The sequence below is a fragment of the Canis aureus genome, chromosome 19 (assembly GCF_053574225.1).
Source record: "Canis aureus isolate CA01 chromosome 19, VMU_Caureus_v.1.0, whole genome shotgun sequence".
In the NCBI taxonomy this organism is placed as follows: Eukaryota; Metazoa; Chordata; class Mammalia; order Carnivora; family Canidae; genus Canis; species Canis aureus.
Genome location: NC_135629.1, coordinates 19,426,933 through 19,571,111, shown reverse-complemented (window position 1 = coordinate 19,571,111; position 144,179 = coordinate 19,426,933). Strand labels below are relative to the sequence as shown.

The following is a 144,179-nucleotide window of genomic DNA, read 5'->3' as shown; positions in this document are numbered from 1 at the left end:
CCAGACATTTGTGTCAGAGTTTTGGAGACTCATGAGTCCCAAATCAAGATGGTGGCAGACTCAGTTCCTAGTAAGAGTTTTCTTCCAGACTTATAGACAGCTAATCTCTCTCTGTGTCCCCACCACAAACACACACACACACACACACACACACACACACACACACAGCAAGCCAGCTCTTATCTCTTTTCCTCTTTTCCTCTTCCTTTCTTTTTCATAAAGGTTTTCTTTTTAAAGAAAGATTTTATTTATTCATGAGAGACACAGAGAGAGAGGCAGAGACATAGGCAGAGGAAGAAGCAGGCTCCCTTTGGGGAACCTGATTTGGGACTCGATCCCAGGATTCTGGGATCACGACCTGAGCCAAAGGCAGATGCTCAACCACTGAGCCACCCAGGTGCCCTTCTTTTCCTCTTCCTATAAAGACACTATTTCTATCATGCTCCCCTCCGCCCTAATAACCTCATCACACCGAATTAACTCCCAAAGGACTCGCCTCCAAATAATAGCACATTGAAGGGTAGAGTTTCAACACATAGATTTTGGGATGGACACAAAACATTTAGATCTTAACAACTGATGAATGTGAATGTTTCCTTGGTGTTGGGCCCAAGGGGATACAGATCTGTTGACCTTCTTGTGTAAGACACAGGCAGAAACCAAATAGCCATGCAGAAAGAATAATTTAGGGAACTCATGGAAGATTTCCCTGAAGAAGTAATACTTGAGCTGGGATGTGAAGGATGAACAGGTAATAATTAGGGGAAGATAGAAAGGAAGAAGATCTCAGGGAAAAAAGAATAGTAAGTGTAGAGACTTGAAGACAGAAAGCGTAATGCTAGAACAAAGGGCTAAATGGAGATCAGTATTATGAAAGGAGACATAGCCAGAAGGTTGCCAGGAACTGCTGGTTAAAAAGTATCTAGTATTTCCAGGCCTTATTTTAAGTAAAATTGCCCTTAAGAAATATTATATCACATTTGGTTGTATTACATTTTAAATACTCCACTGAGTTAAGTTATTCCAATGAGAAAATTCAAGTAGAAAACTATTGGACTATGGATATGGATGGTATGGAGGAGGCTGAGCAACCTGAGTGAATCTTCAAGAACATGCAAGAAATCCCACTTTAACAGTATTTGTGACTCCTTTAATAGCCCATAAATAAAAACTCCTCTGCATTGGGCTTGAAAGAGATACATATATCACTAGTGAACAAATCAGGAGTGTAACTAGATGGGCTTAGTCTTATTTGGTAGGTTCTACCAAAGGACCATTTCATCAGTCGCTAATCTTGGGCTGAGTTTTTTCTCAGCCAGCAAAAGTATGGCATCTACAGAGCAAAAACAATGTGTACTAAAAGCAAGAATGCTATTGCTCAGTTGACACAACTCCATGACATTGTTGGACAAGGTCCAGGATTAAAACATGATTTCGTGAACATTTCCATGAATTTTTGACATGCTGACAATACTGGTGAAGCTTCTAAGTATTATTTATTGTTCAAATGCCGTATTTGGCAATCACTTTGCTTTGGCTTAGGGCCGCCACTAGTCCACATTTGAGTGTGTGTGAATAGGAAAATGGTACCACCCATGGCCGATGCTTGACTTGGTGATCTTGTATGGTGTCTGCGTGAATTAGGAAAAGGTAAACCTCCCTCTGCCCTCATCAGTGTAGCATCACACCAGGATGTGCAGCTTGGTAAGGGGTCTGTAGGGTACACTTTGGCTTCATTTGCCCCCTTACCCTGCCACCTGTGTATCAGGTACAATCAATAAAAACATGCCAGTGATTTTTGCTTTGCCTTAACCTCATTTTGATGTAAATCATAGCTATGAGGTTGTTGCTTGCCTCATCTTTATTTTGGCCTTTTTTTTCTTTTTTTCAGAAAAAATGGAAAGAAAAGAAAAAAAAGCAAAGTTTAAAAATCACCATTTTTTCTTTTATTTGATTTCCCAATATTTGATACAGTATCTACCGTGGTCTTATTGTCATATGCATGACAATTGATCATATTGCATGAATAATTTCTTATTTCCACAGGGGAAGTCTGCAGACTTGATCTATTTTTACTTCTGATTAAGCAGACAGTTGATTTTCAAGTCTTCTTTGCCTTTTTTAAAAGATTTTATTTATTTACTCATGAGAGACACACGGAGAGAGGCAGAGACATAGGCAGAGGGAGAAGCATATTCCCCATAGGGAGCCTGATGTGGGACTCAATCCCAGGACCCTGGTATCACATCCTGAGCTGAAGGCAGACACTCAACTGCTGAGCCACCCAGGCATCCCTCAAATCTTCTTTTTTTAAAGAGTGCTGAGTTACACTACACTCAAAGTACAACTTCACTTTGCAGATGCTTTTCTGGCTTTATCTTTTTGTTTGTTAGTGGTCTAGAAGGACCCCAATTTATGGCTCTTTATTTATGCTTCTAGAAAGCTGATAGCCGTCTAAAGAGAACACACTTTGTTTTTGAAATTGTTTTTAAAAATTATGTTAGGGACCCCTGGGTGGCTCAGCAGTTTAGCACCTGCCTTCAGCCCAGGACATGATCCTGGAATCCCGGGATCGAGTCTCACATCAGGCTCCCTGCATGGAGCCTGCTTCTCCCTCTGCCTATGTCTCTTCTGCCTCTCTCTCTCTCTCTCTGTGTGTGTCTCTCATGAATAAATAAATAAAATCTTTAAAATAAAAAAATAAAAAATAAAATAAATAAAATTATTTTAATTTCTACACAACTAATGGAGGAAAACCTAAACGGTTTCCTAGGTAAGTTCTCCTCTCAAACTACTGTGCCCAGGGTAGCAACAAGGGAAAATAGGGCACTTCATTGACTCCATTTCCATTTGTTCTGAATTGTCCTTCTCAAGCATACAGCCATTATTCACTCCAAATATTGGTCCAGTTCAGGCCAATCATTAAATCAAGTTAGGCGCCAAATTTATGACAACTGTTCAAGAAAACAGCGAGCTGGTTCTGTGCAATCAGAAAAGATCGTGTGCTGAGCACAGAAACTTCTAGACACACACCATTTCATGGAAACTTGGTCTGCCCAAGGATTTCCTTTGTGCTCCTCAATGCTGCTTGAATCATTCTTTAGCAATTTAAGTTTACTCCTCTCTTTTCGAACAGTGCCTTTTCCACTTAAAGGAGACATGATCTTTTTCTCTCACATCCGTTTTCAAGATAAACAAAAAGAGATTTCTCTCTCACAATGTGCCAAGCTTTGTTGGCAATAAAAATAAAGAGAGAAAGCAATATAAATAAATACAACAATTATTTAAAGGAGGAGGGGTGACATGTAGGAAGCAAACGGCAAGTGTGTCAGGAGGCAGTTGAGGAGTGGCACACACACCAGGCGAGCTCTGGGGTTTCACACAGAAGAAGGGTTCATCAATAATTTCACTCCATAAATACCTCAACTCCTGTCTTGTTCTATGAGGCCACACTGACAGGATATTCTACAGCCTAGAGCTGCCTTCTGTAAATTTATTTTCCTTCTAGTTAAATGGCAAGGAAAGCAGGCTGGGTTTAGGAAATGTGGGGTTTTGTCTCAGCTCTACCATTAACTTGTGTTTTAGTCAGCTATTGCCTTAATTATGCTGCAAAACAAACCACCCAAAATCTCAGTGGCATGCAACCATAAGCATTCATTTCTGGCTCACCGGACCATGGGTTGGCAGGCACAGCCCTGCTTCTGGCTGTGAGTCTATGGGTCAGCTGGGGTGGCCCTGCTCCAGGCTGCCAGTCAAAGTGAAGCTTACTCCAAGGTCTCTCACGTGGGGCCACGCTGAAGGGGCAGCAGCTACCCAAGTCATATTCATCCCACAGAGCAGATGAGAAACTCCTGAAGGGCCAGTGGGAACACATGATTCCCCTAATGGTCTATGCTTGGAATTATTTCCACCTTACATTGACCTTTCTTCTTCAATTGGCCAAACTAAGTCATCTGGACAAATTTAAGATCAAAGAAGGGGGTAGGGGTGAGGAGTGAGTACTGGCTGAACAGTGGAATTTGCCATGATTTGATTTCAGGTAACAACTGCATTTCTCTTTCTAAAATTTGTGAAATAAGGCTTTGGATCACATAGGCAGGGAGATCATTGAGGTAACAATGGTTATTAATTACTTGTTTAAAAAGTCAGAATTAGGAGTGCCTGGGTGGCTCAGTCACTTAAGCACCTACCTGCCTTCAGCTCAGGTTATAGTCTCAGGGTCCTGGGATGGAGCTCTGGGCATCCAGCTCCCTGCTCAGTGGGGAGTCTGCTTCTCCATCTCCCTCTGCCCCTCCCTCTACTCATGCTCTCTTTCTCAAATAAACAAAAATATTTTTAAAAAAGTCAGAATTAAGTATACTTAGTGATATCGATAAAAATCTGAATATATATATATTTTTAAGATTTATTTATTTTAGAGAGAAAGAGCACAAGTGAAAGGGGCAGAGGAAGAGGAAGAGAGAATCTCAAGTAGATACTGTGCTGAGTGCAGAGCCTCACACAGGGCTTGCTCTCACAGCCCTGAGATCAGCACCTGAAATCAAGGGTTGGACACCTTACTAACTGCGCCACCCAAGCACCCCACGTTGAGGATATTATTAAATATTAGAATGTCAATGAGAAAGTTGCCATTGGTTTCTAACATCCTGAATTTTTCTTTTCTTTTCTTTTTTTTCCTGAGTTTTTCTATTCAAGCCCACTGGAGAAGTAACCTCACTGAGGAGCAAAAGCAGCCAGGTTACACAGTGACAATCTCCCACATCCACCCCAGGGTTTCTGTTACCGGGCTCAATCAGAGGTCAGCAAACCATGGCCCATAGTCCAAGTTTGTTTTTTGTACAGCCTGTAAGCTAAGGATGGTTTTAAGTTTTTTACATGCTTTCTTTTAAAAAAGAAAATAATATTTTGGCAAATGTGAAAATAAATAAAATTCAAATTTCAGTGGCCATAAAAAAAAATCTTCCTTAGAACTAGCCAGGCTCATCTGTTTATCTATTATTTCTTCTTTTGTGCTATGGCAGCAGAGTTGAGTAGTTATAACAGAGACCATAGGGCCAGAAAAGCTGAAAATATTTCCTCTATGTACCCTGGCCCATGAGATTTGCCAGCATCCGGACCAAATGATTCTCCCAAACCTAAAATGCTGTAATTGTGGGAAGCCTGGGTGACTCAGTGGTTGAGCATCTGCCTTTGGATCAGGTCATGATCCTGGGGTCCTGGGATCGAGTCCCACATCAGTCTCCTCACAAGGAGCCTGCTTCTCTCTCTGCCTATGTTTCTGCCTCTCTCTGTGTCTCTCATGAATAAATAAAAAAAGAAAAGAAAAAAGCTATAATTGCATATTGTTCTTAGAAGGTTTGAGGCCTAACCATTCCGTATCATGGACATAGTATCTAATGGGTCCCTTTGCCTCCCCTGAATCTGCATCACCCCGAGAAGGCAGGAGGCTCAAATGTAGTGATCCCTGACTCTCCCTCAACACTTTCCAGACAGAGATGGCAATGCAGACCGATCAGCTTCTGTAATGAAGAAAGAAATACCTCCTTTTTGCTGCCTACGTAAAATTTCATCTTTTTCTCCCTAGGTGTTTCTTGACACTGGCTGGAGTTCAATATCCAGCTAGTCAATGGTCCATGGAGTGTGCCTCCAAGACATTCCCATCTATACTTCCTGTGGCATTTTGAATAATGCCAAAAATGGATCTTGAAGTTCCTCTCTTGACATTGATTTACAATTCGTGTTGGTTGATGCTATTTTTTATTGTTTTTCACACACATTTGTTTTAAACCTTCATAAGCTTAGATTTTGATTTAATTTTGGTTTTATAAAAATAAATGTCATCCCACAAGGGGAGATAGCTTTTGTTATAAACACACATGTGTAGGACTGTAAAACTTAATGAAATTCACAACCAAACGTTATAATAAAATGGCCTTGGGACAGAAACAATCTGATCAGCCTCCAGTGAGTCACAGATGATCGGCTGGAATCGCACACAGGTGGCTGAGGGCACAAGGCCGCTGGCGTCTTGCCTCACAACACACAGGGGACGTGCATTTTATGACCCGACTCTACGTGCCCTGTCGTGCTTTATTGTTTGCATATTTCTGTTTAAACCTGCCCTGGCAATGTAGCTGCATAGAAATTACAGTCTGCGAAACCACACTCATTAGAAGAAGTTAGCAAATATTTCATTGCCCGAGAAAGGACCAGTTTCTTTGCAGAGCAGCATCCAGATGAGGTAACTCAGCCTTTGGGGGCCCTGACTAGAGTTTGCAGCTTTGAAAAAGAGCACAAAGAACTCCCCTTCCTGCTTACTTGTCTTTAAGTCTTTTTTTTTTTTTTTTTTGTAATTCTGTGGGGAAATGGAAAGTTTTCTATAATTTGGGCTATATGCTTTATTGAATTGGACAGAGTCATTGAGAAAGTGGACATGACTTTTAGTTAATGACTAGAAATATCTGAGCAGCTTTGGGGAGTAGCAGTATGGAGACAGCTTCCCAATCTTCCATTCCAAAATTAAATCATGAGCTCTATTACAAATCTTGGGAGGTGTTGCAAGCTCGCTGAATTTATCTGGGGGCCCATTTACAGTACTTGGTTGTGTACTGATGCTGACCAAGCCAGCAGTGGGGTAGAGGCGTACATTCTAAGAAAGATAACACAGGCCTTATCATGGCATTGACTGATGCTACAAAGGGAAGTATACGGAATCATCAGTTATAAGAGGCTGTCTGTGACACAGAAAAATCTACCCAGTTTGAAAATAAATGCGTAAACACTATTGCATTATTTTGCATAAACACTATTGCATTATTTGAAAACCTGGGTTTTTGGAATTATACCAATGGTGGCCCCACTACTACCAGTAATCACTTCTAAGGGTATCTGCAACCCTTTTCTGGATGGCATTAAGATGGAAGAATGGTCAAGAGCAGGCTCTGGAACCAGACCACCAGGGATTGAATCTTGGTCTTCCCTGTAAGAGCTCTGTGACCTTGAGTGACTTACCTAATATCTCTGTGCTTCTGTCTCCTTCATAGAAAAACAGAGATAATAACAGCACCTACCCAGAGGGTTACTGTGGTGATTCAGTAAATTAATCCATGAAAAGAGCTTCACACAGTGTCTTGCACATAGGAAGTGCTTTACTGATATTAGCCATTATTAATGTAATTATTTGGTGTATATGTTTGTACAACCACTTAGGCATCTACAATCATAAAGTTATTTAAGAAGAAAGAGGGATGAGAACTCACATTTATTGCATACCATGGGCTAGGTCTTAGCACATTACTCTCTGTTTATTGTCTTATGTATTTCTTCTAATGGTCATACATTGGTAGATACAGATGAGAAAACAAATTCTAAGAAGGCAATGAACTCAGAAAGTGCCCCTCAGCTGTATGTTGGTAGAGCTAGTGTCAGCCACTTACCGATCTACACCTGGTTAAAGAGCTCAAGCTTTGGGTTTAATTCCTGCCTTTGTCTCCTACTAACTGATCTTGGACAGTTTAACCTCTTTAAACTTCATTTTCTCCCTGAAAAAAGTGGATAATGATAGAAAGTACATCACAGGTACACCATAAATATGAACACCCATGAACATGTAGTACCCAGTACTAGAAAGATAGTCATCGATCACCACTAGCAGTGTAACAGGACACGTGCATGTCCGTTGGCTCTCTGTTTCCCCATCACAACATTTATCGTGTGGTTGGTTAGTCCACCCATCATCACTACAACAGTGTGATCTGTAGAACAGAGGTGACCCAGAATATAGTCATCACCATGTGTTCTCAATTCCTGGGACAAAGGTTTTAGCTCATGTCAGTTATTCAATAAATACACTAAATGGTTGTTGAATGGCTAAATAAATCCATTTTTACATTTAAGTTACCCATTCTTATGTTTTCCTTGAAGGTATGAAAAAAAGGCACATACTTAGAGCGGAATGTTATTCATCCTTAACAAAGAAGGAACCTCTGCCATCTAAGGCTCCAGGGACTAACCTGGAGGACCTCTTGCTAAGTGGAAAAAGCCAGTCCCAGAAGAATAAATACCATAACACTTACATGTGGTATCTCAAATACAGATACTTATAGGATGTATTTAAAACTCGTCAAACTCCTAGAAGCAGAGATTAGAATGGTGTTCTCCAGGGACTGTGGGGAGGAGGAAATGGGGTGTGACTTTTCAATGGGTAGAAAGTCTTAGGTATGCAGATCTAAGTTCTAGAGATCTACTGTAAAATATTGTGCCTACAGCTAATAATTGTATTACACATTCACAAATTTGTCAAGAGTGTAAATCTCATGTTAAATGTTCTTACCACAACATCTTAAAAAAAAAAAAAAAAAAAAGCTACCAGAACTGACATTTGTGAAATAGTTCCCATTAGTTTCAAGGGAACTTTGCCCAAGAAAATATTTCTAATTCCTTCCTTCCATAATTTGGCTTGAAGAAATGACCTTTATGGATGATCCGAATAAGTCTTTTTGCTCTTTGAAAAAAGAGGGGTAGTGACAGAAACAGGAAGCTCTTGCCAGCCTGGCACTTTCAAGACAATGCTTAATGACATGGCACCTTCACTACTAATGGGCTACCACCATTAGCTCTTTTTTTGTGCAGCAAATTATACCGAGACCTTTGAAACAATGTCCTATTTAACCCTCCCACCAACTCTTTGAATGAGAATTCTCATTTCTATTTTCTCAATGAAAAAGGACTGATGTTCAGAGAGTTTAAGTGACTTGCCCAAGGTCACGCAGCAGGAATACGTGGAGAGCGTGGGCTGGAAGGCAACTCTGTCTGATTCTAGAACTATAATACCCTTCGGTCTCTCCCTATTTTCCCAATTCTATGAATATTTATCGAGTACCTACCATTAAGTAAGTAGGTATCTTTAAAGAGGTTTGTGTCAGACACAAAATGAGTGCTGTGTGTTTGATAAATCAAGAAATACATCAGTTCTGGGCTTTCCTGGAATATAGCAATGAATGAAGCACCTCACAATCCCTGCTCCTGTGAAGCTTACATATAATGGAGGAGATAAGTGATGAACAGTGGACATAAACAAGTAGTAGAGTAGGATAGAAGGTCACAGATGCTATGGAAGGATTAAAGCCGGGTATGGGAGATCCAATGCGGATGTTCATAGGGGTAGTGGTCTGCACGCAGTATTTAGTGTGGTGCTCAGGGCGGGACTCCTGGAGAGGGCTCTTGAGTGAAGGTCACCCATCTGAGGGAACGGTACTCCTGATGGGGAGCAGTAGAGCAGTGACTGGGGATGATTGAGGAACTATAAGGAAGCCAGCGGGCCTGGGCTGGAGTCAGAAAGGGCTAGAGTAGCAGAACATGAAGTCAGAAGGAGGAGGGGGTGAGGGTGGTAGGCAGTCTAGGATATTCCAGTCAAAGCTGCTTGGCTTAAGATCCCACCGCCCCGACCCCTACTGGCTGGTCTATTATTTGCAATTCTTGCTTGGGGACATTTAGAAGGTCTCAATAGCCACTTTCAGTGTTTGACATCTGTGGGGGGGAGGAGGAGGGCGAGTCAAGATAGAATGCAAAGGCGCCGGCTGGTCAGCAGGGTCTGCTCAACCCAGGAACATTAGATCCTGCAAAGGGCAGAGGTTATTTGGGTGGCTGCAAACCTATAACATCTGTCAACCATGCACAGATAAAGGGTCAAAATGGTATGAAAAAATGAATATGCAACAGAGGGAAGGGCTCTCCGGGAAGAATAAAAGGCTGAGCAACAACAAGAAATATAAATAGGTGTGTGTGTGTGTGTGTGTGTGTGTGTGCATATTTAATTCAATTGAAACACTGTGTAGTAACTGCCTGCTATGAGCAAGTCACAATGGGGAACACAAGAAAAAAATCTGTGACATGGAAACTTTTTTCAGGCATCCTGAAAGACTAGACAGGGCATTGTCATTTGGAGTCAAGAGCAAAGATTGGCAATTTTTTTCTCTGAAGGGCCAGAGAGTAAGTTGGGCTCGTGGGCCTATGGCCTCTGTTGAACTACTTAACTCAGCTGCTGTGGCAGGAAAGCAGCCATGGACAAAGGATTCACAAGTAGGCGTGGCTACGTTCCAATAAAACTTTATTTATGAAAACTGGCAGTAGTCCCAATTTGGCACATGGGCTGCACTTTGCTGTGCCCTGAGCTGGAGACTTGGCTCACTTCTGCAGAAGTGCCTACTCACGGACTGTCCCTACTTGCTGCCAGGACCATGTTAAGTGCTTCTCCTACTAATCCTAACATAATTCTTTCAGCATAAATATTATGATCTCTATTTTGTAGATGAAGAAAGAGAGGCTCTGTTCAGAGAGGGTAAGGAAATTAACTAGGGTCACACAGTGATTAAGGTGCAGAACTGAAAAGCTGGTTCATGGAACACTATTCCTCATAGCATGTCCTTTCTGTCAAAACACACGGAAACTCAACAGAAAAGACACACAGATAATAATCAGACGTTTAGCCCTTTGTGCAAAACATGGAAAACCAAATGGAATGAAACTGAGATTTTAGTCGCTGTGTATTCTAACATTTACAATGTCCATTTTACTTGTGGGTAAGGAAAAAAAAAAGACATGTTCCGACTTTGCCTTCTTTGGTGTGTGTGTGAACTTCCCTCCTGAGATTTCAAAGCTGCTTGGCTCTGAGGTTCTGCATTTCTCTTGGAAACAATCTGTGCCTTTATGAATGCCAGAGGGGGCTTTTAGGCCGCCGAGGGATAAAGGAACTCTGCCCTTGTCCTGTGCAGCAGACTGGCAGACTCAAGAATAAAGGGGGGTGTGGAACGAAGTGCAAAATGACTCCTTGAGTCACGTGAAAAATTAGAATTTGTACAGAAGTGAGGCCACTGCCACATCCTGCTCTCTCTGTTCTTCCATGGATCCTACTCCCTGTGCACTGAGAACATGAGCCTTCTTTCTGTCCACAAATTACATGCCAAGCTCAGTCCTGAATCATGGCCTTTATGCGTGTTCCCTCTGCCTGGAATGCTCTGCCCCAAGATTCTCACATGCCCGGCGACTCAGGTCTTGGCTCAATCATTTCATCTTCAGAGAAACTTTCCAGAGCTCCTAGTCTCAATGTCCCAACCTCAGGCCTTTCTCTATCACGTTAGCCTCTACTTGTTCTTGTCCATTCATTTGTGTGCTTTTTATCTTGTTTCCTCTGATGAGATCACACACTCTATGGAAACAGAGATCTTGCCTACTTCGTTCATCACTGCCCACAGTGCCTGGGACAGTGTCTAACACAGAGAGGGCATTTGTAGGATGTTTATTGAATGAATATGTGATCAACCACTGGAGCCAAGCATCTGTATTGAGTGTTTATCCTCTGGCCAGCACTGCCCTGAGTCTTCACATAAATTTTCTCACCGATCTTCTCTGCAACTCAAATTCCTCAAGAAATGCTGATTTATTTCCATTTTATGGATGGTAGAGTGGAGACCTGGAAAAGTGAGCCCTGCAGGTGCACAGCTACCTGACTGGTATGTGGTGGGGCCACGATTTTCACTCAAGCCCATTTGACTTTGAAGCCACCATTTGCAAGATATGGGGGAACTGGAAGATTGAACGACACATATTTATTACCCTCAAGGATAATGAAAATGTTCTAACTAACTGGCAGAGAGTCAGGTCTAGAAAGATAACAGAACTACACCAGCCTCACTTTCTTAGAGAGCCTATGTGAGGGTGAAGGAATTATCATCTGTGTCCAATTCAAAGAAATGTTCGAGAAGGAACAGCTGGCAGACCGTCTGCCCGTTTCCGTGGAAGTCCACGGAAGAGCACAAGGGCATGGCTTGTTCTCCTGTCCCAGGGGAGGTGGCACTTTTGTCATTTGGCCTTGCAGCATTTTCAAGGTGAGTTATTAAAGAAATGACTTTCAGGGGAGACTGGAAATCTCAATGGGGAGCCCTACTTCTCCACCCAGCGTGGAGTGCCTAAGTTCTGCTTTGGGTGTGACAGTCATCACCTCTGCCTGTTAGGGGGTTGTATTAAGAAGTGACACTTAACAAAGGCATCTCCAATTCCACCACTTCCATTTGGGCTTTTGGCACATTTGCTTTGAGTTTCCGGCTTTGATGTTGGGCCTGGTTCAGCCGGCTCTGGGGTTGGGGAGTGAGAGCTGCAGTGAGCAGGAGGGAGGCTCTGTGTTTGAACTGGCACAGTGATTGATTAACCCTTTCTGCAGCTTCTCTGGTGAAAAATAGATGGCTGGGCAAAGCAGGCTCCAGATGGCCACAGGATGTAGGCTACATTTCCTGAGATGCTGATCTGGGGGGTTGTATGCTCTGCAACAGATTGAGTTTGACATGTGGCCATACTAGCATGTGAACCCCGGGAAGACTGGTTTCCTGGAGTGCCTTTGAGTAGTTTGGGAGTGGAGATTTCCTTCTATCCACAAATTTCAATCTCAGGGTAGCTCTGGTCCCCTCACAGCACACAAAGCAATCCAAAAAGAAGGGACAAAAATAAACTCTCAAATAAAGCCTGTTTACAGCTTATTTTGGTCTTGGTTCTTTGTTTTGCATTTTGTAAACTCCACTGTCAATTAGGTGAAGAGAAAGAAAGAAAAGGAAAGGAACTGGAGGAGGGAAGGAAAGAAAGAAGGAAGGAGACTACGATACTAATTTTAAATAATTGGCCTTCTAAAGAAGTTTGTGAAACACAACACTGTTGCCATAACATTCAGTGAGTAGAGCAATATTTTCATTTCTGGAACATCATTTAATATTTTAAGGCAAGAGATACGTGCTCTCTTCTCCCCCATTTATTATTATTATTGCAAACACTTATTCTGGGGTAAAGTCAAAGAAGCCAGCTCTGTTCTCTTAAATGAAAAAGAAGGCAGTGTTCACAGGCATGTTTTTAATCAGACTTGTTTTATTTTATTTATTGTTTTTGCCAATTACCAAAAGTTGCTAGTTCTTTCAAGGAAGAGAAAGTACCATGTGAAATGAGATTCTGTTCTCTCTGCTGCTTTATCCACAGGCCTAGTCTTTACAGCTACTCATTCTGAGAATGGGAGACTTGGTTATCTGCCATCATGACACCAATTTGGACCCCTGGGACCAACGGCAGCCACCAGGCCAAGCTCCTCACCCAACCCTTGGTTGGGTTGAAATCAAACCAAAAAACAGAACAAGTATGCCTTGCTCCATTTCATAAGTATGTTTGTAGTGGGAAACTGGATGCAAATGTACAGAATGGTTCAATATGAATGTGGGCATATGTTAAAAAAAAAAAAAAGCCAGTAATACAAGGCATCAGTTGTTAACAGTAACTCAAGCTGTGCCATTTGATGAGAGCACATTCAGCCTCAGCTATCAGATATGTGAATTTTAGCCCGCTCATCATTTCCTCTGATTAGTGCCAGAGAGAAATTGTTATGTCTATTAGGCCCAGGCAAACTTGCTTTGATGCTGTGAGAATGGGGCTCAACAAGATGTGAACTCAGGCTGCCATTCTCCCATTTCTCACCCATGGCAGACATCACTAATTGATTATGGCACTCTTTCCTACTGAGGTCCTGAGGCCTCAGAATCTTGTCAAAGTGAGGTGCCATGTAGTTAGTCCACCAGTATTGGAATTGTCATCACATGAAAATCTACTAGGGCCACCTCCAGGTGATACAATATTATTCTGCATTTTTGACAACTCTCTGCCATTAACAAATATTCCTCCTACTTGTACCCTCATTAATTCCCTCTCCTTGAGTGTGGGCTAGACTTAGCACTCCATTCTAATGAGCAGAATATGGCAAAAGTAGGGCGCCTGTTGGCTCAGTCAGTTAAGCGTCTGCCTTTGGCTCAGGTCATGATCCTGCAGTCCTGGGATCAAGCTCTGTGTCAGGCTCCCTGCTCAGTGGAGAGCCTGCTTCTTCCTCTGCCTGCAGCTCTCCCTGCTTATGCTGTCTCTGTTAAATAAATAACATCTTTAAAAAAGAATATGGCAAAAGTGATGATGGGATGTCACATGTGAGACTGGGTGACAAAAGACTGTGACTTTCACCTTGCTGGCACTCTGCTCTTGCCCTCTCACACTGAGGAAACCAGCTGCCATATTGTGAGTGGAGTCATGGAGAGGCCCAGTGACAAGGAACCAGAAGACGCCTCTAGCCAATAGCTCACAGGGAACTAAGATCCTCAGTCTAAAAGACAATAAGTGAATTTTGCAAAAATCCATGTGAGCAATCTTGGAAGTGGATGTCTCCCCAGCAGGACTTTGACATGCCTGGAGCTTTGGCAGACCCTTTCACAGCTGCCAGAGGATCCAGATTTCTCACTTGCAGCAATTATGAGATAATAAATACAGTTGCTTGAAGGCTGCTCAATACTGGGCTGATATGTTACACAGCAAGGGATAGCTCATGCAGTAAGATTTTAGCAGACTCCATGAAAGGAAGGAGGCAAGGATCAAGGGGACTTGTTCAAATAAGGAAACTGAGGCTCTGAAAGGAAATTCAAATTTTTCTGGTATGGAAAATACTTAAAAGCACATCACACCTCTGTGTTGAGCTACTTGGCTTCAGGATGATTCTGTCATTCTTATCCAACATTTACTGCATGTTTAGTCCAAGTATGGCCCCTCATGGGATCTTGGAGAAACAAAGAAGCAAGTCCTACTGTCCGTCCTTAGATATTTCAGGGTTAGGACAGAGGTGCTAGAAGATAAGAACATTAGGTAATATCAGCGTAGTGGGCATGGACTGTTTTCATCTGCTCAGCAACCATCCTTGTTCCTTTAGTTTCAGCAGGCTGACTTTTCTTGAGGAAACCACCCTGAACATTCCCAGGCCGTTTGATCTGGGTGGATCTGACCGTCATCTCAGGTTAGATCCGACAGTGAGGTTGCTGCTAACTTGGTGAGTAGAAACTTAGGGATGTTGGTGACCATCTTTGCTTCTACATGGGGACTTTTAGACTGAATCACACAAAACAGCAGAAAGCAAAGCCGATAGAAGGAAAGAAGCCCATCCCTGAGAAATCCTTCCACCACCTTTCTCCAACTGCTCTTGAACTGCATCTCTCAGTTCTGCTAACCAATAAATCCTGCCCCCCTTTTTTCCTTAACCTTATGCCTGTTTGAATTGGGTTTCTGTAACTTGAAACTGAATTATTTAGGAATAATGCAATATGAAAGATGTGAAAATGGAGGCATTTTAATGAGCTAGTCCTGTAAAAGTGGCTTTGAAATGGGCCTGGACTAGCGGGAAGACAGGATCATAAACAGTTTTCTAGGTTGCTAAGAACATTGGAGACAACTCAGATATTCAAAGAAAAAAAAAAAGGCATGACTTCTGATTTGAATTCTATGAATGACTTGTGGTCCACCTACACTCACAGAGAAAATGAGCCAGGATATTAATAATGTTCATTCATTCAGCAAGTATTTATAAAGTATTGATTACATGCAGGAACTATTGGGGCACTGGGGATGCAGTGACAAAACAAAGGATCTGTGCTTGTGGAGTATGGGAGAGTCAAGTCAGTGTGGAAGGGAGATGAGAAATAAATCCGTCAGTGTATGATGAGGCTGGTGGTGACAAGTAGCAGGAGAGAACAAGCAAATAATGGCTAGATAGGGATGAGGGGGGTTAGGAGTATGAGTGATGCTGTTGATACAGAGATCAGAAAAAAGATCTATGGTAGCATGCACATGGGAGCAGACACATGAATGAAATGTGGGATGATCCATGGAAGTGGGAGGGTACTGTAGGCAGAGGGAAGGGTAAGTGCAAAGGCTCTTGGTTGGGATAGAATATTTGGTATCTTTGGGGACAGCTATAGGGCCTGTGTGTCAGGGAGAAGTGGGAAAGAAGGAAGGGGAAATAAGCTGAGGTTGGGAGAGGTCTGATCACATTGGGCCTGCAGGCCATCGTGATGATGTGAGTTTTTACAGTGAAAGCAATGGGCAACCACGCTCAGAATTACTAGGCTGTCTCTGGCTGCCCTATTGAGAAAGGACTGTCAGGCAACAGAGGTGGAAACAAAAGACCAATATAGAAACTATTGCAACAGTCTTGGCAAGAACTGATGGTGATTAATAGTGTTGGATTCTAAATATATTTTGAAGGTAGAATCTATATAAGATTTGCTGATGCATTCGATACAGCACATAAGAAAAACTGTGTTGTGTAGGAAGAATAAAGGGAAGGGTAGAAGGTACTTTCAGTAAGACAGAGAAGACTGGAAAAGAAGAGTTTGGCTTGGATCTTCTCAGTGTACAGTGCTTGTTAGACACTCGAGTGACGAATCAGGTGGTGGGTGGATGTGTAAGTCCAGAGAGCAAGGGAAGGTCTAGGGTGGAGATGAGCATTTGGGAGACACAACAGACAGAGGTATTTAAAAGTGGGACTGGATGAAATTACCTAGGGAGTAAATATAGACAGAGGACAGAAGAGGTTCAATGGGCTCCAAAGATACTCCCTCATTTAGAGGTTGGGAAGAAGAGGAAGCTGCTGGAAAAAAAAAAAAAGTGAGACAAAGTTTGATCCATGGTGCTGTGTAATCACCCTCAAAACAAAAGCACTAATCTTCGTGCTTCTGTTTTACTTAATATCACTTCCCTTTCACTTAATAAAGCACTTTCTCATTAAACACTAGGAAAGTTAGACTATAAACACACAGAATCACTATAGCAGTTTTCTTATTCAAGATAAATTTTAACCAAGGCATAGGACACAGACTTTAAAGAAAATACAGGGTTTCTATTGCAATGAATTTGGAATGCAGCTTGAAGGGCAGGTGCAGCTTGGGGGAAACTGAGGCAAGTTTCAAGGAATCATGTGAGGAGTCAAAACCATGAAGACAGGCAAATCTGAAATCAGGAGACTCCCAGATCTGGGTCAAACAAACAATGAGCAAGAAGTAAATTAGATAAAAATCTTGCCATTCCAAGATCCTGAAATAGAAGGTGGGAAGTCCAAATCCAGGTACCCATCAGATCCTCAGAACATGAGTAGAGATAGCAGTTGAATAGATGATTAAGTAACATCAAATAATTCATTAAATTACATCTGGTATTTATGGGGCTTCGTCTTGCCTTATTCAGGTTACTTTCTTTTCTTTCATTTGGAGAAAGAAGCTAATTATTAAAGCAGAACAAGTCTGGGGGTTTGTAGGTAGAGATACTTGGAAGTCTTTGGATAGAGGGAAAACTGACTGGAGAGAAAAGTGTCCATTGACATGGACATCTGGTCAACCAAGCAGGACAGTGCTGTTGTCATTCACAGCTCTCCACTACATATAGTACTGATAGACCTGGACCCCTGAAAGCACCTATAAGGCAGCCTCTGTCTTCACCTTTTCTGTACCTTACTTGGTGCTTAGCAGTGTGTTATTGTGCAATGACCATGGGCTTTAAGCCATCTGACTTAAATAGTTTTTAGTAGCTCAGACAGCTTTTATTCTGTATGTTTGTTGGGGCCTCCTTTTCCTCCACAGATTGGCTTTATCACCCATTCACCTAGAATGCCAATTTCCTCACCCACGAACACTATAAATAACAACAACAACAGCAACAACAACAATCAACATGGCAAAGTGCCTTCCATGTGTCCAGCACTGAGCTAATGACTGACTTATTTTATACTTATCACTTCCCTGTTTTACAGATGGAGAAGTTGAGACTCAGCAAACATAAGTGATGTGCCGAGGTTCCCACAGCTAGTGAGGAAGGAAGCTTCAGTGAAACCTAGAGCTTTTTGCTGGCATCCTGACACAGTGTCAGTGGTATGTGGGTAAGGGCTAGGTGAGGTGGGGCTAGATGGATAGTTTTGAATGAGGGGCTGCCTGGCCACGGGGGCCAAAGTAGGTATTAAGCAAAAACTGATGGCAGTGCTGATTTGGACACATCTCACGAATGGAGTGCATCTTGGAGTAGAATATCCACCTAGCAAAAGAAATGTCTTGATGACTTAGGTGGGTTGTGGAATTGGGGTGGGTGGGGTACAGTATTCTTTCTGGTCTTAGGGTCTGTGATCAACAGCCTCAGTCCCCTAGAGGAAGAAGGTGGTAAACACCCATTTACTGAGCATCTGTCAAACTGAGTGGCCACTGAGCAAAGTACTTCCCATGTGTGGTTTTCAGTATCTTCCTAGAACAATTCAGTAGGGTCGTTATCAGTCCCCCTATGATACAGATGAAGAGACTTAGACTCAGGTGAATTACCAGGCTTGTCCAGTATGGAAAGAGATGAAGTCAGTTTGCTCCAGACTGTGCTCTTTCTCATATTCCTGGGGAAAAGGTATTCTTTTTCCTGTCCTTAAAAACCAGTACAAAACCAGATGTGTGTTTTCTTGCCACTTGATATCTTCTGTAATAGTTTCCCTTTTCCTTCCCAACCCTTCCAAACATTTCTGGGGAACATACGAATCATGCAGGCCAATATTTCTTTCCTTCCCTCCTGTTTCCTCTCCTCTCTGAGTCTCTGAAGCACATTTGAAACTTGTCCTCATTCCCTTCCCCCAAAGTGAAAGTTGCTGTCTTTTGGTTAACTCAGAACTGCAGGGATAAATTCTTGGGAAAGTCATGTGCTTTTTATTATTATGTTGTTTATTCATGTACTTGAAACACATTTATATTGTTAGGCTATTCGTGGAATAAAACATTCGGATGAAAAAACAAACCAGCAAGTTTGGAAGTCATCTTGAGGAAACAAAGAGAAGTCTCCTAGAAAGGAGCACAGTTAACTCTTCTTCTCTCATTTCCTACTTCAGGAACCTTGTTGGCCATTGCCACAAGTTGAAAGGACTCAGTTTCTCCCTGTAAAAGTCGTCATGGAGTTTGTTGTCACCATTATGAAGAAAACTAGAGGCTCAGAACTTATTGGAATCACATGCAAAGCAAACAAAATCAGTGCTTATAGCATCCCCATCTTTCCATTTCAAAGTCCTTATTGGGAGTATATGTTTCTATGGAGGGTGGCAGTGGGGAAATAATATCTATTAAATACCATGATCAAGCACTCTACAGCCTTGCTACTCAAAGTGTGGTTCTGGGATTGGTAGCATTGGCATATTTGGGAACTTGTTGGAAACATATAATCTTAGATCCCACCACAATCCTACTCAACCTATATTTTCATAAGATTCCTGGCAAAACTTTCATGCAGATTCAAGTTTGAGAAACACTGCTCTGCTAGGCAATTACTTGGACATTTCTCACCTTTAGGGAACAGGTATTCATGTCAATGTTACTTAAATGAGAAAACAAAAGCTCAAGGTGAATACGTAAGTTGGCCAAATCCTTGCTAGTTAGTGTCAAGGCCATATTTGAACCCACTTTTGTCTGACTTCAAAGCTTGTCTATTTTCTACTCTCTCTCGTATTACCTTCATTTTTTTTTTTCCCTATAGCTTAGGTTGCAGTGTGCTGCTTTCATTTCAATGAGAGGAAACGTGAGACCTGAATTTCCACAGGGGGAGACTCAGTGAAGCAAGAATTAGAGGCCCCAATAATGGTGGACCAGGGGAACCAATAGGCAAGTCAACTGAAGATAGGCTCTTACAGGTGAGGGTGAGAAGGACGTGATCTTGACGATACGGACAGCTCACTATGTGTACTCAGGCCACTGGAAATATGTCTGTGCATACTGGAACCTCACAGCCTTGTCTGGCCTTTTTCTTTCTCCCCTGCTTTTGAATAAGTACTAGAAAAGTCAGAATTTTTTTCCCCTTCTAAGTTCTCTAAATTAAAGCATATGAAGAGTGACCTTGAGGGCTTAATTCAGCCCACAGATGGGCATTATTTGGCCTATGAGATGTTGGCCCAGATAATGTTTTAAAATTCTTCTAAAAATTGAAGTATCTGCCAACACAATTAAAAGTTTTTCATTAAAGCATAACATATACAGAAAAGTACATATGTAAGTGCCCAGCTCAATGAGTTTTCATAAAGACCACACCTATGTAATTAGCACCAAGATCAAGAAAAGAACATTACTGCACTCCAAATTCCAAATTTGTACTTATATCTTTCACAGAAGGGAAACCCATATCCTGACTTAGAATCGCATTGATTGGTCTACTCACCAACATTCAAAAATGAGAAGATTTAACATAAAAATCTGAGACTTCTGGCTTCTCCTGAAAAACTGAAGATCCAGCAACATTGGGTTCCTGTTTTCACAGAGCGACAATCAGCTAGAGAGGAGGAGGGACTATTCTCTTTAAGAATGCATGCCCTCTTCAGCTTTCCACAGTCCTCATCACTCCCTACCATGCAACACTCAGCTAGTGGTAAGGATCTTTAATCAATATCCTTGCAGTCAATAGTAGAATTAAGAATTAAAACAGAATTATGTAGAATCATTTTTTACATTCTCTTACTTCCCTCATTTACATTATATGCTGAATACCTATACGCATTTGAATCCGAGATCCTTGCTCTAAGCCTGAGGATTCACCACGTAATTGTCAACCTCAGAAGACGGTTCGATGTTTTTTAAGAATGGAAGTTATGAAAAAATAAAAGAATGGAAGTTATGACAATCCTTTGTTATCCTCACATTTGGCTTGGGAGTGCCAAGGGAATGGTTAAACATTCATGTGAAATTTAGTGCAAAAGGGAAGAATATTCAGTTTCTTAACAGATTTTTTTCTTTTCCTCTTTTTTGGCATAGCTAGGTGTTTTGGGCATGGTACAGCCAAAGACAGGAAGGAAGCTGAGCACAGAGCTTGGGCAGCTTTGCAGGAATGGCCACATCCAGACCTGAGTTCTGAGGGCTGCTCTCTTGCTCTGCTGAAACAGTCCTCTCCTCCTGTGTAATTTCCCCCCTCAATTTATAAGTTGGAGAAAAAATGTTCTCACAGAATAGATGTTGCTCTGGACAATGGCAAGAGAAAGGAAAGAAAATGAGGAACTGGAGAGGAACCTTTCATATAAGGAAAGAATAAAAACACCAATAACAGTTGTATCATTTCCAAGTTGGAAGGGTGGGCTATGAGGACACAGAGCCAAAATCAGGGTGAACATGTGACCCCTTTCTCAAGGCCTTCTCTCTGTCCTCTATTGAGGACAGTCCATTTACAATTTAAGAAAACCACTCTAGGGGCACCTGGGTAGCTCAGTGGTTGAACTTCTGCCTTTGGTTGAGGTTGTGATCTCTGAGTCCTGGGATAGAGTCCCACATCAGGCTCCCTGCAGGGAGCCTGCTTCTTCCTCTGTCTATGTCTCACACAAATAAATAAATAAAATCTTGAAACAACAACAACAATCACTCTGACTCCAAGGAAAGACAATGCTATATTCCCTGCCAGATAATACAGGTATAGAATGAACCCCTGAGGTGATAACAGGTTGAAAAATAAGTTTAAGAAAAATTCTGATGAATGATTCTATAAGGTGAAGTTACAATCTAAAGTTTTCAGCCTTGAAGTTGTCAATGAGGAGAGACTTTCCCTCTTTTAAAGTTCCCAGAGACTGAAAGCTTAAATTTGAGGCCGGATACCTTCACTAAATGGTAATGGAAAAACCAGATATTCACATGCAAAATTAGGAAATTGGACCCTTATTTCATATGATAAATAAAAACTCAAAAAGGATTAAAGATTTAAACATAAGATTTGAAACTGTAAAACTACTAGAAGAAAACACAGGGAAATCTTCATGGTTTTGACCTCGGTGATGGCCTTTCAGACATGTCACCAAAAGCACAGGCAACAAAAGAAAAAATAGACAACTGGGAATAGATCAAACTAAAAAGCTTGATGGGAACAATTAACAAAGTGCAAAAGTAACCTGTAGGATGGAGAAAATATTTGCAAATCATGTATCTGATAAGGAGTTAATATCCAAAATATATAAGGAACTTAACTCATTACCAAAAAAAAAAAAAAAAAAAAAAGCTGATTAAAAAATGGGCAAAGGAATTGAACAGACATTTCTGTAAAGAAGACATACAGATAGCCGACAAACAAAAGGAAAAGTGCTCAGTGTCACTAATCAGTAGGGAAATGCAAAGCAAAGCCACAATGAGATATTACCCTGCACCTGCTGGGAAGGCTACTATTAAAAATACACACACACACATATATATACATATACACATATAACAAGTGAGTATACGGAGAAATTGGAACTTTTGTACACTGTTAACAGGAATGTAAAATTGTGTATGGAAAACAGTATGGAGTTTCTTCAAAATATTTAGAATAGAATTACCATATTAATCCCACTTCTGGATATTTACCCCAAAGAATTAAAGTTGGCATCTTGAAGAAATATTTGCACTCCCAAGTTCACCGCAGCATGATCCACAATAGTCAAGATATGCAAACAACCTAAAAGTCCACTGGTGAGTAAATGGATAAAGAAAATGTGATATACCCACCCCACACACAAAATGGAATATTACTTAGCCCTCAAAAAGGATAGTCTTCCATATGCAACAGCAAGGCTGAACTTTGAGGACATTATGCTAAGTGAAATAAGCAAATCAGAGGACAAATAATCCATGGTGCCATTTATATGAGACTTACAATGTAGTAGAATGTAGACAGTAGACTGGTGCTTTCCAAGGGCCAAGGGGAGGGGAAATGGAGAGCTGCTATTTGACTATTTTAAAATTTCAGTTATGTAAGATGATTAAGTTCTAGAGACCTGCATTGTGCCAGTTAACAATACTGTATTTAAGATCTGTGAAGAAGGTAGATCTCATGTTAAGTGATCTTGGCACAATTAAAAAAATGGGGGCTGGATACCTCATTTGTTCTTAAGGAAACTGAAAAATTCCTTGACGAGAGGAGAGCAAACATCTCTTGAGGCTCTGGAGTATGCTAATCAGTCTGTGCATGACATCATTATGACAGAAACCACAGCTCACATAATTTCAAAATAGACACTCTGAGGTCAACATTATGAGATTTCAGATGTTGTGGATGAAGAAATTAAGGCAAGGAGAAGTAATGTATCCAAGTTGCCCAACTAGTGCTCTGCACCATGTTGGCTAATGCCAAAACCCTCTGCTTTTAAAAACCATGCCTCCTGCCTCATCATCATTAAAACAAGGTTTTAGAGTTGATCCCAGGTGCCAGCTCTCCTCTCCCAGATTTCTAACTGGGATGATAAAGAGACCGAGATGGAGTGTCAAGTGGGTGAGCATTTATCTTGCTTTGGGTTCTCCTTTGTCAAATGCCATCAAGTGAAAAGTATGAGGTGTTGTCACAGGAAAATTGGCCACCCAGGAGTGAGAAGAAAAGCTGTCTTGCTTCTAGGAGCCCAGGATAGGCTCTTCTGGATTCTCTTGGAAACTCTCTCGCAGGAAGTGTCTTTGGCACATTTTCTATTCCAGAAAGATTGCTGCTAAAATTATCTGTGTTAGGAATGTGAGAGTTCTGGCCCCCGAGAATTTGGTATGGAAATAAACAGCGGAGCTGATTATCTCTATTCAACTTAAATAAAACCGTATGAAGAGCTCAGCCAATCCCTCCCCCACCAGCCCCACCTCATCTCTGTGATTTTTGGAACATCCATTACAGTGGAGCTTTTTCTTTTTCTCTTCTCTCTCCTCCTCCCCCAGATCATGGCCCTTTACTCCCAGCTGCATGCTGCAAATCAGCATATATCCCCAAGTCTTTCCCAAATGCCTAGAGGCTAGAGAAACCCCAAACATATCTCCACCAAATCTCTTTCTTCTGAAATTTTAAAAGTGTGTACAAATTCAGAAATGTAATCAGGATGATTAAGATTCATCTGTGCTTTGCTCGTTCAAGTTCTACGTTGCAAGAGCCATTTGATGTCAAGTAGAATTTTTTAGTCTTGTCCCGCCTCCCACCCCAAGCCTTTTATCTTAAAACCAGGAAGTCACATTTTGCCAGCCGACTATGAACTATAACCACAAAAAGTTGGAGGTTGGTTCAAAGCTCGGGACTCATGAGAGGCCTGAATATGTTTTAACCTTGGCGGCAGGCATTCCACAGTCATTTGGGGGGAATGCATGTCCATGGGTGCTGATGGGGGCAGCGGTGCAACTGGTGACACGGTTGGTGGGTTGTTCTCACAGTCAGGAATATGTGAGCAAAGCAGCCTTGTTGGGGAGGTGCTGCGCAGGACTGGAAGAGGAGTTAGTTTCATTTTCCACTCGGAGGCAGCTGTGGAAAGAATCAGTCAGGATCCTCTCCTTCTTTCTTTGCTGCCTCTCCCCGAGCTCAGATGTAAAAACAAGGATGATAGTTCTTCCTCTCACATTAGGGAGACAAACTAGGCCATACGAAGGGTTCACTGTAAACACTCAAAACTGAGTGTGTGTGTGGGATTCTCCCTGCTGAGTATATCATCTCCTTCTAGCTCACCTTCCTTGCTCTTCTTTATCCTTCCACAACACAAAATAGCTTGAATTCCCAGGGCATACTTGTGGCTTTTTTTGGTCTTCCTCAGAGCCTTTGTATATGAGGTGCCTCTTTAGTGAGCTCTCCTCTTCCCCTCAAGTCTTCCCGAAAGCACCTTGATACTCCTCAGATGACTCCTGGGGTATCATCTTTTGTGTAAAGACTTCCACTTAAAGGGTATCTTCCTCGATCTCTATCCCTCTATCCCTCTGTCTCCTTTGACATCATTGGAAAGAGGTCACAGTTCCCCTGTTTCACCTCCTTATTTTGTATATTGATCTGATAGTGCTCTTCAGAATGATTATCAACTTCTATGAGTCTGCTTAGCCTTCCAGACCACACTCTGTTGTCCAACAGAATTTTCTTCAGTGATGGAAATATTCCACACTTGCATTATCCAGTATGCTAATGATGAGTGATATATGGCTATCAGGCACTTGAAATATGGCTGGTGCACTTGAAGAACTAAATTTTTAAATTAATTTATTAAAAAAAGGTTTTTATTTGTTTATTCATGAGAGAGAGACAGAGACAGAGAGAGAGGGACAGAGACATAGGCAGAAGGAAAAGCAGATTCCCTGAGGGGAGCTCAATGTGGTACTTGATCCCAGGATCCTGGGATCAGGACCTGAGCCAAAGGCAGTCAACCACTGAGCCACCCAGGTGCCCCTGAATTTTTAAATTAATTTAAGTGTAAATAGCTGCATGTGGTTAGTGGATACTGTATTGGACATCATGCTGCAGACTGTGACCTTCCTGATGATAAAACCAATGTATCACTTATTCCCTGTGTCTGGCACACAGTAAGGGATCAGTCAGTCATCATTCAACTATTGTGTATACTTATGATGACAATCCTACCAGGCAGATATTACTGGCTTTAGTAATTTCATCTTTATGTACAAAAACGAAACACAACAAAAATAGCAAAATGTGGCTTGGTGAAGTTAACCCAATGTAGCCAGGACATGTACCACAATCTGTTTAAAGCAAACCCCTCATTCTTTCTGATTCCACTGGTTTTGGTACGTGGCGAGTAAATTTGTATGTAAGTAGTTGTATATACAAGATAGGAGGAGGCAACATTTTATAGAACAGTTAATTGTCTCCACACAATTAGACATGCAAAGACTTGCTTATAGAAAAGGCAATGGGAAGAAAGAAAGCAAAAAAAAGCAAGTTGGCCTGCTGCTGATGCATTTTTAGTACCGCGCACACATTTAAAGGATATATTGGCTACATAGATCTCTTTTAAAAGAGGAGTGTATCATAAAAGAAAGGTTCCAACAGCCAACAAATTGGGCAGCTGGTGAGCAATTTGTGATTGTTAACTTTCGAACGTTGATGGGCTCTGAGTTTGGCAGATGAAGATCAAAATGGTGGAGGTAATGCTGCCATCTCCTGGCCACCGTGCACAGTTCGCTGGTATTTCAAGATGTGAACAGCCTATCCCGGGTGCTGTGAGCAATCACAGTTACCTATGCTTTTATTACTTGGCCTTATACATCAAAAACAGCTTCAAAAGTATCAAAAATTTGAAGAAAAAAATGACCATCCCTCGAATTTTCTTGTTTTTGTTTGCAAATAAATATAGCCACCTGGGGTTTTTCAGCTCCTCCCTCATTTAGCTGGATTGCCTGCTGGTCCCATCTTATAATAGTTTCAGTTGGCTTTTCTCTGATTCATGTTCTACCTCCTGACGAATGATTGTATCAGGCTACATAATCACGGACCACAGTTAGGTCTTACAGAATTTCTTCCTCTCTGCATCAAATCTGTTTCTAGATCAGTGTTGAAGATACACACTTAGGGCAAACTTTGGGATTTGGTGATCACGCTGAGTCAGGTACTCCCAACCTAAAAAAACAAAACAAAACAAAAAACAAACAAACAAACAAACAAAAAAAAACGCTTGAAGAAAATTCTAGTTATAACCAACTGGAATAAATTAACCAATACTCTTTGCCAGAAACCAGAACTTATGCTGCCATTTTTATCAGCCATGAATTCCCAAAAGGCAATATGGAACATGAGATTTTGATGTTCTATGAGTTGGATTTTCTGCAGAGGGATCTAGACTTTACCTGATGATTTTATAATAAGAATCACACTGTTGCTACCTGTTTAGGCAATCGGAAGTAAGGCAGTAATATGAGCCTAGAGAAATAAATGAAGAAGGGGAAAGGACAAATCTAGACTGTCTTTGTTTCATAGATTGTACACACACATATGAGTTTCAAAGGACATGTAGTGACTGATGGTAGGAAGACCATCATCTGATCTTTACCCTCCAGGACCTAGCTGTCTCACTGGGTCATTGCTCAACCTTTGAGCACCTCATCAGTCTTTGTTCTAAGCAGCAACTTGGATATGCCCTACCAGAGATGAATTGCATTGACACAGATTCATGGATTTATTGACGTAGTTATCCATTCAACAAATATGGAACACGTAAAATAGTTGTATTAACAGGGACTCAAAACAGAATGAGAAATAGTCCCTATTTTCAAAGGATCCATTGCTTTATCTTACATATATTGCATATATTGTGTGCTAGGTACTATGTCAAACATTTTATAGCTACTATATTAGTTATTCATTTGTTCAACAATGTTTACTCAGGGCCTACTCTGTGCTGGGCATTGTGCTGAGCGCAAAGATGAAATGATACATAAGGTGGATATGGTTCCTGGCCTCCCAGATATGGCTGCTTTTTGCAGAAGTCAGAAAAGTAAACAAAGAAACTTCTTTGTGTGTATTTAACTTCTGCAATTAATTTGGCCTCTCAGTATTTGATTTGCTTTCTTTTTTGTTTTGTTTTGTTTTTGTTTTTGTTTTTGTTTTATTTGCTTTCTATATGGAGAAATGTCTTATCAGTCTGGATGGAGCAAAGGCCTCATCTAACTATAAAAGCCAAAAATGCTGTGTATTTTTTTTTCCCAGACCCACTTGCAGATACGTTACAGGCGTGTGACACAAGTTCCGCCAATTAGATAACACCTTGCTAGATTTGGAATAGGTTCTACCTCAAGGAAGAGACAGGGTACTTTATTGCTCTGATTTTGATTTCCCACATCAAAATCTCTCAGAAACATAGTTTTAGCTACTTTTATTTATTCATTAGTTTTTTACTGCTTTCTTTGCGCCAAGTTCTGGTACCAGGCTTTCCAGTGATGCTGGAGCCTCTTATTAGTCTCTTAATAATTCCTTTTGTTTTTGATCAGTGTAAATCACTATCTGTTGTGTGGAACCAGGAACCCGGACCATACCCACTGTGATGTGGAAAGGACACGCATCGTCAGTGGTATCACCAGTGCACAGGGATTACCACTCTACCAAAGCAGATGATAACACTTGTGTCTTAAAGACAAGTAGGAATTATCTGGGTTAAAGGTGTTGGAGGAAGGGCCCAGCATATGGATAACAGGCAGAGGATACAGCACATGTGAAAATCCCAAGGCTATCCTCCAAGGTAGGAATTCTTAGGCCTATGCTTTACACTTGAGGAAACTGAGGCTAGCGAGCAGCAAATCCAGGGCTGGCTGTAGATTCAACCACTGTGCCTCTCTTCCAATTGAAGCCTGGAAATACACTTATTCCAGTGGTTGCCAGTATTATTTTTTTCAATGGACTTTTAAAAAATGATTATTTATTTGAGATGGAGGGTGGGGGTGGGTGAGAGGGGCAGACGGAGAGGGAGGGAGAGAGTCCCCAGCAGACTCCCCACTTAGTGCAGAGCCTGACACTGGCCTCCATCTCACAACCCTGAGATTGTGACCTGAGCCAAAATCAAGAGTCAATTACTTGACCGACTGAACCCCCAAGTGCCCCTAGAGCTTTTTATTTTGAAGTGTCTGTATACAGAAAAGTGCCCAACCCAGAAATGTACACCTTCATAAGTTATCACAGGGCATTCATTTAACTCCCATTGATCAAGGACTTAGAATACTGAATAGCCCAAAAGATTCCCCTCCCATCCTTTCCAATCAATATCCTTCCATTCTCCCCAGAGGTAATGCTATCCTGACTTCTAACACCATAGTGGTCATACTTGGTTTTCAACTTTGAATAAATGGAATAATATCATATATATTATTTTTTCTGGCCTCCTTAACTTGATATTAGGATCCTAAGATTCATGAATGTCATTTGTAGCTTGTTCATTTGCATTGCTGCATAGTTTCAATTGCATAGATTTATCTTTTATAGTTAATGGGCACTAGATTATTTTCAGGTCCTGTAATGGCAATTACCAATTATATTGCTAAAGACATCTTCACTCAGGTTTCTTCTTGTATGAAGAAATTTGTTGAAAATATACCTAAGAGTAAAATCGCAGGTCATAGTGTGTTATATATTGAACTTTAGTGGATAATGCGAAAGTTTTCCAAAATTGTGAAGGCAATTTAAATTTCCACCTGCAGTTTATGAAAGTTCCAGCTCCTTTATGCTCTGCAATATGTGGTATGGTTAATCTTTTTAACCTTAGCCATTCTTGTGGGTGCAGTGCTATCCCACTGTGATTTTAATTTGCATTTCCCTGAAGACTAATGATGTTGAGTAACTTTTCATGTTTATTGGCCAGATCCCCAGTGCTATTTATCAGATGGCCACTTCCTGGCATATATTTTAGGGTAAAGCGCCTTAAGGATGAATGCATATGATTTCCAGAGATAGTGTATTCTTTTTTTCTGATTCCCCAAGGTCATGGTTTTCATTATTTCTCTTAAGATAGACACCTTCTAGATTTGTGGGGCTCTGTTCTTTCTCAGGAAGTGACTCTCTTGGGGCTAGCTTTCTATATGTAGAGTTGGTTCAATAAATGTAGAAAATCAAGGACAGACTGAGGAAAAAGCCACAGAGGCCCTTGACTGGGTCACTAATGGTCTCTTGCACGTTGTTTGGCAAACACTGGCCTTGACAATATTTGTATTTTCCCACATGTTCACTGGGTAAAAGTCTCAATGGACATGTTACTGTGAATTTACGATGCTCTTTGAGGGGTTTGGGTTAGTTCGGTAATAAAAATTCTGGCATATGGAGACATACGTCTGGTTCCCACACATTTAAGGCTAGAGAGAGAGCACAGCTACATTTTCTTAAGGTCAGCTTACTGATGTCTCCAAAGATAAAAGGCACCTCTGATTGAAGGCTTGCTCTGAAAATATTTTTGGCAAAGGATTTCTAAGTTCCATTCTCCTGGGATGATCGAATTGAGTTCTGTTTTGTCTGTTGTTTTGACAAACTCACTTTGGCAGGGAAAAGGGCTTATTGCAGGCCCCTCTGCTTTGATTTCAAGATTTTATAATTAGAGGCAAGAAGAAGACAATTGTAATCAATGAAAACCATTCACTCAGGAGACAGAGTCGGGTCCAGATATACAACAGAAACCAATAACAGAAATCACAGCTTTGCTCTTGGGTTTTGCCAAAGGTTCCTTATATTTAGATGTTTTTAATCAGGCTAAGTCCATAACCTCTACTATTTTTAGCTTAAAACCATAATACTCTGATAAGACTCTAGCCTATTTTACCTATGTCATGATGTCTCCAGTCTTACAAAGATAGAGACATTAACTATCCACAACCCTTTGAACAAAGCCTCTTTCCATCAGTCAGGATTTTGTTTGTAAGCAACGGGCCCTGACCATAGTTATCCTAACAAAGGAGGAATTTATCTAAGGAATACCAGAGACTTACAGATTGGGAACACAGACCAGAGTCTAGAAAGCTGCAGAGAGCTGAGTATCAAAGATCACAGCAATGGTCACACAACAGGAAGGTCAGTTCATCATGATGCTGGGCCCACTGAAGTCCCTCTCCTGGAAAGTGCATGTGTCTCTATTTGAGACACATGAAGGTTGGGTCTTGGAGTTGCTTCGTCTTATTGCAGCATCTGTGTGAATAAACTCTCTTTGATTTCTACTATCTGAAAGCTAGAACTCTCCTAATTCCTATCTTTTCTGTACATAGTTGTTCGTATCTTTCATGGATATGGTGAGTTACCCAGTATTTTTCCAGCCAATGATTTAAATGGCTGTTGGCCAGTTTTCTCTTACTTGCAACCAAAAACTCTAACAGAGATACTGATGATGGTTAATATGGCCCAGGCCTACGTTTTGCTATAAGAAGGATGAGGGAGGAGATATTTTCCTACTTTTGAAAAGTCAGAAGCCTCATGTGGTCCAAAGAGAGCTACTGCAGTTGACCACCTTCATATCTCCATCATATGAATCACTCCTCATATTCACACATGAAGGCCTTGCAGAGCAGAGTGCTTTGGGCATGGTGGGCCCTCAAAAGAGAATTGTGGAGTTAGGCAATACATTAAATTACTGGTTTTGAAACTGGCATCTCAGCAGTCCCAGGAATTCCCTGAAAGTGTTTAAGTGGTCAGTGGGACACAGTGATGAGGGGGTTTTCTCTGCCATCACTTTATTCAGAGTCCTGCTATTATCATTTTATATACTGGGATTGCATTTAAGATTTCTTCTTCTTTTTTTTAAGATTATATTTATTTACTCATGAGAAATAGAGAGAGAGAGAGAGAGAGAGAGAGAGAGAGTCAGAGTAGGCATCTGACAGAGGCAGAGGGAGAAGCAGGCTCTCCACAGGGAGCCTGATGCGGGACTCAATCCTTGGACCCCAGGATCATCACCTGAGCCAACCAAAGGCAGGCGCTCAACCATTAAGCCACCCAGGTGCCCCAAGATTTGTTCTTTAATAAGTCCTCTGCATTTCAAAAGCACTGCACTGAATTGTTGTTGTCCATTAACACTTCATTTTAATTCATTTACTAGTCTATTGAGAGAAGAGAAAGTGATATTTACTGGGTTCCTACTGAGTTGTAGGCACTGGACCACTTTCTCACCTGTGTGGTCCCATCTCATTCCTTAGAATCATGAAAGTCAGCTCACCTGTTGGCTGATCATTTATTCATTACATTGATCAAAAGTCTCTTCTCTAAAAGAAAATAGTCTATTCTCCTATAGGTTTGTCATTTTATTAGCTTCTCAAAGGACTACAGTTAGACTGAGTTGATCCTCATTAGCATTTGTTTTTAAAAGAATTTCCATTATTTTTGCTCTTACATTCATTGTTTCCTTCTGGCTGCTTGCTTTTCTGTTATTCCTTTTTTCCTAGCTTTTTGAGGTGAACACAGCTCATTGACTTTTAATTTTTGTTTTCTTTGATATATGTTTCGAAGGTGATACATTTTCCTACAAATAAAGCTTGGAGCTATTATAGGTATGAGGTTTTAGTCAGTTATTTCTAAAAAATCTTTTTGCTTTCTTCTTTCATTCATTGCTAACAGAAGAATGTTTTACAATTTCTAAGTGTATGTGTTTGGGCCCTGACTGTCTTTTTTTTTTTTTTTAATCCTATTTCCTTAAATTCTAATTTTATTGTACTCTTGTCAGAGAACACACTCTATGTAATCTATATTTGATTTTTTGATATCTGTATGATTTAGATTCTATAATATTTGTGGCCACATATATATTGAATTTTAAAAAATCTATGTTGCACATACTTTTGAAGAGAAACAAAAGTAATATTGTTGGGTGGAATTCTAAACTGGCATTACATCAAACTTGTTAACTATGTTCATAGCATTTATAAACTTATTTTTAGCCCTTGATAGAATGCTTTCTGAGGCAGCTATGTTAAATCTCCCTTACTGATTATGGAGTGGATAATTTTTCTTTTTGGGTCTATTAATTTTTGACTTATATTCTGAAATTCTGTTAGGCATGTATAGACTCAGAATAGTTCCATCTTCTTTTTGCCATTACGTAATATCCTTGTTTACTCTTATTATTTTATTGTCTATGTAATGTGCTATTCATATTTTCTACAAGAGCTGTTTTTGATTAATGTTGGTTTTATATGCATTTGTATGTTGCTTTAGTTTCAAATTTTCTGTTTTACACACACCTCTTGTAAGCTATGAATTTTGTTTCATTTTTATATACATTTTTATATACATAAGAACCTGTGCAAGGCAACCGGCAAATTGTATTCATCTTTTAAACTGTGATTAGTAATGTATCTGGATTTGTTGTTACAGCCCTTGAGCTTTCACTTTGCCATTTTTTCTTTCCTAGATTCTATCATACTGGTTGAGAGTATATAGGTGTATAACAGAGATGGGATTTATTCTTTATGTTGCTGGAACAAGAATGCCCCTAATGTGAGTGGGTGGCACATGGTAGGGGCAGGCATAAGTGGGTCTTCTCTAGTGGCTCTTGTACTTCTCACACAACTCTTTCAATCTGCCACAGAAGGATTATTTTGTTTCGTTGTTTCTTCATTCATTCATTCAACTAAGATTGACTGAGGGCCTGCTATGTACTAGGTTTTGTACTTGGTGCTAGGTGGCAGGTGTTGAATAAAATACATATAGTTTCTATGGTCTAGTAGGGGAGCCACTCAATGTACCTGCACATACATAAGTACAAATTTTATTGTGACCTGTAAAGGAAATCATTTGTGTGCAGTGAGAGAAAACAATGGAATGGGGTTTACTCCAACCAGAGTAAAACCTAGGCTTTTTGAGAAGGATAAAATTAAATAATACGCAGAGTGGGAGATGTGGCAGTGCCTAAAAATTACTCCCAGTAAGTATTCCTTCCTTCTTGCTTAGCAATACAATCCCAAAGTTTAGGTGGGCAGAGTGACCACTAAGAATGAACCGGATAGCCTTCCTTGCAATGGCATGTGACCATGTAAGATTCCAGTCAAAGGGGTGCAAATGGAAATGGTGTGTATAACTTCTAGGAAGTATCTTTAAGGGGAAGGTATGACCTTTTCCTTCTCTCTTTCTAGGTGCCTAGAATGAAAATATGACAGCTAGAACCAGAGAAGATCTCTTGAATTATGATGTGAACCTGAGAACAGAGGCCAGGAATGGTGAAGCACCAAGAAAGATAGGAGTATGAGTTGCTGATGCAGTAGAATCCCATTCCAGCCCTATTTTACCTAAGAAAATTTTTCTATGAAAAAGAAATACATTTCTACATTTTCAACCTTTGCTATTTTGTTTTTTTGTAAACTCTCCCCTGAGTGCATAGAGTTTTTTAGGTCCCAGGAACAGAAATCTTTAGTGACTTTCAGACTTTCACACTCAAAAAAAAAAAAAATCACATGGAGAGGGTGTTAGAACACAAACTTCTGGATCCTACCCCCCAAAAATCCTGATTTATTAGGTCAGCAGTAGAACCCGAGAATTTGCATTTCCTGTAACCTCCCAGATGATGCAGAAGACCCTTGGACCACACACTGTTCTAGGGCTCTGAGTCAAAAAAGAGTTCAGCACATTTAAGGAACTGAATCAAGGCTGGTTTAGAGAATATTGAGAGACATGGAATAAGGTTGGAAAGGTAGGCAGAGGGCCAGATCATGCAGAGCTTTGTAGTCCAGAAAAGGGAATGGTTTTTTTTCTAAGTGTGGTAGGAAACCACTGAAGAATATTAAGTAAGGAAGTGACCACATCTAAGGTTGTAAAGTCATTATCTCCTACATGAAGAATGGATTGCAAAGCACTAGGATGTTGTATCGGTAGTCAAGGCCAGAAATGCTAGTAGCTAACTCCAGGGTGTATCAGTAGAGATGGAGTCAAGATATTTTGGTAGTAAGAATAATAAACACTTTGCTGAAAGATTCAGCATGTAGAATAAAGGAGGAGGAGGAATTCAAGAAAGCAGAGTGATTCCCAGGTTTTTGTTTTGAACAAATGGGTGGAACCTGCGTAAGAGATGCTGAGCAGGTTCCTATGCAACTGACCACAAGTCAGAGTTTCCAGGGGTGGTAGTCTACCGCTCCCATTTGTGGCACTTTTGAGAGATGCCAACCTTTCAGATTATCCCTCCACTCCAAACTATTCAGTGCAATTGCCTAATAAGCCTCTGGGTGGGTTGGCCTCACCCACTTGACATCTCTTCGTGAGCACTTGTGCCTTAGATGTGGTTTGGAATTATTTTGTCTGTTTTCCAGAACGATCTCCAGAGTTTTGTTTTTGTGTGTTTCTGTATGTTTGTGTTCCCTTTGGCAGGATACGCTGTGATTCTTCAATCCCAGGGCACAAAGAGTTCTCAGAATCCTGTAGTTCTGGAGTGTCTGGATGTCTTGGTCGATGTGTCCAAATAGCCTCTGTTCCAGCACAGTTCAACTGTAATTCACCTCTTTATGGGAGGACTATCACGAGAAGTCATTAAATTTTCTTTGGTCTTACTTCCCATAACTTCTTGTTGACGTAGAATGATTGTTTTAAATGTTCAACAAGGCCCTGTATGATCTGACTCCTACCTACTCCTCCTGGCTCATCTTGGCTACCCCCCTGGACCCTCAAGTGTCTTTCCACTGTAGCTATACTGAACTTCTCTCAGTTTATGCATTCCACCTGCTTTCTCCTGCCTCTGGGCCCTTGTACAAGCTAGTCACTATTTATAAAAAAACAAAAAAACAAAAAACTTTCCCTTTTGGTAACCTCGCCAATTCCCAATCATTCAGCTCAAACTTGAATAAATGATAGTTCCTCAGGGTTACTTTCCTATGGCCTCTCCCATACCCTTTCTAATCTCCCTAGATTGGATAGACCTCCTTATTAAATGCTGAGACTCCCTGAAGAGATAGTTTGCTAATTTACCCTACTATAGTTAGTTACCTATAGGTACTTGCTTTATTATTACTTACTACTTGTCTTTTCAAGTTGACTATAAATATTATGAGGGCAAAGACTGCATCAGCCTGCCTTGCCTTTGTAGACCTCCAGTGCCTGGCATGCAGCAGGTTCTCACTAAATATTTGTTGGTTCATTGATTGATTTCAACAATTGAGATACATTTATTCTTTATCTTTAGAAAGAACCATTTTAGTAGCTCAGATTATTTTCTACTCTGAGATCATGCACTGGTCTTATTTGCATCCCAGTGCACTGGTGGGCAATGTAATAGAGCTTCTCCCACATTTTCATATTGCTGTTTTTTTATTTCTCACAATTTCAAACTGAGGCTTCAAAGAATTTATTTACAGGCAAATTACTTCCCTGTTTTATTCCTCAACCAGTTTCAACACACAGTTCTTTTCTATTCAAAATTTCATCCCTTCATGTCTGTTTCTTTTCCCCTTTACCAGAAGCACTTTTTGGACTATATTTTGAATATTCTTCTACAGTCAAACATCATCAATTCTTAAGTACTGTCCCTCACTTCAAAAGAATAAGTAGAAACATTCTTTACAAGATACCCACCCATTCTGTGTGTGTGTGCGTGTGTGTGTGTGTTTTCCAACTCCCTAGATTAAAGTTAACTCCCTCTATCTGCAGATTGTAAAATTTCTCTCGCTGGGAGGTTTTCTACTCTGTGTACTTTTATGACATTTGTAAGCATTAATGATATGCTGCAGCATTTTGTAGAGTACTATAACAGAGAATTACATATTAGAAAAAAATTAAAACCATCAAGTCTGTCGTCAGGCATTAGGAGAACTGCTGAATATTTCAAACACGTTTGGGATTTCTATAAAATTTGGCTTGGCATTTATATGGGGTTCCAAATAGTTTTTATCTCTCTCATCTTAATGATTACCCCAATTCATGTACTCGGTTTTTCCACTTTGCAGGAGAAATCAGCAAAAAGAAATTTATACATCAGGTCAGAACTGGTAAAGCCAAAATTAGACTTTTTGCTTTATCTGTTTAAAAAGTGAAGAGAAAAACCTTTAGCTGGCGAATCTCTTAAATGGTTGAGATGATGAAAATGTAAATATCAACTAATATCTCAAACACAAAATAAAGATAAAGCTAAAAGATGTTAATTTGCTAAAAGGCCAGAAACTGAAAAGTCCTCTGGCCCTTCTGGTATATTTATCTACTGTTCACATTTCTGAAGAAGAAAAATTCTATGTGGAAAGTAAGAAAAAAGGTGCAGTAAATTAGGTAAATTGCCCCAGGTCTTCTGCTTAGGAAACTGTATGAGATATCAATCTACATATAGATTGTTCCTATAGAAACATATAGAATGTTTCATCATTTGTGATCTAAGACATCAATAATTCAGACCAGGTGTCTGCCCTCATGGAACTTATATTCTGATGGGGGATGGGGAGGTAAGCCAATACTACATTGACAAGATGACTTGAAAGATCTAGGTTCTGGGAAAAACATCAAATGAGACAAAGCAAAGAAGAACAAGCTGGTGCAGGCAGTGGGGCTGAGGGGAGATATTTATATTCATTGAAAAATTATTTGTAGGTTTGTCATGGAAAAATTCAAGCATATAAAGTAGAGTAAACAGGAAAACGAACCCCCATGTAACCATAGCCTCCTTCGGCAATGTCAGCTCATGGTCAATCTTATTTTCTCTTTGTCTCCACCAAATATTCCTGATTATTTCGTGTATAAATATTTCACGATGTATTTCCCAAAGATAAATAACCTTTTTTTTCTTTTTACACAAACCACACCACCACTTTCACATTCTAAACAGAACTTGATAACTTATGATTTTAGAACTTACCCTTGAAGGAAGGTCTATTGGAGAAGGTACAATTTGATGAGATCGGAGTGAAAAAAGGAGTGAGCCTTAAGAAGATATGGTGATGGTACCAAACTTTAATTTTTTGGTTTTTGTTTTTTTACACAAATTCACCAGTTTATTAGCTATAGGGGAAAATGACTGATTGCTCAAAATCAATTCTTGTTCCCTATCAAACACGTAGCTCACAGAACATTCTTTACAAAGGAATTGAAGATCTACATTTTTGGTGCAAGGTATGTCGGGGTTTTTTCCCCCCCCCATCTTCTTCATGACAGAGGGAGGTAGCTGAATCAATGAAGGAACTATACTTGCCTCAAATGGGCAACATAAACATAGAGGTCCCATGAACAGAAGATTCAAAACTGGTACTGGAACAGAGCCAAGCCCTGGTCAATCTTCTGTGTAGAAGGTTACATCTGAATGACCAACAAAGTCTTCAGCTGCTTCCTTGTTCTAAAGCTGGCCAGACTAGAGATCTTGCTGGCTGGCTTTTTCATTATTTCTCTTTTGAAGATCTCCTTAACCACACCTTTCTGGAACCAAGAGACAAAAATACTCTTTAAAAACCGTTGAATTACCTGCCACCACTTTGAGAAGCATCTTTGTGCTTACTTGTTCTTTCTCTGGATGAAGAGCAGCCCAACATAGAAGCAGCATTAATGTTCCTTTGCTGGCAGTTCCATCCAACCTCCCAGGGGAAGGCATTTTGCCAAGCCCTCCTCTGCCCATTTGAAATTCAAATCCTTGAATTTGCCTCAGTGCCACCTTTGTCCAGAAACCTCAAAAGACCCAATCCATGTCGATCTGCCTTGAAATTATAAAGGGACATATTACTGCGTAGGAAGATAAAGTGTGTTGAAATAACATCCAGGGTGGTGGTTAAATAAATTCAGGAAAACCAGGACATTCACTGTGAAGCCGAGACTGTCCTCAACTCACCTCCCAGGCAAGAAGTGGGCAGACAAGCCACATGATGGAGGTGGGCACTCTTGAACTAATGACTTTAGTGACTGTTTGACTTAGAAATAACATATCTTCCCAACTCTTAGCAGCCTCTGAGCTCTTTTTCCATGCATCTCCAAAAATGTGATTAAAGCTTTAGCTTAAGAAAATTTTAGTTAAGTTGGGAGAACCTTGTGTCTATTTTCTCGCTCAGGGATTTCTTGCTGAAAAGGCCTTGGCATATTCATTCAGGATCAGCTTGAACTTTATTTTCCATATCCACCAAATGGGACCATTCAGGTTGGGTTATATAGTTGATTTGAGGATAAAATAAACATGGCAAGATGCTTTGAGAAGTAAAAGGCCCAATGTAATGTAAACTTTAAAGATCAGGAACGCACCGAGAAGCCATGCAGCTGTACTTTCTGGCTGCTGAGGGATATGTTTGGCCCCTTTGATCTCAAAGGAATTTACCAGGCACCTACTCTGTGTTTGCATGTCTTCTCTGGTGCCAAAAAATGTGTGAGTGTGAGAGGGTGGTGGTGGGGAGACAAGAAACACACAAAATGATGAAGTGGCAATATATTGCACCATGGATCCTTCAGAAGGTTAACCTCTTCGAGCCTGAGTTTTCTTGTCAATTAAAGAAGACAATAATAAGACCTGTCTCATACAATACTTGTAAGGATCTAAAGAGAAAGAATGGGCAAAGCATTTATCAAAGTGTCTGGCACAGAAAGCTCTATAATTCTATCTACTTTAAAAAAGACTTTTACATTTTTCCTCCTCAAAAAAGGCAGTAAAATTCTGATTTCTCCCCCTCTCTGTCAGCGTTAAGAAGAGTGGATTTTTTTTTTTTTACTGTCAGAAATAGGAGCCATGAAGATTGCTGAAAAAGAACTGCTGTCCAAGAATCACCGAGCAGAAGTCTTAGTGGGGAATGGAATGAGGGAGGGTAGTAGTTAGGCCTATTAAGATGTTATTTTGGGGGCACCTGGGTGGCTCAGTGGTTGAGCATCTGCCTTTGGCTCAGGATGTGATCCCAGGGTCTTGGGTTGAGTCCTGTGCCTGGCTCTCTGCAGGGAGCCTGGTTCTTCCTCTGCCTGTGTCTCTGCCTCTCTCTCTGTATCTCTGATGAATAAATAAGTAAAATCTTTAAAAAAAGAAAAAGATTTTAATGATTCCCAAGACAGAGGCATGGAAACTGTGATTGAGAAGAATGATAAATGATGGAGTCAGTTCTCAGAGGAAAGAAGGGCCAGAACCAAGGATATAGGACTCAGTGGCATATATGTATGTCCCTCTTCTTTTTGTGGACAAGGGTGCTCGACACCGTCCTCTCATGGCAGTCTTTCTCACTGAGCAAGCAGAGCAGAGATGATAATTGCTCTGGCTGACACTTGGCCCATGTCATGTGTGGTCTCTTTAGAGATGGAAAAGTTATTCGCAGAAGGGAAGAGCATGACTTTTCCAGAAGCAGGAGCTAAGGAAGAGACAGGGGGTGAATACAGTGAACAACCTCAAGATGAAAACAGATGGATCATTTCACCTACCTCTTCCATATAGGAACCTGGCTTATGATTCGAGCTTGCAAGAAAGCAATGAGGTGGGGGCTGCGGGGGGTGAGGAACGAACGGAGATGGTTTAGATCAGTCTACAGAATAACAATGACACAGATGCTTCGAGCATTATGACTAGGCACTCCATTGGGTGTTTCGCATATCTTTTCTCCTTTAATCCTTCCAGTGATTTGATGAAATTAGTCATGTTATTACCTCTATTGGGTGGATAAGGAAACTGGGGTTAGTAACCAAAATTATTCAACTAGTCAGTGGCAGAACTAAGGTTTGAAGCCGGGCTGTATGATCCTGGAGCCCAAGCACTGAGCTCAATAGAGGATTTTTAATATATTAAGGAAACAAGAAGTGGATAAAAGCCAATGTGAAGGAGAAAATGCAATGGATTTTTCACTTATGCCCAGGGCTTCCTATTTATTTATTTAGTCTCAAAAATATGTTTCTATGGTAAACAAAACTGAGGAAGAGTGAAACTGCTTCTTTGACACAAACTACAGACAAAAGGCTTTACAACTGGTTGTGTTTGATAAGAGAGAATACTTCTGTGGTGCCTAAAAGAGAACTGATTATAAATGCTACAATGAAAATTTGTCTTTTCAACAATATCCTCCTTAAAGTTACCTGTCGATTGTTGATAAGTGGTAGTGTATTATACTATAGGGTCCACGTGTGTGTGTGTGTAAACCGACCTGTTTGTGTTACACTGTCTAGTCAATCTGCTAAAAACAGCTGGACATTAGAATGATCTAACCACAAAGCAGCTAAGTGATTACTTAGAGTGGTTTAGTTGTCATGTCATATTCCTTTGATTCATTCTTATTTTTTGCTTTCGAGTTTCATTCCATTGAACCATTTAGTGGTGCTTCATCGTGGAGCTTATTTATTCCTCATAAAGTAGGAGGACTTTATCACCAAATATGATATTGTAACGTCATAAATGTGTCAGATGTCCGAAAGAAACACACTACTGGTGCAACATCACTCTGCGCCCACATCTCTATTAAATAAGACCATCTTCTGATAGATGGCGGCTTTCAAAACCATTCCCTTTCTCATTCAACAGTGCAGAGCATCCATGCAGTCAGATGTTTATTTATTATACAATTCATGCCTCTGAACATTCACTTTTTGTTTCATGTTTCTTATCAGTGTCAATTGTAATCAATTACTTGTATAAAATGATGGAACTCCTAATTTATGACATGATGACACACAGTAGATACAGCATTTCTATCTAGAATTGAACTGTACCTCTGCACTAGTTTTCTGCCAGAGCCAATAAAGGGCTCTGGGGATTAGAACCAAGATGAATAAAGCATATTTTCTTTTTCTTAGCCCCCTTTCCTAACTAGTTCAACTTTTAGAAATAACATTGGCTAGCCAATGAAAACACTCCTTTGATAAAGGCTAAGAATTTAAGATAAAAAACAGCTGGGCAGGGTTTTTTTTATACAAAAGGAAACAACTTTGAACTACATAGACAATGTCGTTTAAACCCAAACAGATGTGGTTTAATCTTGTTTTTGATCCTCTTGTAGATTTTTCTCAAAATGCCTGCATATGCATAGAAATGATGACTTTCAGATGTTTGAACATAATTTGTCTCTGTTAGAATATCACCTTGGTACATAGATCATGTACACCAAATACTCCCAGTCTTTGAACACGGACAGCAGGGTACAGGGAGAATTTATGTTGGTCTTTTGGTCTTGCCCACCAATTTTGTAAGAAACTGAAAGGGGAGAAGAAAAGCAATGGTATCCATATACTGTCATTTTCAGAACAAGAGTCACATGTGTTCTCCATGACTTCAGTAAATCATGGTGATAGTTTTAGATCCTAACACTTAGAAATGCTTTTAAGATGAATCCTATCACGTGAATGCTCTAAAAATAACACACTGTTGATTTGTGCACCATTTTGTGTCCCCACTGATTATTATCCACTTATCATATGATTTCCTCATGTATTAAGGCTTTCCCATCCCCTCTCTAGGAGAAGAAACCACTAGAGCAAAACTATGTTAAAATATAAAATGTCATCAGTTAGACTGTAAAGGCACCCACTAAAATATACTCAAACCCACTTTCAACTTCAAAGGCTATTAGAGTTGTTACCGCAGGCATTAGCCCAATGATTGAAGGAAGGGTTGTACAGATAGAAATTTTATATAATTTTTTTCTTCTCTTCTCCCTCCGTCTCCCCACTTGAAGAGTATAATGGGGAAGTGTGGGGAGAGTCTGTGAAACATGTGGAGAGACCTAAGATCATGAGTAGGAATCAAAAGCAAGGAGAGCTCTGAGGGCAGAGGACGCTGAGTAGTTAACACCCAACTCAGTCAAATGACCTTGGGCAAGTACATAAACAGCACTGCTTCGATTTAGCCTTGCCTTCAAGTTGCCTCCTCCTTGGTTTCTACAATTTTCTCTACAGTCATAGTCCTTGAGAGTATTTAAAAGACCAGCTGGACAAAGAGGAAATGAGATGCACATATTTATTTGAAAAATTCTGAAAGGAGCATGGAGTGCACACACGTGTGTGTGCATGTGCATGTGATGTGAAGAGAGTAAGCAAAGGGAGAGATGGAGATGAGGTGCACTGATGGCAGTGGTGGCTTTGTGCTTGATCATTGGGAAACCAGCCCAATAGCTCCCATCAAAATACACAAGGGTCCCACTTTTTTAAGTGGTCAGTTTCTAGAACTCTTGGTTCTTTGGCAGCAAACTGTTGCTCTATGTAATGTCTCACCCCTTCAAAACTCACCTTGGGGCATAAGTGCAATGTGAGGTCATTTGGAGCCACAATCTAATCTACAAGAATCATCTGGCATCATATGCGAATGCTTATTATTTAAAAAATGCAGTTCTGTTTATACTGTTGGAGTCTCTAAGTCCTCTTCATTATCCGTTCATGCTGTCTGTCTGGATGTGTTTTCTGATCTTTGTGTGAGGAAGTTGTCTCTGCTCAATGTGACTCAGGAAGAAAATATGAGGCTCTGATGCCCTATGTTGTCATGATTCCCATGCCAGGGGCTTCATGAGTGATGTTTCCCACCAAGAATTACAGTAGCTGCCAAGCGATGGAGGAGGCGGGCACTGGCCCAATTATACAGCAGTGAGTGAGAGTTCCAGAAGTTTCATGGAAATCCAACTGACTCCTGGGGCAGTGAGGAAGGGGCCAGGGACTGGAGGAAGCAGGGGGGGAAGCAGCATACCCCCTACATCAAGGGACCCTTGATCCTGAGCCAGGAGAGGATGGAAGTGAAGGTGGCTGCAACCCCTCTGGTGAATAGTTTTAGGAGTGGGAGAAGGAGTACATGTGACATAGTAGGGACAAACAAGATGGAAAAAAGTCACTGGACCAGGGGGACCACAGAACTGGGTTCTAGTACCACAACTTGTTCACTCTGTGATTTTAGACAAATTATTTTCACTTTTCTTGTATACCTCGTGTAAAAGCAAAAAAATCAGATATCTTTTAAAGATCCTTCCAACTAGAAATATTCTTAGAATAAGTCTTTTTTTTTCTACTTGTGATCTAGTAAACACATACCTCTAACTCCTTTTTTAAAAAAAATATTTATTCATGAGAGACACAGAGAGAGACAGAGAAGCAGAGACACAGGCAGAGGGAGAAGCAGGCTCCATGCAGGGAGTCTGATGTGAGACTTGATTCTGGGACACCAGAGGACCACGCCCCGGGCTGAAGGCAGGTGCCAAACCGCTGAGCCACCCAGGCGTCCCTATACCTCTCACTCCTATTTCAGCTGTATGCATGGCAGAAAAGAAAAGGCGGAAGGGAAAAGAAAGGGAGAGGGAGACAAGAGCCAAGATGGAAGAAACACAGAAATGAAACAGTGATGATAATTTTGGCCCGTCTTCCAGTCTGTGAGGGCATGTGTGGTGTGGCTTTGAAGAAATGGGAGTCTTTATCTGCATTTGGTCTCAGACTCCAGGAGCCTCCCATGCCACGAGAATCTCACCCTGCTGAGTAACATCCTGATACTTAAAGAGACTAGTGTTAAACATTATCATGGTTTAAATTTTTATTATTGTTTTTGGTACAACATAGGCTCTAATACAAGCCAAATACTCCATCTGATACTCAACCAAAGACTCATTACTCTGGTGTGATGCTGGAGGAAAACCTGGCTGGGTTGGACTTGCAGAGAATGTCTTTCTAATGAGTCTTCAAGGGTAATTCAAACTGTATGGGATTTTTCACCCCATGTGGTGACTAGAAAAACTAGAATGCTATACCTACTGCATGTATATGCCTCTTGGCATTGTGGCAGTCCCTGCTGTAATTTGGAGAACAGATTAAAGAGATCCAGCAAGAAGGGAAGAGGGGGTGAAATCATAAGTCACTCTTCATCTTAGAGTCTCTGTGAGGTGAGGATGTCAAATAACTAATTTGTATTGAGGCCCTTCTGTGTGCAAGGCACCATGTGGGACATTTTAGACAAATATATATATATATTTTTCTTCTTCACAACAATCTCATGATTCATTCAAAGGCTTAACTCATTTTACTGCCCTCCTACTAAATGCCAAAAACTCTCCTGGACTCCAGGGGAGAGTAGTAAACAAAAAGCATTCTGCTCTCTCTTGTGAGGTTGAATTCTGGTAGCAGGGAGAGATGAGAAACAAATTCACATGACATCAGGTAGTGAGAAGCACTGCGGAGAAAAAGAAGGCAGAGCAAGGGGATAGAGAATGCCAGAAGGACAGGTGGGTGGTCAGAGAGGCCTCTCTGGTGAAGTCAAAGAAGCAAGGGAGCAAGGCTGGTTCCCGAGCAGAGAAAGCAGTCACAATTCCCCTACTACAGATGGGGAAACCGAGCTTCCCATGGTCTCTTATTTAATAAGCTGTGATGATCCCATGAGATCGCCACACAGCATCTGCTTCACATTTTAAAAGGATGCAAGTCAGAGGAGGGCTGTGAGTACAAGCATGTCTGGCACTAAACACTGCATGATTCTATTAACAACACACCATTGCTTTGTCTGCATAGTGCCTGAGCTGGCCAGGTTCTCCTACTATACTGAACTAAGAGAATTGGCAAGTTGCACTGGTATTATATAGAAAAGGCACACATTTTCCTGGAAGTCTTTCCCCTTATTTATTCTACTCTTGAACCTCGGGCTATGAACAAAGAGTCAGTGAAGCATGGTTTTCACACAGTGTTCACAAAGTGACAGGACTCCTCAAAGAGGCTTCAAGGACTTTTGTGAAACATGTCAGGGAGGGTCAGTAGCTAGAGCTCATGGCCACCGGCTCCTGTGTCACCCAGAACAGAAATGATTTTATCACTCTAATATATTGGGGTTCTGAAATGAAATTTCCAGTCCTAGTACAAAATTTGAAAAATACATGAAAGCTATGGCTCCTTGTGAATAAATAGAGAGGCTTCTTGAGCCATCTTAAAAATGTGGCTTTAAATGCAAAGTTTCTTAAAAAGTTCCTGGTGGAATGATCACCCTACGGGGTAGCCTTAAAGTAGTGAGAAGTAAATGGCATATGTAAGTCTCCAATTGGATGAGAAAGCCAACTGATCCAAGCAACTGCTAAGAAATTCTGACCAAAGATTTGGAGAACCCATTGGAAGGGCTGACTTCTTCCCTAACAGATGTGGTATATACACTATGTGCACACGCACACGTGTGTGCGCACACACATGGCATGAGTTTTTGTTGTTGTTGTTGTTGTTGTTTTCTAAGAAAGGTTTTTAAAAAATAGATAAAAATCAGGTTAGGAGGGACTTCTTTCACTCTAAACATTTCAGAAAATGTATAATTTCCACACTAAGAGAATTAGAATTCTTACCCACTAGGTAATTAAATAGGAAGAACTTGGAAAGAGAGTTTGAAAGCTGAAGTATGGTGTCTCATTCACAATTGATAAGAGGTTCATTTCCTCATTATTTAGTTGTTTGTTGCTGTTTGTTTCAATCAAAAAAGGAATATCCAGAGCTGACAGATGGATGCCTCTGGCTGTGGTGGTCATGGCGTGTATGTTTGCATGCGTATGAGTGCAGTCTCTGAGAAGAAAGATCTTTCTGTCTCCCAATTTTTTCCAAAAGGCCTCTTAGAGCAGAGAGTAGGTTCTCACCAAGAGAGTGAAAGCAACAGTAGTGGGTGTATCTTCTGAAACACTTCCTTAAATGGAATTCGTTTCCTCTGTACTCTCTCTTTCCCCATTCTATGAGCTGGATCTTGGATGTATAGTGGGAGCCACCTTTAATCAGGTGGGTAAGAATTCACACTAGAGGATAGCAGAGCCGTCTTTCTGGAAAAAGGAAAAGGAAAAAGGAAACAGATACTTGGATGATTTCTTGGAGAGAAGCTACCTACATTCTGTGACTGTCTCTGTAATATTTCAGGAAAGAGAAACTCTCTTGTTTGCACCACTGTGTTTCTGTGGTTGTCCTTGCTTTGTTTCTCTGTTTTAGCAATTTATCTTATACCCCAACCAATAACTGCCAATTAGATATAAGAAAAGATTAAAAGTTTATTTGGCTCTAGATTACTATATTTTTGAATCCTCTCTTCAATTGACCACTTACTACCCTTTGAGGCCCACAGGGGAATTACATATGTAGATAAGAATTGGACCTCAAACTTTAGTCTTCTATTGAGGTTGGCTGAATCATACAGAAAGATATTAAAAACTCAGTCACCAATAGGGGTTGGGCAGATCAATGCAAAGAAGCAAAGCTTACTGGGTAGTGTTGCACTCAGTGAGAATGTGTGACCCATTTAACTGTCATTCAGAAAAATGGACTGAGTATTTGATATTTTTAATCATTTAAAAGAAAATGGAATCTAGATTTTTTTTAAAAAGTGAAATCCACAAATTTTAATTAATAGGTTAATTTAAAGAAATTTAAGAGAAAATACCATGTGCACCAAAGAAAAGATTTCTTTAGGACAGGCCTCTAAGGCTTAGGAGAAATTTCCTGTTGCCTGGACTAAAAACTAGTCTTTGATCTAGAACCAAAGATATGTGGTTTGTTGGATGTTTTCTGACTTATTCTCTTAAGTCTTACACCAAAACACCACAAACCTAATCGGATAAGTATCAGTAAGATAAGCCTATTCCAGGCCAAATGTATATAAGCAGCAAAAAGTTGCTAGCCCCAAAGTAAGAAAGGTAGCCTCATGTCTTGAGTGGATATGGTGTGGGTCATTTGACCAAACATTTTTGGCCTGAACAAATAGTTCTGGAGTCTGTTTTATTTTTCCAGTAGAATCAATCAGTGTTCTCAGTTCCGAGTAAAGGAATTATTGGTGCCAAGGAAAATTAATAATTTATTAGAATGTCACAATTAAATGGTTGGGAGGTTGGGAAGAATAGGAGCCAGTGAAATTCCTTTAATCTTGTTTTTTTCCAATGAGTAGACACAACATCAACTATCTTTTGATTCTGTCTGTGACATTTTAGCAGAGCTCCATGTCCACAAATAACAGCTGCTAAATGGTTCTATATAAGGGACAAGTTAACTATACCATGGTACACAGAGTCAATGAGCAACTTGCAGCCATTAGAGAGAATGTGGTAGATCTCTTGCCATCAGGGCAGTTGGGGCACCATGTTGATGGCCACAGAGTAGAGCCAAGGAAGATCTACAAATGAAAACAAGGGTGCTACTTCTATAAGAGTGGGAAAAATATTCCTGGTTATGCCAAAACAATAGATAGTCACTATAATAACAGTTCCCATGTAGAGATTGCTTCCCAGACTTTCCTGAAAAAAACTTTTTTTCCTGAATATTGCATCCTGAGAAAAATGAATTTTATTTTATTTATTTTTTTAAATGAATTTTAGAAGTCAGGAAAATAGAAAAAAGTATCTTAATTCTGTGGGAATAAAAGATTGACATCACTTAGAGACATTACTCTTCAAAGGAATCCAGTGCTGTCAAGAAGAAGAAAGCAAGAACAGGAAAAGTTCATGCAGAGTTGAAGGTCAAAGTCAACGTTTCTTACTAGTAACTGGGATAGGATGAGAAAAAGAGAAGCATTCACAATCTTATTGGTTTTGCTTGTAGCTGAGCCATGTTATAACTACATGTTAGTGGCACTGTTGCTGCTTATGGTGCATTATTTTGATAAATAAGGTGAATGCTAAGGTTATTCACATGATATCCTCTGTAGTAAACTTGTGAGTGGTATTCAAAGAAATGACAAGTTTTGGAAGAAAAATAGTAAGTCTTTAAATTGTCAGTTTCTACACACAATTCTATGTAGAGCTTACCACATGAGTAGAGGGTTAACATTTAAAACTCCCCAAAGGGATGCCTGAGTGGCTCAGAGGTCGAGCAACTGCCTTCAGCTCAGGCCGTGATCCCAGGGTACTGGGATCGAGTCCTGCATCAGGCTCCTTGCAAGGAGCCCTCAGGCTCCCTCTGCCTATGTCTCTGCCCCTCTTTCTCTGTGTCTCATGAATTTAAAAAATCTTAAAAAAATTAAAAATAGAAAAAATAAAACTCCCCAAAAATGTCCCCAGATTTTTTCCAGCATTTGAGTATCCAGTGTAGACTACAGTTTGTTGTTAGTACTTCTAAATTTAGGTATCTTTGTTATCAAACAATTTTGTTGCTATTCCTAATAATGAGTTAAGTATATGAAGAAAGTTGGATGTATTTGATAACAATTTATGATTTGAGGTATTCCAAATAATTTCAATTTTTCCCCTATTCTCTAACATTATCAGGCTAGAGTTCAGAAACTAATTACACTTGCCACAGGGAAGAGGGATTGTCCAAAGAGAAAGCCAAGGAGAGAAGCAAAGAGAAGGAATGCTGGCTGAGGCTTCCAAGAGAGAGAGCTGAGGCTGGTCTATACTATCACAGCCCTGAGAAAGAGAGAGAGAGAACTCTTCCCAAGAGAGAAGACCAAAGGAGAGGCAGACCAGTCTCCTCCTTTAGAGAGGAATAAGGGAAGAACAGGATCTAAATGTGTATGTGTGAATCAGGAGAGGGTAGGAGGAAGGAGGAGAGTGGAAATTTTGGCTCCTTGAAATCCACTAGAATTCCAACTAATCCTTCCCTCCTTCCCTCCCTCCCTCCCTCCCTCCCTCCCTCCCTCCTTCCTTCCTTCCTTCCTTCCTTCCTTCCTTCCTTCCTTCCTTCCTTCCTTCCTTCCTTTCACTTTTTTAGATTGGAGAATTATCTAAATGCAGATCTGGGAGTTCCATTTGGGTTGACCAGACAAGAATCAGCTGGATTTGATGGTTTCCCATCACCCACTGGGAATGGGTACACCTGCATATAATTTCTCCAGAGGGAGTGGATCTCTTCTGTTGGGGAGAGGCTATAAATAGTGAGAGTATGTTGAGGAATTTATCTCCTCAAATTCAGTGGAGAGAAGGAAAAAGGCCCATCTGGTGGTAAAAAGAACAGCTGTATAAACCCTTAGGAAGAGGTCTGTTTTATTATGGACTTGGATGACCGTTCTGAATATAGACTTAATGAATCTGTGAGTGGTGTGAGGCTAGGGGTTACAGTGAATATGTGGCTGTACAACTAGAATGCAGATAGAATTTGATAGGCTGAAACAGTGAATGAAATCTACCAATGTCAAACCTCTTATGAATAAGTGTATTAAGTCCTGGCCTTGGGTCCAAACACTAACTGTGCAAGTGCAAGAAGCAAAGAGATCTCAGAATTTAAATAGATAGAAAATGGAATTTGAATGAAGAGTGGACGGGGCAGCCCAAAACTTAATATTATATGTAATGAATTGACAATAGTATCTTTTGTGAATTGAATATAAAATAAGATACTACATGCAGTGCCAGGAGTATACTAAGTGCTTAATAAATGCTAATTGCTATTGCTGCTATGGTCACTGTTTGCTCTTGTTGACAAGAGGGTGAAAACAGGGCAGAGTGTTGAATACTTTGAGGTTTCTGGATGGATTTGCTCTCATCCTTCTTTTTCCTCTAGTCTTTTCTTCCATGTTCATTTTTAAATGTACTTTGGTGTTGCTGGGATTGATAAAAGTGGAGTTAGGAACTAGCTAGGGAAAGGGGCTCTGATCAGAAACCAACCTTAAATCCTTCTTACTGTCTAGGGCTGTGTCAGAAGCTTTACGTGGATTATGTGATTGAAGCCTCTCAACAACCCCAAAGTTAGCAGCGATTGTCTCCCCATTTACAAACCAAGTTTGTACCTCTAACAAAGGCTCAGAAAGTAGCTTCACTGATTTTACAGAGCTAGAAGGGGACAGAACAGGGCTTTCAATGTAGATCTTTGCATTCTTCTCAATGGCTTTCTCTATGTGACTATGTCCCCACTGTAGGAGCTCCCCTACTCTGAGTCTGCAGCAGGGATGATGGGGGTCAGGGTGGAAATGGAGGTTGAGAATGGGTTTTGGGAAATGGGGGTTGAGAATGGTAGGGAGAAAATAAGGGGATTAAACAAACCATTTATGTGGCTACATCATTTCAAACAATTCAAAATATTTGTTCCCCTCAGAGAGGCTCAACAATAGTATCTTTGCATTTAGTTCCAGAGAAGTGGTTGGGTTTTGGACTTCTCAACGTGCCCACACTCTCTGATGGGTCCGCTGAAATGCTTCCAATTTTAAGTGACCCTTGAAGGAAAATTGAGTTGTGAGATCAATTGGTAAAACTTTATTTTCCTTTCTCTTTAACCCAGAGAAAGCTATCATATTCTCAATTTACAAAAAAAAGAAAAAGTTTACAGGAAGAAAAAATGTTCTCTCTTTGGAGATAAAAATAGCATCTGCTTTTCTGGGAGCCAGTTAGCAGCTGGAGGAAATTATTTCTATCTTATCTCTGACCCTTTCCTAAGTTTGCTGGTCACCTTTTTCTTTAATTACTTTTGCCACTATGATTTAAAACTACCACAGTTTTAGCATCCAGAATTTCACTAGCACCTGGATGCTCAGATTTTTTGCTTAGCTTTAAAGTTTAGCTAAATTATACCACATGGCAATTTTAGGAGCTTGTCACCCTGCTCTAAACACTTTACTCTGAAAACAATAGCCATCATTTTAGAAGAAAATGCTCCCTGACTTCACTTATATTGCAAAGTTTTGACAAATTCTGAGTTTGAATTAAGCCACCAATTCCCAAAACCATGTAGGAAAAACAATCAAGTCTAGGCTAGGAGCTATCTTTGTTTTCTCTTCAAATATGATATTTTAAAGTAAATTATATTTTGGGGGGCATGGAGAAGAACACATATTTAAAATGTGATCTTTATTCCATTTACATAAAAGTTTTCTGGTACCCACTGGACTCAGGGTAGGCAGAAACCTTATTATTAACTAAAATTTGAGAACTCTGTAGCATGGTCACTTTGAAGTGGCTCTTTGTTGTGGTTGGAATTCTAGGATGGGAGAAAAAGCTGTCGGCAACCTTGGGGAATTACTTAACTTTTCCTGTATTTGTTCCTTAGCAGTATAAGAAATGGCTCTTTTCAGCATAGGGAGTAGAGAAGTATACTTTAAAAATAGGGGCAGGATAGTTTTTCTTTTCCTTTGAATTCTCTTATCCTTAGTAAAAAGGAATGATCTTTTTTTTTTTTTAAGATTTTATTTATTTATTCATCACACACACACACACACACACACGGAGGCAGAGACATAGGCAGAGGGAGAAGCAGGCTCCATACAGGGAGCCTGACATGGGACTCCGTCCTGGGTCTCCAGGATCAGGCCCTGGGCCAAAGGCGGCACTAACCACTGAGCCACCTGGGCTGCCCAGGAATGAGCTTCTTAACAAAATTTTGTCTCTCTATCCTTGGTGATTGAAAAGCATTGATGCCAGAGAGAACACAGGGAAGGGAGGGTGACAAACAACAGAGAGGGAAATTGGGAAAAGTCTACTTCCTACTATCAGCACTCAGATTAGGAGACTGATAATTCTTTATGAGGTGGCCAAGTGGTGAAGTATTAATCAGATGGCGATTGTGCTACGGATAGTGTTTTATTAGTGCCATGCTATGGTAGTAAAGACTAGCTTCCTGCACTACAGTAAGAGTGAATATTTAATAGAACTCTACTAAAGAAAAAAAAAAAAAGAACTCTACTAAAGTATTTTTTTCAATGTGTTTGTCATTTAGAATTGGAGAAGAACATTGTCCTCATGGAGTGATGACCATCACTTACAGAGCTAACCTGGATCAGTACTCACATGGGCCAGGACAGGTGGGTGTCTGGTTAGGAGGCCTGGCTGCCCTGTAAGAATCTGTTGGGGACAGAATAGAACAGAGCAGCTTCTCACCTTTCTGAGCTGTTTAAATTCAAATTACCTTTGAGGGATCTGAAGACAGTCTGTCCAACCAAAGATTAGAATCATTCAGACAAGATGGGTCTCATAAGATTAATTTGGTCAGTCTCCTGCCTTTTGAAAGGATGTACATAAAGGGCAGGAAAATGACACTTCTCCCTTGAAAGGGAAATCTGTAAACTTTTTAAAATTTTTTTATTTTATTATTTTAATTAATTAATTAATTAATTAATTTTTTGAAATCTGTAAACTTAATGAAATAATAGTCAGGGGCTGGACCTCCATTTAAATTGAAAAATGTAATTTTTAATTTCTCATTGATGTTTTCTAATTTTTGAGTTAAAATTAAACAAAAAGTATCTTGTAATTCCAAACTTCCAGTTTATAAAGTAAAAACTAAAAATTATAAAACTCAGAACTATATTTTATCTTTCAGATGTGAAGTTCAGTGACACAGTTCCATTACACACGCTTGAAAGCTGTGTTCCTTTCTTTCTCAAGTGACCATCTGAGAACAAAAATTATCCTTCTGAAGCTAAACGTAGTCCACATTCGGCATGCACAGTAAATGCAGTACACATTTGGCATGCATAGTAAGTTCTTTCAACCTTGTGGTTTTAGTTAATTTTTAAAATACTTGATCATGAGAATCAATACTCTTGCTTTCCATTTTGCAGCCACTTAAAAATAAAAGCTTAATGTCTAAGTTCAATAATGCATTTAGAGGATGCAATAAGCTCTACTTTTTAGGCAAAGTTAGTGATACTATCATTCAATGAGACAAAAGGCAGAGAAAGTAGAATATTCTGAAACATTTGTTCAGTCAACACATCAAAGTATATTTCTGAAGGCTCTTGAGTTCTTTAAGGTTATCAGGTGTGAATGTACAGGTTGTACAATATTTGGGCACCACTTGCATGCCATTAACACTTTGTATTTATAAAGCAGCTTTGCTTTTTTGAAATGTTTCAGATAGATCTTACAAAAGTCCTATATTTCTCTGACAATACACACTTGAAAGAACGAACATCTAGCTTAGGACAAAAATGAGATGAGTGAATTGACTTTGATAACTGCAATGCGGCATCAGAAGCTGGGGCTCGAGTCTCTGTTTTAAATGTGGAGGATGTTAATTTTCTTTTCAATACAATGCTTGCCCAAATTAGGCAACAGAATCTTAATCTCCAACTTTCTATTTACCCCCCTTGTGAAGTACTTATGACTCCTACATTAACAAGTACTTTATTAAATTTCACATACAACAATCAAATAGGCTAAACACAACAGAGAAAGCATTGTACTCTGGTGAATGTGCTGCACAATGCTTATGAGTGGGGGCTCTGAGGTTGGGGAGGTCTGAGCTGGCACCCTAGATTGGACACTGTCTGTGTGCTAATGGACGAGAAAAAACAAAAAACTTTTGTGCCTAGTTTCTTCATCCATAAAATGGGTGATTGCAGGGCTTCCTCACAGTTGTTTGGGGAATTAAATGACAGGATGCACGTAAACCTTCTCGAACAGGGCCCAACTTGGAAAATATGCTAATATTTTGTTGAGTTCCTACATAATAGTAGTCAATCACTGTGACTTCTCCTTCAACAGTCATTCTTCACTTACCCACCAGAAGTCTTTATTTACTTTAGATATACCTTGACTACTTTAAGAGTAATTTCAGCCAGTTTAAAACAGAACAACTGATACGGGGAATCAATGAATAAAAAAGACAAAACCAAAGGAGAGAAGGACAAATTCTAATGAGGATTCCTGGTTTAAGGAAAACAAGGCAATGCACATAAAACAGCTCTGAGAGGGAGACAGAACATGAAAGACTCCTAACTCTGGGAAACAAACAAGGGGTGGTGGAAAGGGAGGTGGGCAGGGGGTTGGGGTGACTGGGTGATGGGCACTGAGGGGGGCCCTTGATGGGATGAGCACTGGGTGTTATGCTATATGTTGGCAAATTGAACTCCAATAAAAAAACAAAAAACAAAAAACAAAGAAAACAAAACAAAATAAAACTTAGCTCTGAGATCCCTGGCAGCCAGAGGAGAGAGGGATACTCAATACACCGAACCATGGATTGTACTGCAGACAAGAATGCATTCTGGTTCATTTCCATTACCAATAGCTGAATAACAAACTGACCTAACACTCGTGACTGAAATCATCAGGACTCATCAGTTTTCAGATTTCTGTGCATTGGTTGAGTGACTCTTCTGCTAATCTTGCAAGGGTCACACACTGGAGGCTGGGATTGTTCATTGGGAATCTTGGTTTAGTCCACATGGCCAACCTGTGCTTCCTCACAGCATGGCAGTCTCAAGGTAGCATTCCTATAGGACAAGCCGCAGTACTCAAGGCTCTGCTCAATTATGCTGGCTAACATCCCACTGATGAAATCAAGTCATAAAACCAAGCCCAGAGTAACATTAGGTGGGAACGCCAGGAGGCTATGGTTCATTGAGTCCATAATCTACCAGTGTTTTAGGACAGGCCAACTTAGAAATCTGGGACTCATTGGTACCTCTGTTTTTTTTTTTTTTTGATACAGCTATCTTCATATTTCATATCCTTTTTGCTATTAAATCTTGTTTCCATGTGTTACATCTTTTTCCCCCCTCTAGTGAAACCACCAGTCTAAGCCTTATAACCTCTTATCAGCTAGGACTATAAAGATTTTGTTAGCCTTCTGCCTCTGGGAGCCCCGGAATAGTTTTTTCTCCCTTTTGGTTGATGTCCCTTCAGACCTTGCTTGCTGAAGCAGAAGTTTTACAATAGTTCTGCACATGTTGTCCATAGATTCAAGTGCTTCAGCAGATCTGTAAGCTGTGATGAATTCCTGGCAAAATTTTTGTAGCTTTAAGGTGTGAATAGAATAAACGGGGGGAACATCCAAAACGCAGACTCCTGGGCCTATCAAAAGTTAATCTACAGAGAGCTAAGAGCATATGAGGCATTTTATCAGCATAAAGAAATATTGCCCTCTGAATTATACTTTCTCATCCTTTTTCTTCTGACACTTATTTTTCTTCCAGTATTTTACGTATCATTGGCCTATTTTACCTTCAAGTATAACCAGACAGCCTTGTGCTTAATTCTCTCCATCTTTTTTGGTAACTGGGCAATTTTGGATAAATCACTACACCTGTCTGAGCCTCTGTTTCTTCATGGATTAAATGGAGATAGTTTCCTACCTCTTATTATCATTGTGAAGACTAAATGACACAAAATAGATAAAGTACAGTGCCTGAAACATAATAAGAAGTCCACCACTACTACTACTACTACTCCTGCTGCTACTATTACTACTTCCTATGGTGTTTTAGGTTCTGCTTAAGAATACAGCCAATGCAAGAAAACAGAGTTAACAGATGAGAGAACCAGTCAATCTCTGATGACTTTGCTTGAGCACTTGGATCCAGCTGTGCCTGAAGCCATCCTTCTTGTTGGACTTTCTATTTACTAGGGTTGACAGGTTCCCTTTTTGCTTTAAGCCAGCTGGAACTAGATGTTCATCTCTTATAACAGAAAGGTCCTGACTTAGGTAGGGCCCAATCCTGCTCTGTATCAGTTTCATCTGATGAATGTGGTTAAAATATGGTTATGGTTTCTTTTTTTGGTCCCTGGAGATTCTGATTTTGTTGGCTTGGGATATGGCTGGGGGACATGTATTTTAGAGCACCCTAAAATGAGTCAGACATCACTAGTCTATTCATCACCTTTAGGAAACTGTCTTCTTCAATTTTGAGTTCCTTATTTGGCAGTCCCTACAGGACCTTGTAGGCTATCTTGCACATAGAAGACCCACTAGTCCTTTAAATATTTGTTGAATTGAACACACATTCCAGGAACATGAGTAAGGAGAAAGGACAGATTTTCTTGATAGGCTGATTACATAAAGTTGGGAGGATAGTTAAAAAGAAACAGATTACTTCCAGAAATTTTTAGCATTTCAGGGTAGCTACCTCGCTTGAATTAATTTCAGACAAATTAAAAATTCTATTCATTTTTCTCTTTCAAGCTTTAATGTTTCGGTTGTTACCAATTTATCACATGGCCTTGGACCTATTTCCTGACAATTTAATATTGCATTTTGTTTTTTTTTAATTTGTTTCAAATTAAGACCTCTTTGCTACATATGAAGATTTCATGTTAGGGTTGCCCTTTATGATAAATTTTACTTCAACTGAATGATTGTCTAATAGAAGTTTCAGTCCCATTCCAACCACATCAAGGGATTTCCAGAGAAAAATAGTTTCATACATTCAGTAGCCTGATAAATGGGGTGGGAATCCTTCTTTACTAAAGACAGACAGTAAAAGGTGTTACTGATGGAAGCATTACCCGCACACGCTATCAAAGTGGGAGAGACATCAGAGCCCACCTGGAACAAAACTTTGGTCCATTTATTTAATGCACACATTGGAAATTTCTTCTCCTGGCCCCACAAATATTACACTGGCTCTTTTGGAAAAAATGCATCTGAAGGCCTGTCTGGATGGATTTTTAAGAGTTATAGACTCGAGTTGACAATGTGACCACAGGAAAAGATTTATTCCAAAGACTTTCAGTGGGAACCACCCATCATCGGCAATGGAAGGGAGTTTGAAAGATCATTTTAAAAAGCGGCATTGCATTGATGGTTTGGATTATAAAGCTTAAAATAGGCCAAAAATAACTCAATTCAAACCACTGGAATTAAATTAGAACCTGGAAATTCATAAGCCAGAAAATATATGCATGCAGTCACATATTAGGGGTTCCTCTAATCAGATACATTATAATGTATCAAAATGAGGAACTTCATCCCATTTTTAACATCACAACAAGATCTACACTCCCCTCCCCCCCCACATCCTTCTGTGTGATTATCAATTACAACATCAAAGCTAGGGTTTCTCTTAGGGGAAGAAGAGTATTCCAGGATCTCCAGGAGGGAGAAAATACCCCATTCTTTCTGCTAGAGTGACACATATTTTTAGATGGAAGAAAATCTTGGAATCATGTAGCCCAGGGATCCTTCATCTTGATTCTATGGATCTGCTGTGTGGGGAACGGGGTCAGTGGTTAAAGCTTACTGGAAACTGGAACATGTAAGTTAGTTACATTTTGCGTCTGAGTGTATATGAGATCCTGTGAGGTAGAAGCACTGAGAAAGATTAAGAGTTATCAATTTTCTCTCACTGAACCCATTTTATGGATGGGAGTCCTAAGGACTACATGGTCATACCTAACAGCACCCAGCAAGTAACTTGAAGAACTGTCTTGGAGTTATGGGTGACAGAGGAGAATCTATGAACGTGAGGGTGACAGGATGGGAAACCCTACAGTGAACTTAGCCCATAGCTCTGCTTCTTTCACCTACAGTGTTTTCCCCTTGTGAAAAATCACAAACATTCCTCTAGCTTCTCAAAAACTGCAAGATATGGCAAGATGGAGCCTACACTTCATTGGCATGTGCCCACCAGCTTGATCCAGTCCCTCCAGCTTTCTGCCATCACATGCTCAGCTGCTTCACTTATTTACCCTGCCCTGCCTGGTTGCTCTAACACTGGAGTTTGTGGTTTTGGATGCCAACAGTCCTGGCACCTGCTGAGTCCCTTGGAAGGCTTACAAAACTCCTTTGGATCTTGTTCTGTGTCAGGATGGTTGTGGGTTTCTTTCTTTCTTTTTTTTAATACACATATCACAACAGCTTAGAATAACAAATATTTAATGCTTGCTCATGCTGCATGAGCATCAGTGTTGGGACAGGAGTTTTGTTATTGTAGTCATTCAGGGGTCACAAACCAACAAACAGCTACTGCCCCAAATATTACGAGCAAGACAGAGTTCTAGGTCTTCTCACACTGACAAATGCTTTCATTTTTTTAAAAAAGACTTTATTTATTTATTCATGAGAATACACAGAGAGGAGAGAGAGAGGCAGAGACACAGGCAGAGGGAGAAGCAGGCCCCATGCAGGGAGCCCGACATGGGACTCGATCCCAGATCTCCAGGATCACGCCCTGAGCTCTAGGCAGCGCTAAACCGCTGAGCCATGGGGGCTGCCCCTGACAAATGCTTTCAACTTGTGGCCTGAAAGTGACACAAGTTGAGTCTGCTCACAGCTCATTGGGCAGCACTGGTCACTTGGCTCCACCCGACCTTAAGGGGCATGGAGGTGTAATCCTATAGTGTGTGCAGAAAGCAGAGGCTGAGAACTATTCAGTGAGCGCCACTGGTTTGCCTTCTTCAATTAGCTTAGCTTAGTTAGCTTAGTTGTGGAAACCTACCCTGGGTATTGAGCAGTGGTGTGTAGTCTGGAAGAGCTAGATTGCTTTGGGATTCCTGTGGACATCCTTTCTAGAGTGGTGAAGCACTCTGTGCATGAGGGACATGTGAACCAGAAAGTGCTATGTAGGGTTCAGGATGTCTTATTCAGAGAGTTGTCAAACGCCTGTCTTGAATTCAGCTCCAGGGATTTTTCACTGTGCACCACCGGGTGAGTGTGCTGTAGATCTATGCCTCTGTTTCCTCAGCATGACTAGCATCCTACAGGTTTGTGGAGAGGATTATATTAAATGAACTTAGTCCAATGACCCCATCAATGGTAACTGCTATTTTTGGAGGCGGCACCTCCGAGTAGTCACATGAGAATGGGCTTACAAATAGCTGTGGAACTTTGCTAAAGTCACCTCTCTGAGACTCCCTATCCTCACCTTAAAAATGGGAACTCACTGTGCTATGTATGAAAAGCCCCTTGTGCAAATTAGTCACTCAGGAAATACGGTATTTAGAGTATTCTTATGTGGATTAACATGTAGATGCCCCAATTCTTTCATTTCTTTAAAAGAAAAAAACCCAAATGCTAATGATAATTCTTGCCCTGCTGACCAATATCCCTATCACTTGATTTGAGCCTGTTTTTGGCATAAAATGTTCTTGTGTTACGACCTCTTCTTGGATATAAACCATTCTCTGGCTGGGGCTCCAGGCCTCCTTGGTTTTTCCTAATGAAGTTGAACTCCATTCTAAGTACTTGGCAACATCTGATCTGTGATCCACACAGTACATTCGTGTAGCAGTCAGAAACCCGGAGCACAGGCCAAGGAGCTGCCGCCAGTTCCCCACGCTGTTGAGCAGCTCAGGAAATGTTATGGGAACCCTTAGACTTATTTACCTAAAGTCTCCCCTAAGAACCAGGGGACAAACTGACTCCAGGAAATCAAGCAGGTTACTTTTTCTCTCTCTTTCTCTTTCTTTCTCTCTCCCTGTCTCCCCCTCCCCCCCTCCACAGATCTTCTTGTGACTCTCTTGGACAAGCAAAGGGGGAATATAAGATACTTGACAAAGGCAAAGGAAAAAAAAAATCAAGAAATCCAAAGAGGGTTATCTGTACTCGACATCTGAAATCCAGTTCCCTAAATATCTGTCTCTAGGAGAGACACTGAAGGACGAGAAAGCCTGTCTTTTGGGGGACTATTAAGTGCTTTATTATTTTATTTAATCCTCCAGACACTGTGAGGTGGTTCTACTTGTTTCTCTGGGGCTTAGAGAAGTTAAACCATCCAAGGTCACACAGGACAGACAGTAGACTTCGAATTTAAATCACACCCAAAGCTAGCTCTACTTTCACATGCAATTTCTCCTGCCAGGGAAGTTAGCTGCAAAATGTTAGTTTTAGAGTCAATGTCAAAATGTGGCTCTAGAGAGGTTAAGAAGTTTCCCAAGAGATGAAATAATTTGCTGAAGAACATACAGCTGCTTAATGGAGAAATGGGCTCCAAATCTTGTGTTCTTTCCCTGCTTCTATCCAGCCTCCCAAACCAGGCTGACGCTTGGTTCTAATGTTGACTCCCTGGGATCCTTCAAGTTTCCCCAATCACCAGGAATCTGAGGGACTCACTCAAGAATCTCTTCAACTTGCTTTGGCATTAAAAGACTTACTTCATATAAATACCAAGCCTGGCCAGTTTCTGCTGGTTTAGAATAAGGAGCTCGGCTGGAGATCCACACTATCCCCTCTCCATGGGACCACGTAACAATGTTTCTAAGCTGCCAAGTGGACCTACATATTGAACCCATCTGCCAGCCCAAAATTACTTTAATTTTTCATCTGCCTTTTATAGGCAGTATTCCATTCCCTGGCTCTGACTGATAACTAGGTATGACACCAATCCTGCCCAGGCAAGCAGCTTCAAGCAAACTGGAAGTGAGCAACCCTGGATTCTGGGCCAGGGGCAGAGAGATGAGGTCAGCACATCAGATTTCAGCACCCAGATTTCTTTACAGAGAAAGGAAGGGTGAGCTTTTTAAAAGGACATTCTCAAGGGTACCCCAAAGATCCTGGCTCTCCCCCTCTGTCTTGAGCGGGTTAGAATCCTTGTGCATCCAGCTGGCTGAGGCTCTGGGGGCTTTTATGAAGGGACAGAGACATTTTCCTACATGATAGGGAATTGGGTTTGGAGGTGTCATGGGATCTAAAGCTGACCTACCTAGCATTTTAAACCCCCACCTGTTTTTCAACTAAAGTTCTTGTGGATGGGCAGGGGTGGAGACACAAACCATGGTTTTGGTGCAAATACATGGCTGATAGAATGCAAGCGCCACAGGGCACTGTATATGTCTTGCGTAAAGTTTTCTTAAGTTCCCTCCAAATTAAGTCCTCCAGAGCTTTAATTTCACAGGCTGAACTTTTAAGTTAGCAAGTATAGATAGCATAATTCCATTATTTAAAAAAGAGATGGCTGAGGTGAGGAGAAGAGGGTGCTAGGAGGTGAAATAATTCTTCTTGACTCCTGATAGATCCTTCCTGTACAGGGTGGGTAGTTGGCAGAAAAGGTTCTCGCCCTCCTGCTGCCTGAGGGCCTCTACTCCAGGGAGGAGTTGGGGAAGAAAAGTTGGGGAATTAAAAACTAGATCTTCCTTTTTGTGTTTTTAGAAGTGCCAGTCAGGAGAAATGTGGGTTCTTCCCAGCTCCCCGCACTGGCAGCCCTGCTTGGGCTGTTTGTGTTAATCTACTTGGCAGAGGGTGTCAGGGTTCGAGTTCCTAATTCCACTGCACAGGCTTACCTGAAAATATGAGCCGCATCTCCCATCCTATCCTTTGCCTGCCACAGAAGTTATAGTTGGATTTTCCAACCTACAACTCTTCTGTCTTATTTCTTTATTTGTTCAGAATCTAGGTGGGGAAGGGGGTCGTATTTATTATGTCCCTATAATGGTTAATTTTAATGTGTCAAATTGGCTATGTTCCTCAGGCTTGCTTGTTTCCAAACAGTAGATGTTGATGTAAAAGTATTTTTTACATGTGATTAACATTTAAATCTGGTGACTTTAAGCAGAGAAGCTTCCATAATGTGGTGGGTCTCATCTAATCAGTTGTAGTCCATAACAACAAAAGCTAAATTTCCTAGAAGTAGTGATTTTGCCTCAAGACTGCAACATGGAAGCCTGTCCAAGTTTCCAGTCTTTAGATTCAAGACTACGTCAAATCTTAATCTCCTGCCTGCTAGTTTGCCCTATGGACTTAATGCTTGTTAGAGCCCACAAATGTGTGAGTGAATTCCTTAAAACAATTATCTCTCTGTTCTTTATCTGTGCCTCTGTCTCTCCCCATTTATTATGCTCTATTATTGTTTCTCTAGAGAACTTTAGGACAGTCCCCCTAAAACCCCAACAAATAATTACAGTGGCTGACATCACTAAGCCTCAATCTCACAGTTACTTACAAGGTAAGCAACTGCAGTTTTCCAATCTCAAAAAATAGGGAAACTGAGGCTTAAAGCAGGTAAGTAATTTGCTTAAGCCCATGCAACTAGAAAATGAAAGAGTTGCAGCATTCGAATTCAAATTTTCCTGAAACACTAGGAAATAGGTATTCTTAATCACTGTATCACACCAGGAAAGAAGGGCATAGTCACCAGGAAATGAAAGAGTTGCAGCATTCGAATTCAAATTTTCCTGAAACACTAGGAAATAGGTATTCTTAATCACTGTATCACACCAGGAAAGAAGGGCATAGTCAAAGCTATGATGTGTGACGGGCACTGGGTGTTATTCTGTATGTTAGTAAATTGAACACCAATAAAAAAAAAAAAAAAAAAAAAAAAAAAAAAACAAAGCTATGATGTGGTACAGAATTAAGGTTACGTTGGTATAGTCATTTGATCATGGCCAAGTGAGGCAAACCTCCATCCATTAATCATCTTGTAATGAGCACTGCTATTTTGAGACTCTTTGCTTCAGTACAACAGTGAACTAATCACATGTTAAAGGTGATACTAACAGCTCAGCGGCTGATCCTCTGGCCAGCCTCCTTGGTGCTTGCAGGGCCTGGTTCAGCATGTGATATGTGGTTCTGAGTGTTCCTGCTGTGTTTGTTTTGCTGATACTCACCATAATTAACAACTCTCAAGGCAGGCGACATAGACCACCTATACCCTTTTTTTTTTTTAGTTCTATCTAAAACTATTATAAAAACTTCCAATATTAGCAATAACAACAGCATGAAGAAATAAAAGTATCTTTCTAGATAAAATTCACCTTTGAGGATGTATTCCTACGTTCATCTACTTTTGCATTTATACAATAGCCATCTGGAAAGAATACTGAGAATTTGTTCTGTGCATGTATTTTATTTCATTCATTCATTTATTCAACGTTAATTATGAATTCTTACTACATGCTCTTTTTTTAAGGGGCACTCTCCCAAATCTCTCCCTTTTTTTTCTACGCAAACTAGTGTCATCACAAAGTGCCCACAATGACAATAAAGGACATCATCTCTACTCAGACTTTTCATATCCACCTCTTGAAAATGTATCTAACTTATTTCTCCTCCCTCAGAGCCTTGCTCTCTACTTTCCACGGTGATACTTAGATAAACTAATACAGAGAAATAGATTAGTGGATATTGAATGACATATCAGTTATTCAGTCTGGGTAACATATATTTTAAAAGTAAGATCTTTTGGAAGCACACTATCTCTATGCAGATGGAGTGGCTTTCATGGCAGACATTACAGATCCTTTTTATGTGTGGTTTTGGTCAGATGAATTTTATCAGTGTCCTGTCAAATCTCACGACCTGTGTTGAAGACAAAAGCAACCCTTTACAAGAAGCTGGCAAAATGTCATCTTGTATGACATCATTCCACTTGTTAATGGGATGGTTTTATCACAAAAATAAAAAAGCACCAAGTAAGTATTTGCATTAAGAAAATCATTTGTTAAATATTTATAGAAGATCTAAGATAATGGTTAAAAGAGGCCAAAAGGCTTCTTCAAAGGATCTCCTCTTCAGTTTCATAAAAGTTTCACTTGACAGACTGAAGCTATATCTACTCCTTTTATTTTTCAGTGACTGAACCATCATTCTGATTAGGGTGACAAAAAGACCTGCTTTTCAGTCTCCAGGCATCTAGTCAGTAGTGTGTTTAAACAGTTAATCAGTAATCAGTAACATGTTTCTCCTAGGAAGTTTCTTTAAGGGCAGAGGGCTCAACTAGGAGGTGTTCATCTTTTGCTTTCCCCTCTTCCTCCTGCCTGGGAAGCAAATATAAAGGCAGGGGCACCAGCAGCCATTTCTGAACATGGAGCAACACTGGAAAATGAAGCCAAGTAATAGCATTTCAGAGCACAAAGGTAGAACAAGCTTGGTGAGTAGGGAATTATCCTGTCAATATTGGACTGTGTACTTCTAGAGTTCTTTGATGTAATATATAAAGTTCCACCTCACTTCAACTACTCTGTGTTTGTCTTCTATATAGCTATAATTGTAACTGAAACATCCCTCAGGTTTATTATTAGAATCTGTTAACGGTATTATTCCAATAATATTTCATTAATGGAAATAGCCTGAGATCTTGAATTTATTCCCAACTGACTGTTCTAGTCCGTTAGTATGAACAGAAACTGGGTTCCTGAACTTTTGGGTGTTGGGTCCTATTCTTTGGTTTTGAACACAGATCCTCAATTTTCATTGTTGTATGACCGTTGCTATTCATGGCTTGTCCAACCTATTTTTAAAGAAGTCACCCTCCAGAGAATGTAACTTTCATTTTAAGTGAAAAGCTGTTTCCTCCCTTTCCCCCTTCCTCCTTCTGAGTTCCAGCACAATTATGCCTGGTATAATTTATTGAAATCCACCCCCTCTTCCCATTTTCTAAACCATATCTCTCTTGGAGAATTTAACACCTGTAAAATGTTTGTTACTCTCACTTGTCCTAATCAGGAACTGAATAAGAAGACATTTTGACATTTTGGAAAGAATGAGGGTTTCTGAACTTAAGCTGATCTGTTAAACCAGTTAGTTAAGCAAAGGCCGGATGAGCCCCCAGGAAAAATCATGAAAACTAAATTAAACTGAACGCAAAAAGCAATTTGCCAGCAATGAACCTAATTCACAATTTGCCTCCTCCGGAGAAGAGTTTTCTGCTTTGGTCATGTGCCAACGAGAGCTCCATGCGATAATCTATAGGATTGCACAATTCCTCTTAGGACAGTTATGAAGGGAAAAATAACATTTGTTCTGCCAAAGTATGTGGACTTGCTGACATTTGCTGAAATACAGATATCATCTAGGTGAAAAGTGAACAGGATATTACCCTTAAGGTGCTTCCGAGAGCAAGTATGTTACAGATCTTTTCCACACATACATAAGGCAGCTTGAATTTTGGGTAATTGTGAGGGCTTGACTCTTGCAAGTATTTCCAACAGATCCCTGGTGACTTTTGGGCTTTGTGAAGATCATTCCTGTGATATACTCAACCTGGTGAGAAATTGTTCTTCGCGATTTTCAGTAACGTTTGTCTATTCTCCTCCTGTTGGAATGGTGATTTAAGGCGGATAGAATCTGGAGTTGTTGGTAGGGAGAGGAGTCAGTACACTTTAAATCAAGTGTAACTGTCATAGGAATTGCCTAATTCTAGACCGAACAGAAGGAACATGCTGGGAAAGGATGGGGGGAAAAGGTGCTATATATTTTCTAACCCTGAAGAGAAAATGGCGGGAGGGGGGAATTTTAAAATAATGGATATTATCACCAATTCATATAGGATGCTTACATGGAAAAGGCTCCAGGCATGGATTTGTGGAGAGCAAAACAGAAGAGATTTGACAGCTAATGGCAAATCTGGATAGTACTACTTAGATGCTATGCTGTATTTTAGTTACTCCTAGGCATTTTACTGTTAAAAGATTCAAATCCAAAGTAGGCTTACAGGTATGAAAAGGAATTGGTTTCAGACTAAGCATATAGTAGAAAATGAATATAATCTGAGTTAAGCATAGATGAAAGCTACTATGCATAAGGTAGAAGCATTTCAGGATGAAATATGGTGAGTAGCCAGATACAGAAAATAGAAGCAGTAATGAACAAATGGTTTAGTAACAGTCAAAAAGAACTTGGCCAACAGTCATCAAAATATTAGAGGATCAGAAAACAATCCATAGGAATTAGGAGATGTGTTTTAGGAGTATCTATCCATATATATGTGGATATATTATTATATATGTCGATATATTTATGTTGATATATATATCATTAAGTATACAACTGCAGAAGATTTCATGTTGACGTAGATTGGATGTGATAGTTTCAGATTACTTTTAAGATTATTTTATACACTAGTAAATAAAAACTCTATTTAGACTGCTGATTTGTGGTGCTGCAAGGAAAACAGCAGCCATCTCTAATACAGCATCTAGGGTTTGAAGATCATTTATAGCTGTGAGCAGAGTCAGGTGGAAGCTAAGAAACTAATATGAAATTAGTAAGTGAAAATGTCAAGTTAGAAAGGGCCTTTGCTATCCCACTGTTGTGAAATGTTACAGTTCAACCAGAATGTTGAGGTTGTACAGCACAATTTGGTTAGGAGGAGTGGTAATGAAAGATACAGTTATCATTGAATCAAATCCAATTTAATTCACATCTATAAATACAGAGACAGTGCTTACTGTATGCCAGGTACTGTACTGGTTGTTGTGAAGTCAAAGATGAGTAAGCTAGAGCCTCTGTCTCTAAAAATCTACAGTTCACTGAAAGACACAAGGGAGATAAAAGCAAGAAGCAGGAAAGTGACACGAGAGAATGTATGTAATAAGACATATAGAATTCCAGGCCATCTACAAGATACACAAAGAATATTACAAGGGAACAAGTAGCACTGGTTCAATGGGCATGACTTTTTCTCAGGGTGGTAAAAGGTGAGAAAAATGCCAGGTTTTAGAAAGAAACATCCCCCTGAGCTTTGGGAAGATGAAGAGGAGCAAGTCAGAGCCATTGTAAGATGGAGAACAAGAAAATGATTTGGCATCATCGATGTAAATTAACATTTGCTCTTTTGAAAGGAGGGAGTGAAAGCCAGATCATCCATTAGTATCTCTCTCAGACCCAGTATCCAAATCTCTAATTTTATCACTCTGATTAAAATTTTGAGTTGGCATAATCACCTCATTCATATTTTAAATCATTTTTTGATAGAATGGAATTGACAAATTCTTTTCATGCTTAAAGTTTGAGGGAGCTGGTGAGATCATTTTTGACTTCCCCTTATCATTAACTTATCCAACAAATACGTACTGAGAAACTACTATGTACCAGTCTGCTGGGCACTATTTTAAGTACTCATAATACATCAATAAATAAAAGGGGCTAAGATCCTTGCCTCATGGAACTTATGCTCTAAGAGGAAGAAAAAGACAATAATTTATACATATAATAAATACGTAAATATCATAGTCTGTCAAAAGGCGATCAATGCTAAGAAGGAAAATCAGACACCTTAGGTGTGGGGGGTATGTCTCTGCCCAAGCCATGCTCACTTTATTCTTACTGGCCCAGCATAATTATCCTCAGCAACCCCTTTAAACTCTGAATGATGTCCCAGCTTGTGGTACACTATGGAAATTAGTACCATAGTTAGAAGAGATCAGAATGTGTGCCTATGTGCTGGTGTATGTGTGCATGAGAGCATGCTTGTGTATGTGCATGCATACACACACGGGTGCAGGGCCATGTTACAGTATTTAACAAGGAAATTCAAGTAAGCATGATTGGGAAAGGGACTTCTGAGCAAAGACCAGATGGAAGTGAGAGAGTGAGCTTCTCAGATATCTCAGTGAGGACTGTTCCAGGGAAAGAAACAATCTAGGCAAAAGCCCTAAGATTTCAAGGAATGCAAGTGGGGCAGTGCCGCTAAAAAGGAATGAATGGAGGGGAGAGAATTAGGAGATGGGGCCAGGGGTAAAAAGGAGCAGGAACCAGACTGCATGGAGCTCCAGGCTGTTATAAAGGAGTTTAGTTTTCCTCTGGGTCCAGTAGGAAGCCATGAGAGTTTCTGTATAGAAAGGACATCTGACTTAGGTCCTAAAATCATCATTTTGCCAGTTCTTTGTGGAATCTATACTTTCTGAGGAACACTGTAGGAAGCATAAGGAAAGGAGGAGGCTCCTACTCTAAAATGATTGAAAAATAGATAGATAATAGCAGTAGACATAGGGTGAGAAGGGTTCAAATTCTGGATATGTTATAAACCAGCAGGATTTCCTGATGGACAGGAGATGAAGGGATGAGCTTCTCATATCTTGCAGCAGTAACAAACAATTCCTTATAAAACTAATTCAACAACTTTCGAGTTTTGGTTCTAACTGAGCTCTTAAAAAATAAAAAGCACTTCTCCCATTTTGCTTCAAAGCTTTCCCTTCCCTTTCAGAGCACTGGCGAAGTGGTGGGTCCCAATGATGACTTGTTAGAAACATAGCAGGCTCAGTCTGGTAAATATTAATATTAATATGTAGTTCTGGTTAACTGCAATGTAGGGTATATACCACACTGAAAGAATTTTGTCAAAAATGGAGCCTTTCCAACAGTAGCAAATAGGTAATCAATATGTTAAATGGAAAGCTTACATTTTGAAATGGTGGAAAGTGGGAAGGTAGCACATCTAAATGGTAAAATATTATAGTGGGCAATAGAGCAGAGAGCCAGGAGCTCTACCCACATCCGTATCTATGACTGTAGCCACATCCCTTAACGCCTCTCAGATGAACCCCATTGGTTGTAAATGAAACATTTTACTGTGATTACAGCTCTGCCTTGGTGTTCACTGTATTTTTAGCTCTGGTATTCTGTGACTCTGTATATACTTGGAAGTTAGGTGAGGAGAACAAGGTTGTACACAACTAGGATTCTGATCTTTCTTGGCACTGATCATTATTATTATTGTTGTTGTTATCCTTAGTCCTCTTTTTTTGCATATATGTAAACTGGAGCTCAAGGACTGGTATCTTCTCTAACAATGTATTATTTCAATAGGCCATGGATTGGGGAGGTCCTTAACACAATGATTAAGAACACAGATGTGGTTTTATTTTATTTCTTTTTAAAGATTTTATTTATTTATTGAGAGAGAGAGAGAGAGAGAGAATGAGCTGGTGGGTGGGTGAGGGGAGATGGCACAGGAAGAGGGAGAAGCAGGATCCCTGCAGGGAGCCTGATGAGGGGCTTGATCCCAGGACTCAGGATCATGACCTGAGCCAAAGGCAGATGCTCAACCGACTGAGCTACGCAGACACCCCCAGATGGTGATTTTAAAGCAGATTAAGTGGTAAGTATATTTTAGGAGTGTTGTGTTATTACATAAAAGTAAGATATATTGTAACCACTCTTTTACTGTAACAACTGTTGATTGAAATTTAGTACTATGAGCAGAGTACTCTGTTAAATGTTTTACAAGAAATCTTTTAATTCGAAACAAAAACAAACAAGTGTATGTACTCTCCAACTACATTCTATTTTCATACCCATTTTAGAAAAGGAAGCAGAGCCACAAAGAACTTGCCCAAAATTATAGGAACTCAGGCAGTAGACTTCCAGAACATATAGCTTCTTAACCACCACACTCCATTCTCCTTTCAAGGCACAGAGAGGGTTAGCACAGCATCTGGCAATAGTATAGTGTAAAGTCAATAAATGCAAGATATTATGATGACAGTTATTACAGCAATGGGAATTCAGTACCTGCTGGGTAACTGAATGAGTCCATGAGTCATCTACACTGAGGCATTGAGGTGATAATTGAAATCAGGAAGAAATGAGCTCATCCGGGGGAGAGGACAGAGAAAGGCTGAGGACTGAAATTTGGAAGCTGGATTACCACATGCCCTAATGCACACTTGGGTGATGTTCAACCTGGAAGTGACTATTCTCATAACCTGCTGTAGAAACAAATATATTCTCTAGGGATCCCTGGGTGGCGCAGCGGTTTGGCGCCTGCATTTGGCCCAGGGCGCGATCCTGGAGACCCGGGATCGAATCCCACATCAGGCTCCCGGTGCATGGAGCCTGCTTCTCCCTCTGCCTGTGTCTCTGCCTCTCTCTCTCTCTCTCTCTCTCTCTGTGACTATCATAAATAAATTTAAAAAAATTAAAAAAATATATATATATTCTCTAGAACACATCTAGTGATTGTGTGACTGGTTCTAACTCCCTAAAATTGTTTCTCCTTCCTTGCTTCACCTTGTCTTCCCTTTCAGAAACATTTGTAAACTGGTAAGTCCTACCCTTAAAGAGTCCACTGAAGTTTAGTCGCAAACACAATTGCCTCTGTCTAGTAAAGATTTAAAAAAATTTTTTTTTGTCTGTCTAGTAAAGATTAATGATGTTTCTGATACGGATATTTCTGACTCATTGCTGTTGAAACTCCTGAGCTCAATGTCGAAGTTGGAAAATGAACTCTTCAATAGACTCAAAAGACAAGAGGCTATGTGTCCTTGAATGTAATCCAATCAAAGAGATTGCAAAGAACAACACAAGAGACAGTACTAAATTCATGGTGACATGAAAGATCCCTATTCACTTTGTGAGGAAACCACCAGGTCATCATTCTCTAAAAGACTGTCCTTTGATAGGGACCTGCCTGAAATGTTAAAAAAAAATATTTCTAAATCACAACTCTTCACTTCACTGGTTGAACATTTATCAGTCCTCTAAAAATTCTACTTTGCACGTCTTAATGTTCAAAGTGATATTAAAAAGAACCAAATAGGGACCCCTGGGTGGCTCAGCAGTTGAGTGTCTGCCTTTGGCTCAGGGCGTGATCCCGGAGTTTCAGGATTGAGTCCCACATCAGCCTCCCTGCATGGAGCCTGCTTCTCCCTCTGCCCATGTCTCTGCCTCTCTCTCTCTCTGTGTGTGTCTCTCATGAGCAAATAAATAAAAAATCTTAAAAAAAGAACCAAATAAAAAGAAAATTCAGTCAATAAAATACAAGCACTCAATTGGCTATAATGTACATTGGTAGATGTGGGAAAAAATATTTGGTAACATCCATCAGCAAAGTGTCATCCTGTTGAGGCTGGGAGTTAAATATTATTAAAGTTGTTTCAAAAGAATGAAGGGTCCCATCCCTGGACACTGCCATATAACTATTATTGGATAATAATATCATGCTCAGGCTCAATCAAATCAGTTGTTCATAAAGTTCAAATAGTGTTATGAGCCATGCTACTTTTTGAAAATATACCAATGCTGTTGGTTCTCTCATAACTACTATGCCAGTTAAAGTTACCAGTATTATCACTACAAGGAGTAGGATAAGTTTTTTTCTCATTCAGCCAGTGATGAATATTCAACTTTAAATGCTGCCCACAGATTTCCCATGTCCCCTAATACCTTGCTCCAATGTCAGGAAGAATGAGTTCATCCTACACCAGAATCACCTGGGTATCTAGTGAAAAATGTAAATTTTGGGGCACCACTCCAGAAATATTAAATTAGAAATTCCAGAAGGTAGTTGAAGAATCTACATTTTTAACAAAATCCTCTATTGATTCTCAGGCACAGACATGTGGTCAAGTTTGATCTCTGCCCCTAAATAGCTGTGTGACCTTGGGCAAATGACTTAATGTTTCAGAGTCTGCTTTTACTCAAATTCGCAATGGGGATAACGTCAGCCCTGCTTACAAGGTGGTGTGCAAGTTGAAATGAGGTAACTGATGGGAAACTGCTTTGTAAGATACAAAGCAAGGCAAATGTAGAAGATACTATTATTGTTGCCTAGTCATTTTCCTCCTCCTCCTTTATTCAGTTGGATTATGATGCCATGGGTAGCAATTACATGTGAAACATGGGCAGAGAATTGCAGAGGTATTTGATGTCTTCATTCTAATTCTCCTGAAGTTTGTTTTAACCTCCTAATGGTGAATTACTAAAAGGGATGCACCCATCTTCAACCCTTTCAGTAAGCATTGGCTTGTAAAATTTTTCTCTATGATGTAGTCACTGTTTTGAATCTGCTCTATTTATTCATCTACTCTGAGGAAAATATAAAATTGCAGAATGAGAACTTCTCTACTCTCATGTAGCCATGATGCATTACCACCAGTAGCAACAGCTCTTGTGAAAATAGGAAAATATGTCTGCTTTAGTACATATGGCTTAGAACTGATAAATAAAATGGGTGTGTCTCGATTTTAAAATAATATTGATTGATAGATACATTTGTTCAATAATATCTCTTGGGGCAAATATATACACAGAAAACCATATGTATTTATATTGATGTGTCTTAATTTTACCTATGAGGAGGAAATGAGATATGGTATATATAATTAGATTATAATATTAAAACAGGGGATAGAAATTTGTGTCAAATTAGTCTCAGTCTTAGAGAAAAAGCAATATAATCACATAAACCCATATTAAGTGATATAATCTCCACATAATGGTTAGAAGATAATGGCTAGGAAATAGTATATGTGCTGGATGGTAGTACTTGTTTAAATATTTACTGTTCCTCCTTTTAGACTCATTCCTCTGAGAGCACTCCCAATGGCCTGTTTCTCCTCATGGACAATCATGACTCAAGGTTGATATCAACCTTGGCCATAAGACTTGCCCTAATCAAAGAAATGTAAGTAGAAGTGACCTGTGCTATTCTGGAGCAGAAGCATTGAGTTACTGGGTAGCTCTGCAATCGCTAGGATAAGGGGTGCTCCTTCAGCTGGGATCACAAATGAAGACAACAACATGGAGAACTGCTGTGGACTGCCATTGTCATGTCACATGAATGAGAAATAAGCCTTCATTTTTCTGAACCGTTAAGATTGGGGGGGGGGGTTGGTTTTTACTGCAGCATAGTCTAATGGGCACTAATTCATGCAGTTTGTTCATGCTATTCCACCCTCTCCTATTTTATTTGTAATCAACACTTTTAAATGAATACTGGCAGGAATATTTGGTTCTGCTAGTTCTGGTAGTCTTGACCTCTGGCCATGAGATGTATAGATTAGTAGCTGGGAAAGAGGAACACTTTTTCACACATTCAGCATTTAAAAAACCCATTTATTTACTAGGCTGGAATGAATACAGCCCATTAGATGGATGGTGGATTAGTGGCAGTGGTGACATAATTTGACGGATCAGAATAATATTTAACATTAGCTAGGGTGGCTTTTTTTTTTTTTTTTTAGGGTCCATTTGTCGTTTGACTCTGTTATTTTGTTAGCTTTGTTTTTTGTTCTATTGAAATATTTTAGTTTTTCTCTTTATCAGCTTTCAATTATGCATTCTTTCATAATTCTTTTACTGGTTTTATTTAAGTATACATCCTTGATCTGTAACAGTTTGCCTTAAATTAATACTGGTGTCACTTCCCCAGGGATGCAAGAAATTTAAGAGCATGTAATTCCTTTTATCCTCTTCCTGCCCTTTGTGCTACAGATGCCATTTTCTTTTACATACCATGGTTTCTGTTGAAAATTCAGTTCTTAGACTTGTTGCTTCTTTGAAAATAGTCAGTCTTCTTTGTCTAGATGTCTTTATGATTTTTTGTTTTGTTTTGCCTTCAAAAGTTTGACATTGAACTATATATCCCAGTGTAATTTTCTTTATCTTGCATGAGAATCATTGAACTTATGCAATCTATGAATTGATTTCTTTAGTATAACATCAGTATAAACATCTCTGAGACTAATGCTCCCATGAACCATATATCTATCTCAAACATTGATAATTATAAAAGAAAAAAAGATAAAATGAGATTTAATCAAAAGTTGAAAACTTCTATTCTTCAAAGGACATCTTGAAAACATGAAAAAGGAAACCACAGGCTGGGATAAGATATTCCCAATACACATATCTAACAAAAGATTCATACCTAGGATGCATAAAGAATTCCTACAACTCCACAGTAAGAAGACAAAGAACTGAAATTTAAAAAATGAAAGAAAATTTTATATAATACATAATAATATAATCTATATAAACGTATAATAAGAACATTAAAAAGTACTCTATATCATTGGAAATTCAACTTAAAATCCAAAGAGATGTTGCAATATGTTCATCAGAATGGCTAAAATTGAAAGTCTAACATTGTCAAATATTACCTATGAAATGGAGCCACTTGGATTTTCACATGTAGTTGGTGGCAGTGTTCGGTACTACCCCAACCTTGGAAACAGGTTTGGTAGTTTCCTATAGATGTAAATTTAGTATCTGAAGAGGTTATGTGTTTAATGATAAAGATGCATCAAAAATCAAATGTAATTCTTTTAACATGGTGTCTTTTAATATTCACCTGTACATGGATGACTATGTTGCTTCCATTTTGAAATCATTATGTATAAAGCTGATGTTAACGTGCATTCACAAGGTTTGAATCAACATATGATGAAGATGTTGAGAAATGAGGAATTCATAGATTGCAGGTGAGAGTATAATTGGATAATCACATTGATGAACAATATTTCTAAAAATGAAACAAGTGAAAAAATTGTGGGAATATCTAAAAAATAGACTAATGTTCTGTTCTTAAAGGCTGAGGTTTGAAGTAACCTTGGAAAACAACCTAGAATGCAGCTTTCTCCTGTTTGCAAATACCAACTTCTAGAGAGACATTCAAGATACTTAACAACTGGCGTGGCCCAGGCACTAGCAAGTCAGAACTGATGTCTGGCCTGGAGGTCATCTACTATACCTGAGGTTAACTCTGAGATTGCTAGTCTAGAAAGGGATTCAAGCACTCCAAGAGATCCTGAGAAAGGGAACAATGATAGTAGTTCAACTAATCAGCATGAAAGTAATTTTGTATTTAAAACAGGTAATACAGTGCGACAATATAAATTTTATTTAACAAGTGTTACCAGCACTTTCTAGCTTATGATCAGCCTCAGCCACCTCCTTCTAAGTATACTTAGGGGGTGTGAGAAGAAGCATTCATCCAAGTTTTATCCTAAGGTTTACTCTCAATTCTTCTTGGGCCTCTGTGTTTTTCATTCCCATTGGGTACTACTGATTCAAGATTGCATTTATACCAAATATGACCTGCCACCATTTATAGCTAGTAAATAACCTAAAAACTGACCATTAGATATTTCTGTGTTTTAAGGGGCTTCAACAATCATCATGGCATCCATGATGGGATGCTCACATCAACTGCCATGTTGCCCATCCACCATCTTTACGCATTACCTGGGCACCATGTCCTAAATGCTCTTCTGTTTGTATTAATTCCCAAATTCTTGCTTTTTTGAATAGCAAAGTCTAATTCTCTTTGTTACACCATTCCACTTTCCCATCCATGCTTACATTAATACATTTATTCACTCAAGACAGAGTTGAGTTTCTTCTATAAACATGGCACTGTGGAAAAATAAGCAAAACTGCACTGAGTCCCTTCCCTGATGAAGTTTATAGACTTATTAGGGAAACACATGTTTAAGAGACAATTAGACTAGAAATGCCAAATTGAAACTATGCAAAATAAGGGGAAAGAGAGAAAGGAGAGCACATAATAGGGGGATGAGGACTGCTGGGGGTGGGGAAGGGCAGCGTGGCTTCCTGGAGGAAGTGCTCACCATGCTGAAATCTGAAGAATGAGTAGGAGGTGGTCTTAGCTGGAACCTCAGCTTACAGACACCCCCTTACTAAGCACATGAGGAGTTTGTCAATGGAGCTGTGGAAATCTCTTTGTAAACATAGATAAGGTACTTTAATATATGAAATCAGTATCTAAGACAAGCTAGTCTTATTTTGGACTCTACACCATAGTGAGGTATTCCTGGATTGATGATTATTGCTATTTCTGGTTTCATTGTTCCCCTGTTGGAATTTAAAGACTTATTGATGGGACAAAGATGCTCATAAATGAGCAAAGCAATTTAGCTCTATAGCCTGGGGACATTTTTGTCAAAAGACACTTAGAAAAAAGTTTAAGAACAATTATCTTCCATGTTCCAGTAGGATACCTGTTCCATTCTTTCTACCCCCCAACCCATCCTATCATTCAGCACTTGGAAATAATTTGATTCCTTAGGGCTTAAATTTTTTTTTTTTTAATGGAGGCTATTATTTAAGGAAAAGGAGTTGAAAATCCCTTAGAGTAGGCTAAAATAATCTATTAAAGAATACATAGGCTTATCTTTGCATTATTTTTTAAAAGACAGTATATGTATAGGTTAGATAAAAGTAGTCTAAAAAAATGTTGCTGGGGACATGTGGGTGGCTCAGCAGTTGAGCGTCTGCCTTCGGCTTAGGGTGTGATCCCAGGATCCGGTGCTCCAGGATGGAGTCCCATATCGGGCTCCCTGCATGAAGCCTGCTTGTCCCTCTGCCTATGTCTCTGCCTCTCTCTCTCTCTGTCTCTCTTTCTCTGTGTGTGTGTCTCTCATAAATAAATAAATAAATAAATAAATAAATAAATAAATAAATAATCTTTTAAAAAATAAAATAAATTAAAAAAAGTGTTGCTGGGAGTTTGGGAATCCCTAACACATTTGGGGCTTCTGGGTAATATGAATACAGGGGAAATGATTTGACCATTTGTGATGAGGTCAGTGGGTCAATGGTTCATCTGACTATGTAATTAATTTTAAGGTGATACTTCTAATTACCTTACAGATCAACCAGGTCATCCTTTTGGAGCTGACCTAGACTGATAAGGGCAGAGCAAGCCCTCATTCACTTTTAGAGTTTCTTAAAGTTTTAATTGCTTCCAGCCAGGTACTCTGGGTCTTGATTTATTTTTCACTGGGCTGTGTTTTACTTTGGGTGCTTTTGAGATGCCAGAGATTAAGCCTCTGTGGTACCCCACAGCAAGACTGGCTATTATGCATGATACCATATAGGAATAGCCTAATATGTAACCAGATTTCATTAAGATAAAATTGAAAACAGATCTTGCACTTAAATATTGTGGAAATAAACTAAGACCACCCAAATGAAAACAGGCAGAGGCTCTTTATTCAGAGCTTGCAAGAGAGTCAGTCACCATTACTGTGTTTTGGCAGACTCCAAGGTAGGCAGAGGTGTAGGTAGGAAAGCTTCATAACAGAAAAAAGGAAAAGCACTAAGTGTGCCCTGGCTGGAGGCTGGTTAGCCAGTCTACCTAGAAGTGGAGCATCCTATGTTATTGGTTAGAGATGCATGTTTGGCTTTTTCTGATTGATCCTAACTTATAAGCAGGGGTAAAAGTTAGGGAAATTGCCAGTAATAACAAGTAATAATGATGATAATTAAGCCCTGACTACTTTGGGCCAATGTTAAAGGTATTTTGCTTGGCTTTCTGGGTTGTTCTCAGAGACAGCAGTCTGATTACTCCAGGTCTGACTTATATATAGCCAGCTAATTTCCTGGGCTGATTGCTGTGGTTGGTTTCCTGGGCTGGTTGCTGTAGCTTGTATGCTAGAATATTATTATTATTAGTGGCCTAGCCATTTTATGTTTGTATGTTCAGTCTCTCAGTATATTGATGAGGTATGGATGTAGACACTTTATTACTTTTTAAAGATATTATCTATTTATTCATGAGAGACAGAAAGAGGCAGAAACATAGAGGGAGAAGCAGGCTCCTTACAGGGAGCCCAATGTGGGACTCCATCCCTGGACTTGAGATCATGCCCTGAGCCAAGGGCAGATGCTCATCCACTGAGCTACCCAGGCATCCTCATCTTAGACACTGTAAATGTCTATGTGTTTTCTTTACACTGGGGCTTGTTTTAGATCTGGCTTTTGCAAGTTTCCCATGTTCATTCTCATCACATGATTTAGAGTATGTTAAGAGGTTGGGGAAGATTGTTTGCACCACAAAATTTTGTTTGTCCTATCTGGGCAGAGGCAGGCAGTGCTGATTAAACTATAGTAGGTTACAATACAATGGGAAAGATTGAAACCCTGAAACTCAGCTGGGCACCAGATCAATCAGGCATTTCCAGGGAGTGAGGGATGAGAAGGACAAGAAAGAAGGCTTAAGAATCCAACTTTGATAAAGATCTGGGATGAAGTCCAGTCTTAAAAGCAGAAGAGAAAGAAAAAAAAATCAATGGTTGCATTTATTTACTATCATTAAATATCCTCTCACTTCCCGCTAAGTGCTATGTTAAATGTCTTTTCTTGACTAGTTTCTATATTACTTATTAACATTCTATGAAGTTGATTTTGAGACTATCCTGTAAGGCTCAGAGAAATGAAGTGTTTTGCCCAAGTTCCTCAGTACTGAAGGGTTCATTAGGCTGGTACTGGAGACCAGTATGCTGATGCTCAAATCAGATTTGGGTTTGACTCCTTTTCCTTGCCTTCTGAATTCCTCCTATATGTGGCCTAGCCCATACCCTCAAGCTGTACCAGTCTTTTGGCCAGCAGGCAGCCCCCTTGGTTGATTTAACAGCCAAGTTGCTTAAATTGTGAGGATTAAATTATAATGCCACCTTTCCCCCCAATTCCTTCTCCCTTGAGCAGAAAGGACAAAACAAATGTCAAGCCCATTGCCTAAGCTGAGTAAGAAATTCCAGTCTCTCCCTCATTCCATACATTTCTTCTCTCTGTGAGAGGATGTCTCAGAGTCTTCTTTCTCATTTGCTTGGAAGGGGATGTGAAGAAGTTCCCAGGGAAAAGAACACGAGAGGGGATTGGGCTGTTGGAGAAGATCTTTGACATTTGAATTGGACTTTCTCTGTGCCCCCTTCCTGTTATGACTTTGTTAAATTATTATTTGCTAAGTGGAGCACAGAGTGCCAAATCGTGAGCCATGGGTCCACAATAGAGCACAAGAGAAATTCAAATAGAGATATCTGCCCTCACAATGAAAAGGAAATAACAATACTTCTAGAGAAACTACACAGCATGCCTTGAGGTACTACGTGAGGAAGTCAAGACAGAGCAGGTGGAGAATAGAGGGTGATAGGGGAGAGGGAGAGAGAGGGAGAGAGAGGGAGGGAGAGAGAGAGAGAGAGGAAGATAAGGAGAGGGTAGAGAGGGGATCAAGGAGGTCTAAGGAGGAATCTAGCCATGCATTTTCAGATCCATGGGTAGAATGCTTTGGGGTTCCCAGGCTAGGGCTGGATTGGTCAATTCCAACAATAAGAAAAGGATTTTGGTAAAGCCAATGGGACCTTATCTAAGGGGGTGCATAAGGCATACAGGTGCTGGCAGGTAGGGAAGACTATTAATCACAAGGGTGATTATATCAGGAACTTAAATTTGAGTGTCAGTCTTTAGGGTGCTTTCTAGGACATGCACTTGCATAAGGGGTCTAGTGAAAATTGAAGGTCTCTGCGGGCCACTTCGATGGATGCCAAGGCAGCAATACCATGGAGTAGTTTAGCTAAACTTATTACTTCCCCTCACTAGTAATGGGAAATACTAGGTGGAGTTGATTGGTTGTGGTAAGGACTTTTTAGGCAACTCCTGGAAAGCACAGGATACAAGTTGTTGGCTCTAACTGTTGATAGAAATCTTTAGACTATAGGCTACTTAGTGCCTGTTTCGCTAGCTAAAAAGGAAGTTGAGCACTTCCTTTGTATGTAAGGGTGGGCAGGGAGGAATGGTACCCTCTTTAATTTGGAAGCCTTAGTAATGACGTGATACCTGGACCAAGTCTTATGGAGTGACTTAAGCAGGAAAACCAGCTGGGAGAAAAGTATGTGCAATGAAGAGCAAGGAATAAGTGAAGACATGGAGGGCTGCACAAGTAGAGGAACTGCCCAGGTCAGAGGACTATAAGCTGACTGGTGTGAATAGAGTCAAAAACACACTGTGGATGGTCATGTTAGACTAGAGGTCCTTAAACTTTCCCTAGGTCAGTTGAGGATTATTTGTAAGGAAGAGGGATGTTGAAAATATAGAGGAAGTCAAATGGTCCAAAGCACTGTCAAATGAAGCTGAAGAGAGATTAGCACCAAACCTGCAGCCTTCTCAGGGGCCATTAGCTCTCTACCTAAACTGGAGACATTTTAAAGGGCCAGAAGACTAGGGGAAATACTTTATAACTATCTCTGAGACTAGACCCCCTCCCAGCCCTGTCCCACCAACTTGAAAACCACAAGTTCATCTCCAAAATTGAGAATTATAAAGGAGAAACTAGGTCAACTTCTTAAGTAGAAGGCAACCTTAAGAACTTATTTTAAGTGCTTTGTCAAAATCAATGATCATTATCATCCTTGCTATGTAAGAGATTCACAGACAAATAGAAAGATTTCATGCAGACTTTTTTTGTCTTTGTAAACTCAGATTGTGTGTGTGTGTTTTTTGTTTTTTTTTTTTTTTTCTGTGATTTGACTATAAGTGAAGATAATAGCTGTGCTGTGCCTGGTCTATTCACCATTGTGTATCTAACCAGTACCAAGGACAATGCTTGGAGTATTGGTAATTTGGGGACAAATAAATGTATGAAATATGTATGTTGTATAAATAAATATAGTTATAAAATATATATTTATATATAAAGTTTTAAAATGTCAGAATAGTTTGTAATGTTTGTCAATATAAAATCTTTAGTAAAACTGTAAAAACAGAGGAATTCATAGGGAAGGTTATCTTGTTTAATTCTTTAAAATAATGAAGAAATAAAATAATGACAATGTTGACAGGTAGAACACTGGCACTCTTTTTCATTTTATTTATTCTAAAGTCTATGTTTGAATTGTCTCACTCTAAAATCATTTAAACATAATTAAGAAACTTTGGAATGTAGAGACAATTAAACATAGACTGTTTACAGAGATTTTTTTTTTTAAATTTTTGATGCTGGAAGAGAATGGTATGATTTAGAGCATTTCTAGTCATTTTCAATGCCATCATACACTCAGACTACTACCTATTCAGTAGAGCTATCCATATAACTGAACTTGGCTGCAAAAATGAAAAGTAGTATTCCTGTTTCTTCTCGATCTAAAAATTAAGCAAAATTTGTGAAATACTCAGTTGAAAAGAAAAAAAAATCTACTCAAAGAAACCACTTGAAAATTTAGGGGTTGTTTATGTATTTGTGTGTGTGTGTGTGTGTGTGTGTGTGTGTGTGTATAATTCCTGAATATAGTTGCTTTTTCCTTTAGGATCTTTGTTATGAAAGGAAGTTTCTTAGAACTTAATGGGTGACATTTCTGCATACCTTATCTGTCAATTGCCAATGCTCTCTTTGCTCAGAAATGTTTAGGTATTATAGGAAAAGCAGGCTGCTTACTGGGTGTCATAAAACCCATTTTCAGATGTGCCGTTTCCAGATGCCTTAGCTTAACCTTAGTGCATGGGATTGTTTGGCATGATGGACGGCACTCTGTAACATCTGCAGGCTGCAATGATTATCTGAAGTTATGGTCAAAGCCAAACCCCATACCAAAAAATAAGTAACTTGTATTCATGAAAGTGGTTTTATTTCTTGCACAAATGGCCAACAAGCTGTTATGTTAAAGGGTTCTGTGTATAAACTCATCAAGGGTAAAAGGTCACTTAAAAGAAAAAAAGCCCCACCAACTTAGAAATGTAAGTATAAGAGAGGAGTGAGAATTGAAATATACTATAAATCAAGCAGTTTTTGAATTTACATTCCATGCTAATGACTTCTACAGTGCTCCTTATGTCAATCGGGTTTCCAAAATGATTACCTCTCAAAGTTTTAAGTAAAAGGTAGCTAGGTTACCTGTTTTAAATGGGCAGAGAGAAATTTCATCATTCCTTTGTGATCTCTCAGTGATTGAGATTAAAGATTTTAATGATTTAAACAAGGAAATCAGATTAGATTATGCTGTGTTTATCACATGTCTCAGCAAAAAAGAGACTAGAGGCACTAAACTTTTTCTTTCCTCATCTTTTTCTCTGCCTAGGAAGAAAATTTTATAGTGAAAATTTATGGGTTGAAGACATAAAGCTGCAATCTAAGCAGATGGCATGGTAGTTTGACCTTGACTTTTCATTTTAAATCAAGCTCAGATCACTTACATCCCAAAAAATAGTAAATTGCAATTTTTTCTCTGCTCTTTACACTGAGTCACACGTACCTTTCCCAATACTATCATTTCCTTGCAATGCAAGGACAAGTATATATGTAATGCTATTTCCTTCCTGACTTGAGAACAAAATGGATGGCATTCTTATTATTATGGAAAGACTAACACAAAAATGTCACCAGACATCTATTAGAGAGGTACTTTCTACCTCATTGGGACAGCCAAGCACTTCTTCCCATTAACAAATAATCATTTGGGCAATAAACACCTAGAAGAGAACCAGTGGACTTTATCAAACCAAAAGTAGACTAGATCAGAAACAACAATGGACCCTTTAACTGATATCTTCAGTTGATGACACCACATGAGGCAGAGATGAAGGACAATGATCCTTCTCAATCACTACTTAAAGATACAAAATTACAAATATGAAATTCTCTACAAGACCTTGAAAGATGCCTAGAACTTGAAAAGTCCTAGAATTTAATTTCATATCCTCTTCTCAAAAGACTTAGAATGTGGATATACTTTGATTCAGCAATCTAATTCTTTTTTTTTAAGTAGTCTCTATGCTCAGTAAGGAGCCCAGCATGTGGCCTGAACTCACAAACCTGAGATTGAGACCTGAGCTGAGATCAAGAGTTGGATGCTCAACTGAATGAGGCAGCCAGACAATCCCAGCAATCCAATTCTTGATTGTATTACCAGTAACTGTTTTAATAAATGTGTAAAGCTATCCATTCAATCAGGGTTGATTATGATACTGAAAGATGTGGACTAACCTAAGTATCTACCAACAAAAGATAGGGCAAATAAATGTTTGCACAGGGATCCCTGGGTGGCGCAGCGGTTTAGCGCCTGCCTTTGGCCCAGGGCGCGATCCTGGAGACCCGGGATCGAATCCCACGTCGGGCTCCCGGTGCATGGAGCCTGCTTCCCCCTCTGCCTATGTCTCTGCCTCTCTCTCTCTCTGTGTGTGTGTGACTATCATAAAAAAAAAAGAGAAATGTTTGCACAGCCATCCAAGAGAATATCATAGTTATGAAAAATAATGCAGAACTTTATTTTTAAAAAATTCATTACAAATTAAGTGCAGAAAAGCTAGGTTACCAAAAGTATGAAAATAAGAAAACTGTGAATCCATTTTTGTAAATATTTATCCTCTGTGCAAAACCATGGGGAGAATGGACTTTGACTTAAATAGTTCAGAGGAGAAACAGTCTAAGTACCTAGAACAAAACCTGTGTAGGATTAGATATCCATGTAGACTAGAAAGCATCTTGGCCAGCCCTTCACAACAAACACAAAAGTCAATCTTAGATTCATTGTAGATCTAAGTGCAAAAGATGAAATAATTAAGCTTTTAGAAAAATAATAATATCTTCTGGCCTGGGGTAAATAAAGATTTCTTGGACAAAACACAAAAAGTGCTTTTATAAAAGAAAAAAGGTAATTTGCATTACATTCAAAGAATTTTATTAAAAGTATTTATAAAAAAATACCATTTAGAGGGTGAAAATGCAACCCACAAAGTTGGGGAAGATGTTCACAGAATATAAATAAGAGAAAGGATGAGGAACCAGAACACACAAAGTCACTCAATAGATCAGTAAGTGAAGAAGCTGATAACCTAACAGAAAATCAGGCAAAACACTTGAACACGCAGTTGGGAAAGAAAAAAAAAAAAAGAGCGACAAGCGAAACATAAGAAAAGGTACTCCGCTTCAACAGTTATCAAGGAAATTTAATTAATCCCTGAGATATTATTTCACACCACCATGATGGCTAAACTAAAAAGAAAGATAATACTAAATATTAGTAAGGATAGGAAACAACTTTCATGAACTGTGGGAAAGTACTTTCAAAACTGTCGATATTTACTAATGCTAAATATAAGACTATTCTGTGACCTAGTGATTCACTTTTAGGTGTGTAACCAAAAGAAATGCATAAACTCCTGCCTCAGAAGGCTTGCACTCAATGTTCACAGTGGCACTATTCACAGCCCTAAACTGAAGTAATCCAAATGTCCATTCATAGTACAATGGATAAATATCGCCGTAGCTATACAATGAATCCAAGAAAGCAATGAAAATAAATAAATGTAATGACATAGGCAAAGTGTCAACATGATGTTGAGCAAAAGAAGCCAGACACAGAAGAATACAAGTTGTAGGAGTCTGTTGAAGAGGAGTTCAGAAACAGGTGGAAAATATCTGGTGTTAAAAGTCACTTTTAACAGGACAGTAGGAGTTGGAAAAAAAAAAAAAAAAGGAGGAGGACAGTATCTCCTTGAATAAGTTCAAGCAGGCATTCTAGTACTGATAATACTTTTTTATCTGAATGCTGGTTATATGGATGTATCTATTTTGTTAAGAAACAAAACTGAGCCCTATGCTTATACCGAGGGCACTTTTCTGGTATGTATCCTGTACTCTCGGAAAATGTTTATTTTAAAAAGTGCATGTAAAGCATTAAAAGGCTGCATTGAAATACTGCTTAAGTGTTAAATATGGTTAATACTCAAGTATTAAGTATTATTTGTCCTGAAATAGCAGATAATAGAGCTTACACATTAGGATACATTAATTTAAAGAAAGCAAATGGAGCTCTTAAAAAAACCCAGAGAAATGTTTCTGACTACTCTAAGTTTTTCATATTGAGGAGTGTGTCTACAATGAGATCTAATATATGTTCTCATTCTTGCCTTTTGTCAATTGGAAGCTTATTTGAGTATTTTTCAGCTTTCCACTTTATGTTTTTTTTCCCCATAGATTTTCTCTTTTCAGAGAAATATTTGACATTTAAGATGATTTCATAAGTTGGGAAATATCAGATGACAAAGCATTACCAAAGTAATATAAAGAGATTAATGTCTCTCACCACATCCTGGATTCTTACATTTCTAGGTTTCTTTGCAATTTTTAAGGGTGATGTCTTATATCCCTTAGACAGTGTCCGAAATCAGATACTCTGCTTAATGATTAGCTGCATTAATTACTGGCTTGTGTCAGTATTCCAGTAGGCATCAGAGGAGGCTTTATGGTTTATCACATCAGGGGTGCAACTACTGAGGGAGTCTGAGAATACAATTTTGCAATAGATAATTCCAGCCAGTGAGAGGGCCAATGACCTCGATTATGACATATAAGAACAAAACTGCAGACGGGGATCTGTGGTTTGCCAAAATGAATAAATAATATTATATTTCCAAAAGTGGCCAAATTTAGCCTCGTGGAGAAAATGATGGTGTTGATGGAGAGATATTTCAAGTCATCTCTACCTCATTCAGCAAGATTTTCAGCTGTGAGCAATCAGGAAAGGAGGTGGTCATTCAAAGTAACATGTTTTGGTGTAGCTAACTAGAATTATCTAGGAAGTTAATGGTCCATGAGGAGCAAATTTGTGTTTCAGGAGTCTGCTGGTCTGGCAAACATTTTAAGTACAGACCTCCTTCTTGACAGGAATTATTATATAAGAGAAAAAATAGACCTTCAAGTAAACACAGATTCATGCTAAAGTTTTTTTTTTTAAGGCCAGCAAGTAATTTTATCACTTAGCCAATATCTCATGCTCCTTGCACACAAAGAATTGTAACATACATGGGGACATGTGACACACATATCGTCAGAGTCTTCAAAGTCTAGATATGTGGCCATGCCGTGAGGTTAATTACAATAACTATTTTTAAAATCATCTACTATGGTCCAGGTTCTTTATACAGATTTCATTTAATTCTCAAACAACCTGGAAACTAATGATAGTAGCAGCTTTAAAATGATCATGCCCCATTACTGAGTGCTTGTGCTATGCCAGGAGCTGCACTGAAGATATAATTTAATACACTCTGAAGGTGTGATATCTATTTTCTAGAGGAGAATGTATTAGAATCCCATCATTAATATGTTTAACTGCCATGAATTAAACTACGGTCCCTTGGTAAAATGAGAGAGGAAGAAAAAGAAGCCAAGAGAAGGAGTGAGGAGAAGATGACTCTCCAAATGTGGGTGACTTTGCTGTGCATCGACAGGAGGATGCTGTGCATTGACTCCCTGTGCAGGAGTTGGTGTGAAGAGAAGATGTAGACTTAACATTTCTTCCACCAGTCTGTTTCTTTGTTCTCAGTGACTAAGAATCACACTGGGGTGAAGATAAGTGTTTAAAGATTCATTTTTTTTTTCCCTCACACACATAACCACTGACAGCAAAAGGTCTTCATTTACAACCGAAGAAGCAGAGATCTTTGAATGTCTGGCAATTGAAACAACTTTCATTTCAAGAATAATTTTAAATATCACTGAATTTTGCTTACTATTTCATACTTCAAAACTTCCCTATGAATCACTAGTACACCTCTGACCCACCCTGACTCTCCTAACATGAAGATGCTACCCCGCTCACTGTACTACTTTTAGTGCCCAAGGGTAGAAAGTTACCAAGTGGTGGCATGGAGACTCTCACCGATGATCAACTTCAAACTCCACATGTACTATACATTGCATCTCTAATAGGAGGTCCTCCTCCAGTGGCACCATTGCTGAGGACAGCATGAGGGCAGTGGCCCTTCAAGTAAGTGCACACCCTCAGTACTTGCTAGAGAGGCATATGCCTCATCAGGTGTGCAACAGGGCTAAGGGATGTCTTAAGGAGCACTCAGGTGAAGCTCATCCAAGGGATAAAATGATGACACTGTGAGGAACATGGAGTTGATGACACCAGAATAAAGTTTATTAAACTAAGAAGAGGATCTCATCACCTAAGGAACGCAACATCTAATTTTGAACATGTGCTTTCAAACTATCAATGCACCACACACTCCAGAGAAGTTCTGATGTTTCCTCTCTATCTCCAGGGGGCGATGTCTGAGCAGAATTCGTTAGTCTGCTTTTCCGTATACAACTGAAACAAATTTTCTTTCTATTAATCTAGTGACACTGTAATTTTAGGACACTGTCATTAAGGCAATGGTACTAAGGAAAAACTCCTTCTGAATTTGTTAAATCTTTCTTAAAAAAAGTGTGAACCCAGGCATTAAAGGAAGGAGACGTCTCTATTTTTCAACTGCATTGTGTTGTAATACACTGAGAAGCATTTAGAGGTGGTGGACACCCTGCAGTTGGAGTGAGGCAGTATGAGCTGGAGTTTCTGCACCGCCCTCTAGTGCTGTGTGACCTGGGGAGGTTACCGAACCTCTTTTTTGGCTCCAACATTTCAACCTCTGCCTTCATCTTCAATGCGTCTCTGTGTATCTAAATTAGGATATTTGCCACCGGGGCCTGCTGGAATAGTCCAGAATGATGTCATCTTTTTTTATTTAAAGATTTTATTTATTAATTCATGAAAGACGCACAGAGAGAGGCAGAGACACAGGCAGAGGGAGGAGCAGACTCCCTGAGGAGAGCCTGATGTGGGACTTGATCCCAGGACCCCGGGATCAGCCCTGGGCCAAAGGGAGATGCTCAATCACTGAGCCACCCAGGCATCCCTAGAATGATGGCATCTTGAGATCTTGCTTTAACTATAACTGCAAAGATTTTTTTTCCCCCAAGTATGGTCACATAAACAGGTTTTGGATATTAGGATATGAACATATATTTTAGGGGGCCAGATTTCAACTCATGCACCCATGTTTGTAATAAGGCCCTTAAAAAGTTTCATATACATTGTCTCATTTAAAATTTTAATCATGAGGAATATGAGCACCTGAACACCAGTAATCCAATGAAGACTATGAAACAGTTGTAAGAGAGGTAAAGAAGAGGGAGAAGGGGAATAAGAATTCGCTTCATCTATGGAAACATCAAGAAAAGCCTTGGGGAACAAGTAAAAACCTAAATAGAACTTGAAGGAACGGCTGAATTTTGAAGCTTAGACTTCTTCTCTATTTTAACACTGATAATAATTCACATTATAGGCTTGCTCTGAGCATGAAGAGACAAAATTCATGCAATCAATACATAGCCTGTTATGTAGTTAGCATTTAATACCTGTTTATAATAATTGTTATTAAATGTTGCTGCTTTTTCAAGACCTGCCAAATAAGTCGTCCAATTGCTAATAACATTCCTATTGCTGTGCTGAATGTTGAACCCATTAGACTTTAAAATATTTTCCTCTATTTTTCTTTCACACAAACGATTTTGATGATTCCTTCTGAAAGGTGTCAATCATGTCACAAGATAAACGCAGAAGATAACATTTATGCTAGAATATTATGCCACCTGCAGGTAATCAAGGGCTGCTACATTTTCCACAAAAACTAGCTGCATCTGCTAATATTAATGAAGTGGCTTCTGACGCAGGGGCCTCTGCTCTGAATGTAGGAGGCCTCCATAAATACTTGTTTTCCTGTTGGTGTATTATGGTTAGTGGATGCTGGTCAAAAACACTCCTTTAAGACATCAAAAATGTTTATGCTTTATTCCCATGCTCCTGATTTTTTAAATTTCAGAAAAGGCAGCAACTCAGCTCTTAAATAGACTGATCATCTAAGTCAGTGGTTTTCAAAGTATTATTCCTGGATCAGCAGCAGTAACTGGGGCCTTGTTAGAAATACACCACCCCAGCCTTGTGAATCAGAAATTCTGGGGATGGGGTTCAGAAATCTATTTTGACAGGCTTGCCAGCTGGTTCTGATGCACGAAATTCTAGAACCAGCCATCTGGATGTGTAGAAGTGGGGTTTCTATAGAAAGGGTGGAATGAGGGCTAAAGGGAAGCCGGGGAGCTTATAGAAAGGAAGGGAGGAGGAGGCAGTGAGAAAAGCCTGACCCAGCTGTGTGGCTTCATAAATGGGTAAACAGAAAATACTTATTTCTGATAAAAATAGATCTCACGTATTAGCAACATTAGGACTTGCATACTTTTTTGTCTAGCTAGAGAATTCTGTTTTTCCTATCAAGACTTTAAAGGAAATGTTGGCTTATATGGTTTTCTATTTTCTCTGACGTTAAACTCATTTATGAGCTTACACCACATCTCTTAAATAACTGAAATTTCATTCGCAGACATAGCTAAAACCCAATCTGCAAATCCTTCAGAATTAAAAAGACGTATTATTCCACCTTGCCTCATTTAAAGTCAGTAAAAAAAAAAAGTAAATCACTATTATCAACTGCATAAAAGTATGCACGAGCGGGAAAGTATTCTTATTTACAAATATGGATTTGAAATCAAGTCACGTCCTCTTACCTTACGAGGAGGTGGGAAAGCCTCTCAAACTGGTGCTGGACCCACGTGGTTCTCAAACTTGGCTGAACATTGGAATCACCTGAGAGCCTTTAAAGGCTATTCCAGTAAGAGGGCACGAGGAAAGTGCTTAGCATAACGCTTGCCCTATTAAAGGAGTGTGATCCCCATTGGCCAGTACTACTACTGCAAGTAAGATATTCTTCTCTTCTGTGAATGAAAGCCAGGTTGCACATTAACATCACCTGGAAAACATCGGCACCCAGGTCCGGCTTGAGGCATCCTAATGCACTCGGTCTGGAGCAGGACTTGAACATTTTTTCCAGCTCTCTAATGTGGAGCCAAGGTGGAGAACAGAACAGCTGTTATGGAAGATGAATAAATTTAGAATCTTCATACTGTGTCCACAGTCTCAACAGGAAGACAGACACAACCAAAATGGACTATGATAACTATGATAACACCTATGAGTGTTTAACTTTGGGCTGGATATCACATCTCTTTATGATATCATCTTTTTTTTTTTTTTAAATGGGCATTCCATGAAAATAGTGAAGTTGAGGTCTAATTCACCTAATTCTAAATTTACCTAATTAACAATCCAGGTGAATATATCATATATTTTAGATGTTTCATCTCTATGATGTTAGATTCTAGATATCACAGCTCTTTTCGATAACACCATAAGGTGGTTACTATTATCACTGACACATACACACACAAAGTTAATTTCTCCATTATTTTCTAAGATGCCAAAGAATCTCTTGTTTCATAGGAATAGGAGATAAGTCCAGAACTGCTTGGATGGGCGCAGGAATCACAGAGAGAGGAAGTACCTCTGCATAATTGAGGCTGAGGCATATACAATGTGGGCAGAGGTAAAGCGAGAAGAAACTGGAAATGGACTTTGAAGAGCTGAGTGAAGGAGTGGGAGGGGAGAGGCAGCTTCAATGAGGGGGAGGGCACGTTTTTAGAAGATACACATCCAAATTCAAGAGAATCAGATGCTCAATAAAACGTATAAACTTAAAAAATGCATGGGGTCACTCTATTTCTCATACAAACCAATTGGTGACCTGCTTGATGGGAAGCTTAGTCAGTCAACTGCCATGGACAAGGAAGTACTGGCACAGGGGTGACAGACTGTCAGAGGTATGGAAGCTGAGCTTGAGCAGGTTAAACCCATTGCCCAGTGCTAAGTGCTAGGGCATGGTGGAACTGATTTCCGGGCCTGAATTCTTATCCACTTCACTCCATCATGTAGATGATGGCGGCCCTGTGTTCAAATGTTGTGGCTAAAAAACCATCTGCTCCTGGAGGAATCAGGGAAAATTGAAAAAGAAGACATTTGAGAGAGGATGATGACTGAAGTGGGACAAGATAGGGTAAAGGCGATAGAATTGGACAAAGATGCAGGCCTGGGAAGTACAAGGCATTAGGCAATTCAAAGCGATCTCACGCAGTGGAAAGCTAGAACTTTTGTCAGAGAATGCTGAGAAATCAGGGGGAAAGTGTGGTTTGAGTCAAATTTTAGAGTTCTGCATTTTTTTGTAGCTTGAACTTAATTTGTAGAACAGTGGGAAGTCACTGGCTTTCTGAGTAGGGAAATGAGTGCATTTTAAGACTATGTCTAGCAGCTGTGAGTTTTCTTACTAAAAATACAACCATAGAATTTTTAGACCGAAAGAGACTTTAGAGTTTATTTGCCTATTAGTTTCAAGCTGGTGGTCCAAGGGCCAGGAAGAGCCCAAAGATGTATTTTGTTTGGTTTGGTCCCCATAGTACATCTTACCTTTTCTTTTAGCCTTGGGCTGGAACATGCAGTCTGATTTGTAGCATTTTCTCTGGGTATGTCAGTTAAATTCTGTGAGATGGCCACGTGGAACTCAGAGACCAGAAGAACCCTTTGCTAAATAAACTTCAAAGTTCTGACCAAAGAAGAAGTGTTCCGGGGTATGTTTTATTCTATCCCAAGTTATGTTTCGAAGGGTGGTCTTTTTTTTTTTTTTCCTTTTAACAGCCACGACTGTTGTGTTACTGTGGTCAGTGAGGACTCCCCCTCTAAATAACATGCATGCCAACCGAGAACCATCTTAAAAACCAGATGATTTGAATCTTGGAGATTGGCAATGTGTAGTCTGAGCCAGACTGCTGCCATTTTTAACCCTCCTTCCCTTGTCCACGATGCACGTTAAGCATGAAATGCAGAGATTCCCCATGCCACTCTGTAATTCTGCCTATTGATTAATACTGGCAAGTTCTCATTTCCCTGAGAAAGGGCTGCCTGTCCACAAGAATTCCCTATGTTTTCAAAGTGGTAAAGCATAGAAGACATGGCATAAGTATAATGAAATACATTTTTGGGGGGTCTCTTCTTTCCTGAGCCTTTGCCGCACCTTGTCCTCTTCCTGTTCATATAAGCCACAGACTAATTGGCCAAAATTTGCATACAACCCTTCATTTCAGAGCACAAGGTACTTTGAAGGGGGAAAAAATAATCATCCACATTTTTTAAATTGAAAGCACTTTCTTAATGATTTTTCCATGGTCAGAGGTTGAAAACCCACAATTTAGTTATTCATGTGGAGCAAAGTAAAAAAAAAAAAAATTAAAAATAAAGCTTTTTGTTAAAAAAATATTTTATTTATTTATTTGAGAGAGCATGAGCACAAGGTAGGGGAGGGGCAGAGGGAGAGGGAGAAGCAGACTCCCAGCTGAGCAGGGAGCCCTGAGAGAAGGGCAGGGAGGGGTTGATCCCAAGACTAAGACCAGGGGATCATGACCTGAGCCCTAGGCAGAAGCTTAACCAACAGGAGTCACCCAGGCACCCCTAAATAATGCTTTCTATTAGGTTTCTTAACCTGGGCACTGTTGTGTTTTGGGGCCAGGTAATTCCATTGTTGGGACTGTCCCTAGGTAGCAGCATAATGCTTTTTGCTCACTGGGTGCCAGAAGCACCAACACCCCCATTCGTCACAACCAGAAAAACCTTGTCATTGCCAAATGTGCCCCGGGTGGCAAAATCTCCCCTCAACTGAGAATCACTGCTTGATATCAATCTTAATTTTGCCTTTCTGTTTGTCACCCTACACTCTCTAGGAAGCACAACTGACAGAAGTATAAAATTTGGCACTAGGTGAATTAAAGTAATTAAGTGAAACACATTTTAATCTTTTTAAATTTAAAGTTTAAAAACACTAAAATGAGTTTTCCAAAACTGGTAAATTCATGAGAAAATTTATTAAACTTATATTCATCCTAAATATTCATAGGAGCTGAAAGGAAAGAAGGTAAAGAAAATATTTTGAAACTTGGAAATTATGTCTCTAAAGGAATTAATGGTTATTTTTAATGTTGTTGTGGTGTTAATATCGCATGGGGCATGTGAGTAACAACAGATCCTTTCTGCCTCTCCTAGAGTAATTACAATAGAATGTCTAAACATTAAATCTTGAAAAGGTTTCTAAGCATGATATAGGAACTGGTAACTAATAAGATGCAAAAAAGGAATGTAAAAGTGACAAGGACCATGAATATTTTTTCTTTTACAATGATTTTTTTTTTTTTGGAAGAAGGAGAAAGAAATTCATTTCTAAGTTTTCTCATGGCTATTAAAAGAAGGCACAGAAAGAAATAGTTTAGGTTCATGTTTTAATATGTAGTAGTTGTATTTTGGACATAATTTTTAGATAGTAGGTATCTGCCCATTTAGGCTAGAGAGGTGTAAAAGTTAATGATTCTGAAATCAAGGCACATGACAATCATGACAATCACAGAAACTTAGAAAACACTTCGTCCTTAACTATGTTCTTAATCCTGGCTGTGGATTTCACATACTTAAGATGTTTTAAAAATATATAGGTGTCCAGGCCATATAGACAGTTATTCTAATTTAATTAGTATAGGAGGAGGCTTCACTATTATTTGTAAACACTCCCTAGGTGATGCTCATGTTAGGAACCACTGATATAACCCATGGGTTGCAAATGTAAATTGAGACAGGGACCAGGAAGTTAATGCAAGTTAATTAGTTGTCCCAAGGTAAGAAAACAGGGTCGGGTCGGGAGTGTGGTAAACTGAGGTAAACAGAGACTCTATCCTCTGTCTAAAATCAGTCTGTTGCACAGTGGTAGCCATATGGAAATGCCATCCTGCTTTTTATTAGAAGCAGACATCTAGGTATTTTAGAGAAATTTCTCCAACTTTTTGGAATACCAGAAAGGAGCCAAATGCTGCCAATTTGCAACCCTAGATCCAGTCCGCTTTCTTTACTTCACCAATGAAGAAGCTGAGAATCAGAAATTACACAAGTGCTCATATGATATAGTTAGTGGCAGAGCCTGACTAGTCGCAGGTGTTTGTTTTTTTCTGGTTGTTGCACATTGCTATCCTACACCTTCATGATAAGGAGCACATTTACTCAGTGTCTATAGTGTGCCAGGCACAGTGCTAAGTGAAACCCATATACATCTTTTTAAAACCTCTTAGAGAATTTATGGAATAAGGATTAATGGTATCCCCATTTTACAGATGAGGGAAGTGGGACCTTGACCACAGAGGTCCAGGAGAGCCAGGTGCTGAATTCAAGTTCACCTGATCACAAAGCTTCCTCTGTTAACTCTTTGCACCCTGTTTTCCTGGATGTTTCTTTCCATGTTGTGTAAGGGGTCTCCCTTGATTGCATTTGGAAGGTAGGCACATAGCTCTCTGGTCCTTGGGGCATAAATCAAGGTCCTGTCCAATGGTGCTCTTCCTGTGTTGTGCTCATCTTTTGTGTTTATTATTAAAGTTGATCCTGCTTGAGGTATGAAGTTAGCTCTTTTAGGTGGGCTGGAAACCTAGGAAAAATGACAGCCCTAATGAAATGCCCTCGAAGGGAGACCATGTCAGGCTTGCTGCAGTTATGCACGGTTTGCCTGTTTTAGAAGAAATGGAGTAAATTGAACATTGGCCTTCCTGTCTCTCTCTGGACTGTCAGCCAGCCTGTGTATAAAGACAAAAGTTTCCACTGAAAAGCACCATAAGGACAGATCTGCTTTGCAATGGGAAAAAAATGTGCTTAAGAAGAATGTAGAAGAAAAATGAAGATGGTTTACCATTGAAAGCCAGTCAGAATCAATGAATGTATTTGCATTACTGACTCAGCATTTACTTCCTTCTCTCTTCTTTCTGACCTCAATCCAACATTATTCCAAAGACTGGCAGTACCAAAGTGTACAAATATCCTTCAGACATACTCCAAATTTTATTTTTTTAAACTTTTTTTTTGTTAAATATTTTATTTATTCGAGAGAGAGAGAGAGAGAGAGAGAGAGAGACGGGCAAGGGGAGAAGCAGAAGCAGGCTCCATGCAGGGAGCCCAATGTGGGACTCCATCCTGGGACTCCAGGATCATGCCCTGGGCTGAAGGCAGGTGTCAAACCGCCAAGCCACCCAGGGATCCCAACATTCTCCAAATTTTAGATAAGAACTAAAATATTCATCATCCTCACTTCTAGGTATGAGAGTTCAAATTATAAGCAGAAACTGAAAGTTCATTCATTTAGTATCTTGTCTCTGCTCTACAGAGCCCGGTGCTCAGTGCTAAGAAGCTGATATGTTACAGCATGACATGATCTGACCCCAAGGAACACAGAGTTCCTTGGCAGTATATATATTGACTCGTAAAGCAATAGTCACATGTATTGCTGTGAGTTCAGAATTGCTATCTTAAGTTTTAAATTGTTTTTACTTCACCAGAAATACAGTTTAGTTATAGAAAAAAAAAAACAAACCAAAACAGATAAAAAACTCACAAAGTCTCCATTATTCCTCTATTCCAGAAATATCCACCATTATCAATTTGTCACTTCTCTTACATATTTGCTCATAAATATATGTAGGTTTCCTTTTTAATGCCAGTAGGGCCATAGGGTGAACAGGGTTTCATAACTTGCTTGATTCTCCATTACAATGGTATAGAGAACTGGGAAACGGGGAGCAGAGGAACAAGCATCATCCTTGCCTGTAGCTAATTCACAAGGAAGATGAATTAGTAGCCATTTGTCTGGGTTGGGGCTGAATGTACTCAAACCATGCATGTACATGCAGACCACAGCAGAGCCAGGGTTGCAGGGAATGTGAGTTCTGGAGACAACACAAAAGACCAAATGGTAACTATCATGCCATCCCCTTCTTCCTTCAGTGAAGATGTGGGAAGTTTAGACTAAATTTACCATTGTATTTTAGATGATTAATTTCAGTTAGATCAATAACTGACTGGTATCTAAATTGACAAACAGCGGCCACTTGTGTTGTTACTTACCTTTACTTTGATTATCTTGGACTCCTCTTAGGTAAACAAGTATGCAGAGCCTTCACTCACTACTTTCATCATTTATAGATTCATCAACCAATGGGTCCATCCATTTATTTATGTGCCCCCACAACCAACAGACACTTACTGAGGATTGACAGTAAACCAGCCACTGGTGAGAATACAGAAAACAAGAGATCATCTATGGCTTCAAGAAGCCTGTATAGTTCAGTATGGGAGAAAGTTAAGGCAGCAATTATTATAGAGAGCGATCAGAATTATGCAAAAAGAAGGAACTGGATGCTATGAGAAAACAAAGGAGGGAAGTTAGACACTCGGGAAGGATGTCATTTTAGTTGGGCTATCTACGAGATACTCTGAAAGAGACACTAGTATAGTGGTTAAAGGCAAGGTCTTAGTCAAATGTGAATTCAGATTGCATGTCTATGTAGTTGAAACCTCACATTGGTGCTGGATCATGCTTCTAAGGTCATTTTGCAATTTGTAATAGGATTGCCTTATCTTCCTACTCCACCTGCCTGAGGTGTATATTCCATGTACTGTTTCCCTTTGGTTCCATACTCCTATCATTTTCCCATCATACTCAATATTATTTCCACCCTCTGGTTCTAGGATACCTATTGTTTTTTGTTTGTCTTTTTTAGGATATCTGTTGTGCTTCTAGATACTACCTCCTGCCTTGTTTCTTTTGAGTAAAAGCATTCCAATAATGAAGGCCTCTGTGAGCTTGTAGTAATTTTGTTCCAAAACTACAGTGTCTGAGATGTTACAGTTACTAAATATGTAAATAAGTATTTGTTGACTATGTGGACAAACAGATGAAAAGTAAGGATATCCTATGTAAATATCTTGAACTGAATAGTTTTATAGAACATTTCCCCCTCATAAATGATTCCTTGAAATTCCAGCTTTACCATTCATTATTGCTTCATCACTCATGAAATGGCATCTCCCCAAAGGCAGACTCTTGATATTTTTCTTGCCTATTCCTGGAGAAATTAAACAATGTAAACCTGTTCTAGTGCAAAGCCTCTGAATATCTTAACAGACGATGGAAGTATTTGCTTCTTAACATACTTCCAATTTTGTAATTTTCAGTCATGGTAGGAGTTTGTATTCAAGGCATCAGATAACTGGTCCTAAAATTCTCTTTCTTGACTACTTGGTGGATATGTCCCTGAAGAAATCATCTCCAATTAAAACATGAATGCCAAGGTACAGAACAAAAAGAAAAAGAGGGAGGGCAAAAGAAAGGAGACCTAATAATGTTGCTGTGTCTTATACAGAAAAGCTAACAATGTATAATTATAGGAGTTTTTTGTTTTTTGAAAGTCGGTTTAGAGTTCAGACTGGTGTATAGAGACTTTTGGGAGCTAATGGGAGAGAAATCTTGGTCTATTATAATGGTGGGTCCCAAAGTTCTCAGCTTCTGAAAGAATTCTAGTATATGCAATACTCTGACTCTTGTAATACCTTGACAAGGAATTAGAGGAAGTAAGTGGGAATTTTACATGCAGGTAGACTGACTCCAGAGTTTGTGCTCTCAATATGAGTTGATGGAATGGATTAATGTGCTACGTATTTTAAATACATTTTTTATTTATTATTGATAGGGTAGCAGTATTTTAAGATTTGTGGATGAGAAAGCTAAAGCTTAAAGGGATCAATTACCCAAGGACATAAGGCTAGCAAGTGAAGTACTCAGTTTCAAAGGTAAATCTGAATTTATATTTTATTTCATTTTTTTTATCTGAGAGCTTTCAGACATGGTTTGTAGAAATAAATATTAGCTTATCATTTATAGAGTTTGCGTTTTACCTTTAATTAATAACAATAATTAATTAACCCCACAACTTTTCACTTCCCATTGAAAGTTAAGGAAATCTGATGGTTAGGGACATTGAGATGCCAAAGGTCTCACAGGCAGCAAAGGGGAGAGACAAATACAGATCCTGAGAGGTCTGACCTTGGCATCCAGATTGGCTCAACATCTTAATCCACACATTTTTGGCTGCTTTTCTTCTTTTGTGTTCTGCCTGTGTTCTGAGCTTGGGGCTTATATTCTAATTCCTAAGTATCAAGGAGACAGCTGTTGCACCAAGAAAGTTAATAAAAGGTAAAATTCAGCTGCCACTGCTTACGAACATCTCTAGAATATAAATTAGGAGAAAATCTTTCAAAAACTTCAACAGACCTGGTTCTTTTAAGCTTTTCATTGGGGTACTCCTTTGATAAATGCAACTTTGGGTGGGGACATTTGCCAAGAGTCTTAGTTTGGGAATAAGAGAGGTTAAGGTTCTTGAAAGAGAAACAGTGAAGCCTGGAAACAGAATTTTTATGAGTCATATACCACAGATACCCCCAGAGAAGCTGAAATATGCCAATCTGCATCAACTGAAATATTGGCATCTTTATTATCAATACCTCTTAGATCTTCAGGATGCACTGTTTGTTAACAAAGCTATATGTGTATTAGATCCCCTGCTATAAGGGAAATGCCATTGTGGTAGAGTCTAGTATTGTTTCAGAATGGGGAAGGGCAGTGTAGGGAAGGGCACTTACAAGGGGCCCAAGCTGGATGCTTTATGGTGGGTCTTGCAAGGTGGGGGAGTGGTGGAATTGAACATATTCTATGATATATTTACTGTTATGGGTAGGCACTGAGAAGAGAAGGTCTTAAATTAAGTCTTAATGACTTAATTAAGTCTTGATAAAGAATCTATTTTATTGGTAGGCAGTCCTATCTTCCATGAAGAAATATTTCCTTCCAGGAACAGGTAGGTATTTACTTTTGCTCATTCTCAGTATCGTTTAACATATGCTTGGGAAAATATGCCCAATCCCAGAATTGTTTCATTAGGACAGGAAATTATGCTAGTTTCAGTTCTCAGGCAAAAAAATATCAGGAATGTTCAGTAGTAGGCCAAGGCTATATTAACATATATTAGCCACAGTCCTCCTTACAGAGTCAACATAAGCTAGAGTCTTTCTTTCAATAAATACCTGATGATTAGACAGGTCCCAATGTGCCTTTTCTTTTTCCCAAGAGCTCTGATCAGATATAATGTTCCTCTAGTTGTTCAGCAGTCTTTTTCCCTCTTTTATAATGTAAGTGCTCCTAAGCTAAAAGATAATAACACTGAAAGGGATCCTCTTCCCTTCCCATGAACACTTACTCTCAAACTTTGGTCTGTGTGACAGTCAGGGAACCTCTTGAACATGAAAATCCTGGGTCCCACCAAGATAAAATTGTGTAGTAGGGATGAAGACTCCAAACTTTAAGAGTTCTCCTCTGTCTCCAAACACCACCACGACCATCATCGAGTGATGCTTGTGCCTGTGTAGAGATCCCAGGACCATGCTTTGAGAAGCACTGAAAGCTTTGGGTTTTCCTGGGAAGTATAGCATCTGCAATTGCCACCTGCAATTGATAAGCGATCTCTGTTGAACCTGGAGTTTCTTGTTGGTGTATTGACATCTCTGGGCATTTCAATATGGCCATGTAATAAGGAATTGACTGGGTTTACCTTAGTTCTCTGGTAGGTTATATAAAAAAATCTGCGTCCCAGAATCTACATGATTTGTTTAAAAGGCAATTCATTCTTTTCATTCTATTAATCATCTTACCCCATGTCAACTCACTTCTGATGTTTCAGTGGACGATGATCACAATGAGGGTGATGTTTAACAGGATTTCCTTTCATTTGCATATTTGAGGAAATACAATCTCCCTTCTTTGTCTAAATAAATATATTTATAGGTTATTTTACAAAAATAATATCACAGAGAATTATAAAGAAGCATATAAAAAAGTCTAAAATTCTACTTTTTAGGTATCCTAACATTTGTATCTAAGACTTTGAGACTTTTCCTCTTCAAACATAAAATTTTTATAAAACTTTGATTATATTAGAATACCTCTTTTTGCTTCTTTAGAAAACTTACTATGTTGGGACACTTGGGTGGCTCAGTGGTTGAGCATCTGCCTTTGGCTCAGGTTGTGATCCCAGGGTCCTAGGATTGAGTCCTGCATCAGGCTTCCTGCAGGGAGTCTGCTTTTCCCTCTGCCTATGTCTCTGCCTCTCATGAATAAATAAATAAAATCCTTTTTAAATAAGCCTTACTATGTCATGAGCATTGTTTATGTTAATAAATTCAGTTGAATACCTAAGAAGTTTTCACTTTTTATTATGAAGAGTGTACTTCCAGGGAACATATTCTTGTACACTTATTTTGGCACAGTTGTCCTAATAATTATGTTAACTTAGTACAGGGAGAATTAGTGGGCCACATTTAAGATTTAAACACGTGCTATCTAATTGTCCTCAGGGAAAGCTTAGAATTGTCTGTTTATATAGTCTCAAATATTGCCTACTCAGAGAAGCCTTCCATGATGACACCATCTTAACTGCTCCATCTCAATGCTCTTGATGCTAATACATTGTTCATTGCATTGATTACTACTTGACATATTATATATATGTTTTTTTTTGTATTATATTTTCTCTTTCCCAGACTATATGCCCCACCAGTGGAGGAACTTTTCTTTTGTTCACTGTTGTATCTCCAGCTCTTAGAATAATGTCTAGCAGATAACAAATGCTCAATAAATAAATGTTAACTGAATTCATGATCTGTTGCTAACATGAGTTATTATCTTTTTTACTCTCCTCTGTAAAGAGCCATATTCCAGTTGAATAGGAATGTAAAGTACAGTCATATGAAGGCAGCTTAGCCAGTTTGTGTGTAGGCTATACCTGCTCCCCATCTGTTGGGCCAGCTCTTTGTCAAAAGTCCCAGATTTGCTTGCTTCAACTATGAAAACATTACTACTGCCCAAATGACAAGATTTTTATCCTACCCACGTACTGGACATACCTTTAGATCTGTGGTTGGCAATCTTTTTCTGTGAAGAGGCACATAATAAATATTTTATACTTTGTCAGCATGTGATCTTTGTCATATTACTCAAATTTGTGGTTGTATCATGAGAACAGCCAGAGACAATAGGTAAACAAATGAGTGACTATGTTCTTACAAAACTGGATTTACAAAAACAGGTGTTGGATCAGGTTGGACTCCTAGGGACCTGCTTTAGAATCAAACTCTTAATCAGTTCTTAATCATTGGTTCGCTGTTATACAGAATCTAGAATAGCTCTGTCCAATAAAAATGTCATACAAGTCAAACATGCAATTTAAATTTTCAGTAGCCACATTACAAAAATGTAAAAAGAAACAGGTGAAATTAGTTTTAAAAATACATTTTATGTAGCCAAATATATTCAAGATATTGTTTTAACAATATTATTGTTTAAATATTATTAATGAGATGATTTGCATTTTTATATGAAGTTTTGGGAATCAGGTGTATACTATAGCACATCTCGGTTGGGTCTGGCCACATCCCAAGAGCTCAGTAGTCACATGTGGCTGATGGCCTTGTGCTAGGCAGTACAGATCTGGAGCAGGTTTTCTTAACACTGGCACTACTAACATATTGTACAGTAACACGTGGTTGTGGGGTGTTGCAACAATTCATGATAGGATGTGCAGCGGATATCCTTTGCCTCTACCCACTAGATTCCAGTAGTGCCTTCTCATTGTGATAATAAAAACTATTTCCAGATATCACTATATGTCCCCTCAAGGGCAAAACTGCCTCTTTGAAAACCACTGATCTAGAATATGCATTCTAAATCTTGGTCAGTGAATTCCCTGAAATTGAACAGGATAGTCGGTACCTAATGTGCTTACATTTGGGTTGGGGTGGGAGGAAGATGAAGGGAAGAAGGAGAGGGTTTCTTTCTTTCTATAGCTTTTTAAAGGTGTCCTTGACCCAAAACAGATTAAAATCACTGATCTAGTGGGAAGAGATGTTACATTATGCAATTAGGTGCATGCCACCAATGAATTCACACCACAAATCCAAACTTTTGCCTGTGTCCTCTTAAAATGATATCAGTTCCCACGATGAACCTAAACATTTCAATCTTCTTAAACTGTACTGTTATTTTGCCATCTTGATCCTTTAGTGTGAGGATACTGATTCTGAACAATTCATTTTGAGCATTACTTAGCAAGAAGCTCCATGAAGGAGCAGATTCGGATCAAAATATTACAGCTATGGAGAGGGATTATGCGTACCATTTTAGCAACCAGAGAGTCATTATATTGAGACTTCAATTAGCAAATTGGGCAGGTCATGAGACTGAGAGTTATATTTGCATACCCCAAACAGCTATGTGACCTTGCCTGCATGCTTTCTCAGATTGTTTGGGAAAAAAAGGAGAGGGTATTCAGGGTATTGTCTTCCCCTGGAGGGGAGGTAGGTGCAGAACTGGGGTAACTGGGTGATGGGCTTTAAGGAGGGCACCTGATGGAATGAGCACTGGGCGTTATATGCAACTGATGAATCACTAAATTCTACCTCTGAAACTAATATGCTACATGTTAAGTAAGTTGAATTTAAATTAAAAAATTTAAAAAGGTTATTGTTTCCTTAAAACAGTAGTTCTGATTTACACTCAAAACTCTGCTTGATTGCTTATATCTATCTGCAAACAAAGATTGAGGGTGGGATGACAAGGGTTATGAAGGTAAAGTATAATTAGTTTCTCTTGTTTCCTCTAGATGCTATAAAATATTGGAAATAGTTGATAAAATTATTAGAATATGAACTATCTCTAGTGGATGTGGGCATCCAAACAAGAGTTCCTCAACCATTGGCTTCCATTCAGAAGGGATTATTTTCTCTGTAATGTAAACTTCCTCCCCAAGTCTGGGGTGAAGGAGGGGGGCCTCATGTGTTCATGCAGTTAAAATTCATATGCTTTGAATCTGAAATGACTGAGGATTTTGGGGGTGGTGATACCTAAGAGACTAACTCCCTCCGCTAACTGAAATACTTTCCTCAATTCTGACTTGTTTTTGTGCCTGAACTCACTTCCATGTTTATTTGCAGAGCAACACTACTCACTCACTCTCTCAGAGAAGGCTAAGCTGTCTTTTGGCTCACATGTCACATTCAGCGCTGAGACTTTTAATGCTGTATAATTTTAGACTTTTGATGCTATTCTATCATCTTTCAATGAATATAAACTTATTGTTAGAGAGATGTATTGATAGGACTTACAGAGCATAGTGTTCTTCATACATCTTTAAATTTATGAGTATGTACTATATCACTGTTTTTTTTTTTAAAGAGTTTATTTATATGAGAGAGAGAGAGACAGAATGAGTGGGGAGAGGAGCAGAGGGAGGGAGGGAGAAGTAGGCTCTCTACTGAACAGGGAGATGGGTGTAGGGCTTGATTCCAGGACCTCAGGATCATGACCTGAGCCAAAGGCAGACACTTAACCAACTGAGCTACCCAGGCACCCCTAGATCACTCTTTTCATAGTTTGTTTGGAGCCAATTTTTTTAAAGTATCACCTGTAATCATCATATGAATAATACATTTATGTTGCATTTGTGTTAAAATTATTAACAGGAAAATATATTCCAATTTTGGAAACATTAACTTATGCTACAAGTCTGCTAAACCTCTCTAGGCATTTCTTTATGTTTTAATATACCAAGATACTCAAGAGTATAGATGCCTTAGGCCTCTCTTGACATCTGAGAGGCTTTTCCCCTTGCTCAGATCCAGTGGGAAGTAAGGACACTGACACTTGCTGAAAAGGAAGACTCTGGAGGAAGGGGAAAGAGGAGGAAGAAGCCTACAGGAGATGGGAAAGAAAAGAGACAGGACCTAGAGACATTCTCAGGAAGTCAAGGCAAAGGCTTTAAAATAAGAAAGGGAATAAATCCCCTAGAGCTTGGTGAGGAAACCCAAAGCTAGACATTTGTCCCATGAATCTGTGGCCATCAGCTTCCTCTTGAAACACTCACTTCAGCAGACAGAATTGTTTACGCCTCCAGCAAGAAGCAAACGGTTTGTATCACCTTGTGAGGACCTGCTCCTTCTGGGAAGCAAAAGGGGTTGTCATAATGGATGTGAGGAAGGGGGATGCGTGGGTGGCTCAGCAGTTGAGCATCTGCCTTTTTTGGCTGGGGCGTGATCCCCGGAATCCGGGATTGAGTCCCACATCGGGCTCCTTGCAAGGAGCCTGCTTCTCTCTCTGCTTCTGTCTCTGCCTCTCTCTCTCTCTTTCTGAATCTCTCATGAATAAATAAATAAATCTTTAAAAAAGAAAAAAAAGATGTGAGGAAGGAAGGCATTCAGCCTGAGGATTCTCAGATGCCTTCCCAGTATCTTCCTGCTAAATCCATTGAAATTGAAATTGAGCACCTGTGGCTCTCAGCCATTCGCAAGCATATGAGACAACTTCATACTCAAGGCTAACAAACAGCCTCCTTCACTGGCATTTCAGGACCATACAACGTAAAACAGTTCAATCTAAAGCCTTTTTGGCTTGATTCGTAACTATGACACTCTCAAAAGGTTTGGGCTCATTTGTTCTAAATGCTTGAGCCTTGCAATAGGAGAGACGCTTTGAATTTTACTTAACTAAAAACACCCTCAAGTTCTGCCACTGGAGGGCACCAGTCGACAATATTATTCTCCCACCATTTTCCTTGTCTTATTTTTTTTCCTCCCTAACTTGACCAAGAACTCTAAATAAAGTCCTATTTCACAGATTAAATTGGAGCCGCTTTATCCTTCCATAATTCAGAATCTCAAAGAGCAATTTCTTAAAATAATTGGAAATCACGACATTTCACACTCATTTCTGGAATCAATATTTTTAGTCCAGTGCACATTAACCTAAGAAGGTCGCTCTCAGAAGAATGACAGGGAAATATTTACTTATAATCAGTCAGCAATTATTGTTTATTCTACGACTATGTCTGCACAATCTAACCACTGAAAATGTTCAGATTATTAACATTTAAAGAAAGACCAAGTCAAAGACAAATATTTAAGTTTACTTGAAAAATATCATTTTCATTTTGTTTCAGAAATATTTTGAGAGATTTTGAGCTAGATATTTGAATGGACATTTCCTCCCCTCAATTTTAGCACCCTCATATAATTCATTTGCAGTAATGTTCTTACAGGAATAATCAACAATTAATACTCTGTCTCTACGGTTGTCTCTAACCACCAGATGCTATTGAGGCTTAATGGGTCTGAACAAAAGAAAAAGAACTTTGGTGGGGAAAGATGTCTTTCAGAATCCTACTTTGAACCAGAAGAATCTATTCTCTTGAGACTGCTGAAGAGAAGGTAAGCTGAACAACCAACTTTTGAAGGCAAATTATAGAGATTTGAGGTTTTTTCCTGATTTTATTTTACACCCCACCCCATTTTCTCAGACACCTTTCTCTTTGTTCTGCTTATAATTTCTGCTTACAAGTCATCTTAGCTATTGCTATTTTTCACTACTCACCCCACTTTAAACTCATACAAAACTTGAACAGACTAAAATTGCACCCTGGGATCATTTTACTCTCATAAGTTTGCCAACATTTGGATATTAACTGGCAAAGGTGGCTGAAGATAGGGATTTGGATATTATTGGCAAAAGCTGCTTGCAAAGCTTCTGTTGATAACTTTGGCTCTTCTATAACTCAATTTCCTCTTATGTGAGAAATTTCTCTGGCTCTACACTCAAGAACTTTGTCTTCAAAGGAAAAAATATTCCATCATCTCTCAAATACCTCACAGGGATGTTTTGACATTAAATGAATTATGTTAAATAATCAATGCCAGCATAGTGCCAGGCACAGAGATGCTCAATCAATATGAGTATCTTCTTTATCTTCCTACTTCTGTTTCCTTTTTCTCTTAGAGCCTAGAGCCAGATTTTATATCAATCAGAGCAAGTGTGTTGACCAATTTTGTAACTTATTTGCTTTCCTCTTCTTTCCTCAAGTTTGCTGTGTTACTATATATTTCTTTTCCAATGCATTTTTTAAAAATTGAGCCTAAATTAAAAAAATCATCTAAATGATTTGGGACAGAAATGAGTATCTGAAGGAGTGTAGGTAGTTCTTTCTGGGAAGTTATATTCCTGAATAACCCCTAGCATTAGAGATGTTTAATCAAAGGCTGGGTTACTCCTTATCAATATCCTTTTAGGGGGATCTATGTTTTTAAGTTAGGGTAGAGACAACATGTTGTGCTTGAAAACATATAAACTCATAGTAGCACAGACCTAAGTTGAAATACTTGTTCTGGCATTTACAAGTTAGGTAAACTTGGTAGGAGAGAATTAACAGAATTAAGAGCTCTCTCAGCTATAAAATAGGGATTAATAATTCTTAACCAGTGGTATTGGTACGAAGATTAAATAAGATAATAAAAATAAATGTGTTCAATGTCATTATATTTGTTGCTGCTTTTACTCAACTAGATGGTTTCCTAAGGACCTTCTGATTCTGAAGATTTTATAAATTAGATTGTATGAGGTAACAAGTTTCTCCTCTGATGACCTACTGCAGTTCCTCTGCTTCCCTCAACTGCTCATCTCCCTGGCCATTTACACACTCTATACTCTCCTCCACAGTACTTCAGTTCACACCATTCCTATGCATTGGAAACTACTCCACCATATACCAACCTCTTAACTATCCTCTAAGGTCCAACTCCTATCACGTTTCTATGAAATATCCTTATAAAGGGCAAGAGGACCTTGTCTCTACTTCTTCCAAATACTTACCATTATTGACTATTTCCTTCTTGCTGGGTACAGCTTCCCTGGTTCCCTAGAAGCCAGTTTGGTTATTTCACTGGATGTTTTTACATGACTCGAGTGAAGCATCAATCACTAGACTGACCTCCTAAAGGGTAGGTAGAGTCTCTGTGTATCAAAAGCCTAACTCAATGCTTAGTATAGAGTAACCACTCAACAATACTGCAGGAATGAGTTAGGAAACCACTTATTTGGTATTGTTACTATATTTTTGTCTATTGTATGTCCTGATAAGAGGCTTTGAAGTCAAGTTCTTTGAAGTCAAGAACCTACACAGAACATTGATGTTAAAAAAACAAATCTGGGGGAAAGAAGGAAAGCAGACATTACATGTTTGCATATAGAAGAATACACTACCACCTCTGAAGTAGACGTGTTAAAGGAACTGATCCTGAATCTGATCAAGCCTTTAGATCCAGCCACAATATACAGAAAATGCAAACAATACGGGAACATGTAAATGACACCACGAGGTTGCATTTGGCAAAATCCAGAGTACGAGGTGCTCTACCATAGTAAGCAGCAAACTACAGCCTGTTCCTTGCCTGTTTTTGTATGCCTTCAAGCTTAGGATGGTTTTACATTTTTAAAGCTTAAAAAAATTAAACAAAGAAGAAAATGTGACACAGATGCCTCCTCTAGAGGACTACTGACCCAGTTTTTTCCAAAAATAAACTGCAGAAAGAAAACCAAGAGAGATGAACAGAGACTGAAGTCATAGATGAACTCCCACTGAATTGATTTCTGATTTAAACTACAAAACAGCAAAATAAACATTCATAACAATTATGATACAACTGATATTTAAGGATTTAAGGATATTAATGGTTTAATGATATTTTATTGACAATATATTAGGGTGTGACAATGGTTTATTTTTTTTTAAACCATTCTTATCTTTTTGATATACATCCTGAAATATTTACAGATGATGCTGTGTGGGGATTTGCCATATAGTAATAAGTGCAGGAGGAGGTGAGTGGAGTTGTGGATGTAGCAAGATTGTCCATGAGTTGGTGATTGTTGTAATTGGATGACTAATTTGTGAGGGTTTTTAAATACTCTTCAACTTTTAAATATATTTGATATTTTTTTATAGTAAAAAGTTAAAATAACAACAACAACAAACTTTGGAGTTTTATCTGGGGTTGATTCCAGTCAAAAGACCTCTCTCAAAGTGCTTAGATTTTTTATTTTTCCAATTTCAGTTTCCTTATCTGTAAAATGGAAATTAAAATGACGCCTACTTCATAGGGTTATGGTGACAACTATATGAGCTATGGCATACACAGAGCTTAGTTAATGCCTTACACATAAGGAAGCATTCAATTATTGCTAGAGAGTGTTGTTATTACTGCGGATGTTATTTTCTCATTATGTGCTGATATTGGTGGGCATTTGTTGATGAGATTGCAGAGGACAGCATGACAATAGACAACTGTATTGGTATAGTGACTGATGGGCATAAGGAAGAGCAGCAACAGAAGACAATGGTGGGGACTCCAGAGTCCCCAGTAACCTGTATGTTGCAATGGCTACTCTGGACCGAGTTATATTAGACCTTGGGATTGGAGTGACATGGGACAGGCTGTGGGGCTGGGCCCTGAACTTCTCATGCAGGAATATTATCTTAGAACTTGCAGGTCAGGGAGTGAGCGGTATAATCCAACACTTAAATCCAACCTTAAAGCCATTTCTGAAGCTCTGCTTTACAATAATTTTCTGTCACTGATGAGAGGTGTTTTGCCAGAATAAACACTACCTAATACAGGCTTAAGAGGAAAAACAACTTTAAAAGTATTGATTTATTAAATCCTCATTGAATATCACCCTGTCATAGAGGCAATATACCACAGTGATTTATGGCAACCCTATCCATAGTGCTGATCTTTGAAGAGATAAAGAGCTTGCCCCAGAATAAAAATCTACACATCACTGCTTTCATTGAAAAAGTCTTGCTATTGAAAAAAAAAAAAAAAAAAAGCATTCAAAGTAAACACTATGCTTAGTGACAGAGTTAATTTGCATTCTGGCACAAGTTTCTTATGTTTGCAGTCTGATAACTAGTGTATGCTTCACATTTCTGAGTCACACTAGTTGAGAGTAATGGTACTTAATGAAGGGGGAATTTTGCCCTCCAGGGGTCATTTGGTAATGTCTGGGACAGTTTTGGTTGTCATACCTGAATGGGAGGGGTACTACTGGCATTTAGTGGGTTAGAAACCAGAGATTCTACTAAATATCCTACAGAGTACAGAACAGCCCCACAACAAAGCATTATCTGAACCAAAATGAAAAGAGTGCTGAGGCTGAGAAACTCTTAAATTTTAACAGCGTGACTTCAGAACCAGACAGAGGTGGGAATCAAACCCCTGCTCTGCTACTTACTACAAGCATGACTGTGAGCACAGTATTTTGCCTCTGTAAGCACCTGTTTCTTCCACAAAGCGTTGAGCTGGCAGTGCTGTTGTGCAAATGATGTGAGCAAATGCAGATAGACTCTAATACAGAACCAGAGAAAAGCAAATGCTCATGTCCAGCAGATATTATTATCACACTTTTTAGATATGGCTGTTATCCTGGTGACCCATGAATTGCCCAAGGATTCACTAAATTAAGAGCCAAGGTACCAATTTTTGTTTTGTTTTTTCTTTCTCTTTTCCTCCCTTCCTTCTTTCCTTTCTTTCTTTCTTTTTTTTTTTTTTTTTGATAAAAAACTGCAGTAAGTTTTTTGCAACCTTTTAGATTGAGGATGTAAAATGTAAATGCATTTCATTTCTTGTTGAAGATGAGTGCAAAACAAAATAAAACAAAACCCTGAGTTTGATTCCTTAAAAGATAAACTTTATTGTCAGAAAGAGCCACTCCATAGACAGAGCTGGGAAATTCATTTGAAATTCCTCTTTTGTCCCTTAGGATGAAGTATGATGCATGCCCGGGAGCTTAATGGTTTACAAGGTGTGACTCCCACTGTGTCTTTTTTTTGCTGGTGATTTTATGATTCTCCTACACACAACATGATGGATTCTTGAGTATCCAGAGCTTTGAATCTGTACTTTTTTTTTCTTTTCCAGCTTGAATGAAACCCTTCAGGCAGAGCTGTGAAGATGTGGTTCTTAAATAAAATATTTTTCTACTGTGCTAATAATTCACACATTCTCCACATTTCTCTTCTATACTCAGGGTCAGTGGGATACATCCATTTTTCTTAATTTTATCTGGCCTGTTTTTCTCTGGCTTCCAACAGCTTTTTATGAAAGCACAGCATGGCTTATTCCAGGTGCTGGTATTTGGGGAGGATGAAGAGTTATGGAGGGGGAGGGGACACTTTCTTATTCTTTTCCCATTACTCCATTAACAATGGCCTTTTAATGATTTGAAAACTCTTTGTAAGGGACCTAATATGAAATATGGCATTACAAATCCACATAGGAGACACAGTTCAAACAATAGAAGCAATAACACACTTTCATCCTGCTTCTAAGTTTTAATAAAATGTACTTTACTGAGAGCCAGTATATATTTTTTCCCCACCAGAGAAGCCATTTGCTTGCTGGATTGCTAAATCTCTATAGAGTTAACATTCTTCTTTTAAAGAACTGGATATTTGAATTTCTGGGTCAGGTGGAAAGACTGTAGTGTCAGAAATGAAAATAGTAGAAATTTCAACTGTGAGTATGTGATTTCACTTATATACATATGCTGCTATGGTCTACTGGTACCAGTTGGGCAGTCAGGTCAGCAATAACAGTCATGCCTATTTGAACCTTCTGCTTTCCATAAGACCTTTGGACAATATGATGTAGCCCACCTAATATTATGCTTTAAAGCACAAAAATTGTATTTGAGTAAATGAGTAACTAAACAGTTCAAGACGGGCATATTTTTAAAAATATACCTTAGAGACTCCAGTCATAAAAGACTCTCCAAACATGACCTAATGCCATTTTTTTCTTAGCACATACATTATTTCTTAAAAATCTGACATTAAAGCCACAGAAAGTTGGAATAATTGGGTTCTCTTTCTTCTGCATTCTCATCTGCTATGATTAAGTGATTTCATTAGTTTTTATGGCCTATGCTTCTGAGTCTTTGTAGGGAAGACCCTTCATCTTTCCTTCTTATGTTTCTTCCTGGTCCTTTCAAACAGGAAATATTTCTTTCTCTCCCTTGTTCCTTTCTTGTTTCATTGGTGACTCTGGATCAAAGTCACTGCTCATGTCTTGCCTGGAGTTTGATTCATTCTGTCTCAAGACTGTCCCAAGTACTGCATGCTCTTTTCTTTACTCTGGTCACTGTGTTGGAACCTCACTAGGCAAGGGCTGAAGCCTACCTCCAGCTGCCATGTCTGTGACTTTTTAGGCACAATCTATCCCAGAATTTGCAGGAATGCCTATTTTGGGCTTGGATCCAAATTACCTTTTTCAGTCCAGTTTTATCACTCATAAAAATAATCCCATAAACTCCATTTCTGGGTCAGTTTCCCAACTGAGTCAGAATTTGGAAGGGAGTAGTGATAAGTGGTTAGGTTTCTTAAAATCGGAATACCTTTTTAAAGATCTTAGTGCAGTTTATTTTTTTGTGCCACAGATGGCCAAGTCTTATCATACAGTTAAAAATTAATACTTTTCATTCATCATCATTCATTATAATTATCTATAAGGACTTGTTAAGCCCCAGGCAATCTATTAAATTACCAAGGAGAACATATATAAGTCATGGGTCAAGCCATCAAAAAGCTTCAATCTCCTAAGGGATTTAAAATATATATGTTGATGAAAAGAATGCAAAATTTTAAAAAGTAAATTAAGGGAGGCATACATAAAATGCCTTGGGGACATCAGAAAATGGGCCCTAAGTTCCATCTGGGAAGGGCAAGAAGTCTTTTATTTGCTTGTTTGTTTATGATTTATTTATCTGAGAGAGAAAGAGAGAAAGTGCTCCCACAAGTAGGGGTGTGTGGCAGAGGGAGAGGGAGAGAATCTCAAGTGGACTCCCTGCTGAGCATGGAGCCTAATGTAGGGCTTCATCTTAGGATGCAAGGTCATAACCTGAGCTGACATCAAGAGTCTGATGCTTAACCAACTGAGCCACCCAGGCACCCCTTTTTAAAAGAATTATTTATTTACTTTAGGGAGAGCGAGAAGACAAGAAGTTTTTTAGAGAGAGATGGGATTTATTTATGTTGGACTCTGAATGATGGGTAAAATTTAGACATGTGGATAAAGGAACAATGATTTAAAAGAAAAAAAAAAGACTTTCTGGGTAATGGGAACAGTGAGCATGCTTGTGTGAAAGAAAGAAACATGGCTTATTAAGGGAATATTCCCATTTTATAACTTGAGAAGATGTGGTGGGAAAGAACAACAAAGCTTGGAGCAGGAGATGTAAGTTGATAAGCACCTCTCTTCCAGGATGCAGGGTAGGAGGGGGAATAGTTCTGGAAGCTAGAGAGCAGAAACGAGATTCCTTCATGTTTGGTCTTTTGGCAAGTTCCAGTTACGCTATCAGTGCCATTTCTCACTAAAGAAACAACTTCCAGCGTTTTACTCATTTTTTCATTAAAAAAATTTTGCAGTACCACACCAAAAAAATAACTCAAGATGGGAAGGAAGTTTAGATAGTTTTTTGGGCACACAGAATTTTCCCTTGATTCTGGTTATCAGCCCTAAGAGTCAAAATAGGGTGGGTTTAGCTGCAGTAACCCCATATCCCAAATCTCAGCAGTTTAGGGAAACAAAGGTTTACTTCTTACTCATGTCCCATGTCTACTGAAGGTGAACAGAGGTTCTGCTTCTCAGGAGAGTTTCAGAGAAGTGAGTTTTGTCAATTAAGTGTTTCTGTGTAGAAGTAAGAGGTTACCTTGGCTCACATTTCTTTGGCCAAAGAAAGCTTCTGGATGTACTTCACTTGAAGAAGGCAGGAAAATGCAATCCTTTCCTGTGCTGAAACAATGGAGGATGGTTCCGATGTCTGCCACAGCCTCTTTGTGTGATTGCTACAAGAGTACATCCTCATTTTAGCACCATTATGCATAACCCTCAAAAATATTCCTAAAGATTATTTCACTTATGGAGTATTTAATATGTGCCAGATACTGCTCTAACCTTAGTATATTAACTTTCTCTTTGAATTCCTACAAAAATTCTCTGATGTTGGTTTTAGTGTCTTCCTAGCTGTACCATTCCTAGCATTTGTGTTCTTCCTCCCAGATTGCATAAAGCTCCCTTTGGATGGTTGGTCATTAGATGCAGTCTTTCAGGAGATTCTGAAAGATTAATGGATGAACCAGGGAGGATGGACACTATACCTCTAGCTGCTACTGCTGCTACCATAATGTGCATGGCCACTATCTGCAGACTCATGAATCCTCATCTTTACTGAATACTCTGTACATGCCAGACATGGTGCTCTGCACCTGTGAGGTGGGTATTATTCTTTTGACTATTTTACAAAGGAGACACTGAGGTTCAGGGAGATTGTATTATGGCCCAAGACCACACAGCTAGTAAGTGGCAGAGGTGGGGATTCAATCTGAGTCCAGCTTACACCAGAACTGGTATTCTTAAAAACCATGCTGTACTACTAGGGGAGCTAGATGGGAAGGAAACAGATGGGAATTTGGGTTATAATCATGAGGGTTAGGATGAATGGAAATAAATGTGGAAAACACTAGAAATGAATGCCAATCTAGAATATGAGAATTGAGACTGGGAAAAAAAAGAGATTTAAAATGTTTTATAGGCATTAAATTCAAAACACTAGGAAATTAATAGAGTATAAGAGAAAGAGGAAATGAATATGAGTAAGGGTGTGATACATATAGCTGGGGGAAAATGAAAGGAAGATCTGGCTTGTAGGTACAGGTGTGGAAATACATTCAGTGTTGGATTTATTGAACTTTGTGCATGAGTGGAATATTTGTGTAAAAGTTCATTCAGCATGTAAAAAGCACAGATCTATAGTAGGTATTATAGATGTATAATAAACCCAGTGTCATATATGTTTAGAAATGCATGGATCTAAAAGGTATGGATTTGGGCTTCATTGACTTATTCATTAAAATATATATTTAGGACCTTCCAAAGCATATAATAGGTAAAGTAGAGGGGATAGAAGAATTCAGAAAAATAAACATGATCATCAAAAGAATAGTAAAAGAGAAGGTAAAGGACTAGATTTGAGGGCATGCCAATATTAAGGGATATAGAAGGGAAAAAGAGAAATTTGAAAAGCAGTGGTTGTCAAGGAGGGAAGAAACTAGAACAAACACCAAGTCCCAGAATTTGATGTATGAGAAAGATTTTAGGAAGAAAATTATGAGTGCTCGGTAGGGTCACAGAGATGTCAAGAATGTATTCACTGGGACACCTGGGTGGCTCAGTGGTTAAAGTGATCAACCTTTGGCTTTGGCTTGGGGACATGATCCTGGGGTTGTGGGATCGAGTCCTGCATCAGGATTCCGCATGGAGCCTGCTTCTCCCTCTGCCTATGTCTTTACCTCTCTCTCCGAGCTCTCATGAATAAATAAATAAAATCTTTAAAAAGAAAGAGGATATTCACAGATGTGTTTGGGAGGAAAGAGATAGGTGAATACAGAACAAAGTACATAGGTGTATTCTTTTAAGAAGCATGGCAGGAGGGAGAAAGCAAGAAGATGGTGCTTGAGAGGTAATGGAGACACAGGAGGATTTTTAGGGTAAGTTTACAAAAGGGGGCTAGTGAAGAGAGAGAGAATCTGGAAGTAAGGAGTGGGGTTGGGGGAGGAGGTGGGTATTTTAGTGAAAGTGGTAGGTAGGAAAAAATGGAGTGAAGGCCAAGGACAGTGTATTGTGTGACTTTGTCCAGCAAGCTATTCAGCTAAAGAGAACCAGCAGCAATATTGGAAAGGGCTCAGAATTAGAGATAAGAGGGCAGCTCCGGTGGCTCAGCTGTTTAGCGCCGCCTTCAGCCCAGGGTATGATCCTGGAGACCCAGGATCAAGCCCCACGTTGGGGTCCCTGCATGAAGCCTGCTTCTCCCTCTGCCTGTGTCTCTGCTTCTCTCTCTCTCTCTCTCTCTCTCTCTGTGTCTCTCATGAATAAATAAATACAATCTTTAAAAAAAGAATTAGAGATGAGTATCATGACTGTTATTAGGGGAACAAGGAAGTAAGAGACTCCAGAAATAGTGTATTGGTTTCCTAAGGCTGCCTTAACAAAGTACCATAAACAAATGTGGTAAAATGATATAAATTTATTTTCTCTCAGTGCTGGGGGCTAAAGTATGATATCAAGGTGTTAGCAGGGCCATGTTCTCTCTGAAGACTCTAGGTGAGGATCCTCCCTTGCTTTTATCTTCTGGTGGTTGCCAGCAACCCTAAGCATTTCTTGCTTTGTGGCAGCATGGCTAAAATCTCTGCCTCTGTGTTCACATGGCTTTCTTCCCTCTCTGTTGGTCTCTTTATTTCTCTCTTATAAGGACATCAGCCATTGGATTTGTTCAACTGTCATCTAAGATGGCCTCATTTTAGCTTGATTACATCTGCAAAGACCCTATTTCCAAGAAAGGCCACAATCTGAGACTTTATGTGGACATGAAGTTTATTTTTATTTTTTTAATGATTTTATTTATTTGATATATATATATAGAGAGAGAGAGAGAGAGAGAGAGAGCACAAGCAAGGGGAGTGGCAAGCAGTGGGAGAGTGAGAAATAGGTTCCCTGTTGATCCCTCCCAGTACCCTGGGATCATGACCTGAGCTGAAGGCAGCTGTTAAACAATTGAGCCACCCAGGCACCCCTGCACATGAATTTTAGAGGGACGGGATTCAACGCAGTGCAGGTAGTAAGAGCATCCTTGAAATGATGATTGTAGAATACAGACTGAGGTGTCAAGAAGTGACAAAGGTGGTGGTGAATAATAATAACCCAATGGGGTTAAAGATCAACAAAAAGTCTGAGATTAAGAGTAAGAGAAGCAGGAAGATGAGGGTTTTACCTATTGAAGGAAATTTCAGGGTTGGAAACTCTGGAGATTAGGCATTTAGTCAAAAGTAGAGAGTAGGACTGAAGTTCTTCATGGATTCCTATAGTCCCCTTGAGTAGTCCTATGATCTTACTCAACAGACGAATAATGTACAAAGGCTAAAGCTTCACAAAGAAGAAACAAAACAGTTCAGAATGTTCACTTTTGTGTTAACCACCATACTCATATAGCACGTACTCACTTATTCATTCCACAAACATTTATGGAGTGCTTGCCATTCATCATAAATTATTCTAGGTTTGGGGTTCCAGCAGGGAAGCAAATAAACAATTAAATACCTTTGTTCCTGCCCTTATAAAGATTGTATTCTATGGGGAAAGAGATAATAAGCAAGTGCATAAATATACAGTCAGCGGATATGTTCTCTCATAGAGGAAATATACCTCATCCTTAAAGCTTAGCAATTGCCTTAATCTTGTATATGTGAATAAGATCTTGTCTTTCTAACACAGTAGATTTTGAGAAATCTTTGTGCAATTCCTTTCTGTTAAAATATGGCTGGCGCCACAATGAATAAACTGATCAAAAAAATCCTTCAGAAATATGCATACATGGAAAGGTGGGAGAGTAAGAGAAAACAAGACAAAATCTTAGTAATTTTCATAGTAACATGTGGTATGATATACTTTAATCCTTTGCATCGTAGGTCCACTTTCTTTACATGGAATCAGAGAATTAAAATGGCAACAGTTGTATTTGAATATAATGAATAATTGTTTTTCTTTTTGGTCAACTGACATTGGCCAACTGACCCTTGCTGTGTTCATTGGGAAACTCCTTCTGTGAATACTGGGAACAGCAGTTACTGACTCACACCACAGATACTGGGCACCCCCTGCAGAGAGGGCACTGGCATGTAATATGGCCTCAAATAGAGGCAACCATGCATGGTTTGACAGTTGTTTCAGGATCAAGTTTTGAAAGCAGAAGTTGCAATGATACAAATACACTGTTATAGTTGGTGGTGGTATCTGTTCTCCCCTCTGATCCGTCTCCAGTGTGGATCTGGGTGTTGCCCTGGTTGCTTGATCTCAAGTCTAGTTCATTCATGCTCAGAATAATTTTCTAACTTCCTGTGTGCTAGCCTTTTAGAATAAATTCTTTTTCTGTGTTAATCTGTTCACTGTCAGCTTCAGTTGCTTATGTCTAAGACAAGCAACTGAGATATTAAGTTTCTAGGGATATTTTTCAGCTATTTTGTATTTAGTGTTTCATTTATTTGGATACTTTTTGAGCATGTACTAGTAGCTAGGTACCTTGATGAAAATTTGAGATGTAATGGTAAATAGGCATATCTTGTCCCAGCTCTTGGAAAATTCATAGTTTAAGGTAGAGGGCAGACAAATATGGGAACAATTTCAATAAGATGAACTTTAGGACATGATAGGGAAAGAGAACACAAAAGATAGTCTGCTCGTTTTCATCCTAATCCATACTTGGTGATCAAGAGGGAGGGAAGCTTATTGAAACACTTGGGACTAGTTAGAGAAAACAGGGTCAATACTCTGAAGAAAAGAAATTTTAAGAACTAGGAGGTGGGGGGAGTGTTTTCACCTAGCAAAGAAATGAAGTGAACTGTGAGCCATCCTGGAAACCTATGCAAATAAGTACTTCACATGGAGTCCAGATCAGCAGATATCAGAATGTCGCTAATTCCAGGTCCCTTTCCCTGTGAGGCGGAAGCTCCTAATATCCTGTCGGAGGGGGTCTTATTAATGCTGGGACTCGGTCTGTTTTCACCCTCACATTTATGTTTATCAGATACTGCTACTACTACTAGTAATGTGGGTTTACATGTATTGAACATTAACCACGTGCCAGGAAGAAATATGTTATTTCCCTTACTCACCTGAGGATTTTAAGAGAGGTTCCTTAGACTTCTAATACAACTTCCCACCTTCACCTGTCTTTTATATTGTTGGACCCCTGCCAGATAACATTTCCCAGCCTTCCTTGCAGTTAAGTGTGGTCAAGTGACTAAGTCCCGGCTAATGGAGATGTGATAGAAGTAATATGGGCTATCAAGCCTGCAGCTGTAAGACCATGGGCAAGCTTCCTTGATATTCTGTATCCTTTTCAATAAGCCATAACCCATGGAACCCAGCCTGTGCCCTACAGGTGATAACAAAGTTCTAGGGAACAACAGAGCAGCATGAGCGAAGTCGTCTGGGTGATTGTATTGAATAGGGCCGCCCACCAATCTGGAATGTTTCCTTCACTCTGTTATATAGAAGATACAAACTTGGACGGCAGTTAAGTAAGCCACTGGGTTAATGCCAGGTCTCGGTGATAGTAGCCTCAACTCAGGCTAAATTAATATCCGGCCTGCATTCTGGTTCTGACAGGTGTCACCCCTGCTCTGCTGTAAATGAGCACCCCGGGCTCAACGAGAGATGGACTCACCCTCCTCAGTTCACACACACATGACAAACACACCAGTTGGATGTGCTCAACTGCAGATTCCATGTTCTCGAACACCCTGCTCTCCTTGCCTTGGGACTGGCCAGCTCTCGCTCAGACTGAGTGCTACCAGCGTTGGCCACTGTGCAAAATCCCCAGGAGGCCAGAGGCAAGCGTTCTCTACAGTATCGCTCAACTGGAGAAAACATGCAGTTATGAAGTTAGGCTCCAGCCAACCGGCTAAGTGAAAGGAAAAGATGCTTGAAAGTGTTCCTGTGAGAAATGGAAGAGGGCTCATTAATAAGAACATGCGCCATTTGTTGAGCAGAACAAACAAACAGATTTTTGGCAAAGAGATTTACTTCAGAGAAGAAAGGAAGTGCCTGCGGTGGTGGGATGGGGGGCAGAATGCTGACACACAGATGTGAGAACAAGATGCTGGCACCAGCTGTGCACTGAAGAGAGTTATCGCAACTATCAATTTTCTATTTTTGTTTTAGTGATTTATCAGTTAGAATTATCACACTGTGAAAGCCTTGTAATAGAGACTGCAGTTTCGAAAATGCAAGAACCAGTTTTAGCAAACGTTCTTAATACACACACAGGCTCACACTCAATATGTGTAGAGACCACCCAAAGGACGACAGTCGGCTCTGTGTGTTTTGTGCATCCGTGGGCCCCCATTACTTGGGCTTCGACTTATGCCTGTTCATGAAGAACAGGTGTTTGAAATAAAATCAAGGGGAAAATCGCTATGAATTCGGCCCCTCTAAAGACATTGCAAGAATTTCTAAAATTACTCTTCTTAGACAAATTGTTCCCACAAGCCCAGATGATTTTTTATCTTGAGGGTGCCCGGGGGATACTAAATCTTCCTGCCCACATAAACTCGTTTTCAGATGGGCTGGAGATTCCATTTATCATACATGCAGGGCTGGGAATGCTCATGCCACATTAAAGGTTAAAGCTGAGAAAGTCGGGGAGACACTGCCCTGGCCTAGTGTGGCAAGGCTGTGTCCACAGACACTGGCCTAGTGTGGCAAGGCTGTGTCTACAAATATGGGAGCAATTTCAATAAGACACAGACACTGGGGGTGCTTTTCTTTTTAGCAATGCACGAAGATGAGTAAGCTTGTTGTTGGCTTAAATAAAAAAGCCTACAATTCAAGTGACAAGTTTAAACTCATTTGTGTACACGGAGCATTTCAAGATGAAGAGATTACAGGATTTAAGGGTGAGTGAGCTCCAAAGGGATGTGTATACATGTGTGTTTAAATATATTTTTGTATATACATATATTATATATATACATTTTTTAGATAAGGTTTTTTGTTAGATATGTATAAGCGATTTAGATGATTTAAAATTTGTACAAGCATCTTTCAATGGCTTCTGATCCAAATTATAATTTAATAAATATATTTCTCAGTGCCAGATGCCAGTCGCTGGCACCTGCTCAGGCTGATATCGAGTTTACTTTGCAGAATGGAGTTTTCTTTGGAGCTGAGGGAATTCTCTGCAAGAAAATCTTTCCCAGTTCTTCATAAATATGCCAAGAGAGTTCTCTGCTGGACCAAGGAAATCAGAGTGAGTCAAACCTCAAGGAAGAAAGCCAAGTTAATTCATTAGCAACTTCATAAACACTTTAAATGGCAAATTTATAGCCGACGTTTAGTCACAAAGATTTTGGAAATGTGTTCTTTTCCCACAATTAGAACTGATGTCATTGGTCTTAGCCTTCAGCTGATCAGATGAGAGAATGTAATCAACTCCTCAAACCTGGCTTTAGTCAAATCTAGACAACATAAATTATAGGATAAAGACATCATCTTAGATTACCTTTCAAAAATTGACAATCAAGACAGGGAAGATTAGAATTTTATCTACCAAATTAGTTGCATTCATCTCTTGAACTGAGGCTGCCAATGTGTCAGAAATCAAACTGATCACAGCCAAGAGATATTGAAAGAAGTAAAACCCGAGGGGGAATGAAAATGCGTTCAGCTAAAGGAAGCAAATACAAATAATAATGGAAACAGACATCTTTTAGTTAATTTCTAGTAGGGAATTGCTTCTTTGCCAGGGTGCTAGGTACATGCACATTTGTGTCAAGTCTGAACAGCTTAAAGATTCTGAATTCAGAGCTACTAAATCCTCATTGTTTTTGGTGTGGACAAAATGGAATTTAGCGTAGGGTCAGAATTCTTAAGCAATGGTGCATTTCTAACTTCACTCAAGGAAGGCACTGGAGATGGGTTTCAGTTTTTATCCTTATATCAAGAAGTACACAGGAAAGACATTTGGAACTTAAGAAAATAGATGAGAATATGGTTTACCACTTGATCCTTACAAGCAAGCCAGCCCAAACCAGGGGAATGCAAACTATCCTTCAATTTTTTTAAGGTTTATTTATTTATTTATTTATTTATTTATTTATTTATTTATTTTTGAGAGAGAAAGAGACTGAGCAGCGAAGGGGCAGAGAGAGAGAGAGGAGGGAGAGAGAGAATCTTTAAGCAGACTCCCTGCTCAACAGGGAGCCCAATGTAGGGCTCCGTCCCAGGACCCTGAGATCATGACCTGAGCTGAAACTAGGAGTCAGCCGCTTAACTGATTGAGACACACTGGCACTCCCTCCTTCAATTTTAAACTTCAGTTCTTATACATGAAGCTAATTTTCAAAGAAAGAGGCACTTATATCACTGTAAGCTGCTAAGTGTATCATGATAAAATTATGATAAAATTTTGCTCATTTCTAATTACAGGGACCAACGAGTTACATTCACTTTATTGTCCTTCTTGCCTGAACTAGGGCCATGTAACTGGCTAGAGATACGGAGAGCCTGGCCACAAATTGTAATGATTGCAGTGAATTCTACTGGGCACACTTCTGGGTGCATTAGAGCAGGGTTTTGGTTACTCTGGCCCATTTCCTAGAGGATGCCCATAGATGTGGCAAAGAGAAAGTGTGGGAGGTCCTAGGAAGCCAAATGACTTGATGAAAGAATGAGACTGTGGGTGAATACGTGGGAAATAAACCAATTTTATTGACCTGCTGTATTAGTGTGCTAGGGCTTTTGTGACAAAGGTGGTTTAAGCAACAGAAATTTATTCTCATAGTTCTGGAGTCTAGAAGTCCAAGGTCAAAGTGCTGTCAGGATTTTATCCTTTTAAGGTCCCCAAAGGAAGGTCTATTCCAGGTCTCTCTCCTGGCTTGTTCTCCCTTCATCTTAACATTATTTCCCCTTTCCCCTCTATGTTAGTCTCTGTGTCCAAATGTCCTTTTTTTTCTTTTTGTGAGACTACAGTCATATTGGACTCATACTCCTTCCCACATTGACTCCATATTAAATCGATTACTTCCATAAAAATTCTATCTCCAAGTAAGCTCACCATCTGAGGCGCTGGGGTTGGGACTTCCACATATGAATTTTGAGGGGATGCAATTCAACTCATAAACATGTTATATACATGTCTGGTTGTTTGGGGCTTTTTCCTCTCCTACATAACCTCAATCCCTCAGAACAATTCTGCAAAGCTGATATCATCGCTTCATTTTGTCTTCATTTGAGGCTCAGAGGAAAAGAGGAAATTCCTCTGAGTCACCAAGCTAATAAGTGAAGAAGAAAGAATTTGAAGCCAAGTTTTAGTGTTTCTAAGACCCTACTCTTTCCACTCAATGATATGTTCAAGCAGTGTTCAATGAGCACCACCAAGAATGGGATGATACAATAGGCACCGAGGAATTCAGAGATCATGAAAATCTCTCTTACATTTGAGGACTATATATTCACAGTAGGAAGCATTTTATTTCATGAAAGCCCAAGGACTTGTCCAGTTCTTCAATAAAGTATATAATTATAAAGCATGCATGTAAAGAACACAGGGCATTTTTGGTAGGCCAAGATATTTGATGTTTTTCAGATATTCTCTATTGCTAAGAAGTGGTTACAAAAGAGTAGAACCCCACTGAAACACAGAAAAATTCCAGTGCAAATTACACAATTGGCAAAAAATGACAGCATATATTTATGAGACCTCTAAAATGGGAATACCAGGGCGAAGATAAACATGTAGTTTTGATGAGTTTATCCCAAATTTTATGATAAGAAAATCTCGAATTAATCTGTTTTAAATTTCAGTGGATAGGAATGTTTTGTGTTTATGGTGTAGTATTTTTTAATACATTGCCTTAGTGTTTACGGCTTCAAACACTCAGTCAAAAGCTCTGGGGAACTCTTTATCTCCTTCCATTTTTATTTCCAACTGCCAAAGCCATGGAGGCTGAGTGAGGATTGTTTTTATGAATAGATGCAATGAATTAGAAACAATGAATTGAGAACAATGACTTATATCTAGTGACTTTTTCATTCTTTCCTTTCATGAAATAAACCACTGTGTATAGTATCACACTTATTCTTTCATGTTATTAAATTTCTTGTCAAAATCTTCCTTAAACCACAGAGACGAAGATGAATTCTCCCTCTGAGTCTGAGCAGTTAAATTTACTTCTCTGACACACTGCAAGTTGATTTAGAGCTAATCTGTCTGCTTTTTATTGGCTCCGTGTAAAACATTGCTTTTCTTGCTTTCTTTTCTTTCACTCTTCATTGTCTCATAGAAATATGTAACATCAATTGATACCGTAAGAAATTAGTGTCTCTGAGAAAAATCCAGGAAGACTTTTATAAGAAAAGAGAAACACTCATTACTTATATGCTTTTGGATTTCCTCCATATAACAATAGGCTGGAATGATGACAATCTGAGGAGAAAGGGGGCAATAATCAATACTTGGATAGTAACTCTACTGAAAAGGAAGAACCATGATCCAGACACAGCAACAGGATAACCTGCTCCATCTACTATTTATCAGTGCTAAAGTCTGGCCTTCCACTTCACCAAAGATACAAATATTCAACTTAGATTCATGATACCATGTTTGATTCCTCTATTGATATTATTAATAAGCAGATATGTTGTAAATATTTAGGAATAAAATGAAAGAAAAGCACCAGTAATCTTGGGAAACCAATTTGGGTTTATTAAGAACCAGTTCCAGAAATGAATTTCATCTTCTGATATTTGCTAATTTTGTGATGTGGGCAGAGGATAGCCTGTTTCAGAGAAAGGGCTTCTAGGATTCCCTTTTGAAAACATTTGGATTGAGTGATAGTCCAGTTAGGGGGGTTGTCACTAGCTTTGAAAATTATATTCAAAATTTATTCATTTCCCTCATCCCAGAATGAGATACCACCTCACACCAGTCAGAATGGCTAAAATTAACAAGTCAAGAAATGACATGCTGACGAGGATGTGGAGAAAGGGGAAACCTCTTACATTGCTAGTGGGAATGCAAGCTGGTACAGCCACTCTGGATAACAGTATGGAGGTTCCTCAAAAAGTTTAAAATAGAGCTACCCTATGACCCAGCAATTGCACTACTTGCTTTTTATCACAAAGATACAAATGTAGTGATCTGAAGGGGCACCTGCATCCCAATGTTTATAGAAGCAATGGCCACAATACCCAAACTATGGAAAGAGCCCAGATGTCTATTGACAGATAAATGGTTAAAGGAGATGTAGTATATATACATATACAATGGAATATTACTCAGCCATCAAAAAAAGAAATCATACCATTTGCAGTGATGTGGATGGAACTAGAGGGTATTATGCTAAGTGAAATAAGTCAATCAGAGAAATAAAATTATATGATTTCACTTGTGCGGAATTTAAAAAACAAAACGGCCAGAACATAGGGCCAGAAAGGAAAAAAAATAAGAGGAAATCAGAGAGGGAAACAAACCATAAGAGATTCTTAACTATAGAAAACAAACTTAGGGTTGCTGGAGGGGAGGCGGATCAGAAGAATGAGGTAATTGGGTGATGGGCATTAAGAAGGGCACTTAATGTAATGAATACTGGGTGTTACATGCAACTGATGAATCACTAAACTCTACCTCTGAAACTAATAATACTTTATATGTTAAATAATTGAATTTATTTTTTTTAAAATATTATTTATTTATTTTTATTAGAGATACAGAGAGAGAGAGAGAAAGAGAGAGAGAGAGAGAAGCAGGCTCCATGCTAGGAGCCTGACGTGGGACTTGATCCCGGGTCTCCAGGATCACACCCTGGGCTGAAGGCAGCACTAAACTGCTAAGCCACCGGGGCTGTCCTGAATTCAGTTTTAAAAAAGATTTTATTTATTTATTAGAGAGAGAGAGAGCACACAAGCAGGGGTAAGGAACAGAGGGAGAAGCAGACTCCTTGCTGAGCAGGGAGCTTGATATGGGGCTCGATCCCAGGACCCCCTGGGATTATGACCTGAGCTGAAGGCAGCCGCTTAACCAACTGAGCCACCCAGGCACTCTTAATTAATTGAATTTATATAAAAAAATAAAAAAATAAAGCTGATTCATTAATGTCAATTTTTAACAATTCCAATAATGCAATCATAGAATCTGAAAGTAGTTTTTTTTTTTAATTCATCATTTTAATTAGTATTTACAGACAGCCTACTATGTGGCAGGTACTTGGGCTGGGCATTGGGGATATCATAGATATTAAGACACAGTCTTGAACTTACAGTTTAGTGGGGGAAAACCAAGGAAAAAGAAAGCACTTACCACGGGGAGTGATACATTCCATGCGCTGCTGTGCTCTGCTCCAGGAATATACTATATTACAGGATTAAGGTTCTATATGGTGCTATAAGGGCACCAAAGAGAGGCATTGTGTGTGCAGTAGAAGCTTAGGGAAGATATTATGGAGAAAAATGACATCTTGAATGAGAGCTAAAAGAAAACTAAAACTAATCAGATAAAATGCAAGGCTGAGTGTGAGAGAACATCCTCAGGGAAAGATGTTCCAGGGAGAAGGAAAAGCATATATAAAAATCTTGAGTCTTGTCAATGACTTGGATAAAAATTGAAGAGACCAGTATAGAGCAAGTTGGTATAATCTTCCTAATATTCATTATAAAACAATTCCACTGCAGATGACTGAGGGATTTGTACAATGACCAAATTTCTAGGAGTTGGACTTGACTAATTAAATCAATCCTAGTCATCCCATATTACTGCCAATGACTGGTTTGGCGTCTAGGCTTACGTCATTTAGTTCACAGCACTTCTATAATTGAGGGGTTGAGCAGAGGTGGGCCAGTGGGGGTACAATAGAACCACTTTCTGGGGACTTCCAGGAAACTGTCACTGGAACAGAAGGTATATCCTGTCTTATATGTGACTGTGGGACCATATGGCCTCAATTGCTCTGGCAAGCCTCTTAATGACCATGAGGAGGAACAGTGTTAGGATGAAGCTGATACTATTGCTGAGGGAAGAGTGGAGTCCTTGATAACATAATATGATGGAACATTCAGTTCCAAAGCAAGCTCTACCTCTGTACTTGTTATTATGAGCTAAGAGTCTCCTTTGTTGTTTAAATAAGTTTGACTTGACTGAAACATCTGAAACATCTTTTAAAGCTGAAACATCTTTAAAAACATTTGATAATAATATTGACAGCTAATTGAAAATTAGGAAAGATAGGAAATAAACTTAGATTCAATAAAACAATAGGATTCAAAGGGATTTTAATGGGGGGAGGTGATAGGCTTGAACAGATAGGCAGAGATTTAATAGGGATAAATATAAGGCTTTTTTATATTATATATATATTTCAAACAATAAAAAATAGGGATGCCTCGGTGGCTCTGCAGTTGAACATCTGCCTTTGGCTCAGGTCATGTCCTGGGGTCCTAGGATTGAGTCCCTCATTGAGCTCCCCAGAGGGAGCCTGCTTCTTCCTCTGTCTATGTCTCTGCTTCTCTCTCTGTGTCTCTCGTGAATAAATAAATAAAATCTTTAAATAATAATAATAATAAATGGCATAGAGGAAGCTCAGATGGTATCTGCTGTTTATATGAAGAAGACTCAGGGATTTAGCAACAATTCAAGTGTCATACAAATTAATTGTACGACATGGGTGTCATACAAATTAATTGTGTAACATGGATTCCAAAATTTGCAACCAAAGTTGAATACTGCACAAATCAAAACACCTGAATTGTTTTGAAACAAATCAGGCTTTAAATAGAAGTTCTTTAAAACATGTAATTCAAAAGTGACAGTGATGGATTTTGGGCTTTTAGGGTCTTCATGATTAATGACATTAAAACTATAAATAATGATGTACTTTTACATTTTTGCAAATAATTTCTAAAGAGATGTTCAAGTTCCAAATTTTTATTCATGGTCAAGTTCCATTCATTAAGGACCTATTTACATGAGTCTTCCATAAAGGACATCTACATTGACTAAGCAATTTTATTCCCTGTTTACGTTATGAATGAATCTATAAATGGTTTGCTCTACTTGTGTTTTGCTTTAAAATCTTGAATCTTTTCAGTAATGTTCAGAGGCACTTCTCTGAACCCTGGCTGCACTTTAGAATCACTCAGAGAAAATTTTAAATATAGATGTTTAAGCCTTATCCCTAGAAGTTCTGATTTAACTGTTTATTAATATTTTTGAAAAGCCCTCTAAGTGAGTCTAGTGTATAGCCTAATATTAAATAGTGGTCCATAGGATCAAATTTAATCCCCTTAAGTATGGTATTCCTTGGTTTTCAAAATGGGTTCAAATTTATTAAGCTTCAGAAACCACCACACTTATCCTGTATATCTTGTGCTCAATTACTATCTTTTAAAACTTTCTTGGTCGTAACAATATCTTGAGTAGCCTCTCAGGTTTCCTTTTCAATCCTGAAGTAGGTAGAAACCAAAATATGCAGATCAAATACTACAAAGTCACCCACAATCCTATTCATCTATGTTTGCTGTTAGTATACAGACAAGCATATCAAATTATTCAATTTCCTGACTGATGGAGTTTGGAGTGGCCCATGTTATATTAATTTTTGCTAATGAGGCCAAAGCTCCAGAGAAGATTTTCTTTCTAGGGATAAAGAGAAAATCTCTGTGAGACGTTAAGATAACTTATCTCTTTGCACTTCCCCATGCCTGGAATACAAACCTGAAGCCTAGTAATACAGCAGCCAGCTTGTGATCATGAAGTAAAGAATGTGAAAATAAAAGCCTACTGACTAAGGTGGGAAAGACAGAAGAGCCTGTGTACCTGTTGATACCACTGAATTGCTATGTCATTTCTGAAACCACAAACTCACCATCACACCAAAATATATTTTAAGCCATTACAGTAGATTTTTCTGTGATTTGAAGCAAAATGTATTCCTAAATAAAATTACTATGATTATATTGCGAACTCTTTGATTCATGACATTATTGAAAATAAACTCAATGGCTTTTAAATAGGAACTATTCAAAGCAATTTTGGTGTTAGAGAAAAACAACACACTACACTCAATGATTATTTTATAATGAGCATAAATTCTACTTATCGGCTGGGTAGGAGGGACACTGGGATCACAATTTGGGGATGTCCAGAAAAAGGTTGTTCATTTGGTTTTTTAAAATGGCTTTAGAAGCATGCTTTTTTTGTTTTGTTTTTAGTGTGTATTTTTTACGCTTTTGCCACAGCTCTATCAAACTTCTTACTTGTTCATTCATTTATGGGATCAATGTAGCACCTCCGATCTATAAAATGGCTGCTGGGGGTACCTAAATAATTCATCCAGGATTAATAAGCCTCTTAAATGAACATGAATTTGGCTATTCATGGGTTGGATAAATTCCTAAATGGGTACAAGGTCTTTCTTGCAAAGGATGCACACTGTATTTGTCATTCAAGAATATTCCTTTGATGAATTCAATTAAAATTTACTCCGTTTTCATGGCTTATTGTGTAACAAGGAAACTGATCCTGGAAAATTTAGATATTTGGTGTGGAATAATGTATATTTAAAATGTATCTTTATTATGCAGACCTACTTTAAAATCAAATGGCTGGATTCTATAATATCATGGATTTTGGAACCCATGTAAGCTTTTTTTTTTTTTTAAGTAATGAAAATGGGTCTATAAAGCATTTATGACAAAGTTCAAAATCTAAGGTTAATACAAAAGGGTTTGAAAGCAATCACCAGGTAAGTAGAAATTTAGCGTAGGAAATGAAAGGCAAAGAAGGGGAAATAAATGAAGAGGAGCAGTGGGCAGAAAGGGATTTGAAAGGAACATTAATACTCCACATAATGAAAAAGAATATAGGTAGATGATAGTGAATATGGTAATGGTGAAGAATAACTGATGGAGTTACTTCAGTCTACACTAGAGGAAATTGATAATAAATAAAAGTCAGTTGGCAGATCTGTGGGTGTTCTGGACTTTTAAAAGACCAATAAATCAAGTACTTGTAATGTAAGTTTCAGAATGAGAAACACACGTGGGGCCTGCATCTAATTTCCCAGTCTTCACGAAAATGCATGTCATGTCTATTGCAAAACAAAAACAAATCCAGGAGAGCTATTTAACATACACCAGTGAAAATAAAGATCAACAGAAATTGCCTTCTAAAAATATTTTTAGAGGAATTTAAAAGCGACGAGGCCCTCATTATTTCCATTTCTCTACAGATTGCCAATGTGCCTCTATTATTTTATGCTCTTTTCCTTTCGGTAAATGCTAATGAGAAAACGATATGCATATGCATAATCTGGGCAGAGCTACATATGCAAGATGATGCTCTATGCATTAATTTGCCATCTTCCTTTCTGTCAGCCTCACATATTTGAAGAGCTGAAAGAAAGTTCTGGAGGAGGAGATTTTACCCAATCACCGTGAGAACTCCAGAAGTCGGGTCATTTTTCAGGATAATTACTACCACAGAATGATGGAACTGGCCTGAATTTTGAAAACCTGTTCGTTCTTCTCTCACTAATCATGCTACTCTCAAAAACCAACATTGTTTTTGGTCAGGTCTTTGTATGACAGACAGCTGGATTGCATGTTCTATTATGATCTCTTAAGGATTTTTCTTGTTCAATCCACACAAATAAACATTCTGATTAACAATTTCCAATGTATCAATGTGGCAAAATCCATGCCAGAGGGAAGAAAGAAGTACTTGAGACTCCCCTAAACAAGCAGTTTTGATAAACGAATTTGGTCATAGTTCTATGGAATATAACACTAACTGTAATTGAATTTCATTTTTGAAGAGTTATCCAGTTTTGATAAAATTCATTATCAACTAATTTCTCAAACCCTCTCATGTGTCATTTTTCCAAGTAGTTAAATTTCTTGGATGACCTGAGTTCAAATCCCAGGTTCCCAATGTACTAGATACCGACCTTGGGCAAATGAATTAATGAAGAGTTTTCTCTTCTATGAAATGAAGGTAACAATAATACCTCACACTGCTACAAGATTCAAATGAGATAATGAGTATATAGCACTTACATTCAGATGTTTTCCCAGTAGACCAAAGCATTTGCTTTTAGGTCACGAAACACAGATAAGTGATCGGTGATGGCGGATATAGCCTGTACCTATAAATGATGGGACAGGGTTTATTGGGTTGTTTCCCTCTTTATAATATTTAGCTACAAAAAAAAATATTTAGCTACATGGACTTGTATAAGATTGGAATCAGGTGTGGGTGGAGTTATCTCATATCTCTTATCACATATGTTTGGTAGTGACTACTTCATGAGAAGAAAATCTATGAGATTCTGAAGGGAGAAAAGCTCAGGACTGTAAGGCTGAGGGCAGACCTGTGATCATGGGCACCCAAGGGTCTTTGATTTTCTTAGGTAATTTCAATTTTAATGGATCATTTGTTTTTACTACTCCTCCAATGTATTGAGAATGATAAAGATGGTAAAGTTTTAGAGTTTGTGGCAAGGCTTTCATAATTCACAAACAACTGTACCCGTAAACATGTTTTCCTATCACTTGACTGGTAAGTTGGAATGTCCCAGAGGACAACAGAATTGGTGTGAGAACTTCATTGGCCTCAGCCTTAAGAGGGCATTGAGGAAATTTAGGCAAAGTTTTAGAAAAATCAATCTAGAATCTTATAGGTTCTGCTCTAGTTATTTTTTCCAACGCATGAAGAGTCTTTTGCCTATGGAGTTTCTGTAAACATAGCTAATATCACAGGTGTTTTTTGAATCATACACAAGGTAGGCATATTACTACCCATAATAGCAATAATTTCATCCTGTGTGGGAGAATTTTCTACAACTTCTAAAAATAATCCTTCTATAGTATGTTTTATCTGGCAGTTCCATTTGCTAAGTAGATTAACACCTATTAAGTTTGCAGAAGCTGTGTCACAGAAGAGAAAGGAGTGTTTTTCTAATAATAGTCCCAAAGTAACAATTTTAAGTTGGGACAGAGTAAAGGACTTAAGATCCCACTATTTGAGTGGTTTTAGTGTTCTGAGGGACTTGATCTGCCATGGGATGGGGGTTGAAGGTATACAGAATGGTATTGTATCAATAAGCGTATTGTTATTTATTTGTATTTGTAAACAATTTACCATGGAGTTTAAAGAAAGGACATGAAGTATTGGGTTCTAATATTTCCCCTGAAGCAGCATCATTAAATGAATTGGGATAGCTGTCCTTTTGTTTTGCAACTAATAAGTGATACTGGAAGGACTCTCGTTTGCAATATCTACAAGTGTCCTTATTTATAGTTTTTTGGTTCTTGAAGAATAGAGGACCTTTGTTCCTGTTTGTATTTGGAGGGGAGGGGTTGTTTTATCTGTAGAGCCAGATGTTTGTTTTGGTTTCTAGCTTTTTTACATTCTAGAACTTTTTGAAAATATTTAGCCACATGTTGGAGATCGTCTAAATTGGTAATTTCTCACTCTAATTATTTTTCTGACTATGGCTCCATTTTAGGCCCTCATTTTGAATCCATTACAAAAGAGAGAACAAGGCTCCTTTTGTTACCGTTGAATCTACCCCAGAATAATGGTTGAAAGTTACTAAAAGTTTATTTTTAAAGTTCCCTATTTACTCATTTTTATCTATAATTTTTGATATTTACTTATATTTATTTATAATTTTGGATCTTTAACCAATCTACTCTTATGGGAAAGGCTTTTGAACTTTGTGTCATGGATTCTTTAATTTTCTGGTGTTTCAAGGCCAGTCTTCAAAGATTTTTTAAAAATATTTTATTTATTTACTTGTGAGAGAAAGTGAGAAAGAGCACAAGTGAGGTGAGGGGCAGAAGGAGAAGCAGACTCCCCACTGAACAGGGAACCAGATACTGATGTGAGGCTAGATCCTGGGACTCTGGGATCATGACCTGAGCTGAAGGCAGGTGCTTAACCAACTGAGCCATGTTCAGTGGAAAGTTTTTAAATATTCTCAGTTGGGAGTGTTTAAATATACTTCTGGTCTTTCCTCTCTTTTCACCCATTTTCCCTGTCTTGGGAGTTTGCAATTTAGTTACTAGTTTATTCAGATATAGTCAGAATACCCCATATTTTACAAAATCTGGAATTCTATACCAATATTTTTGTTGTATCTTCTTGAGGTATAATCATTATAGCCCTTAACCCAGCTCTGAAATGTGGCTTACATTCAACCTATGTAGATACCCCTTCTTTTTTTTAATTTATTTTTTATTGGTGTTCAGTTTACCAACATACAGAATAACCCCCAGTGCCCGTCACCCATTCACTCCCATCCCCCTTCTTGTTTGGCAATTTTAAGGAAACATTGTCAATATTATTGTTTTTAAAGTCCAGAGTCTTCTTCTATCATAAGCTATTTAATTGATGTTTCTTCTAGAGTTGTCAGTAGAACTTATTCACAGTCTTGCCATGGTATCTAGGATGTGAGGAAGTAATGCTTTCCCCAAAGTATACTCTTATTTCTTCCAGCAGTCATAAACGTCCCATGTCTTGGCAAATTTGAATTACCTCAAATTCTGTCAGCTTGGGGAAGATAAAAATGACCCATTCATGAACTGAATTAGCTTTTCTAATTTAACAATTTTGCACCAATCACCATCTCTTATTCAAGAAGCATTCTCTATTTCTGTTCCTGGAGTAAAACAGTCTAAGAGGTTGAGGGCAAATCAATTTTCTTTCTTGTTTGTCTCAACCGATGATCTCTTTTCTGAAGACATTTCCAGTCTAATACTGAGGACTGGCCATGGAAGTAGGAAAAAAAATTCCTTAAAAAAATCTATAAACTATAAATCTTTGAGAAAATCAATAAAATTAATCTAAAGTATATGTCAAGGTTCTAAATAATTGTTAAAATATACAATCATAAATGTGGTCAAATCTGCTGGTCACTCTCTCCTCCAGACCTCTTGATACCATCTACTGAGAGGCAGGAAGGAAAACAGTTGACTCGAGCTAAATCACCACAAGTTTGAAAGCACTTGACTTATGATTGTCGGGCTTTAATTCTTTGCAAGAGCTTTTAGGAAAATGGATTTTAGCCATAGGTTCTAGGGATTGCTGACTCCTGAAATCTGCATTAGGGTTGCATATGTTTATAGCTTCCCTTTTTCCTATGAGAGAGCCATTGAAAATTTGAAATATTTCAGACACAGCTCCTTCCATCTATGACTTCAAATGTACTCCTCCTTGTTTGGGAACATTTCCCTTCCCCTCTCCCTGTCATTTACCCCATTAGTCTAGTTAATGTAATGCAAGGGTCAGATCTCATCTTACATAGAATTTCCTTCCTTATTAAAACTCTAAGAATCTCACTGGGCCTGTTCTCTGCTACCTCTGCACTGATACTTCAGCATCTCGGACATAAAAATGTGTTGAATAAATAGCTAATTCTATAGGTAATGGGTGGTAAGGTAAACAAGAGAAGGTTGAAGTTTACGTATGCCACATGAAAGTTTTTGTCAATTGCAGAATATCACTCAAATAGCTTTAAAAGGAAAAATGGCACCTAACATTATCACCAAATTTAATAGTGTATTACCAAATAGATTCTAACATGGAACATATGTATGCAAGGTAATGAGTTGGTGTTTTATAGGTTACAGGGTATCTATAGGAATTTTAAGGAATTTCTACATATTTAAAACAGGAGAGAGATAATTTAAAATTTTACCTGTAATTATTTATACAGCATAGTTTCTTTATAGGATACCATAAAATAAACTAGAATAATTACACAAATATTTTAAAATGTGTGAGTGCTCACTGTGTGCCAGGCATTATATAAGAATTGGAGACAGATTGATAAATGGATGAATGCAATGAGTTATTCAGTAACTGGTTACTATGAAAACATTTAAAATTCTACCACTCGCCAATTGCTCTGGACAGCAAGTAAAAGTCACAGACCACAAAGTAAGAAATGTGAGAATTGGGAGTATTTTTAGCTTTTGGAACTTTAGTGCCTCAGGACTTAATGTCTATCCCAAGATTCTATTTTTTTAAGAGGAAAAATTAATTTCAATAAATTCAAGAATCCCTTATTCCCCTCTTTTCTCTCTGGGTTTGTGGATTTGTGTCTAAATCGGTGGGTTTATGCTTAGGGTGGAGATGGGCACAATGTTGTTTGGGTCCATATTCTATCAACATTGGCATTTGCTGATAAATTCTCATTCCTATCTGAACTTTGGTCATCAGCCCACATATTTATTGAGAGTCTCCCTTGTTTCCAACTGCCAGACATTATCAAATCCTTCTGCTTGATGTCAGTTAGGTACACATGGTAAACCACCTACCATTCCCGCATGATGCTGTGTGGTGGGAAACTCTACTCCCATGATCCCTGCTTCTCCCAAACTCTGCTATCTGAGGAGGTCTCAGTCTCATTTTCCTAGCTATATCTTGTAGAAATTTCATCTGTACCCACACCATGCTGAGTGGGGAAAACCAGGGTCTGGCCATGTTTTGGTCTTAACCTAGTGTATTAGGGTAGAGTTAAGTCCTTTTCTCAGACATCAAAATAATGTCACTTGAACAAGATAGAAGTCCATTTCTCCCTCATGCAAAAATAGGGAAGGTGGTTCTGTACTGGTGTCATAGTTGAAGGCTGATACAATGCTTTCAATGTGTTATCATCTAGGTTTCTTTTATTGTCTCACTCTGCTATCCTCAACTTGTGACTTCTATCTTGTGGTCCAGTTTTTGCCTTTTTTTTTTTTCATTTCAGCCAAGGTGAAGAAGGAGAAAAGCTGTACTTACACATATGATCAAAGTTTGTTTTACAGAAGGAAAAATAGTCTTTTACCTAGAAGGGTATGTCATAATTAAAACTTGCCATTTCTGTTACTAAAGTAAAGAGGAAATGGGTATGATGTATGTCTAAGGGGTAACCAGGAGAATCTGCTCTACCAGGCCTGGGGCTCTCATCACCCTCTTCTAGGTTTTGTGTGCCTCCTTCGGGACTCAGTCTCATGGCTCAGTTCAGGGCTGCTGCTGCTTCTTCTTCTTCTTCTTCTTCTTCTTCTTCTTCTTCTTCTTCTTCTTTCTTCTTCTTCTTCTTCTTCTTCTTCTTCTTCTTTCTTTCTTTCTTTCTTTCTTTATTTGTTTGTTTTGGAGAGGAGGAGGGACAGAGGAAGAAGGAGAGAATCTGAAGCAGACTCCCTGCTGAGCTCAGAGCTCCAGGCAGGGTTCAATCCCAGGACCCTTGAGATCACGACCTGAGCCAGATTCAAGAGTCAGATGCTCATCCGACTGAGCCACTCAGGTGCCCCTATGGCTCCTTCTTGAAGCCCACTCCAATCCAAGTTTTTTTTTTTTAGCACCTAGCTCTCCTCCCATTTTAGCAATCCATGGTACTGTTATTGTGACAGTAGTTAGGGAGAGGGAGGATGAGTCATGAAGCCTTTTTTTATGGAGCAGTTGCCTTTTGCCATAAAAATGATTATGTGTCTTCAAAGTCAAAAGCCAAAAATCAAATGTTTCATGATGTGCTGAGTCATCTCAGCATAAAAATTCTTAATGTAGAGTCTTTCTTAATAGGAGATGAAGTAACAATAAATACTAGAAACTAAAGACATATTGGTCAAGACAACAAAACAAAACAAAAACATGATCTGATTGCCAATGAATGAGATGAGATGGACTCTAATTTTTTAGTAAACTGAATTCTGAATTCTGGTCCAGTTGCTCTCAATTAACTTTGACAACCTTCTGAATTTTCAGTATTTTCTTAGACAATTGCTCATATAAACAGAGGATACAGGGACTATTTAAAATGTGACTAAGTATTCTGTATGGGAGCAAAACAAACAACTACCAGAGTAGTTTAACTACTTGCAAAGAGTTTGACTGGGGGAGATATTTTCCCCCATGAACTGATAACCTTTCCTTCAAAGTATAGGCAATACTTAAATATGTAAACTTCCATAATAGGAATATAATTTGGAACACTGCTATTAGCTTATGTCTCAGTATGTCCCAGAGATTTTTTTTGGTTATACAATTTTTAGCAAATACCTATTTAGAGTAGTGGGCCATATGTAACTAAAGTAGGTCTTCATTATGTCAGGATGGGCCTGGTAGGGTTAAGTTCTCAGTACTTGTCGAGAATAATCAGAAATCCTACTTTATTATTACATTCCACTTGCATTTATTGTAATAAAATTTCAAATGTGCCCAATAAGTGCTCTGAATATATAAAACTGTTGTAAATAGTTATTTTTTCTAACATGTCTTCAAATTAAATCCTTGGCCATAAATGGTAGCTAGTTTTTTAATAAAAAATGATTACAAGGGCTAATCTCATAGACAACAGGCTTTCGACTCAAGGGTAATTTAATAAAGGTATTTCTCTATTTGCTGATTGTGCAGTGCTTTGTGCCTGAGATATTAGTCCTATCTTTTTACTTAAGAATTGCTGTCAGGGGACAACTCATAAAAATAGAATCTCATTAGTATTAATCGTAACAATTCACTCAGCGAGCTCATATGCTCAATTCTATCTGACTATTCTCCGTGTCACAAAAATGGCTTCCTAGCTCTGATTTTTATAACGAAGCTTTAACCAAATCATCTCCCAGTTAGATTATTCTGCATACAAAGTGAGATTTAATGTATTTCAAGTGAGAATAATACTACTGGAAGGGGCATTAGTGTTCAAAAAGTCCCACCTGCTGGTTTTACAGATGACAAAACAGAATTTATATGACTAGTTCAAGGTTATGCAGCTATGCTATGTGTGTTTCAAATTCAATTACAATGAAAATGAGAAGGTATGTGTCAATAAGTACAACTGTTTAAAGCTTAGATTTAAAATAATACCATAAATATGATGGAGTTGCATCTCCCTTAGGTGTTATAGTATAAAAATATTAAGTAAGATGAAAATCATATACAGTCAATTACCATTATCTTGCACCTGACTTCTCAATGTTGTACTCAGTGGAGTGCTTGGTGCCATGGCTTGATATATATATTATTGGCAGCATGACACAAGATTTGCTATGGCCATATTTATGTACTACATTAGAAACTGATAAGGAAATTCTCAACAAGTCCAGTATGGCCAGTTTTCTTCTAACACTGAAATGGACATTGAGCACCAGATGGTGGGGCCAATTCATGTTGAGGCCATAGTGTATGAACAATGCATATAATGAGTCCTCAAGTTCCCACTTAGCATGGTGTAATTACTACACTATGAATTCCCATAGGAACTAGAACATGCTTAGGGCACAGCAGTATCACATCTCTCTCTCATGACCACTCATTTTAAGGCATGTGTTTCTTGGATGAAATTGTCTGCATTATTTAAGTTATTTCTCTTTTGCATCATTTAAATTTTTCTTTTGCCCTATTTTTCTCCAATAGGCGAAGTAAAAATATTTAAGTTGATAAAATTAAATGAGATGCTGCAATTCCAGTGTATATCTATATAATCATAGTATTATTGTTTGGCCATGTTGTATTAAGTTCAATAAACATTAGGGGCCTGCTATGTGTTTTCAGGCATGTGTCATTTATGTAATATCTTAAGACCAGTTAGGAAAAGATTCACGGGGAAGTACTGCATCAGACATAAGCTCTCACTTTTTGCCTCTGGTTCTTGTATCTAATTCTTCTGTCCTTTATGTTACATAAGAGAGTGATGTATTGTTTGAAGGACAGTGATGGTGACTGTAAAGGCAGAGAAGCAGAGCTCTCCTTGGTGAAGGTGTAAAACAAGACCAAAGGGATTTAAGTCTGCCTTGCATGTTTCATACTTGATTATATTCAGTCATTTGTATTCTTTCATTGTGATTTAGAACTTTCTCTTGATCATTTTCTAACATTTTGAGTGAGACAGTGCTGGAACTCTGACCCCATGAGCACAGAGAGATGTGTTACCTTCATTTAACATATCCATGGGAATATAAAGCTGGGATATTGTTCCTGTTTATTAGGGGCTTCACAACATTACAGAGGAGTAGAAAGACCTCCTGTAGTGAAAGATGACCAAGTCTCTGAGACTTCAAACTAAAGGATCTCATCAACTGAGATGCTGTTGGCCACAGCTAAATAGTAGGAAAAGCACAAAGAGGCTCATGAAAAATAATTTACTGTTAAGGTAGAAGGAGACAGGATTAGTGGGTTCATTTTTTCCAAAACTATCCATATGGAAGTGAAATCTTGGTGCTTGATCAGAGAGATTATTTCCTAATCCTGCCATCCTACAGAAAAGGCTATGTCAATGATTCTAAAAGTTTTATCATTGGGAGTAATAACAATCAGCAATGAGTATCCTTCACTGAGTATAATTTCATCTATATCTGACATCAAGAGATGATGAAGCAGTAATAGTTGCAATAGCATCCAGTTTCAGGGGTTATGAGCATTGGTGGTGATTGTCTTTTGGCCTCAAGGGTCATATTTTAGCAATACAATAATAGCAGAGGACTTGGATACCCTACTTTCAACAATGGATATATCATCCTGACAGAAAATCAGTAAGGAAACACTGGGCTTAAATAACACTAGAGACCAAATGGATCCAACAGACTAGTACAAAACATTCCATCCAACAGCAGTAGAATATACATTCTTTACAAGCACATGCAAAATATTCTCCAGGACACATCATAAATCGGGGCACAAAACACATCTTACCAAATTTAAGAAAATTGACAAAATACCCAGTATCTTTTCTGACCATGATAGTATGAAATGAGAAATTAATAGCAGGAGGAAAATTGGAAAAGTCACAAATATGGAAATTAAACAACACACTCCTGAATGGCCAATGGGTCAAAGAAAAAAATCAAAAGGGAAATATAAAAATACCTTGAGACAAATGAAAATAGAAACACAATATACCATAACTTAAAGGATATAGCAAAATCAGTTCTATAAGAGAAGTTTATAGTGATAAATACCCACATTAAGAAATAAGAAATATCTCAAAGAAACACAAATAACCTAATGCTGTACCTCCCAGGAACTAGAAAAAAAAAAGTAAGCCCAAAATTAGCAGAAGGAAGGAAATAATAAAGATAGGGCAAAACTAAATGAAATAGAAACTAGAGAAACAGTAGAAAAGATTAATGAAACTAGGAGCTGTTGAAAGATAAGCAAAATTGAGAAATCTTTAGCCAGACTAAGAAAAGAATAGCAGGCTCAAATAAATTATAAATGTAGCTGTTATCATAAAAATACAAGGCTCATAAGAAACTACTATCAATAATTATATACCAACAAACTGGATTACATAGAAGAAATGGATAAGTTCTAAGAAAACTGTAGCCCACTGTAACTGAATCATGAAGAGAAAATCAGAATAGACCAAGTACTAGTAAAAGATTGAATCAATAATAAAAACTTGCCAACAAAGTAAAGCTCAGGACCTGATGGCTTCACTGGTTAATTTCACAAACATTCAAAAATGAATTAATGCCAATTCATGTCAAATTCATGACCAAGTGGAATGAAAGGATGGCTTATAACTAAAAATTAATTAATATAACACAGCATATTAATAGGACAAAAAACACATATAACCCTCATAATACACAGAAAGGCAATGGATACAATTCAACACCTAATAGTGATTGAAAACTCTCAATAAATTTTGAATAGAAGTGAATTTCTGAAGTTCACTGCCCAAATAGATACAGGGCATCTATGAAATATGTACATTTGACATCATACATATTTTAAAAAGACAGTATGTTACCAGCACAAAAAAAGACATACAGCCCAATGAAACAAAGTAGAGAACACAGAAGTGAATCCAAGCATTTCCTGTCAATTGATCTTCTACAAAGGTGCCAAGAACACACAATGGGGAAAGGAAAGTCTCTTCAATAAATGGTGCTGGGAAAACTGGATATCTGCATGCTAAAGAATGATATTGAACCCTTATTTCATAGCATATATGAATAGCAAGCCAAATGTATTAAAAACATAAATGTAAGACCTGAAACTGTAAAACTATTAAAAGAAACATAGAAAAAAATCCTTTTTGACATTGGTTGAGGCAATGATTTTTTTTTTTTTTTTTTTTTGGTTACAAAACACAGGCAACAAAAGAAAAAGTAGACAAATGGAATTACATCAAACTAAAAAGCTGCTTCAAAAGAAATCAGAAGAAACCATTGATAGATTGAAGAGAAAACCTATGGAATGAGATAAGATATTTGCAAACCATAATCTGATAAGGGGTTAATATCTAAAATATATAAGGAACTCAATGCACCTAGGTAGCTCAGTCGGTTAAATATCCAACTCTTGATTTTGGCTCAGGGCATGATCTTGTGAGACTGAGTCCTGAGTCAGGCTCCACATAGGGCATGGAGCTTGCTTAAAATTCTCTCTTTCTTTCTCCCTCTGCCCTTCCCCTTCACTCTCTTAAAAACAATATATATATATATATGGAGTTCAATCAACTCAATAACAAGGAAATAAATAATTTGACTAAAAATGGGCAAAGAATTCAAATAGACATTTCTCCAAAGATGACATAGAGATGGCTAATGTGAATATGAAAATATGCTCAGCACTGCTAATTATCAGGAATATTCAAACCAAAGCCACAATGAGCTGTCACCTCACACCTGTGAGAACGAAAATTATCAAAAAGACAAAAGATAGCAAATGTTTTTTTAAAAAATATTTTATTTATTTATTCATGAGAGACAGAGAGAGGCAGAGACACAGGCAGAGGGAGAAGCAGGCTCCCTATGGGGAGCCTGATGTAGGATGATCCAGGACCCCGGGATCACAACCTGAGCCAAAGGCAGATACCCAACCACTGAGCCACCCAGGCACGCTAAAAGATAGCAAATGTTGACAGGTATGTGGAGAAGAAAGGATCCTTGTACATTGGTGGTGGGAATGTAAATTGGTTTAGGTATTATGGAAAATAATATGGAGTTTCCTCAAATAATTAAGAATAAAACTTCCATATTATCCAGCAATGTCACTTATGGGTATGTAGCCAAAGGAAATGAAATCGGTATCGTGAAGAAATAGCTGTACTCTCACGTTTGTTGCAGTATTATGCACAATGGCCAAGATATAGAAACAACACAAGTGCCCATTTGATGAATGCATAAAGAAAATGTGGAAAATAAGTATATAATGAAATGTTATTCAGCCTTGAAAAGAAGGAATCTTGCCATTTATGATGATATGGATGAACTTGGAGGACTAAGTAAAATAATCAAGGCACAGAAAGACAAACGTTGCATGATTTTACTTATTTGTAGAGTCTAAAAAAGTTAAACTCATAGAGCAGAGAGTATAATGGCAGTTACCAGGAGCTAGGGTGGGTGTTGGGAGAAATGGGGAGATGTTGGTCAAAGGGTACAAAGTTTCAGTTATGCAGGATGATTAAGCTCTGAAGATCTAATGTACAGCATGGTGATTATAATTAACTGTACTGTATTGTATTCCAGAAATTTGCTAAGAGAGTAAATCTTAAATGTTCTTGCCACACACAAAAATAGGTAACCAACTGTACGAAGTGACAGAAATGTTAGTAAGTTTGATTGTGGTTATCATTTTACAATGATTAACAAGTGCTATACAATGATTATATCAAAATGTCACATTGTATGCCTTAAATACATGCAATTTTTATTTGTTGATTGTGCCTCAATAAAGCTGGAAGCTTCTTTGTGACACCCTCAAAGAAGGTGTGTCTTAATTTCTGATTTACTCGGTGAGAGCACATAGCAACTAAGACTGATCTTTGAAGAGGACTAAGCTATGCATATTCTTTGATAGACCTTTGGGAAAGAAAGTAACAGAAAAAGAAAGGATTCCTGCTCATCTGATAATGTGGAGGATGTCAATGTGAGAAATCCCAAGTCACTGGGATGGAATATGTTGGCTATGTTTTTTATTGAGAAGATACTTATGGTGCTTGTCTATCTCCTTAGAGTAAAAGCTACGTGAGGGCAGGAAGGGGTCGTGTCTTTCTAATTCTCCACCATTCATTCTATTTCCTGGTAGTCAGTACATAGACATTCAGTAATTTTTTGAGAAATGTATGAATGATAGAATGGCTGTATGCTTGATCCTACATTTAGACTATGAAGTCTTAAATTCAGAGACTAATAGCTGGTGCTTCTGTGCTGTGATGTTATTTCCCTCAGCACTTGGCACAAGAGTGGGCACATGGTAAATAATATAGGCACCATGGATGCATTATTAGCATAGGTAGCACACCTCCCCTTTGGAATTCCAAATGTCTTTTTCTTTTTCCATTTTCTCTATAATATCTTTAGACAAATAAAGTGTCTTCTTCTACTATAGTAGAATAATATAAATATTTTAAAATATGTATCTAAATATGTATATAAAGATTTTAAGGATATATATGTTGTATATAATATATATAATGTTTGTTTATTTATTTATTTACTTATTTATTTTTTCTGCCAAATACTGACCACCAAGTACTTGAGCTGACCACCAAATACTTCTGGCTTTATCCCTTGCCTTCTCCCTTAGCTGCTCTCAGAAAACACCCACTCTTCTATTTCCATTAGCAACCTAATGAGCCAGACCACTTCTCTCTCTATCCCCACAATTCAAGTAGTGGATTTGTGCACCTTTTGTTTGGAAAGAGAAGCAACTTATACAAAGCAATGTTCAAATGTAATGTTTTTCTATTGTTAAAGCATCCTATTACAACTCCAGCTTCACAATTCCTTAGCAACAACATAAGGTCTGAAAAAAGGTGATAATTTTATAGCAAAAAGGATAGTTCATCTCTCTAGAGAATAAAACTGTCATTGATCTTCATGACAAATTGAATCTCAGGGTCTGAAAATATAGACCTTGTTTTCCTTCTTTTATTTTTTTTTCATTAAAAGGATGACCTTGCCTCTATTGTAAATCAAAAGTAACTAGTGCTTTGTGGTTTCTATAAAGTTACAAGGAACGAAAAAGGGCCCATGGCACTGGTCCATTACTATGCACCTCATCTGGGGAGACTTCACAGGTATGTTCTTTAGTTTCTGTGTGTTGACATTTGCTCTTCAGCCTCCTGGCTAAAGAGAGGGAACATATAAACTAAATTTCTCCCTTGTGAGGGACCAATTTTTTTTCAGGAAAATTTCATAGCTGTAAAAGACAGAAATGACAGCAGTAGTAGTAGCTCAAACAAATGTCAATTTTTAAAAAAATTTTAATGCAACAAGAATTTCAAAAGAAAAAGTAAAAAAAACATTTAATTTTGACTTGGTAATTTTAACAAGCAAAGTAAATAACATATTAAGATTACTTTCTAACATTTAACCATATTTTCCATTTTAAGGGTCCAGATTAAAGGTGCAATCAACAGATATGCATTCAGTTTTACTCAAGAGGATATTTTAGGGAGTATGCCTTTAAGAAGCTCACTAAACAAATCCACCTGTAGATCAAATTATGGATGTGGCAAGAAAAACAGTACTATTAGACTATGGTAGAGAAGGAACTTAATTTTAATCTTAAAAAAAAATCATAACCTAATAGAGGTGATGGCATCCAAAAGATGAAGGCTTTTGGACACACATAAAAGTGGGAATGACATTAAAAGTGAGGGAATAGCACAATCAAAATGTCAAAATAATACAATACAGGCCATATTCACAGACCATAGAATATATAGTTTTATGTTATAGGAATATTGTAGAAGATATAGCTGGAAGATAGCATCAAGTCCTACCACGGAAAGTACTGAATAATAGATTAAGAGGCATGATACTGTTTCTGCAGGCAAGAAAGTATGTGGGATATAGGTGTGAGAGTCTGAAATCTGGCAAAGTTGAGTTCAACACCTGGTGCCAACATTTAGTAGCTGCGTGGCCTTAAGCAGTTTACTCGGTCTCTCTGAGAGTCTTTGGTAATGTGGGTCTGACAATAGTTCTTACCTCATTTGAATGCTGAGAAGGGCAAATGACCTAATGCATGTAAACATTTAGCATTGTACCAGCACTAAATATGTATGGGAAAGGTGTTAGCAGTTACTATTACAGACCATGGAGAACCATCAAAAGTCTTTAAGTTGGAGGATATTGTCATTTGTCTTGGGTAAGAAGAGAGTTAAAGGCAATGGGAAGTAGGGGGTTGGTGTATTTTAACATTCAAGATAGGAAGATCATTTCAGAGGTGAGTGCAAGATACTCTGAAAAGCTAGATCAATAGGGAGTAAGATCAGTTGCTGGAGACAATGTCTGGAGGAGGATTATGAGTTTGAATAAGTTAAGACAAACTGAAAAGTTTTCATCCTTTCACAGTTAGGATATGGAAAAAGCCATCGACTAAGAATACACAAAATTATATGCTAATGACAAAAATAATAGTTATCCTTTTAAAAACTGGTATGGTAGACTGAGAGTGCAACTATTCTAGAGATGAAATTAATGATCATATTCTAAAATGTTGCAACTGAAATGGTGTTTAGTTATATTAGATTGATTTTGTACCATACCCAAGAGAATGCCAACAAAGTTTCATGGAAGATATCCAAGTCTCTTAACCTTCTAAATGTTTTATAAAGATATACTTATTTATTTGAGAGAAAGAAAGAGCCTGTGAGCTGGGGGTGGGGAGGAACATAGGGAAAGAATCTTCAGACTCCCCACTGAGTGTGGAGCCTGACACTGAGCTCGCTCAACCCCAAGACCTATGAGATCATGACCTGAGCCAAACTAGGAGTTGAGTGCTCAACTGATGGAGCCACGCAAGTGCCCCCTAAATGTTTTATAACAAAAGAATAGCAAACTACGTACATATTTGTAGTAAAACTAATTACGATGTGACCATCTGACGGCTCCCATTACTTCAAGTGAATCTGCATCTAGCAAGCAGGTATAAACAACAATTTGAGATAACCTCACTTCTGATCTACCTGCATCTTACCCCAAGGTGGACTTTTAAAATTAGTGGTCTATACTGAAAATCTTCAGGAAAATCACAAAATTTAGAGTATGCTTGTGGCAAATAGGATTTTCTATATACTCACCAAATGGCCTGTCACATCAGGGTGGATGTAACCCAAAAGTCAGCTGACTCTGTGTGAGACCATCGGCCCCTCTGTGGGTTATAAAATATTTGCCTATTGGAACAAGTTTAAACCTAAGTATAGTAATTTGTCATTAAGCAATTAAAATATTTTATAAAATTCCAGGTTTCTTTCCTTTTTTTTTTTTTTTAAGAGACAGTGTGTGAACTGGGGGTAGGGACGGTCAGAGAGAGAGGGAGAGAGAAAATCTTAAGCAGCCTCCACACCCAGTATGGGGTCCTACTCAGGGCTTGATCTCACCATCTTGAGATCATGACCAGAGCTGAAATCAAGAATTGGATGCTTAACCAACTCAGACACCCAGCCATCCCCAAGGTTTCTTTAAGTGAAAAATTTCAACTACTTTAACAACAGCTTATATACTATTTTCTGTATTTAATATATTGCTTTATGCACTTGAGATCGTCAGTATGAATACTTTGGATTCTAGGGGGAGAAAAATCATAGATTTAATTAATAAATAATTTGAATCTTATGTAACATAAAGATGGAAAAAAATAAAGTCCATGACTTAGGAGAGCAAATGGACCAGGATTGAGGGTCACAAGTTAGTGTGAAAGCAACTCTTTTTTGATTGTACCACTGATCATAGTTAAGCTAGCATTGCAATAATCAGTCTGAGATCCAATAAAGTATCCATGACTTTGTGAGGATCGGTTGATCTTGTCCAGCTGACTTTGCTAATTGAAAGAGAGAGAGGGAGAAGGGAGGGAAGAGAGAGACAGGGGAGGCATGAGGGAGAGATGGGTAGAGAAAGAGAGAAAGAAGGGGACAGAGAGACAAGGGAGAGACTTTTACTGAATGCTAGGTCTACATCTTGCTGAGAGCTATGTTTCTCAGGTATCTTCTCTTATGTATTCTTCATGGCACCCACAAGAAGCAAGTATTCTGCTGCAGTAGAGAAGAAACCAGTGAGAAGAGAGGGAAGCAAGTTGGCTAAGCCCACAAAGATGATACACGGTGGAGCAGAGATTCAAAAAGCTGTTAGCTGTACTCCAAGATCTATGCCTTTCCCCTCTGCTCTACATTTCCTTCTTCCCTAAATATGTCTTCAGCATTTAACAAACTCTCACAAGTGGAAACTGCTCCCCAAATTATTAAAAACATGTATTTCAATTTTGAGAAACTTTCTTCAGAGGGCTTTAAATTTGTTGGGAACACTGCTTTATATTCTATTACATAAACTGGATCTATGTGAAACTTTGGGCCTTTTAAAAGATTTTATTTATTTATTCATGATAGATAAGGAGAGAGAGAGAAGTTG

The 144,179-nt window shown here is 38.8% G+C and overlaps 1 long non-coding RNA gene across 1 annotated transcript; it reads left to right on the top strand.

Moving 5' to 3' along the window:
* The first annotated feature begins 36,408 nt into the window (after positions 1–36,408).
* On the top strand, positions 36,409–108,276 carry LOC144289709 (uncharacterized). The gene is made up of 6 exons (XR_013357622.1): positions 36,409–37,125; positions 51,505–51,589; positions 52,108–52,264; positions 103,495–103,613; positions 107,998–108,039; positions 108,156–108,276. It is a non-coding gene; the product is annotated as an uncharacterized LOC144289709 (long non-coding RNA).
* The last annotated feature ends 35,903 nt before the right edge of the window (positions 108,277–144,179 follow it).